Source organism: Silurus aristotelis (genome assembly GCF_946808225.1).
Source record: "Silurus aristotelis genome assembly, chromosome: 1".
Taxonomy (NCBI): domain Eukaryota; kingdom Metazoa; phylum Chordata; class Actinopteri; order Siluriformes; family Siluridae; genus Silurus; species Silurus aristotelis.
The window spans coordinates 11,110,577-11,254,755 of NC_139574.1; the positions used below are offsets into that span (position 1 = coordinate 11,110,577).

At 38.3% G+C, this 144,179-nt stretch overlaps 1 protein-coding gene across 4 annotated transcripts; it reads right to left on the reverse strand.

Annotated features, from left to right (window-relative positions):
* Positions 1-4,159: 4,159 nt before the first annotated feature.
* On the reverse strand, positions 4,160-102,925 carry hecw1a (HECT, C2 and WW domain containing E3 ubiquitin protein ligase 1a). 4 transcript variants are annotated; one of them, XM_083543846.1, is made up of 30 exons: positions 102,759-102,899; positions 87,247-87,304; positions 86,827-87,010; positions 85,266-85,572; positions 85,066-85,173; positions 74,542-74,636; positions 56,767-56,842; positions 51,204-51,373; positions 41,341-41,483; positions 40,121-40,221; positions 38,636-40,030; positions 36,825-36,911; positions 31,846-31,996; positions 30,465-30,574; positions 29,539-29,660; positions 27,047-27,232; positions 26,548-26,682; positions 25,877-25,982; positions 22,446-22,542; positions 20,355-20,438; positions 18,065-18,171; positions 17,706-17,820; positions 17,464-17,577; positions 16,626-16,778; positions 16,240-16,338; positions 10,964-11,093; positions 10,671-10,817; positions 9,337-9,451; positions 8,459-8,657; positions 4,160-5,483 (listed from the first exon to the last, which is right to left on the reverse strand). In XM_083543846.1, the coding sequence occupies exons 4-30, from the start codon at positions 85,540-85,542 to the stop codon at positions 5,372-5,374; spliced, it is 4,734 nt and encodes a 1,577-aa protein (XP_083399972.1). In that variant the 5' UTR covers positions 85,543-85,572; positions 86,827-87,010; positions 87,247-87,304; positions 102,759-102,899; the 3' UTR covers positions 4,160-5,371. The 4 variants fall into 4 exon arrangements, with proteins under 4 accessions (XP_083399972.1, XP_083399971.1, XP_083399970.1 ...); XM_083543845.1 differs by lacking the exon at positions 86,827-87,010; XM_083543844.1 differs by lacking the exons at positions 86,827-87,010; positions 87,247-87,304 and having other exon boundaries at positions 102,759-102,925.
* Positions 102,926-144,179: the final 41,254 nt, after the last annotated feature.

Below are 144,179 nucleotides of genomic sequence, written 5' to 3' on the forward strand. Positions count from 1 at the left end.
ATTGATTTTGGTTCTGAAGACGGTTTTTGACGTAATGGAAACGTAAGCCAATAAAATGCTACATTTTTACCCAAATAATTGCACACGTTGTGCTGAATTAACGATAAACTTAATCTTGTATAGAATCTGATACAGTCGTTGACCATCTTATTTTCAAAAATGCAAATGATCTACAAAGTCGTGCAAAATCGCCCCCTGCTGGTGAGAGAGGAATTTACATTTGGGGTATTTGGCATATATGCCCTTTCCCACAGCGACTTACAGTTATATCCCTTATACAACGGAGCATTAAAGGGTTAAGGGCCTTCTTCAGGGGCCTAGCAGCTTGATGTGGCTGTGATTTGAACTCACAACCTTCTCATCTTTTCTCCTGTGCTTTCAATGTTTTATAATTCCATCTGCTATTACACATTTTTTAAAATCTTTTTATTGTGCTTTAAAGGTAAAATCTGATTTGATTTATTTGAGATCAAATATCAAATATTTTAATCGCTATGCTGCTAACTCCCTGACAAAGTATGTAAATTTCCTGAGGAAAAACACTGAACAAAATTATAAGCGCAACAATATTGTTTTTGCCCCCATTTTTTATTAGCTGAACTCAAAGATCTAAGACTTTTATTATGTAAACAAAAGGCCTATTTCTCTCGAATATTGTTCACAAATCTGTCTAAATCTGTGTTAGTGAGCACTTCTTCTTTGCTGAGGTAATCCATCCACCTCACAGGTGTGGCATATCAAGATGCTGATTAGACAGCATGATTATTGCACGGGTGTGCCTTAGGCTGGTCACAATAAAAGGCCAATGGAAAATGTGCAGTTTTACTGTACTGGGGGGGTCCGGGGGGTCAGAAAACCAGTTAGTATCTGGTGTGACCACCATTTGCCTCAATCAGTGCAACACATCTCCTTTGCATAGAGTTAATCAGGTTGTTGATTGTGGCCTGTGGAATGTTGGCACACTCCTCTTCAATGGCTGTACGAAGTTGCTGAATATTGGCAGGAAATAGAACACACTGATCCAGAGCATTCCAAACATGCTCAATAGGTGACATGTCCAGTGTGTGTGCTGGCAATGCAAGAACTGGGATGTTTTCAGTTTCGGGAATTGTGTACAGATCCTTGCAACATGGGCTGTGCATTATTATGCTGCATCATGAGGTGATGGTCATAAATGGCACAATGATGGGCCTCAATGATCTTGTCACGGTATCTCTGTGCATTCAAAATGCCACCAATAAAATGCACCTGTGTTCGTTGTCCATAACGTACGCCTGCCCATATCATAACTCCATCGCCACTATGGGCCACTTGCTCCACAACATTGATATCAGCAAACCGCTCACCCATACGATGCCATCCACGCTGTCTGTCATCTGCCCTGTACAGTGAAAACCAGGATTTATCCGTGAAGAGAACACCTCTCCAAAGTGCCAGACGGCATCGAACGTGAGCATTTACCCACTAAGTCAGTTACGACGACCAACTGCAGTCAGGTCGAGACCCCGAGGAGGAGGACAAGCATGCAGATGAGCTTCCCTGAGACCGTTTCTGACAGTTTAAAAAGAAATTCTTTGGTTATGCAAACCGTGTGTTGAAGCAGCTGTCCGGGTGGCTGGTCTCAGACAATGTTGGAGGTGAAGATGCTGGAAGTGGAGGTCCTGATCTGGTGTGGTTAAACGGGGTCTGCGATTGTGAGGCCGGTTGGATGTACTGCCAAATTATCTAAAATGCCTTTGGAGATGGCTTATAGTAGAGAAAGGGACATTCAATTCATGGGCAACGGCTCTGGTGGACATTCCTGCAGTCAGCATGTCAAGTGCACGCTCCCTCAAAACTTGTGACATTATGTTAATGTTAATCAAATGTTAATCATCATCACCATCATCATCATTTTCATACTCCTCATCATGCATTGAGACATTTTTGGGATTTTTTCCTTCATCTGCTGGAACCATGTCATCCTGGTCTAGAAGTAAAAAACATTATGCAAATTCTAATGCTTTTCATTACAAATACCTTTGCAAGCCACCAGCTAATAACCATTAAAAGATAACTGAATTGCTTCAATTAGATGGCGTGATTGTGTACATCATTACATTGTTATTAAACCAACAAATCCAGAATATAATCTCTAGAATATGGATGCTAATTGATGTCCTAATGGTTCCTATTGGTGTTTAGTAGATAACAGCATGCAATCTAGTTGCTAGAGTGTTCAGCTGGTCCTTAAAAGTATTCACCAGACATAACATGCCACCAATAAAAGTAACAAATTACCAGTAGAGACCAATCTGACCATTACAAACTATTACACATTTTGTGACGATTTCTTTTTTATGTATTTATTTAACAGGGGTTACACAGTTAAAAACACTTTCAAATATACACCTTTCCATCGCCATGAACATACATTTACACCCAGGTCTAATTTAGCATAGCTAATTTATCTACCAAGATGGTTTTTAGGAGCTGGGAAGAAATTGGAGGAAACCCACACATACAGAAATTTGACACCAACATTAACTATAGTTTAGGATTAAACTGGGGGACCCTGGAGAGGTGCGGTGGTAATGCCTGACCACAACATCAGTAAAATAAAATGGCTGGTGATGGCTTTAAAAAGCAAATGTGTTATGAGTTTTATTTAATTGACATTCATTACACAATGAAGGAACAGGACAGGAAAATGTGGCATAGGGTGAAACAAGTAAACACAGGAGCAGCAAAAGGAGTAAGATCAAGTATTATGGGGTAAATAATGTACATTGAATTCATATTGTTACTTTTTCCTCACTTTCATGTTTGGTAACTGCAGTATCCTGGTCAGAGTCAATTAAACACTCGGTGTGAGGTGGGAATACACTGCATTTGGGACGCCAGCATATCCCAGGTCACCATGCAGAGAATTTATACACTCATTCACACCCTGGGAAATCTATAGTCAGTTTTACTCACTGTCATGCTTTTGGAAAGAGGAAGGAAACTGGAGATGCAGAGGAATAGGGAGAACATGCAAAATTCCAAGCAGCAACCAAACCTCAGTACTGCACTGGAAACCTTATAGTTGTAAAAAAGAACCAAATTCCTAACAACACCATCATCTAGCCTACTGGTGATTTATATACAAGTCCTTGTGTGTGTATGTGAGTGTAAACATAATAACGTCAAAATATTTAAAACAGAAAAGAAAGAAGGAAATATACTTTTCATGACATATGGTCCATGTTACAGTTTTAACATTGGCTAGCTGATAGCTATTCCAGATCTGGATTGCGTCAGTGAAAACACATTACACACACCACAACCACACGCCAGCACACTATTTATCACACACTATTCACATCAAAATACTTTAAATACATCGTGACTGCAAAAAAACCAGGGCTGTGGCCAGGTTCCAAAATACGAAATGGAAACCGTTAATTTATAAAGATAATTTTATTAGATAAACAGAATTTAAATATAGTTGAGAGATACATATTTAAATAATTCAGTGCATTACAGGAATAGATCATAGGCATTAGTGTAATGTTATGAAAATTTCTCTGTGATTTATTCATGGTCCCTTCGCAAGAAAACAAAACAACAAAAAAAACCCCAAATAAATATATAAATAAACACATTAGAAAGGTGTACACATTGAATACGCTGTAAAACACTGTAAAACATCTGATCACATCCATGCTGATTAAAAACAATTATAATGAATCTATGAGATAAATTGGTGTAAATCCCTAGTTCTTACACATGGATATCTCTGTGGGCTCAATATATTGCTTTACATAATAATGGATTACAATGGCTGAAGCGTGCGGTGGAAAAATTATGTTAACTCCAAATGCACTGCTTTATCAAGGCTCCTTATGTTCATTGCATATTCCATTTTATTTCTTAGTCCTGGGCCTGCAGTTTGGCATAATGGCAAACATTGGCATATTTCTAATAAATACTAGTATAAGACTAATATTCTGGTTTAGGTTTATCTGTTTTCTTGGCTTTGCATATAGATCCTTCATTCATTTTCTCCCGCTTATCCGTAATTCGGGTCGCGGGGGCAGCAGTCTAAGCAGGCCCCTGCCTTTGACTGCTGCCCAATCCTCACAGCACCGTCCCTTACGGTCCCTCCTGCAGGTGGTGAGCCCACGGGAAGTGCATATAGATCTATTTGTTTTATTTAAAAGACAAGTGAATGGGAATGAAAGCAACACAACCATGCCTTCCACTGTGCATCGGAATCATCTGATAAATTACCCTCAGCTTGAAAGATCACGAAAGAATCCCTGAGTGAACACACTCAAGACATACCTTTGAAATTGAAATACCAGTGCATTTAGAAAAGATTAGGATGCTAATCTGGGTATACAGTAAATTCCCTTACATCACCCAGAACATCCTGCTTCCTTTGTACCTCGGTATCTCCTTGAGTAAAAGGACAATGACATAACATGGAGTAAGGTCGTAATTGCAGTCTGCCAGGCTACCTGACACATGGACCTCAGTATGGGGGATACATATTTTGGTAGCCCCATCAGATTATTTGCTGCTAGTATACAATCTAAAGTGAATAATTTGGGATTCATAATCCTTTCGTGTTCTCTATATAGACTAAGGACACATTGTCCAAATACAGCTGCCTAGTTGTCTAAGTGTGTGCATGTAGATGTGAAAGTTCTTTCCATTTTTATGATGTCATCACTGAGACCTTGTGATATAATGCACCAATCAAACTAATAGTTCCTTTTTCAAGCTATTCATAGAAATGAGATTTTAGCTTTCCGATTTAATACTCCATCCTTCTGACAGTGAATAAAGGTTAGAGATGGGATCTCAGATCCAAACATTATTTAGATCATTGTAGTTAGGTGTGTGCACCTCTTTCCTTTATATGGTCAACTTGAACTCATGTATTGTTAGAAAAACAGGGAATGTTCACAGAGCTTTGCCTGGTATCAAGCAAGTCAAGGATGTTAATAAATGTCATGTCCTCTTACAGTATTAAGGCCCTTAGATAACTGCACATTAGGTGGGCTTTATTCTCCATGCACAATAACAGCGTATCAGCAAGATAATGTTAAAAAAGCCTCCTTATAAACATGAACATTAGCATTAGTCAGATATACTACATTGTAGGCTGGATGCAGGTTTTCACTACGCACTAGTACTGGATTTCCCTGTCCCTCATCCCCATAATAATACAATATATACAATAATTCCATAACATACTTCATGCGCTTTCAGTTAAACACAAAAATAAAACAAAAACAAACCAATGCTAAGATGGATTCAATTATAAAATTGCAGTCTCTTAAGGATATGGTCACTTAAAATCAGTTTATAAAATATAGTCTCTCCGTTTTGCAAGAACTTTTCATTCCAGACCAAAAGTGCTCGTCTCTTCCACAGCAATTAGCAGTTTCTCATACAACATGGTGTAGGAAGGGTATGGAGGCAAATCCAGACGGTTAAAGCATGTGTGAGCCCTGGGAGAAAATGAGAGGGGAGAAAAAAAAACACAAGGTCAAGGGTCAAATAAGTCCATTTATGCAGGTATGCACTTCCAGAATGTCAGAATTCTCTTGGGCATTTAAAAAACTGCTCCCATCAATCTTTCTCTTGTTATGTAAGAATGAATGACTGTAAAAATTCATTGCTTCTCAGGTTTTAAATCATAACTATCAGTGTGTACAGTAGTTTGCATTAGTATTTACACCCCTATACATTTTCCACAACACAACATGGAAATTAAAATGTACTTGAATGGGATCATGTCATTCATTTTTACAAAATAGACAATATTGAGGTCCTGTTGCAATGGTGCTCCATGAAGGTTTTATACTAACTGGGGTTAAAAATATATGCAATCAACTTTTTTAGTTATAAAAAAAATAATGCAAACTATTTAAATTTCACAATGAAATCCAATAGGGGAGGTGGTAGCGCAGTGGTTAAAGCTCTGAGTTACTGATTAAAAGGTCACGGGTTCAAGCCTCAGTATCGCCAAGCTGCCACTCTTGGGGCCCTCGAGCAAGGCCCTTAACCTTCTGTGCTCCAAGGGGCACTCTATCATGTCTGACCCCAGCTCCTAATATCACTGGAATATGCAAAAAAAGAATTTCAATGTGCTGTAAAGTACATGTGACAAGAGGGGAGTGGTAGCTCAGTGTTTATGGTGTTGGGTTACTGAACAGAAGGTCAGGGGTTCAAGCCCCAGTATCGTCAAGCTGCCACCTTTGGGCCCTTGAGCAAGGCCCCCTAACTCTTTGTGCTCCAGGAATGCTGTATCATGGCTGACCCTCCACTATGACCATAGGTTCCAAACAAGCTGAGATATGTAAAGAAAATAATTTCAATGTGCTGTAATGTATATTACACCTGTTCTATAATCTGTAAAGAAAAAACAATTATTATAATACATTCCCTCATATTGCACTTATTCAGCTTAATCTGTGCTGATCCACTTCCATGCATTGCCAAACACAAGTCGGTTCTGTCTGTGTCAGTGAAATATGAACTCGGTGCAGCATTGACTGCTGATGGCCGCTCGTTTTTTTGATCTGCCGCCTCTTCCTTTTTGTCGGTGCAGCGCTACGAAAAACAACATTTCAAGGTGAAACTTTAGATGCATCAGGGAAAGCTTTTCAAATAGGCAATCTGAGGATGACACACTCTGTCATCTCAGGTAACATTATTTAAAAGTCTAAACCATGTGATAAGAGCGGCTTCTTTGAGGCTAAACGAACGACTGGCTCGCTAAATTTTTCCCAAGGAATCATCAAAGAAATGAGGCCAATAAACAAAACAACGATTCAATTTTTTGATCCCTTGGATATCTCCAAAAGAGAAGATTTTGTAAAGAGGTTGGCATGACTTCAGTAGGAGGTGGCATGATGAATACACTTCTTATTCCCATTAGTATTCGGTAATCTGTTGCTTGAGCTCTGACCTGTTTCACATAACACTGTTGAAAGCTGTATGGGGAATAAATAGAAAACATCTTCTAAATAATATAAATAAATAAAAAAAACCTGACATATATATATAAATTTCATCCCATTTCAAATTTGGTTTCCATTTGATGTTATGAAATTGTCCACTTTTCTGGGAAGATGTTCCAAATCTCTGACCAAATCTCGAACTCCATTTGCAGAAATGCAGACCCAAACTTACAGGAAACCTGCACCATTCTTCACTGATCATTCACTCATTATTCTACTGTTCTTCAGCCCTTCAGCAAACAACTTATATATATACTTCTTTAAGGCCATAAAATTTATTTGGGACATTCTGAAGATTTAAACTATGATTTAGAACAAAGTGTTTTTGTGCTCATGCTGTGCGTGAACACTGTCCTGAAGCTAGAGAGGACATGTGAGAGTGATTCAGCATGTATCACACACTTAATATTATCTCAAACACTGCTGGGCTAGGAGCTATTTGTACTTCATTGGGTATGACTGAGTGGGTGGTTTTATGGATAACATTTGTCACTTATTGCACAAACTACTGAAATTTAAAATGTGAACAGACATTGTACAATATATCCCCCGTTTATCACGGTGGTTATGTTCTAAAAAAAACGGACCTCACCCCAAAAATGATATTTTATGTATACAGTACTGTACTGTATTAGCATTGGACTTCATTTTATAATCAATAATTATATTTTTATTAATACATTTCATTATTTGAACATAAAACTCCATGAAAACAATTCCTTACAAGTTTTTCGGTCTATCGTGCTCTCCATGAGAGATCGAGAAAATCAGCCAAACAAATTAGTTATGTGGCAAATGCAATGGCGCGATAAAACGGAGGCACGAGATTCGAACCACGGGAAAGCGGCGTATTACTGTGTTACAGTATTGCAGAGATGCAGCCTGTTGCAATGCAGAGTGTCTTATTTTAATATAGTTGTTATTTCTAGTAATTTCTTTACCAGAATCAATCTCTCTCTCTCTCTCTCTCTCTCTCTCTCTCTCTCTCTCTCTCTCTCTCTCTCTCGCTCTCTCTCAGAAAACTCATAATGAAAAGCCAAAATGATGATGAATCATGAAAAGCACAATGGGTGTTTTAAAGCATTGATGCCTTCTTTCAAATATGTTAAATAAATAACTAAACAAAAAAATTTCAACACAATTTTTTTAATAACACTTTTAATAAAAGTCATTCATTGTTAGCTATTATAGTGTATGAGCTGTTACTTTAGAAACAAAAACTTGACTTGACTTGACATGCAATATATATTAATTTATATGCTTCTGCAGCAGATTTTGTCACTAACTGTCAGCAAGGTGACACATACTGTATCTGAAGGCTGAATATTCAAGACTTTTCTGTATCACTGGAATGCTGCTGAAGCCCTAAACACGAGGTTTATCCTAAAACCTTATCTTAACAAACACACCATACACCCCCAGGAACCTGGTGCTTTAATGGGAATGTTGTTTCTGTGTACCTGGGTAGAGAGCTGATCTTGCCCCATTTCTCGATGCAGAAGCGGCGTGGGCCGTTGCTCCCACGCAAAGCTGCAAAGCCCTCATATGGCACGCTGGACGTACCCGTCACAAACTGCAGCAAACGAAGCCTCTGCTCATTGTTGAAGTGCTCCACCACCGCCCAAAACCAACGAATCACGATATGTCCGTCATGGTAGCCTGCATGGATTAATTTATTAAAAAACACGTTAGTCTTTTGCACCTGTCAGCATGACTGAAAAGTATTACATGACCTTGTCCCTGAAAGGTTAGTATCGTGTCAGAAATATGAATGAGGCCATTCCAGCACTAAGGCTTAGATTCAAAAGAATACTGCTGAGGTTTGATGATCAATGTCATAAGTTCCAATTATGGCAATAAACTGTGAGTGAGACAAACAGCTGGCTTGTTTTGGCAGCAAAGGTTGGACAAAAGTGTGTAGGCCTCCAGATTGATTGATTGCAGATGTCTTGAGTAAAATCGGGTTAAATGGCTCAAATGGAGCAGATAATTAGCACGGGCAATTAAGAGCTCAGGCTGTAATATGGGCCAGATGAGTGTTTTGGCAATCCCACCACAGCGCTCTAGGAGGTTAATGAGTTATGGATGTTTATGAATATTTCTGGCTTGGAATGTCTTCTACTAAAGCTGACATTTAGACAAGTAATAAATAGAGCACACAACTGGGCTTTTTTAACAGCCTTACTACTGTATTACATCATATATAAATAACTTCAATAGTTAAATGACAGTCCTTGGTGACACATCAGCACAATGTCATATGACTTACTCAAGATGTATTAGGATTACATGCCAGCACGTCAATGCCGATATATTCATTGTAGAATCATTCTCTCACCTCCTCTATATTCTGTGTTGGACCTCCAGTCATTCAAGTCAATTTCTGCTGTTCCTGCAATGACCAGCTCCAGCTCCCGTGCATCGAAAACAGACACCAGACGTGAATCTATTACCTGATTGAAAACACAATTGGTGCAATCAAGCATTCCTACATGAAAAAGATTCTAGTTTAGTTTCTAAAGAGTTTCAAGTCGGGTTCTATTATTGAAAACTAATATCAATATTATCTGCTTCTTTCGGCTTTTCCCATTAGGGGTCGCCACAGCGGATCATCCGTCTCCATACCCCCCTGTCCTCTACATCTGCCTCTTTCACACCAACTACCTGCATGTCTTCCTTCACCACATCCATAAACTAATATCAATATAATGTGTGTATATAATATAATATAAATATATATAATATATTATATTATATTATATTGTATTATATTATATAATTTATCCATTATATAAGGAATACCAAAAAAAAAAAAGAATAGGATCATGTTCTCAGATATTTATGCCTTTTATATGACAGCAATCTACTAATGCTAACCAATAATAAATCTGTGGGAAATTACTAAAATATTCAGTATACATGTATGTGCAGTATATAGATATATAGTATATACAGTATATAGAGTGACAGTTCTCAACCCAATTTTAGTAGTTTCAACAAACTCTTTAGATGTTTTCTTTGCCTGATGCAGACTAATAATTTGACCCTTCTGAAACAGATTAACATCTTGTCCACGACCACAGGATGTGTCTTCTGACATAGTTGTTGAAGAAATGAGAATCTACTCACTCACATCAGTTATATATATATATATATATATATATATATATATATATATATATATATATATATATATATATATATATATATATAATATTAGGCTTTCAATCGATTATAAATAATTATGTATAATATGTATAATTTTAACATATTGTAATTAAAATAAAAGGTGGAAGTATTTACAAAAATGTCATTTAGTATAGTGTCTTTCACATAGGTATAAGTTTGTATCATACTTTTAATTATTTCATTTTAAACATAAGGTATATCATTGGTATTTATTATGTAACAAACATCTTTTAAAGTATACTTTATAACCATTTCCAGGTAAAAGATGCACACTAAAAGTACAACAGAATTAACAACAAAGAACAGGTAACCCTCATTTTAAATTAATATACTTCAGTCATATGTACATCTCTGCCCCTATATTATTAATTAAATACCTCTACCAAAAACAAAAGACTAACTTAAAATTTAAGTGGTTTTTACTACTGTTGTGTGAATCTCACTAGTAATGAACTGTTGGTTGTTCAAATGCACATTGTGTACCTCGTAGAAACCCCGAACCAAAGCTTCTGTCTGCTGCACCACCCCTCTCTCCACTCTCCACTTGGCCATTCTGTCAATGTACTCCTTCTTGTTTTTCTCTGTAACCTGAATGTTGGTTCCTCCAGACTTCAACTCTCTTTCAGTTACCTGTATACATAAAACACTGTTCTAGTTATTTACTCTGGATTGTAAAACTGTTTGTGTTTGCTGTAAATAAAATGTAAATGTCTAAAAAGGAAAAGTCATTTTAAATCAGATGTAGCAATAACCCGATTGGCTGAGGCATGTGGTACCTGTCCGAAGACTTCCTCATTCACAGTGAAGGTCAGGTCCAGAATGTCTGTAATAACATTGTCTTTCATCCACTGCAGGCTCTGATGGAACTCCTCATCCAGATACTCTAAATCGCTCAGATCGGTCGCTCTGCCCAAGATAACACACACATGAAATGTTTGCATGCAATTACTGTAGAATTTCAATTATATTCTAGGCAGTCCAAAGCTCCAAATAACAAACTAACATGAATGGTGACAGTTAATATATACAATGTTTAACCATCCATCCATCCATCTTCTCCCGCTTATCCGATGCCGGGTCGCGGGGGCAGCAGTCTAAGCAAAGATGCCCAGAATTCCCTCTCCCTAGACACTTCTTCCAGCTCTTCCGGGGGGACACCAAGGCGTTCCCAGGCCAGCCGGGAGACATAGTCTCTCCAGCGTGTCCTAGGTCTTCCCCGGGGTCTCCTCCCAGTGGGACGCGCCCGGAACACCTTCCCAGGAAGGCGTCCAGGAGGCATCCGGAACAGATGCCCGAGCCACCTCAGCTGACCCCTCTCGATGTGGAGGAGCAGCGGATCTACTCCGAGCTCCTCCCGAGTGACTAAGCTTCTCACCCTATCTCTAAGGGATCGCCCAGCCACCCTGCGGAGGAAGCACATTTCGGCCGCCTGTATCCGGGATCTTGTCCTTTTGGTCATGACCCAGAGCTCATGACCATAGGTGAGAGTAGGAACGTAGATTGACCGGTAAATCGAAAGTTTCGCCTTGCGGCTCAGCTCCTTCTTCACCACGACAGACCGGTACATCGACCGCATTACTGCAGAAGCTGCACCGATCCGTCTGTCAATCTCCCGTTCCACCCTTCCCTCACTCGTGAACAAAACCCCAAGATACTTAAACTCCTCCACTTGCGGCAGGAACTCCCCACCAACCTGAAGTGGGCAAGCCACCCTTTTCCGACTGAGGACCATGGCCTCGGATTTGGAGGTGCTGATTCTCATCCCAGCCGCTTCACACTCGGCTGCAAACCGTCCCAGTGCATGCTGAAGGTCCTGGTCTGATGAAGCCAACACGACAACATCATCTGCAAAGAGCAAAGACGAAATCGTGTCGTCACCAAACCGGACACCCTCCGACCCCTGGCTGCGCCTAGAAATTCTGTCCATAAAAATTATGAACAGAACCGGTGACAAAGGGCAGCCCTGCCGGAGTCCAACATGCACCGGGAACAAGTCTGACTTACTGCCGGCAATGCGAACCAAGCTCCTGCTTCGGTCATACAGGGACCGGACAGCCCTTAGTAAAGGGCCCCCGACCCCATACTCCCGGAGCACCCTCCACAGGCCGCCGCGAGGGACACAGTCGAATGCCTTTTCCAAATCCACAAAGCACATGTGGACTGGTTGGGCAAACTCCCATGAACCCTCCAGCACCCTGTAGAGGGTATAGAGCTGGTCCAGTGTTCCACGGCCTGGACGAAAACCACATTGTTCCTCCTGAATCCGAGGTTCTACTATCGGCCGTATTCTCCTCTCCAGTACCCTGGCATAGACTTTCCCAGGTAGGCTGAGAAGTGTGATCCACCTATAGTTGGAACACACCCTCCGGTCCCCCTTCTTAAAAAGAGGGACCACCACCCCGGTCTGCCATTCCAGAGGCACTGTCCCCGACCGCCACGCGATGCTGCAGAGGCGTGTCAGCCAAGACAGCCCCACAACATCCAGAGACTTGAGGTACTCAGGGCGGATCTCATCCACCCCCGGTGCCCTGCCACCGAGGAGTTTCTTTACTACCTCGGTGACTTCAGCTTGGGTGATGGACGAGTCCGCCTCTGAGCCCTCAGCCTCTGCTTCCTCAATGGAAGATGTGACGGCGGGATTGAGGAGATCCTCGAAGTATTCCTTCCACCGTCCAACGACATCCCCAGTTGAGGTCAACAGCTCCCCACCTCTACTGTAAACAGCATTGGTGGGGCACTGCTTTCCCCTCCTGAGGCGCCGGACGGTTTGCCAGAATCTCTTCGAGGCCAGCCGATAGTCCTTCTCCATGGCCTCACCGAGCTCCTCCCAGGCCCGAGTTTTTGCCTCGATAACCACCCGGGCTGCAGTTCGCTTGGCCTGCCGGTACCCGTTAGCTGCCTCAGGAGTCCCACAAGCCAACCAGGCCAGGTAGGACTCCTTCTTCAGCTTGACGGCATCCCTTACTTCCGGTTTCCACCACCGGGTTCGGGGATTGCCGCCTCGACAGGCACCGGAGACCTTACTGCCACAGCTCCGAGCGGCCGCCTCCGAGCGGTTCATGGGAGCTCCGAGCGGCCGACAATGGAGGTGGAGAACATGGTCCACTCGGACTCAATATCTCCGGCCTCCCTCGGGATCTGGTCAAAGCTCCGCCGGAGGTGGGAATGACCCTAGGAGCTATGTTGTCCGGGGCTATATGCCCCTGGTAGGGTCTCCCAAGGCAAACAGGTCCTGGGCGACGGGTCAGACTAAGAGCGGTTCAAAACCCCTTATGAGAGATACTACATCAGGGACCGTGACGTCGCCCGGTATGGCGCAGCCGGGGCCCCACCCTGGAGCCAGGCCCGGGGTTGGGGCTCGTATGCGAGCGCCTGGTGGCCGGGCCTTCCCCCACAGGGTCCGGCCGGGCTCAGCCCGAAGGAGCGACGTGGGGCCGCCTTCCAGTGGGCTCACCACCTGCAGGAGGGACCGTAAGGGGCCGGTGCTAAGAGGATCGGGCAGCAGTCGAAGGTGGAGGCCTCGACAACCCGATCCCTGGACACGGAAGCTAGCTCTAGGGACGTGGAATGTCACCTCGCTGGCGGGGAAGGAGCCTGAGATTGTGCGTGAGGTTGAGAGGTTCCGACTAGAGATAGTCGGGATCACCTCTACGCACGGCCTGGGCTCTGGAACCACACTCCTCGAGAGAGGATGGACTCTTTACAATGTTTAACCATTTACAATTAATGTATGACTATAAACAACACAATCTTTAGTTACGTTTAGTCTAAATATAACGCTTTACTGTATGTTCTGACTTTTGACGAGTACCATAGACTCGAAACACATGAGGTACAATAGTTTTTAGTTTGATGAAAGGAGTATAATCCCTTTTTTTTTAACCTATAATTTTTTAATATTCATGCTTTGTTGTAAGTTCGCTATTCAAAACAAAGAGGATCAATAATATGGAAAACATTTTACAAATTTCACCACAAACTGCAAGATGATAATCTTTGTCTAGATTGAAAATAATAAAAAAAATTAACAATAACCAGATCCATAATGATACAAAGGTTCACTTTTTGCGCAACTTCTAAACGGCTTAAGCTAATATACAGTATGTCAACATAATAAAAAAAATGATGGGTGTTAAAATTATTGTGTTAAGAAGGCATTAACACAAATAAATTTTAACGGCACAAATTTTATTAACGCACGATTAATGCAGTGCACATTTCTGTTTGACCATTTTCATTAAAAATATAAATAAATAAATATAAAATTTAGGCAAAATTAAAACCTTCAACGCAACAAAACTTTTGAAAATTCTGAGTTTTAAACTCAGAAATTCCCTTTTTTTATTTTTAATCCCATATTGGCCCTAATACACCATCGTATTATATGCATTATTCGTATTATATTTCCTTGATAGGAAGACCCCATACAAATAATTAAGTTTTACACACAAAACATTCAAGTTTATTTCTCGTAAATTTGTGAGTTTTAACCCAGACAATTTTCAATTTTTTTCCAAGAATTTTAGTTTTTCTTAAAAAATTTCAAATTCTCAAATATCGACTTACAACTTGCACATTTAGAGTTTTAAGTGCAGAAATTCTGTTCCCCTTCCCTTCCAATTCTTAAAAAAAAAAAAAATAATTTATCCAATACAGTATAACCCTAACACGCCATTGTAGAAAACAGACAGGGGGCGCTCTCTGCCATCTCTGTCATCTCTCTTCACAGACACATAAATAAAACAATCTGAATCTCAGTAAATACTTGCATGACATACATAACAAATATATGTATAAAAAGCTTAAAGTGTCTACTAAATAAACCAATTCACATTAAAACAAATATTTCCTGATTATGTAATCCATATGAAAGTTAGAAGAGGTACAGTTTCTCCGGTGTCACCTCATTAACCGTCCGTGTGAAAACATAATTTACGTAATTTAAGACACCAAATTTACTTTAAAACATTTACAAGAATATTTTGTCTTCATGCTCTATGTAGGTAATGGTTTCACTAATAATAAACATCTTCTTCTTTTTTCGGCTGCTCCCATTAGGGGTTGCCACAGCGGATCATCCGTCTCCATACCCCCCTGTCCTCTACATTTGCCTCTTTCAACCCAACTACCTGCATGTCTTCCCTCACCATATCCATAAACCTCCTCCTTCCTGGTGGCTCCATCCTCAGCATTCTCCTACTGATATACCCCGTGTCCCTCTTCTGCACATGTCCAAAGCATCTTGTCTCCAAAACATCCTACATGTGCCTCTAATAAACTTGTTTCTAATCCTGTCCATCCTCGTCACTCCCAACGAAAATCTCAACATCTTCAGCTCTGCTACCTCCAGCTCCAAATCCTGTCTTTTACTCAATGCCACTGTCTCTTAACCATACAAGCAGACACACTTATATCAAAAATCACTCCTGTCACTCTTCTCCACCCACTCCACCCTGCCTGCACTATTTTCTTCACTTCTCTAACACACTCTCCATTACTTTGCACTGTTGACCCCAGGTACCTGAACTCCTCCACCTTCTCCACCTCTTCTCCCTGCAACCGCACCACTCCACTGCCCTCCCTCTCATTCACACACATGTACTCTGTCTTACTCCTACTGACTTTCATTTCCCTTCTCTCCAGCACGTACCTCCACCTCTCCAGGCTCTTCCCAACCTGCTCCATACTCTTGCCACAAATCAGAATATCAGCAGAAATTACAGTACACCAAAAAGCACCAATAATAAACATACGATTGCATAAGGCATACATATTTGTCCATGCCCATGTTGATCAGAGTATTAAAAACTTAATTTAAAAGTTAAAAAAATTATTAATGTGATTCATTTAAATTAAATATTTTAATAAATTGAACACCCTACTAAAAAAATTTAAAAGAATCCCAAGTACTCAAATTCCCACCCACAGCATAATAGGCCAAGGATCACAGGATAGCAAACATTTTGGAAAGTCCTTGACCAAAATTATTATTGAATTAATCATAAAACAGGTGATATAGCTGTGTTTAATCGGCACTTAGTAAAAGACTCACAGTCTGAGGAGGGCTTTGTAGAATGGCCTGGTGAAAAATGCATCCAGTAGGTATTGATGAATCAATGCCAAGCCCAAAATACGTCCACTGAAGCGGAACCTGTGGGTCAGGATGGCATTAGTAAACACTCATAGAACACTTAATGCTTTTATATAACTTGACTTACTCAGGTACTGAACCTGGCACTTTTATCAAACGAACACATGCCTATTTTTAATTTACATTATATAAAGTGTTAATACACTGTGATATTAAGATGCGTCCTGATTTGCTTTGCAGTCAGCTGTCTATTAGCATATAGAAATCCAAGAAACCTATTGTTGGTTTTCTTTTTTTTCAACTTCTATTTGGTTGAAAAGTAAGAAAGAGAGAATGGTGTGACTTACCACTCTAGATGATTCTCAACGAAGGCAGACATGGGGCTAATCTGAACAGTGTATGTATCGTTGGCTGAGTATTCAAACAGACCATAGTATGGGTTAAAGAGCTCCTGAGACAGCAAAAAGAAAAACTCTCTCGAAGGCCCGCTGTAGTCCAGCCTATACGAGACAGATGAACAAAGAAACCAAGTGACCAGCACATTTTATTACTAGCAACATATACAGTATATTCGAAAATATTTAAAATATATATTCATTATAATCAATAATACCACCAAAGAAACACTGTTAAATGAATTTTGCAATGTATGTTAGATTCCTGAGTTTAGCTAAACTTTACAAAACATTACACAGCATATTTTTATGATTCAGTTCTTTCATTTAAATGCAGCTGTGTTTGCAGAGCACAGGATGTAAAAGATATCGCGGCAGAGGAACTGCCATAATCTTTTATGAAGTAAGGAAAAGCTGAAAATATGTGGCAGTTGGAAGTCATTGCATAATAAAATGGAACAATCAATTATATTCATATATGCATTTGTACACTCTTTAAAGTTGGGTTTGGTGAGTTGTGTAGCATCACAGGGTGGTAAGTAAAAATAAAATTTTATTCGTTCCACAGTGGGACAATTTTCTATTTGTAGATAGATAGATAGATAGATAGATAGATAGATAGATAGATAGATAGATAGATAGATAGATAGATAGATAGATAGATAGATAGATAGATAGATAGATAGATAGATAGATAGATAGATAGATAGATAGATAGATAGATAGATAGATAGATAGATAAAGGAAGGAAGGAAGGACACTGGAAGTACTATAAAGCCACTATTCATACCCTTCTTCTCCCACAAATGTGATGTAAAGTTTATTCCTCTGGAGCTCCTTGCGTGAATAAGCCATCACATGATTAAAGGTGCCTTCAAGTAGGTGCTCTCTTCTTATGATCAGCCTTTTCCAAGACAGATAGATGTTTATTTCAAGACAGCAGGCAACTCTTTAGGTTTGCTTTAATTTTATAATGTAAACATCATGCACATAACCCCGATGTCAAACACTTTCACAAACACACACACATACTTGATTTTTCCTGGCCCTTGGCCATAGCCCTTAGCTTCAAGCTTCCTGTAAAAATTGCGCAGTTTGGCTTCAAAGTCCCTGCGATATGGAGCAGGTGCCCTGGCTCTCTGCAGTCCTGCCAATACAAACACAGTGTTAGCTCCAGGTTATGTGCCTGAATTAAATTATTCCTAGTTGTAAAATATTCACCATACAAACTGCTCAGAATGTCAACAGAGACAAATTATATTCTGGCTTCAATAATGGGTTTTGTAAACAAAATCATTCCCCTACCTTTATTGGCAAATTCGTGCCAGGTTTGCTAGTAGTATCGTTAATCTACAATAGGTTTACTTTTTTAGAGCAGAAAATAAACACACCTGGTGAATTCTGGGGTGAGGATCCAGGAGAGCATCTCGGGGAGAAGTTGAGGCCAGGATGGAATGGATGAGCCGGGATGTATGACATAATCTCCTCTTCAAACAAACTGCAGAGAGATTTGAACAAGTGATGAGCCCAGGACAATTTAGGATATAAATATGATGTCCACTCTCATATTATGTGAATGCTGTTTTTCTGTCTTTGTGTACTTTCTTTCGGCTTCTCCCATTAGGGGTCACCACAGCGGATCATCCGTATTCATGATCTGCATGTTCGATTTGGCACATGTTTTTATGCTGGATGCACCACATCCTAATCACTAGACCACCAGGGAACCTAGTTTTTCTGTCTTTGAGTAATTACTGTATATTAAATCCTTAACTATTTACTTCAACCATTTATTACAACCAAACTACTACTTGGATACTGAGTTTTTCCTACTTTTTTTGTGCCCTTGTTCTTTTTCAGTTTGTAAAAGTTTAACACTAAACATTCCATTGTTTGTGTAAAATAAAACAACAAAAAAAACACACATCAAACATATTAATATGTAGAACTTAAAAAGCAAATCTTAATCTACAAATGTTTAGTTATATGCCACTACAATAAAATCTGTTTTCTTTTTACAGAATGCTCTTTCCTTTCATTTTATTAGAACTTTAAATGGAACCGGGAGTCTGTGGTCATTAAAGACCAAAATTAATTTTCTGGCAATACTAATCGAGGATTTGGCATAAACAGTGTGGTTAAGTAGGACACATGGTAGCATACTGTCAGGGCACAGTGAATCATGGTCTCTATGAAGTACCAGGAGATGTTAAATGAAAATCTCTCTGCCAAGAGGAAATCTCTGCCAAGAAGCTACAAATGGGTTGTGCGTGAATCTTCCAGCAAGACAATGCACCAAAATGTACGTCCAAATTCATACAAAATTGATTTCCCGGCCACAGAAACACAAGGACATTTATGCAGCTTTGTTATAAATATACAACACCAATTTAAAAAAAAGTTGTGATGCTTGTAAAATGAACATAAAAATAGAATGCAATGATTTGCAAATGGCATAAACCCATGTTTTATTTACAAGAAAGGAATAGAACACGTAAAACGTAAAATGTTTAGACCAAGAATAAGATCATTTTATGTACTGTTGATATATACTTATACATATTCAAAGCACTTTCATGTTAAGGAACATTATTCTGAAGTGATTCCACAATTTGTAGATGCAGTTGTTTCACAGACTGGCAAACATCTGCCCATCTTAATTTCTGAGAGACTCTGCCCCTCCAAGATACTCTTCTATACCCAATCATGTTACTGATCTGTTGCCAATTGAATGTATTAGTTGCAAAAATGTTTTCTCCAACTGTTTCCATTTAGTAACACTTACTTTTCCAGCCTTTTGTTGGCCCATTCCAACTTTTTTTAAACGTCTTGCGGCCATCAAAACTGCTTATATTTTTCTTAAAATGGAGCATTTCCTCAGTTTAGACATTTGATATGTTTTCCATGTTCTATTATGAATAAAACATAGGTTTAAGAGATTTGTAAATCATTGCATTCTGTTTCATTTTTATGCATTTCATGCATTGTGGGTATTAGAGATGCTCTAGTTGACGTGACCTCACATAGTTCAGATGTGTTCAACGTGTTCTCATATTTTGTGAAGTGATTTAACCATTTGCTGCTTTATTTACCAGGGCTGAAAAACGCAAAAGCAGTATGTTTGTACTATGTAAAAAAAAAATTTAATGTATTTACAGTGCCTCTTTATGTCTGCGTCAGAACGCATCATAGAGTAGTCACTCTTCTCAACTTACAAACTGATGGCCTTAAGACCGTTTTTTCAGTCCCTATCTACGTCGTAAGTTGGGGTCTACCTTCATAATAGATACATAATAGACAATGGAAAATATCTCACTGACAAAAAAATAGCACAAATCTATAACAAGAATATGTTTGGAAAACTGTCTATACTCATTTAAGCATACAAAGTATTATAAAAACATATATTCACAAAAAACAATACAAGAATTCTTTCAATAGAAAACCAGATCGGAGTCATTAAATCACAGAAAGTACAGTTAATCTGAAAAACTTCAAAATGAAATTGTTCTAGGAAACCTAACAAATAAGGTGAACATGCAGTTAGGTATTGATATGACTGCAGAATAAAGGCTATGAATACACTGAATACTAACCCACATGTCAGATGACCAGTAAAGATTAAAATTAAGGCTTGACACTGAGGTCTTACTAAATTAAGCTTTACTTAGGCAAACCCACCTTAACAACATAACCAGGTCTGCATCACAAGACAGCCTCTCCAACCCCTGTGCCCCCTCAGTCCTAATGTAATGAATCTTCTCCCTGCAAGGAACAAAACAGGACACTCAGGATATTATTCAGGTCCAACTCTTTAATTTTCGGCTCCTTTTTATTGAAAGGCTTGAGGAATGTTAATTTTGTGTTTAAACACACAGGTAATGCATTTCATCTTGCTGAATGGAGCTGTAATAGGTGGCGTTCAGGAATGCTTTTAAGACAACAATCAGACGTCCACATTTAAAGATAGGAATCTGTCTCAGTGTGTAACTCTATACTGGGAGCCCCAACATAAACGTTGCACTTATCACATTTGAGGACAGCAGCCAGGACAGTCATCTGTCATCAACTGACAGTAAACACAGTAGCATGTACTATAATTTAACAGTGACCCAAAGTCACATGATTGTGACCCAAAGTCACATTATTCCAGTCCTGCCTTTTCTGGAAAGATTAATATCATGACCTGTGCTTTCTGTAATTTGTCCCTTCCTGATTTTATTTTCCTGCAGCTACGCCTGAGAAATGCTGACCGCTAAGATAAATGTATCCCTTTAATATTGCATTCCAAACAAAAGTATCTACCTAGTATAGCAAATTCAGAAAACAGGGTCTTCAATAAAAAAAAAAGAAAATAATCTGTCTAACTTTGACTTCCTGCTCCTGCTGAATGTCTTTTAATTGATGACACAATTTTAAGTGTAAAGCGAAAAATACATGGATTAATTTATTAATTCTCTAAATGGGCTTTGGTTGTAAGTGAAATGTAATGTATTATCAGATGAATGGTGTAGCAGAAAAAAGAAAACTATGACTCATATATTGTATTAAGAATTTGGATGTTTTTGGAAGCATATTCTGTATTTTGGGCAGGAATAGCTCACGTATTACACCTTAACGCTACTAAAGGTCATGAAAGGTCAAGAAATCCCAGCATCAACATGTTACCAATGATAGTATTGCAACAGGAGCAAGACTCTTAAACATAAACTTTCCAGTTGTATTTTGTCTCGATATTAAGTCCCTGTGGATAAAAGCATCAGGTAAATGTAAAGTTTTGGTGGCAGTCAGATGTTTTAAAATTTGGACTAATTCTAATTTAGGCCAGTTTTTTCCACACATACCTAAGCTATGGGTCTTAAACTAAGGCCCAGTATTACAAGTACTTTGTTTAGTAGTAAGTGACACTCTCAAACAGAAAGAGTCATAGAAGTCAACACCTATACACTGCCTTTATCCACCAATGCAGACCCAGACCATGGTCTGATCCTGAGAGTGGTGAACTACCCCATTCTTATTATACACACATAAACACAAAAAATACAAATAAAAAACAAAAACATAAAAATAATACAAATTTTTTTTGGTGATTTAGTCAAAATTGAGGGCACACTTAACAAGCATGGCTACCACAGCAGTTTGCAGCAACATGCCATCCCACCTCATTTGCACTTAGTAGGACCATCATTTGTTTATCATCAGGACAATGACCTAGCCTCCACAATCACTTGCTCTAAATTCATTTGAGATTGTTTAGGATGAGTTAAACCAGAAAGTGAAGGAAAGCAGCCAACAAGTGCTGAACTTGTCTTGAAACTCCTTCAAGATTGTTGGAAAACCCTTCCAGGTAACTACCTCATGAGGCTGACTGAGGGAATGTCAAAAGCTAAAGGTGGCTACTCTAAAAAATCCAGAATATAAAACATATTCTGGGTTATTTTCTCAGTTTTTGTTGACTACCAAATTCCATATTTGTTCTTTTATCATTTTAATCTCTTCAGTATTAATAAAGAATGTTGGAAAAACAACACTGAATAAGAAGGTGTGTCCAAAATCTGACTGGAAGTGTGTCACTGTTTCTTGCATTTACACTACAGTAGTTTTATATATTTGTAATTTGTCTTGTGTCTTTTTTTTTCTGATGTTCTTGTAGTTTATGTAATATGCTGTAGGGAGGATTCACCAATTTTCAATGTATAGTGTAAGAGACTGTTTCCTGTAGATATGACAGTAAAACACAATTCAATCTTAAATCCTAAAACTTCTCCTCACCTGAGTGTATGATTGCGGGCCAAACTAGGCTGCCTCTCCTGCAGTGACTCCAAGATATTTGGCTGGCGTAGAAAAGCCACAATCTTTTCATTATATGCTGCAATCAATAAAAATTGGGGGTTAATGTGCATGTAAGTAATTCTAACTAGGAAATTAAGAACAGTGCTTATATGTTAGTCACATACTGGCTATAATCACATGGATAGGCACAAAATTAGATTAGTACACAACCTGCCCAAGGCACCAATAGCTTCACCTGATTACAACAGAAAAGCATGACTTTTTTTAGCATGTTACATAAAACACCAAATACCCCATCTGTAATATTCACAGTTATACCAGCATAATTCAATTCAGTCAAATGTAATTTTATTTAAATAGCACTTTTATCAAGAAATATTGTCATAAGGCAGCTTCACAAAAATCTGGTTGTAGATTTAGATTATTAATGTGTAAGCCAGGAGGTGCAGTAGCAATGTAAGCCCTCAAGAGCCTCAAAAACCTAATTAAAGCATGGCCAAAGTTATGAAGAATGGTTTTAAAGAGGCTAATGTATGATTCTATTATGTTGCTAGATAATAACAAAGCAAATTGTCATGGGTTAAAGTTAAATAGGAACCAGACATCATCCATTTCACATTTAATGAATGTAATAATCTTAACAGTGGGGAGAATTTTTTTTTTTTTTATATCAACATATCACTGGAAATGCTAAATTTAATTCTAATTGGACATATGTTTAGCTCCTCCTCTTGTAACTGACAACAAGGATAAGATAAAGGTTATGCTACTACTTTTACTTGCAGTGTTTGACCAAGATAAATCATATGCAATTCCTATCATCAAAACTCCAACTGAGAGAGATATATCTTAGAAGAATGGTATTCAGTGCTCTAGTTCATTTCCAGAGACCTTTATGAACCAATAGCAAGGTACCATTATAGCTCTTCTGCTGGATCACAGTGGCCCAAAACTTCCAGTTCACCTTACATCCATTATTTTCTCAAATCAGCCCACACACTGTGTTACTTTCTTATTTTCTTTCCTCATATTTTCTCTAATTGAAATTCAGGTTATTTGTCCACATTAAGTTGTTATGTCCTAAAAGTTGTTTATCCAAATCTCTAAAATCATTTATCTCTGATTATACGTATGCGCTAAATTTGTGCATTAATCCACTGCACAAGGGATATTCAACTCTGAGGGTTGACAGATGGTAGCCTCCTGGAGGGCCATGACACTGCAGACCTTAGCATGTTCTCAAATTTAATACCTTATTCAACTCAGCTAATCGCTAAACCTCCATGCAGTTACTTTGGTGAATTAGAGCAAAGTAAACAGACATTCAGTAGGACCTCTGTGTGGCATTTTAGGTTTCCAAAATACGTTGTAGCCAGATTGGTAGGGTTAATATTCTGTATAAAAAAGCTTCTGTTCCCCTATCAATAGCTGCACAATAGGAATTGCTCTGTATTGCCGCAGGTGTCTACTTTTTCTCTCAAGCTGGAGTTTATGAGGCCTCCCAAAAGCCATTAAACATTTAGAGTTACAGCCCAGTTACAGCACTTTTCCCAGCAAGGGCTTCACTCTTCTCTCTAAAGGAAATCTTGAGGCAAGGCATTAGTAAATTTAGTTAAGCTATTTCCCCATGCACTGGCATCACCAGAAAGCATTTCAGTGAGTTAGCGCTGGATTCCATCATCCTGCTTGTGAGCTAAATGAGTTGCTTTGATAATGAAATGATTTGACAAGCAGAATATCAGCACATATTCACAATGCAGGTTCTATAAAGATGTTATTATTTTGGTTATTATACATATTTATGATTGAACCCAGCCATTAGGGTTGCACAAGCCAGTGCACTCTTAGTGCCAATCCCAAGCCCAGGTAAATGGGAAGGGTTGCATTAGGAAGGGCATCCAGCGTGAAAACATGTGCCACATCGAACATGCGGATCACGAATACGGATGATCCCCTGTGGCGACCCCTAACGGGAGAAGCCGAAAGAAAGTGTATACATATTTATGATTGTAAACCAATATCGGTGAAGCGAGATGTTTTGTTTCTTTGTATCTTTTAAGCATTCAGAACAGGAAGTGTACACATATGTATTAAATAAAATATACAGCACTGCGATTTATAACAAATTAAAAAGTGCTGAAAATATTATACAGCTTTATCTTTTGCATTGTTAGGGTAATGATTAGAGAACCATTGTACTATTCTAGAAATTACTTTTTTTCTCTGGACCTTTTGAGCACTCATTTATATTACCCTGTAACTCAATAAAGGTATACAGAAAGGGATACAAAATTGTGTGCTGATGAATTCTCCAATAAGCACGTTATTAATTTTCTAGAAGGTCTCTGACAGTAATACCTGCTACAATTCAAATCACAGGTTTATACCAATGCATTTATTTGAATAGTTTATATACTTTTTCAAGTAACAACTTACTCAAGTAAATTAGTAACTTAGTAACATAGTAATTTATACTATTATTTCTTAGATGCAGCAAGGACAGTTTTTTTATGTAGCATGTGCCATACTTTTCTCTCTTATTTAACTTCACTTGTTTATAGCCGGTATATTAAAGGTGATAACTAACTTGGTATTGTGGATGTTCCGTATTATATGTAACTGTAATCTGATAAAAATCGTTTTCTACTAAAAAATTATAAAGTGTAACTGAAGGCATATTGCTGTTGGTCTTCGTGGCAAAATAATAATGAGCGATCGGTCATTTAATCAAATAATCAACCATTTATATTTGTTCGTTTGCTTGCTAACTTTTCTATAAAAAATATTCCCTGTGGTGCCTTTTACCTACCCACGTTCAAGAGCAAAAAAAACAAAAAAAACAAACACAAAGCACTATAAGGTATACAGAGTAAAAAGACAAGGATAGAGTTCTATGAAAAAGAATATCATCAAATGTTTCTCACAGTGAAATACTGTTGAGAAATACCTGTATGTGGTTCTGTAAGAATTCAGATTTAACAATGTGAGGAAAAATAATGATGTAAAAAAAAAAGAGAAACTCAGAGCAAGGACTGTATTTGTACTTCATAGAGGATGCGGTAACTTAGAAAGATTTTTATCATCAAATAGTTTCTGATGCAAAAGGCAACATATTATTTACTATATCTTTTATTTGAATGACTAACATTGTCCGAATGTGACCAAAGGCAGATTTATAGTGAGATCAGTTTGTGGTTTTAAAGGAAAGAGTGTGTTTTGACAGCCATAGTACTTACATTCTTAGAGAAATGAGGTTTGCAGCAAAACTTTGTTTAATGTATGAGTTTGTGTGTGTGTGTGTGTGTGTGAGAGAGAGAGAGAGAAAGAGAGAGAGAGTATGTGTGTGTGAGAGAGAGAGAGAGAGAGAGAGAGAGAGAGAGAGAGAGAGAGAGAGAGAGAGAGACACTGACCTAAGGGCACTGAATCATTCTGGTGCTGGCTCCTTATGGCAGCTACAAGGCTGTTGCCAGGCCTGGGCAAGGGAGACGCAACCTGACTGCGGGACACATCAGATGCCTGTGACGAAGAATAAACACATGCATCCAGTTACTCACGCACACACACACACACACACACACACACACACACACACACACACACACACACACACACACACACACACACACACACACACACACCTACATAAATAAATGATACCACTTTTCCCCTCAGATTTCAAAATGAGAAATGTTTTTCTGTGTCATTTCTGACAGCCTTTTAACTTGTCAAAGCCTGTTTACATGGTGTTATGATTTATATATATAACTCAGCCTTTAGAGAAACACCAGTCCTGAAGCCTTCTAGTGAACTTTTTTACAAAACCCATTTATCAGATTCTCTACTAGTGACAGTTTCCACAACCACCACCTCCCTGTTTCCTCACTACTAATTTGGTTGGTACTCCCTCATCCAGTCTTCCCAGAATTTTTCCCACTGATCCTCAATCACTCGTCATCATGTTTAAGTAAAAACAAATAAACTATTTTATTGGTTGCCTCTTTTAGAGTCTGTGTGTGTGTGTGTGTGTGTGTGTGTGTGTGTGTGTGTGTGTGTGTGTGTGTGTGTGTGTGTGTAAATGTACCTCTCCAGCACTATAACTGCGTAGTCTCTGTAGGTGTTGCCTATGTGTGAGGTGATTAGGCAAACATCCGTTCTGTAAGGGGATTCTGGGATCGATGAAGGTGGTGGCTCGACTGTTGTGGTCCACAAAAAATGACTGTGGCAGAGAAAAAGAAAACACTCCACTTTACACCCTGAGTCATACTTTTGAGTCATTTAGTGAATTGTGTAACAGCAAATTCAAGAAAAATAATGCAAGTTAATAGCAAAGGATGCTCACAGCAAATATTAATATTTTAACTATATTTGAAAGCAGATTTCCTAAAGGATAAAAAGAAGCCACCCACAGCTACCAATACATGCATAAGTAATATGAAAGGATATTTTTCCATATGCAATCTAGATTCCATTATAATGTGTTATAACTTTGAAAGGATATATATCCATGTTGTATGATTATAGATGGGCATAGATTTAGAAATGGTAATGAAAGAAGGATCTATCTTTGTAGAAATGCTCACCTTGCCCTGTGGATCTACTTTGATCTCCCAGCCTCTCGGCAGCTCCAGCTGTGTGTCTGCAAACTTGTTAAGGAACGTGACAAGGTCACGGTTATGCTGGTAACGTTCAAAGTTACGAGCGTCTCGCCGGATTTTCAGAATCATGTGCTTTAGGCAGGTGCTGTTGGTGAACACCCGGTATGCCCCCTGAAAAAGAATCATATATATATACTGTATATACACACACACACCAACCACGCATAACATTATGACCACCTGCCTAATATTGTGTTGGTTCCTGTTTTGCTGCCAAAACCTTTTTGACCCATCAAACATTGACAGAATTAAACTTCTTCAAAAATTTGAGCTACAGGAGCTCGTCTGTTGGATCGGACCACACGGACCAGCCTTCGCTGCCCATGTGCATCAATGAGCTTTGGCTGCCCATGACCCTGTCACCAGTTCACCACGGTTCCTTTCTTGGATCACTTTTGATAGATACCGGCCACTGGAGACCGAGAACACCACACAAGAGCTGAAGTTTTGGAGATGCTCTGAACTAGTCATCTAGCCATCACAATTTGGTCTTTGTCAAACCCACTCAAGTCGTTACACTTGCCCATTTTTCCTGCACAAATCAAAATGTTTACTTACTGCATAATAAATTCCATTGACTAACAGGTGCCATGATGGAGAGATAATCGATTACAGTACAGTAACTGATACAGAAAAGGCAATTTTGCAAACAGATCACTGGCTCTCAAGTCCAAGTGCTAATATCCAACTTCAACTTTTTTTCCAACATCAAATATTATTATATAGTGGAAAAAAAAAATTGCACTCAAATCCAATTTGGATTTTTAGTTATAAATAAATGAGACTCATTCCAACTTAATTCAAGCAAGACTCAAATATAAGATATGAATATAAGTTAAGGGTCAAATGTATATTTTATTTATTGTGCACTAAAAGTAAATAGAGCTAATGCCCAATGTCTATATCCGCTGTTAACACAGGCGACCTAATCAATAGTAAAGCCGCTAAAAGATTATCAAACTACATCATCTTGCAATTGAACTGTCTAAAATGTCCCCTTTCAAAAATAGCCATTTAATTGTACTTCTCTTAAAAATGCTGCAATGGCACTGTTTTTGCTGTTAAAATGCCCTGCAGCTGATTAATTTGTATTTTGTTTTTCAAAACAATCAGCAATAGCACTAATAATGGCTACAAGAAAAATGGTTAGATGGCACTAAGCAGTTCGAATGGGACTGATTTCCTTTTAGTTCATACTGTAGATTCCCACAGTGTATAAATTAAAACTGTGTAAAAATAAATATACATTACTAAACTCCCTTTTCTGTGCACAACACCACCAACAGGTTTGAGCTCTATTTTGGACAATTTAGCTTGAAACCTGATTTGCTTTCACAGTCATGATAAACCATCTTCAGTGCAAATGAAATACAATACAATGTGTCACGATACTAAAATCAGTCAATACTACTAATCAGTCATTCAGTATGCCTCTTCAAACCATCATTATGACACCACAGCAATAGAAATGATCAATATTATACAGAAACACAGTATAACAGTGCGCTGCATCATCGACAGGTATCTCATGCAGCGAGAATAAATGCCATTACTAAAGAAAGATACCCAAATAACGCAACTCAACAAGTCTCCTTTCACTTCCTGCATGCATCACCTCTAGCAGGAGCATCAATATTAACCTCATAAAATGACCCCAGTGCATTTATTCTGTTCATTACGGTTTCCCTGTTAAATGTAAACAAATTGTGTGCTTTTGTGCAAATTTTACAGGAAAGAAAACGCAAAAGTAGTTCATGAAAAAGCTTATAAACTGTTTTGAACTGTTTTGACTGAGCTTTCCTTACAATGTCCAGCTTTTATTAAATATCATTAAATCAATTTCTTCTCCTTTGTCAGCCAAAACAACAACTATTAAATCCATAGGAATTAATTTGAGATTGTGCAGTTTGCTATAGATGAAGTTTGCTACCTCTGACTAGTGTGCTCTTAGAACAACTAATCAAAAGGCATGAAAATGGCAACATTATTGTACATTATTGTACACCCCAGTGCCCCCTTTTAGAAATCTCATTGGTTAAAGCAACAGCTTCGAGCAACTTGTACTGTATGCTATAGGCACCCACAGTGTTGAATCTAAAGGCCTCACAGCATAGCATTTGTTACTTTGATCGTAAGAGCTGACTAATGGCAATGAAAGCCAAGATCGAACTTTATCATGTTATCCATTTGAAGAAAACACTGTTTGATGGAGCTGAAACACTTCAAACCATCAGAAAACATCACAACAGCTCAAGTATGTACTGTAATATGTCATGCCTACAGTGAGACCCTTTGATATTACCTATTAGTTTTTTCAAACCTAAGCTATTTATAAGTATATTAATGAAAACAAACAGCATTTTTTTTTTTTTTTTTACCACCACACCATATAACAAATCCCCCTCTTTGTTCCTTACATAATTGGAGTGGAGGACAGTGAAGAATTCTGGATTAGTTACAAACTTGACTGCTGGACTTTGCAGGAGCAGAGTGATCTTCTGATTTCTAATTGGGGAGGATGAGCCTTCTCTCCTGGAATCTAAAAAGAAAGAAACAGGAAAACATAGTCACAAAAACAATCACAGCTTATTTCTATTGGGGCACACAGTGATGATTACAGTCACATGTCCAAGCTGACTTGTACATATTGACTAGAGGAAACAGAACAAGCTATTCATCTTGACTGAAGTGTAGAAAATGTCAACAAAGCCCTAAAAAACTTTATATAATAAAGGTTTATGTCAGGAGAATGGCCTATTCTTAATTTTTGCAAAAAAACAACATTATAAATTTGCTTTCACTTTTAATAAAATTAGCATTTATAGGAACACCCTTACACCTGCATATTTATGCAGTAATTATATCAGCCAGTCATGTGGCAGCGCACAATGCAAAACATGGAGAGTGAAGCCAAGAGCTTCAGTTAATATTCATGTCAAACATCAAAATGGTGAAAAAGTGGTTATTTTGGTGTCGTTAACCAAGTCATGTTTGTATGTTCCAGATGGTTTAGTCTGAATATTTTAAAAGTGTCTGATCTTTTGAGAGTCTAGAAGTCTAGAGTTTATAAAAAAAAAGGTAGTTCACCAGTTTGTGAATAAAAGAGGCCAGATTGGTTTGCTAGGAAAGATGTAGTATCATACTGTAGAATCACATATTACAACCATTGCAAGCAGAAAAGCACACCGGTTTCACTTTGTTTACAAATTTTAACATCTATTGTGTCTCAACTCCCCAATCCCCCAACACCAACATCCACTAATATCTATCCAGAGTATCAGATGGTTAGCAAACAAAATAGCCTCTGGCTGGTGTAAATATATTTTATGAGAAGCTGCAGTACCAGCAGGCTGAGACGGGAGATCAGTCTCATTCTCTGGGCTGCTGCTGCTCTCCAACCTTTGGCCACTAATCTCATCCTCAGTAGCCATGGTCCTCTGGATGTTCTGATACCTGAGCAGCAAAGGCAAAAACAAATAAGCTGATATAGGAATACTGAATATAGATAATGGATAAATATATATGGGATATATAGATAAGATAATTTCCTGCAGCTCCAATAATTATTTATTTATATTGTATAACATCTAAAAGAATACATTCAGTTAAGCTGAAGTAGACATAATATGGACCTGAGCAAGTCGATGGGGTTCCATAAGTTATTGGGTTCTGATTATTGAGCAGCAACTAAATAACAGCTAATGGTATTATGACCTTCTCATGACCTTCAACATGACTAACTTAGACTCCTCACACACTCTTCATTATTAAGGAACAAAAGAAAAACAGAATCTAGATGAACACACTGCAATAAATACATAAACTCTGCCCCTACAACTCTGTACTCTAGATGGCAGCATAGCATGCTAAGCTTCCTTAAAACCTGTTGGTGTTTGGTTTGCTAATCATGCTCATTTGCTAATCCTGCAGAAGACAATTGCAGGGCACATTTGTTTTGGTAGACACACACACACACACACACACACACACACACACACACACACACACACACACACAAAATTAGTGAGGTTTTGTAACAAACATTGTAATTGCATAAACAAACCTATTGACTGTTTTTAATTTTTGCAGCTACGATAACAGGTATGATGGAATAATACAGAAGTCACCATATGTCTTTCTGCTGTCTATATTGAATCTAAAAGAAATTATTCATCATTATAGTTATACAAACACATGCAGCTAAATTTGAGCCTTTGTATATTGGTAAAATACTGTACTAGAGAGAATAGAAATAGTGTAACATGTTGTTAATGAGCTGAGCTCATTAGACTAAAAAAAAAATGGTTTAATCAATTGGTTTAATCTTCTAAAGCAGGACTCTTTATTGTCATCTACATAATGGCGGTGCGGCTGAATTCCACAGGGGAAAAAAAAGGAACCACACGCCATTTCACTTGTTTAATTGACCGATTGTGGTCTTCAAATGACCTTGAGGTGTGTGTGAGATAGACTTCATACAGATGATGAAAGATTTCCATTCAGAAATTTCTGTTAATCAGGAACCTTTTATACCTTCCAGCTTGGTGGTTATTTGCATTGGAAGGTCATAAGTTCAAATCCCAGAACCACCAAGTTTCCACTTTCAAATAACACTCAAATGCTCCCTTGTATAAATAAGATTTCTATTGTGAGTCACTCTGGATAGGGGTTTCTGCCAAATGTCATAAATGTAATGTAAACTTTCTCTCTCGCTTTTAAAATACCTCCTGTTAAGTTGCTCCATGTGCTGGATGGAGTTGGAGCGGTGCATGCTAGGACATTTTGTCCCTTGGCTGGGTCTTTGCCATGTGGTGGTGCGATTCACATGGTCAACATAAAAGACACGACCATGACTGTCTATCCTGGCTTCCCAGTCTAAGCACACAGAGGGAGAAAGGCAGAACATAGTTGTGAAATAGCATACAGTACAAAAGCTGAGATGAGATGAATCTTATATCTAAGCATTACACTAACAATAATCTCAGTGTGGTCCAATCCAACAAACGAGCTTCTGAAGCTCAATTAGCTGAAGACGTTAATGCTGTTATTGCTTGATGGGTCAGAATTGTTTTAGCAGGGGGCCATAAAGTTATGCCTGATCAGAGTATATATATGTACATGCCTTCTTTATTAAATATTTTTTTGCATTTGCATCTGCTTCCTGTTTATTACATGACACATACATCAAATGCAATATCTTCTTACTCATATACTAGGAGACTAGAATATCTCTTTATTTCAACTTCACAGTCTATGAATAAAATAAAATATTACATTTTAGCAGACAGTAATAATGATTCCTGCTCTTTGTGCTGCTTTCTAAATAGTAAATGTGCTCAGGTGTTGTTTAAGTAAAATGTAGTTAATATTTAGGCATCCAATTAATAATTGACTTATTCAGGTGTGTCCAAGGTTTTGTTTCATTAAACTTGAATTAATGAAATTCCATAAAGGTCATAGTGGCCATTTTTAAATAACAAGATAATAACTCCAAATAAGGACATAATATCCTGAAGTGATGAGCTTCTACATTAGGAAAAAAAAAAAAGATGTTCAGTTAAAATAACAGCTAACTATATTAAAATAATGAGCTAACAATAAGATCAAGATAATTACATGATATTTTAAAATGAAGTGTAATTAAGTCAATAATGAAATTTTAATTCAAATAAGGATATCGAATTTAACATATTGTAATAATGTGTGGTTTCAAGGCTTCCATCATAGTTACAACTCACACACACGCCCTCAAACACATTCAGTCAAGGAGATCACACACAAAGGCAGCAGTACAATCTTTGGATAGCACCCACACACACACACACACACACACACACACACACACACACACACACACACACACACACACACACACACACACACACACACACACACAAATAAAAAAACACACACATGCACACATTCTGACTAGAGGACGGCTGTAAATAAAACGATGAGCATATTCAGTGGCACGCCCCAGCCCAGAGGAGAGAGTGTTCGAGCTATGATTTATCTCCTGAGCCAGGCAAACACTCTGTCACACTGTCAGCTAGTTATGAGTGTGTTTGAACAGCACGACTCGGGAGACTGCGACTCTCGCTGTACACAAATCAGCTCTCCCAAACCCGCTATACACACAAAACATGCATGCATTAACGGCAATATGTGATCTGGGCTCATCAGTGTGTACATGTAATACAGGGGAGATACATTTAGGAAACATCTGCAGTCATGTGCTCATAAATCAACCATACATAACAAATTGGGGAATATCACACAGCCAGTGCAGTTTAATAACCAACATAACATGGCTGTTGGATTAGCTGCTGATCATAGTCTGGACCAGAAACCAGGCAATATATCTTTAATTGTTAAGTCTTTAGGCAGCTGTGGGTTGTGGGTAAGCATGTGGTGGAACTGCAAACTGTAACTATGAACAGACCACAAATATCATATTGTTCTGGGAAGTGTCTTACAAGCTTGAACTTTTTCAGCTCTTTCAGACACCTGCTGTTCGTTGCTGCTCTACTGCACTCTTTTCTTCCATATTAATCATCTCTCGCTTTGTCTCCTACCCCCTATCTATCTCCTTCCTCTCTGACTTTAATCTTAAGCGCAGGAGGAGCCGAATGTTTCAGGGCACATGGGGAGGTCTGAGCCATATGTTTGAATTTAGCCCAGCGATGCATTGCCAACAAATATTTTAAAAAAGGCGCAGAGAGCCTAGGAAAAAGAAAAACATTATAGTGCTGAACACTGCAGTCACGTGTTGTGTCGAGAAAGCAGTTCAGCATATGGGCTGAAAGCTAAGGGATTACTTAGCTGGTGCAGTGAGGAGATGACAAAGCAAAGAGGAGAGGAATTACGACTCCACGTAATCGTCTAGTGCAGGATGGCAACTTTAAACCACTTGAATTTGATCTCGATCCTACAATGATTTTTAAGTGAGTTAACTAAAGAAGTCCTCTTCTATAATAGTGTTTTACTATACATAAGTAAAATTATATACTCTGATCATATGCAAGAAATAAAACCCGAAGCATTTGGGTGATATCCATCACACCATAATCACAACAGCATATTCTGAGGTGTTATATTCACTGTGTCAACAATGGCAAATTTCTATTTGTTAAATAATAATCTATACATTGAAGCATTTATAGTTCAATAATATCATTGAACATTCACAAAGCAAATTAGTTCTCATTATATCAGTTATAAGGTGGTATCAAAAAGCTTTGAGATTATGTCTGTTTACAAGAAAGTACTATATTTATCTACAAAAGAACCTTCAAAATAGTCCCCTTACACAGCAATACAGTGCTCCCAGTCTTCCTGCCATATTTCTGGAATGTATCCTGGAAGTCTTCATTTGAAAGTCTTCATTCCTCGCACTGGATCTCCACAATGGTGTCAAAATGGCGACCTTTGAGCTGAATCTTTATCTTCAAGAAAAGGGTGAAGACCACAGAAGCCAAATCTGGCTAATGGTAGTTCTCTGACAATCATCATGCCCAATTTGCCAAATAGTTTTGACATTTTCGGATGTTAAGCTTGTTGAAGGTCTTCCAGATCTCTAGGCATCTTCCAGTGTTTTTCCGCTCTTGAAGCGTGCGTGCCACTCAAAAAAACTCGAACAACTCGTTGCAGCATCGCTGTATGTCAAACGTATGTCATGTCAAACGTCTCTGTGGCAGATTTGCCCAGTTTCACACAGAATTTCATGTTTTCTCTTTGTTCTAACTTGCTCTCCATGATGAACTTGCAGATGTAGTAATGCACATGATCAGAATAGCACCAGTTGGTCTTCAAACTTTTTGATACCACCTCATATAAACAGTAATTTCCTAACCTGACTCTCTTAAAAATCTCATAATTAATAAGTAAAACCACAGCTTGTTGTGTTACAGAGAAAAAACCTTCTAGCCATACTGCCAGTTACAAAGCATTGGACTTGGAGACCTGCTTAAACATTTCCCCATTGTCAATTATATATTTTTCTTTGTTTAATAATGTGTTAAATAACATATAGTGCCTGCCATAAATATACCTCTAAGTTCTATGAGAACTATTCTTAAAAAGTAACTGGTTAACTGGTTGATCAACTGCTCCCTTGTATTTGATCTCAACTGTAAATGATGTTGTTATAGAAAATTATCCACAATTTTTGACCAAACAGATTTGAGAATTCAGTGGTGATAGTGTTAGTGTTGATTTTGTTACGTCCATTATCAAGATATTTACAGTTTAATCGGGATAGATGCCAGGGAAGCACTAGATGTACTTAATGTGGCTGCCATAATGTCCTCTTGAAGTACCCCCTGAGGAGAGTTGTTTTCGAGGCAGACTATTTTGATCATATTGGATGTGTTCCGTTTTTAAAAGGAAAATCCAAAGCTCAGCAGTGTACCCAGCAGCTTTGTTTTATTACTGTCGTCCAATCTGCTAAAACACAGACGTGAGATCTGCAGAAACAAGAGCATTTCAGAGAGGAACAGTTCACTCAGTTTAGAGCGGCAGGGATTGACTTACTTCAAATACACCACGGGCACTTCACATGGAGAGGGGCATTTTACAGAAAGAGGATGCTATTGAATATCAATAGTCCAAGGTATAAAAGGAATATGACTCATGAATTCTCCAGAGGAAGCGAAACCTGCCGTTTAATATTTCCTATGCTGATCCTGGCAGAGTGCCAATTGCACTTTGCATGGAGCCATATTGCTGAATGATACAACGTTCAAAAGTGTGATGCATTGCCCTGCAAGCTAATGCAAACTGCGTTCATTTTCTCTCTGCTCAAAAAAACCCTTCTGGCAGCAGGACTGCTTGGCAGAATTTCTAATATCCATGCTAAACTATATGTTTGAAGAAAGTCTCTTTTATGGCTTGTACTTCTGGAGCCTTGAAGGTCCTTGAAAAATCCTGTGGCATTATAGTGATGTATATAGCACATCCCAGAAAAGGCCATGTCCATAATGATTCAAGTCTATAGAGGACTCTAATGCAATAAGGATTCTTATCTAATTATACACCTTACTCTTTCTGTGTATGCCATGTTTTTGCACTTCCCTGAATGAACCCAATATTAAAAGAGATTAAAGTTTACATATTGTATTATTTATATAAAGTTTTTATAAAATTTATAACAAGATGGATAAGTATTAAAAAAACGCATGTGACTATGGGGTTTAATGAAAAGCATGTGCTTAAATAGGCTTTAATGGAAAGGGTTTAAAAGAAAAATGCTGAAAATGTCAAATTCTGGGCTGCGTTCAAAATTCACAACTTTTGATTTAACTATAACATTTCTTAAAATGGTAGATTCCATGAAAAATCTAAGGTGTTTATCTGAAAAAATTGTTGATACTTTTATTGTCCTTATTCATGACATATGTATGTGCTAGCATGCTAAATCATCATCCCAGTTCGTAACTAACTTTGAAGTTCAACCTTTACAGTTCCAGTTGCCTAGCAACAGTTTCCCAAAGAATCAAACCACTTGAACGGTGTGCCGGTTGAATGTTTACCTTATCATCACCCTGAGAGCACAAATTCATAAGATCTATCTAGACAGACAGACAGACACACACACACACACACACACACACACACACACACACACACACACACACACACACACACACATCGCTTCAGATGTAAATGAAGGAGAAAGGGTAAGGAGTGGCAAAGATTAGCTTACTTGGTGGTAATGATTCATCAACACTGGGGTAATGGTTAGAGACGGCCCGCATAGCAGGAAGCTGACTGATTGGATGGTGACTAGCCCCTACAAAGGTGATGAAAATGAAAAGTGGAGATTCACTATTCATGGACAATCATGGAAAAAATAAATAAATGGAAAAACATGATGAAAGTCCTGGCATGATGAGAAACATGATGAAAAACTTCCACGGGAACCCTGTCTTGTTTAGACAGTTCTGAGGGGTACAATTATGAATACATTCTTTCTGTGTTTTTCTCAGAAATTGTAATTATTTCAGGAAGAGATTTATGATAGCCAAAACAGAAGAAACCTTCCCAGCAAGAATGCATGTATTCAACAGCAGCTTTATGGGAAGGATTTATCCGTTTCAAAGCCAAACAATTCTGGTTACTGTTTTGCAAACAGGAATTATTATTTAGTATTAAATTAATCTCAGCTACTTAGGAATAAAATTTGGCTTTCTTGCCACTGTGATGCTGACGTAAACTGCTCAAAATAGAAAGAACTCAAAGAGAAAGAGAAAAAACAGGATTGAATTATGGGGTGAATTCAATTATATGGTGACATTTCTCCCACCTAGAGAGCATGGCCAATTTCCCCCTTGTTACCCAGTCTTTCTGTCTGTCTGTCTGTCTGTCTGTCTGTCTGTCTGTCTGTCTGTCTGTCTGTCTGTCTGTCTGTCTGTCTGTCTGTCTGTCTGTCTGTCTGTCTGTCACATTGATCACAAAACAACATTTGTCCTATGGCCATGCCAATACTTAGAGGAAGTGCTATAAGCAACTGCTTGGTAATGCAAAAAGATGAGAATTTTAGTGCCATTAAATGGAAATTGACTGCCATGCCTTCCTTCCTACACAATTAATTTGGTGTTGCTGTTGTTACTTAAACAAAATCCTTCACCATCAACACTGACCCACTCTGCTGTTGCTTAGTGCGTGTGCCTGATGTGAGGCCCAAACCCATGTACTTTCCATTAGTGAATGAGGTAGAGGGGAGCGTCTACATTGTGCATAGCAACTGACCACTCATAACTGAATACCCTCAAAACGCCTTTGCAGATAATCCAGGAAATGGTTAGTTAGTTTCTAGATTGTATTTTAATAAATATTTGAATGGTCTAAAGACAGTATAGATGAACATTTCCTGTAAAAATCAGCCAACTTGGCATCACAGTACCCCACTGCATCACTGTCTCCAATATGCAACCAGAGTGTAAGTTATCACAGTACATAAATCCAACCAGACATGTTGGCAAACTTATGAGACTCAAACAGCATTTGTGAATGAGTCATAAAGAAGACAGCCAATATGCTATCTACCAACCACTGTGCTTGTGAGCAAAGCACTTAACCCCCAAATGGTCTAGGAGCATAGAAGGATGATTGAGCCTGGCTGCTAACAATTCCCCTGCCTGGGAGAAAAGATCATTATAAAAAACATGTAGATTCCAATATATTTAGAACAAACTAGTAGGGAGAAGAGAAAACTTTAAAAATTTTGCTTTCAAGCCTTTGCTTTTATCTCCTGTTGGTTTAAGATTGGTGTTATATTGGAAAGCTAATAGGAAATAAGCCTTATTGTCTTATTATTGCACTGGTGTGAAAACCTACAGACTGCAGACATGTCAATTGGTGAAGTAACAAAAATTTTTATGCCACAAAGGAGATAAAAGGGTAAATTTCAGCTTAAGGGTCAATGATTAATATCATGGCAGTTCGTCAAATTTCTTTAATAACTGTATGAACTGTGCACATTTTTTTTATGTAAAAGGTACAGCTCTTCCTCACCTGCTGACCCAACACTGGGTCCAGCTACTGGAGACTGAGATTGACCTCCCTCATTTTGCTCCTCCATCCACTGGGTGGATCCTAACTCTCTTGCCTCTGGACTCTGTCCTGAGTCTGTTACTGACTCAAATGCACTATTCTCATCCTCTTCCTCCTGCGAGGAGAATACAGTGCTCTCTGAAAGACGTGTGCTGTCCACAGATGACAGGCGTGTGTGGCTGCACAGGCGGTTTCGTCCCTCCTGACCTGAGTTGCTGTAACAAGACGTACTGTAGCAGGATGTGCTGTAACATGAGGTGCTGTAGCACGAGTTGTCACACAGTTCACACTCACTCTCCCTGTGAACACGATAGCCTCCTCCAACGCTTTCAGTTTCCCCGTCCTCACTCTCTAGACGTGAGTGAGTTCCACCCTCTAAAAGCTGGTTGAGCTCAGACAGGCGTTCGATAGAGAGGCTCGGAGTCAGAATCCTGCAACAGCAAGGCCCTATACACTCTGGGACTATTGATGGAGACCGAGCCTCGCTTGATCCATCTTCGTTTTCATCAGCCACCTCCTTTTCACTCTCTTCAGGTTTTAGGCTGACACCCTCAGAAGAATCTAGACCAACCGTCTCCTCATCATCTTGGCTGCAGGAGCCATGCTGAGCAGATGGAAGGCTGTGCAGGAGGTGGTGTATACGGATATAGTGTGATCGCGGTGTTTCAGGTTCTGTGCAAGATGAAGCAATGACTGTCTCAAGTTCAGAGACAGGAAGCGAGCAGGGACGGCGCTTCATTGCCTTTCGCTTTATCATACAAGTTGTCCTTGGAGAACCTGGGTCTGCACTCTCACCCTCTCCCTCCTCTCTTAGGTCTGTCTGGTCGGAGCCTGTTGCTCCTTCCACTTCTGTGGTATCTTCAACCTCTGTACTTACCCTAATGGCTTCTTCATTTACTCCATTATCCCTTGTCCCAATTTTGTCTGCAGATTCATCTCCATGAGCTTCTACAAAATTCTCTGTAACTTCAGTATCCCCATCATGATGCATCTCTCTCAGCTCTGCAAGTGGTTCCTCAGGGTTGTTGTCCTGATGTTTAGTGAGCTGAAGTGTGCATGGCAAATCCTCCAGTGGTTTGTTTTCTTCATCATCTGGTGCCTCCTCTACATTTTCAACCTCCTCTGTTTCCTCTATGCTAGACACATTATGAACAGGAGAACTAGGTTTAGTAGAAAAAGATAGAGCTAACGGATTCTCTGCCTCAACATCCAGACAGATATTCTCATTGAGCTCGTTTAGATCATCATCTTTAGCATCCAAGTCAGCAGTTGGTGTTGGGTCGATATTTAACTCCTCCACTTCCTGTTGGTCAGGGATCACAGCAGCATCTGCATTAACAGACACCTCCTCATCATCTGCAATCAAGATCAGGACACTAAAAGTGAGAAACCAATAAATATCAGTATTTATTCATAGTTAACAGCATTGTATATATATATATAGACCTGGATGAATAGAAGATGTTATCTCAAAGCGAAACTGCAGCTGTCCACTGACATGATCCGTTGGCAGCCTGCGGCCTAGAGCATAGCTAATCACACGGTCTCTGTTGAAAAACACACACACAGTTATTACTATTCTTGACATATTGGGCACTGGGAAAAGTAAATTCTATAAGCATATAAGAAAAAATATGGCATTAACACAAGAATAATTGATTTAGTAAATACAGTGGAACCCGGTTATCTCACCCTCGGTTACCTCGACAACCCTATTAAGTCGACGTTTTTGAAGTGGAACCGCCAAATTCTCGCTTTTTCTAAGCATTTTTTATCGGTTATGTCGACTTTTTTTATGTCGCCGAACCCTGATATCTCGAGCACAAGGGGGGAAAAATTTGCCATTTAACGTCCGTTATCTCGGTGCAGCCGCAGAAGAACTCACGGAAGTGGCTGAAAAATCAAGCCTTACAGCTGCTACAGGTGTTGTATTGTATACTGGTGAATCTCTGCTGTTAGTTAGTGCTAGTGTTAGTAGTGTTAGTAGGGGCGCGGCACGGCTTTGGGAAGAAAAAAGCAGCCGTTGAGAGAGTGCCGGTGGGAAGACATGTACCGGGAAACGCATGAGCGATAACAACGACCGCCGTGAACCAACATATACCAACAATAACGGACAGTGAGAGTGTGGAAGTTTAAATAGGAGCTGGTGATGATGATAAACGAGCACTATATGTGCGCGGTTAAAGCCGGGAGCTTCAGAGAAAGCGGCCGAGAAAGCACCTGACACGCTGAAGGGGGCCGAAGGGGGCGTGGCAGGTGCATTCATAACAGATAAACATGTACTGTATGTATTTTTATAGCATGCCTTCATCAAACAAATCGCGGCAACGCTGTTATGTAAAATAAAAAAAACCTTCAAAAACACGTGCATGCACATTCTCATTTATTAACGCACATCATGTACATAAAGACATTTCAAGCACGTTAATATATTGCCGCCATTTTGATTTTCGTTTATCTCGATCATCGGTTACCTCGATGCTTTTTGGCACCCCCCTAGGACATCGACATAACAGGGTTCCACTGTATATGGCTTACAAAATATGAATATACATATATTAATTGACATTGATATTAAAAATTAAAACATGAAAATACACTATTGAAAAAATTACATCAAGGTAAGAACTGTATGGTGATCATGTTATTTAGTGTATGACACCTACCCAATTGCATGCTTTTCCAGCAGCCGTTGAACAGGCACAGACAGCTTGCCCAAAAAACGTTTAATGATGGGTCTACTCTTGGCAAATTTGTCTTTGACCTCAATCTCCAAAACATCCGTTGGTAAAGAGACAAAGTTAAATCTCTGTGGAAATATAGCAAAGCAAAATGGTATTGTACTTTTAAAGAATATGCTATATAAAGACCATGTAATTTCCATTCTTTTCAATTTCATACATCCTCTAGTTTTATAAACTGACCATCCAGCATTTCTAAGTTGTCCTGCTTCTTCACGGTGGCTGCATGACCAATAATTGTAATGAGAACTACTGAGTAGCTTTTACTACATAGTACATCATCCAAGGCAGGATGCCAACATTTTAAACCACAAAGAGCTGCTGTGGATGTTGGTTTTAATCCCAATCAAGCACAAGGCATTTGCCTTCATTTGACTAGCGTGTGGCTCTTGGTTTTGGTTGCAAAGAAAACCTGCACCCATATAAAGTTAAAACAGATTCCACCTTCACGTGATTTAGAACCTTTGCTGATACACTATATGGCCAAAATTATGTGGACACCTGAGAATTAAATATCTAATTTAAAAACCACTGGACATTAACATTGAACTTTTTGAAGTATGTACTGTATTAAACACTGTCATGGGAAAAATAGATTTTAACTGTGGGGGTTTGTCCATTCAGCACAAGAGTGTGAGAGTGTGTGAGAGTGTGCAAGGATTGCTGGATGTTGCATAAAGTGCAGCCACCATTCCAATTCATTCTGACAGTTTTAGTAGGGTTGAAGTCAGAGCTCTTTTCAAAGGAATAAAGTTTTTCCAATCTGGCCTGGTAAGGTTGAGAAGAACCACATGTGGGTATAATGGTCCATTACACAAGTAAATATTTAGTGTAATAAGTGGCTACAACTAAACACAGCATTTTAGTACAGTATGTGGATGCTACAGTGAAGACATTTTGATCACCAGTTGAGTTTTTCATGGTATCTTGTTCCTGAACAGTTCTGCAGTTTAATAAAATAAATATACATGCATATATTGTTCAAAAGTAACCCAATAAAGACATCTATAATAGTAAAAGATTTTAATTACATGTCAAAACTGATTTACAGCAAATGTAACAGCAGCAAAGGCTTCCTAAACAATATGGAAGAATGGTAATCACTGAACCACAGTTTATCCACATCCAGGAAACAGAAGGTGCAAGCTATTTGGTGGTACCTTGAATAGTGAAGACTAAAGCATCGGCCAGAGATTTTTTTTTAACAAAGCCCTAGAGTTATGGAAAAGCCTTAGAATTAGTATTTGGGACTAAGACCCACAGTCTCAATGTTTAAGTTTATGTTGGAAACATATTTGTTTACTTTGCCAGGCTTGCTGGAGTATCTACTGTATATGCACTCGGATCATATTACATGGGGCCCTAAACTATAATGTAGCAATAGGCATACCTAATAAGACATGTTTCTCTCTTCCATGTTTCTCTTCATGTTTTCCTTGCCACTGTTTTGGAACTTGAAGGGGCACCACATATAAGAAGGAAGGAAAGAAATGCTGGGCCATAAATGTCCGGCCTGCCTTTCACATGCATGAAAATGCATGTAATTGACTGGTAAGTGTTTAAAGAAGTGCTATGGTTGAATCGAAGAGAAACCCATAGAGACTCTTCAGTGAATGTTTGGGCTCATATGGCTCAACTTCATTACCCAAATTTAGAGGTAGTGGGCTTGATATGAACCGTGACATTTACTCTTAAGAACTCTTATCATCCTGCACAGCTGAAGGACAGCAGAACCCAGAACTAGTGTGTCCCAGGAGCCGTTAGAACTTAAGATGCTGAGCCAAGCAGCAGTGCCTGTATGCTGAATAAGCCTCTTTGAAAAGCTTTGCCTTAGCCAAGTCTGAGGGATAAACTTGAACTCAATCCAAATTCTAAGGGCATCAGAAGAATTCAGTTTTGTGAGGTGTAGGACACATTGTGCCACATTGCTCTTAAGAGTAGCCTGAACATTGTATTTAATTCAATTGCAGTTTAAGCGATATCATTTGATGCAATTCTGAGAAAAAGCCACATCCTCCCATAAAAAAAGGAGTCATCTCAGAGCTGCGCACTACAACAATTCGGCTGACTAACAGGCAATTTACTCCTTGGACCTTTCTATTATATTTCTACTGCAGTCAGCATGAGAAACTCATTACTAAAAGCAGTGTCTTTAGTGTAAAGCACATTATATCTAGTGCTTTTCTTTGTTCTCCCAATTTCTGCATTCAGCTGGGGTGAAAATATAATGTGCATCTAAAGGATATAATCACACTGCAGTCACCTTTCAGCCCCCTGCAGCTTTTTCAATTTCATTTTTAGCTGTTTTTTTCCCCCGCTGTGCTTTAGCCTAGCAAAAGCAGAAAAATACACTGTCTTTCCTAATTAAGAATATTAATTTCTCCGAAGTACTCTTATACTGTAACTCTGGTTTTCTGAATTAAAAAAACGAACACTGAAATTTTAATAATGCTATTTTAATAAATATATAAAAAAGAATGAGTCCTGATGTTAAGAGGATAAAAATAAATTAAGTGTGGGCTACACAGGGATTGTTAACGTTTCTCAAATTCCTCACCAGGGCACAACAGTGAGACATTATGTCAGGCTGCCCTCAGGCTGCCACAATAAATTCCTAATCAATGCTTAAAAAACTGTAGGTCATCCAGATAGTGTTACCATTTATTATAGATCCTAAGCCAATTCTAGCAGAAGGGGAATGTAATGATCTCTCCTGAAACGCTGCATTCTTTTACCCTGGAGCCATGTGGAAAACTGCAGTAATGATGCTCTCTAAAAAACAGCAGTGAAAGAAAGACAAGTTAATAGCAGCTGATATTCCTCTAACAATTAACCAGAATGTAACTGCTGTAATGTGTTGGAAAGCCGTGCAGGTCCATTCATTAGGTTGTCTAGGCCAATGCCTAAGGCCATGGTGTGGTGGATGGGTTCCCCTGTGTGCTGATTTTAGTTGCCATGTTGCTCATATTTCAGAGCATGAACTAACTGATCTAATGTCAACCAACTAAGCTCATTAGTAAAGGATCAAACGATTGATTAATAATGCAGTAAAACATTTTTTTAATAAAATGGCAACAAATATCATATTAATTAAAGCTGCAAGCAACACTTTTGAGGGGCCAAGCACCCAAATTCAGTGAGGCCCTCATTCACATTCTACAGCTGTTCCCCAATTAGTCAGATGAAAAAAAAACTATATCAGATTTGAGTGATCCATTTTATTTACGTTCATTCCTGATGTGTATGGTTTGAACACTGACAGTGGTAGCAGTTTACTCTTAATGATGTTGGTGATTAGGCAAAATTTGTAGAATAAGTAAAAAAAAAGAAGAACAGCCTTTATTTGTCACATATACATTATAGCAGAGTAAAAATTTCTTTGCATATCCCAACTTGTTTGTAAGCTGGGGTCAGAGCGCAGGGGCAGCCATGGTACAGGGCGAGGAGAACAGAGGGTTAAGGGCCTTGTTCAAAGGACCAATAGTGACAGCTTGGCGATACTAGATCTTGAAACCCTGACCTTCTGTTTAGTAAAAGAGCCTTAAACACTGAGCTACCACTTTCCCTGTATGATAAAGGTATATATTATTATATATATATATATAATATTATTCTAGATTTGAAATATATTTTATTTTTATATTAATTCATATAATTCAGAATTGAGAATTTAACCGTGGTATAAAGACACTTATTAAAATCAGACCAATTAAAAAGTTAAAAATAGAAACGTAATATAACTGTGCCCGCTAGTGTTGGATAATGTGCAGGGAGCACATTAGGGTGCATAAAGGGAAATGTAATGGATATAATGAACCGGCATGTTTTTGTGAAAACTGTACTGGCAGGCTACAAACAATTACTGTGACCTGGTTTAGGAGAGTTTTAAAAAAGTTTTTAGCAACTTGTTCACTTTTCATCATTGTCTACAATCTGTATGTTCTCTACTTAAAAATAGAAAATTAGAAAATTCGATTCTTAACATTTTTTATTATTTTTTTATTTATTTTAAATTCCAAATTCAGATTTTTTTTTCTGATAAGAAATCCTGTGACACATTGTTGGTGAGTTCTACATGCACTATGTGGCCAAAAGTATGTGAGCACATAAATTATAAAACTCAAAAACCATGATCATAAATATTGAGTTAATTGCATAACAATCTCCACTCTCCTGAAAAAGCTTTTTACTAGATTAGATGGACAAGAAAGTCTGGATGGACAAGAATTTCTTCCACTACAATCGTTGCACAGTATATCTTTATAGACCTCATTTTGTGCACAGGGACATTCTCATGCTGTAAAAGGTTTGCTTAATGCTACAACATGTAAAGACATTCCAAACTATTCTGCACTTCTATCATTATGGCAACATTTTAAGAACAACACACAGTTGTGTATGACACAACCTTAACCTTGAAATAAATAAAACATTGAAAACTCTACACAAATACTAGAAATGCCATAAATGGTCAAGAGAGCATAATCATTGCCACCAACAATTAAACGGCTAAAAACAAATAAAGGTTTTCTGATGTTTCCAGGAACACTAATCACTGTTAGCTCTCACTTCATCTAGAGAGGATGTAAAGAAAGTACTGGGTTGGACCATTAAGAGGGGAAAGGTAAGTGGATTTGGAGCTGAGAATCAAACTCTTTATTCTGATTATTATATACTTAGATCCAATTACCCTTTACCAGAAGATTGAATAGTATATGTGGAACACTCCAGAATGTGGCTATAGCTTTTTGAGTCTCCTTTCTCAGACCTAGCAGTACAGCACACTCCTACATCGTATAAAGTTACCTGTAAAAGTAAAAGAAAAATTCTAGAGGGATTTGAGTGGTGTTTTCACTTCCCATTTATTAATGTTGGCAATAAACTGCAGTTTTTAAAGGGAGAGCATCATGTCCTGCTTCAGAATGTCACAGTTCATGTTGGAATCCATGTTTTACGGTGGCCGAGAAGTTCAAAACACATTAACAAAACCAAAAACAAATTAACAAATTCAAAAACAAAACAACAAATCCAAAAACAAATGATCAAATCCAAAAACAAATTAACAAATTCAAAAACAAAACAACAAATCCAAAAACAAATTATCAAATCCAAAAACAAATTAACAAATTCAAAAACAAAACAACAAATCCAAAAACAAATTATCAAATCCAAAAACAAATTAACAAATAAAAAAAAAAAACATTAACAAATCCAAAAACAAATTAACAAATTAGAAAACACTAACAAATCCAAAAACAAATTAACAAATACGAAAACAAATTAACAAATCCGAAAACACAACGACAAATCCGACAAACCAGAAAAGGTATACCAGTAGGTATAGTTTGTGAATGGAAACTTACAGATCATTGGACAAGACACCTGTCATTCACCTTAATGTTAAAACCATAATGTTAATGTGTTTTGCACTTCTCGGCCACCGTAATGTTTCCTTCAATGTACCGCAACTCCCCAGTACCAGCAGCACTCATGCAGCCCCAGACCATGATGCTACCACCACCATGCTTGACTGTAGGCAAGACACAATTTTCTTGGTACTTAACGCCTCAACAGGGCGTTGCCTCACATGCTGGACACCATCTGAGCCAATCAAGTTTATCTTAGTCTAATCAGACCACAGGGCATGGTTCCAGTAATTTATGCTTTTAGAGCATTTTGTGGGGTTTCTTGTGAGTCAACTTCAGAAGAGGCTTTTTTCTGGGAGGATGCCCAGAAAAGCAACTTGATGCAGTGTGAGGCATATGGTTTGGGCACTGACAAGCAAACCTTACGCTTCTGCAACCTCTAAAGCAATGCTGGCAGCACTTATGTGTCTGTTTTTTAAAGCAGCTTCTGCACCTGATGCACAGCACGCAACATGGTAAATGGAAAAAAAACATGTAAATAAATACTACCAATATAATAACTCCATGAGAAGAGATCTATCTGCACTGTATTTATTATCTGTCTCTCAGCAAACTGAAAGCTTTAATGCAAAATGTAAAATATAAAGTGCAGCAGGTAGTACTTTTGCCTAACAGGTTTTATACCGGGGGGGGGAGCAACCACCATGCGAGTTGAAATTGCTGAATGCCGAAGGGTGGAGCACTTCTTGAGCATGAAATATAAGTACAAAAGTGCAAAAAGAAATGGTACACATTTTTTTCCTTTGTGATGCTGCGTAGTTGTGTAAATTGTTTGTATGCAATAGATGTAACATTTTCCATCTTTCTTAACTTATTCTTAGTTTTGGGTTAGGAATGAAGTTATTGAAGTAAGATATTTTTGTAATTTCTTTCAATTTTTGTTTGAGAAGGTACTTTTTTTGGGAAGTTAGTGGCAGCTTTTGACTATTGTTTTTCTTATTTTAAGCCTGAAGAAGTTATTACCTGTTTGTTAATGATAATTATTGGTGATGTGGCAGCAAAAAGACTTTTGAAAAAAAAAATGTTCTTGGTTTTGGATAAGGTAAAATATTTCTCTAGTGTTTCTTCATCATGCCACCCCTCTCCTTTTAAATTTTTTTATTTTTTATGACCACGCACCCCTTGTTTTTTTTTTTTCCACCATCCCTGCCTTTTTTTTAAGCCACACTACCAATTCTTTCACCTTGACCATTTGATTCTCTTTCACCGCATTATGCCGTTTCTTTTGCACCTTGTTCCCCCCCCCCCCGTTCCTTTTTCACCACAACCCCCCCACCCATTCCTTTTTTCACCACCACCACCACCACCACCCCCACCTCACCCATCATTTCCTTTTTCACCATGTTCCCACCATTCCTTTTTACCCCAGTAAAAGTAGGACTCAAGTGCTGAATCCATGGTGTAACTGTTAAAGATTTAAGGATGTAAATAGTCTTTTTGAAAAATGGATGTTGGTAAAAAGCTTGCTGCAGAAAACTTTACCTAACTGTGTTCTGTATTCAATGAATTATTCAAAATGTTTGAAAAGCTGATTGATGAAATAGTGAAGCAAAAAGGTTTTGGTGTAAGAACTGCCCAACCCTCCACTAATTACCCCTACTTTATTTTATTTTATACAATTTATTTCTTATACAATATTTAATAACCTTTGATTTTTAGGGTAATGAAATTTGGTGATATTGTCCCTGAACATGCAGGATTGCAGAATAAAATATAAAATCTTTATTCAACCTGGAGGGCATTACCTGCCAGTAGCAGAAATTGCACTCTTACAGCAAAAACCTTTTCATGTGTTTGTGTTAAAAAATGTACTTAAAGCTACAGTGTTACTTTTGGGTAATAGAGATTAGGCTTAGGATGAGTTTTAGTTATAAGCATTGCATTAATTAAATAAAAATAAATTTAACTTTCTCACAAAGAAAGTACGACAAACTTTATATAGGGTCAGTAAGATCACCTATGTGCTTCCTGCTTTTGATCTGGCAGACAAGAAAGTAAGCAGATGCAGCAATATTTAGGAGTGCAAGCTCCATCCAATCAATTGCTGGTGAGGGAGTGGAAATACGATTTACGGTCTCGCCATAGAGGAGATCCGTTTAACAGTGTCACAGTCATGCTTTACGGCAATCTACACGTTTGAGCATATAGCGTCCCCCCCCCACACTTTCCTCACACCCAGAGATACTGAGAAATAAACAATCGAAAAGATAAGACAGGAAAAGGTCACAAACAAAATAAAAGAATTTAACTGCCCAACATGTGTACACGCTTTCATCTAAAAAGGAGTCATCTTTCTATAAAGATTTTGGGCAGCAGCAGCGATCACCCTAGGGTAGTAATGGCCAGCGGCTAGTAATGGGTAGTAATGGCCAGCGGCTAAATGCGGGTTACTGATCAGAAGGTTGGGGTTTAATCCCTTCATTAATCATTAAGTTGCTGCTATTTGGCTCTTAAGCAACAATCTGAACAAAGTAGCAGCGGAAAGGTTTACTTAGAACAATGGACCAGTTCTCTTCCCTTACTTTTGCAGCTACAGGTTTATTGTAATCTTTTATCAGGGATCCAAGCATCAAAGCTGCTTCTTCTGCCTCCTCTTCCTCCTCTGGCATCCCATAAAGCCATCTGCTTAGAAAACACTGTATACTGATTAGGGAGGGTCTAAACTGCTGCAGATGCTCCAGTACCACCATCAGGGGCTCATTTCTTTTCTTCAATCTTTACCAATATGGCTCTTGACTCCCAGTTTCATGTAGACTTTTTTGTTTTGTTTTTTTAGATATGTATATGTATATGTATAATACAGAGTTAGCCAGTTTGCTCATCACTATACTGAAACACCTAAGAGATTAGAAATCATGAATGAAGCTACCGCTCTTCTCATTTATCCTACATTATTCTTATGAAATCACTGAGATCTTATCTAATTCACTGCTCAACTTAGTTTTATCAGAAAGCTATAAATAGATATTTTCTAGCCCTCACATATATAACATCCTAACAGTTAGCAATGAACAATGTGAAACAATGCACTGTATCGGCATTAACTAAAAAAGTATTGTGGAAATATCCCCAGTGGTTATGCATATCATGTTAGGCTCAAGTCACCAGGGTTCCCAAGGCTCATAATGGCTACATTATCTGTGAGAGAAGCATCAGTCTCGAGATCACATACCACGCTGTGGGGGATTTCTGCACGATCAGCCATGCGCTGACTCTGAGATAAAGCCATATTTCACACTTGTGATGTGCTGATGGCTGCCTAATGCTATAAGTTGTATATTTCATGGATGGTTAAGACTCTCTGGCTGCTGGAAATCTATTTTGGGAGATTAACTCTCTAAGCTCCTGGCACATTGTTCAGTAATTTTATTTTAAGGGAGCTTCCCAAGTATAGTTATATGAATTACTCAGTAGCTAGTGTAAAACTAATGTCTCTTTCCTATTTCTGTACAGATTTGTCTCCTCCTTAATACCCCACTTACCGTGTAGTAGCATATGATTACCTGAATTTCCTTTTTTTCTGGTGTACAGTATATTCTTAAATGTTTACCTCTACCTATCTATATTTGGTTAACATGATCAAACATTGCATGTTATGAAGGCATCTACCTTACATTTGCAAGTGAGAAGAGCAGATAACCCCCCAGAACTGGGACAGTTTAAAAGCTACCACTGTAATGTCTTGTATACGTACAGTATGTTTTGGCAAAATTGATTTGGTAATAAATCAGAAAAAAAACACATGGCATACTTCATTATAGCTAACCTAGCTACACTTGTACTTAAACTGTTATTTCATTTAATGCTTATATAGTACATGTTTTACATGTAACCTTTTGGGGCTGATGTAAAAATAAGATAATTTTTTGTAGATTTAAAAAAAGAAAATAGTAGATTTGAGATGTTAAATGATGAATTTATGTTCATGGGAAGGTTAGATCAGTCAATAGCAGCTTTGGGGGTGGGTGGGGTGTAAGCTAATAATCACACTTTAACATCCTTTAACCTGCTTTATTAGGTCGAATACACTGTGACACAAATCAGATGTAAAATATTTGATCTGATGAAAGCAGCAGTTTTAAAAGCTGAAAGCAACGTACAATTAAAGACAACAAAGCAGAAAAGGAAAAACTGTGATATCAAGACTCAGTGTGCTACAAAACAAGTATGCTAACATATTACAGGCACATCAAACACTATTTGAAAATCCAAATATCTCGACAAATTGTTTCATCTGTCTGAGCTGTCTGTTTCACCAGAAACCTAAACTGCTATACATGTGCATATACTGCATTTTAGTATGTTGTGTGTGTATAATGTGCACATGGATTGTTGTAATGGAGAAGGGAAATAAGGACTGACCTCTCTCTTCCAGACAGGGTTGATGGTATTGCAGATGATGCCAGATCTCTTCTCCTGACCATGGTGAGGGAGAGCAGGAAAGATGCTATGCTTTCCAGGGTGGATCGCAATCTTTAAATATGGATCAGGATTAAAGAACATTCCTTTCTTCAGACCCAATGCTTGGATGTCTGGCATTAATCAGAGAACAGAAGAGAGTAAGTAAGTGTTTGTGGGTGTGTGTGATCTGTGTCCACAAAATGAAACCTCTGTATATACTCTAGATTTAATGGGGAAACTTTATTGCTACAGTGTGCATGTGACCAGTATTTCAGAAGTATCTAAGATCGTACTAATTCATAACTGTTTTAACTTAATAGATCATGTTACAGACCAATATATATCTATATATATATAATATATCGCTTTATAATTTAAATTAGGTTTATATTTACACTGGAATCATTAATCACTGACATTTGTCAGATCAGCCTCTGAATGTCCATGTACAATATCCTTAGTTATTCCCAGAAATGAAAAGTAATGAAGTACAAATACTTTGTGACTGTAATAAAGTAGATTTTTCTGGTTTCAGTACTTTGTCACTATTTATTTTTCAGACAATTTAACAAAATATCTCCAACACAAATATCTGTACTTTCTACTTCTTACATTGTTAAAAACAGGCTTGTTACTTGAGTTTTAATCTATTGGTAACATGAATAATATTCTTTCCTTGTCACTGCATGCCGTTTTCAGCCTATCAACCTATTTTTTGTTATTGCGTGGCTTTTTCAACCTGCCACTAGTGTATCATTTCCTGCCACCATAGACGTAGACTAGCAGAACAAAATGTATAGAAGGCAACAAGAAGTTCAATTCAATGAATTTTTATTTGTATAGTGCTTATAAAAATGAACATTGTCTCAAAGCAGCTTTACACAGATATTGTGGTGATAAAAATGAACAAGATGTTATTTTTAAGTGTAAGTTTGTCCCTGATGAGCAAGCCGGTGGCGACTATGGCAAGGAAAAACTCTCCGAGATGGCATAAGAAAGAAAACTTCAGAGGAACCAGACTCAAGAGGGAACCCATCCTCATCTGGTTTGCACCGAATGTCCAGTTATTGCAGATAAACAATGTCCTTCCTCTGAGTGCCATAGCAAATGAACAGCTGTTCCAACTTCCTCCACAGCTCCATTCTGTGGATGTTTATGTCCAGTGCAAACAGTCAGTTAAGCTTCTCCTGGTCTGGGGTCTGAAAAGGGGGAGGAAAGAAAGCCTGGAACCTTACCGGTCATGGATTGACCAAGAGAACCTTGGGAACATACCCAGATTTCGGGTAGAGAGAGGCCCTGGCCATGTCTGGCATAAATTCCAGAAAAGAAAGGGCCAAAGAGAGGGCCTGAAGATCCCCTACTCTCTTTAGAGAGGAGATGGCCAGGAGGAACACAGTCTTGACTGAAAGGAACCTCAGAGGCACCTCGGACAATGGCTCAAAAGGAGGCTCTGACAGGGCCTCAAAGACAATGGCCAAATCCCACACAGGCTCTCTAGATCGTACTGGAGGCCTCAGTCTCTTTGTATCATTGAGGAAACATGTTACCAATGGGTTCTTACCCAGTGATCGCACCGCAAGGAAGGTATGACAGGCTGCAAAAGAGGATACATAAACCTTAAGAGAGAAAGGAGCCAACCCTTTGGTGAACTGTTCTTAAAGGAATTAGAGCACTGGACCGATCGACCAGTTAACTGGATCTAAGCGACTCCGTCCCAGTGAACTATCTCCAGAATTCCTGGGAGCAGCCGACAGGAGGAAAGGTGTAAAGGTGCAGCCTCAACCATGCCTGTACCATAGCATCTAGCCCAAGAGGGTCCAGGGGTGTGAGGGAAAACCAGAGGGGACAGTGTGACGTTAACTGAGTCGTGAACAGGTCCACTTGAACTCTCTTAATTTCTTCCAGATTTGCTCCACCACATCCGGGCGGAGTCGCCATTACCCAGGCCTTGGCCTTTGCCTTGAGAGGGCATCTGCTCCCTCGTTTAAGTGGCCTGGGATATACGCTGCTCTCAAGGAGAACAGGAGGATCTGACATGCCAGCTTGTAAAGGAGGCAAGGTCGCGGACACCCCTGGTGTTTGATGTAGGAAGCCACCACGGTGTTGTCCGAACGGACCAGCACATGTTGGCCTAAAAGGTCTGGAAGGAAATGCTTCAGAGTTTGAAGCATGGCCAGCATCTATTGGCAATTGATATGCCACATACAATAGGGCCTTTCCCAGAGACTTTGGGCAGAGTGGCCACTCATGACTGCCCCCCCACCCTGTGAGGGACACATCTGTCATAAATGCTAAGCGACAACCAGGAACCCCCAGCATGGGGCCTTAAGACAGGAACCTTGGGTTTTTACACACATCAAAGGACTGTAGGGCTCGTGGCATGAACTTGATCATATGGAGTGGGTTGCCCCTTCGAGAGAACCCTTGGGTCCTGAGCAACCACTGGAGGAGTCTCATTTGCAGAAGGCCAAGTGGAACCACATTGGACGCAGCTGTAATCAGACCCAGCAGTCTTGGAAATTGCTTTACAAGTGACAGGCCTTTTCTTACTCTCCTGATGGCCAAAAGGATAGATTCAACATGTGCAGGGGACAACTGTGCCTGCATAAGGGTTGAAAGAATGCTTTTTTGCTTTGAAGAATGCTCTGCCTTTGCACCTCACAATGCATGGAGGTGCTGGTTTGTGGTTCAGGCTGCGCCAGCCAAGTAGACCCACCAGAGTGACAGAAGCATGGCCCTATCCCTGTTGGTAAGATCCGACAGGGTGAGCCATATGTGCCTCTCTGTGGACACGAGGGCACCAATGGCCCTAGCGGTCTCTTTGGTAGCTCTAAGAGCTAAGTCTGTAGCACATCGAAGCTCACAGACTTCCTGACCACTCGAGGTGCCTCCCACATCTAGCTCCTGCAAAAAGTCAGCTGGCTGAGGGGTTGTATCCGAGGGCTCACCAACATCATCCCCCCCCCGAAATCATTACCCACGTGATTCAGAGCATGGAAAACGTGGAATCTTTCCCAAAGCGTTGTTGATGCAGCTCAAGTTCCTTAAGGGGAACTTTGTAGTAACAATTTGGGGAAGAACCACATATTGCTGGAAAATTTAAGTGTTCCAATGCTTTTGTCTATATTGTGTGTTTCAGTTGTATTATCCAAGTTTAAAATTGTACAAAATTCAATATACCATAATTTAAATCAGATTATAATTTTGGAACGAAAAAATTAATAAAATAATCCTAAAACAATGATTATTATTATCATTTTACATGTCCTAAAATATCTCCTGAAATATTGCATTATGTTCTCCTCATAATACAGTGCTTTAATAATGATTTAATCCGTAATTGACAACATGCAGTACTGTACTTTGTATATAATTACATTTATTGTTGTGAGACGTCTATGAAACAAGTATGTTCTGCTAGCAGCTACAAACAGTTGTTTCCTTACCAGTTTTTTATATTTAAATTAATAATACAAAAAAATAAGTAAAACTTATTTTACTGATAAGCACTCTGCCTGTCTGCCCTTAACATTTTCCCATTCTGAAAAACCAAGAACTAGCCTTCTATAAATGTAAAACATTATGAAAATTATATTAGAAGTAAATTAATTTATCATTAACCTTTAATTATACTGTTTAACATGTAAATCAGTAGTTACTATAAAAATATTTATTAGAAGGAGAACATTGTGATTATAATATATTAATCCACTCTTACCCTGACAAATCAGAACTGACATTTCAACAATGCTGTAGTGTAAATGTTAAGAAAACAAAAATCTTATCTATACTTGAGCAATTTTGTGAAATATCATATGACCAGTCTAGCAGTGCTGAAGGATCTCAGACAGTGTGTTGCAGTGCGAGGTAAATAAGCAAATGTATTTGGACTTCTTCTTCTTTTTCTTCCTCTTCTTCTTCTTCTTCTTCTTCTTCTTCTTCTTCTTCTTTAGGCTTCTACAAATAGGGGTCGCCACAGAAGAAGAAGAATAATCCAAAAGTCCAATAATATTTGGACTACTGGATTAAAAGACTATGGAAGTCCCCAAGCAGCAATCCTTGTCCAAGATGTTTTGTTAAAGGAAAATAAAGACCTTCTCACTGACCAGAATCACATAGCTAGTATTAATCTTTTTCATTCTTACACACTTCATACTTCTAGACCCCAATGAGAATTTCTTATAAAATCCTTATAGCACCGCAAAACACAAATGGCGTTCTTCTAAATGTGTGTGTGTCCATATAATACTGTGCCATTTTGTTCAACATATGCACAGCAGGTGCTAAGCATCTCATGTCATATCAGTGATCCTGGCAGCTAGTTGGCAGGAGGTATGAATAATTTCCTGAGTATCTCTGGACATGCCAGACAGCGATATGTTAGTAAGGCCTGGATTTCTTGAGTGCAAATCACCACATGCAAAATTTTAAAATCCAGTGGAACATCATCTCAGAAGAATAGTTATTATAGTTATTATAACAGCAAATGGGGATTAACGTGAGATGTTGAGATCTTATGGCCTGGTGTCCACATACCTTTGTCTATATAATATAATTTTAAATGCCAGACAATAATGTTTTAATATATTAACTTGTGTTTTTGAAAGAATGTACAATCTGCCCCCCCCACTACTGGAGCAGGTCAGGTGTGGGGCAAATCGGCATTAGATTAGTTTCTTACATTATTCCATCCTGGCAGGTTGGCTTTAGATTCATTTCTTGCATTATTAATTATTGCACTGTTCTAGTTTTCACCAAGAACACGAACAAGTCTTGGAGACCAGTGTGCTCATGATGGAGACCCTGCATTTTAAACTGTAATAAACAAAATCATGGACTACATCTGTCCAGGTCTGCATATGTGCAGATTTATAGGTTTTAATTAGTCAGGTGAAGGGCAATAAATTAAAAAAGAAATTTCTCATAGTTCATAACATATTTAAACACTGTTAGACATATTGAAATTTGTGGTGGTAATACCATCACTTTTTTCTTGCCACTGTTAGTACTGTCTTGGTTATTAAGGATAGGCTTATAAGTAATAAACTTATATGGACTGATTTATAAATTTAAATGTTATATTTGTATTTATTTATTTCTGTAAATATGCTTTATGTTTTCTGGTTCATATGTATACTGCATATGTATTTTTGCAAGGTTGTGCCAATCTGAGTGTGTAGAGTTTTAAATGTTATTATTCCTGGCTGGCTTCTAGTGTGCATGACTGCTTATCATGTTTGACCACGACGTTCTGTTTTTATAAATTTGGTTTTAAGTATAACCACATACAGATTCTGTCTTTCTTCATGGATTTCTATTTTTGCAGGTGAGCTACATCTACAACTATCTACAATCTACAAAATCTATATCACAATACATTGACAAGGAAAAACTGATCACAAAATAGAATTTTGGTGGAATTTGCAACAATATACATAACTGTTACTTAAATTAATTCAGGAAGAACATAATATATTTTTCACAACTGGTAAACGTAAGAAAAGAGTATTGTCTGTCAGCCTACCTGACAGAGAGAAGCTGATGAGCTTCCTGTTGCCCAGACTCTGAGTGACATCCTGATTCATTACAGGCTTTAAGACCTACAAAAAGAGAGAAAGAGAGGAAGAGACCAACAGGGAGAAAGATAAAAAAAAAAAAAAAAAAAAAAAGCTTTCACTTAATCTTTGTTGACTTGGACTTAGGCACATATTAAATATATAGAATGAAAAGAACTACATGATTTAAGTTCACTGATCAAATAATAAAGCTATATGTGTATGTGTGGAGATGGTCAGTCTTGGCAGGCTATGCTGAAGACTCTTGGCACTTTCCCACTACCCACTTTCTCTATTTCCTTTCCACTATTCCTCTTCTGTGCTACGCTATCCTGGAAAGGTTAGCTTTAGATGAGTATCTCACATTATTCATTACTACTGCACTGGTTTGGTTTTCAACAAGAACAAAGAAAAGACAAGACTCTGTGACCAGTGTGCTCATGATGTAGACCCTGGATTTTTACTCTTATAAACAAACTCATGGAGAACATTTGTCCAAGTCTACACATGTGCCGATTTGCTAGTTTTAAATAAATGATATACAATTTACTTCTATTTGTAACCCAGCTATTAGGGTTCCACAAGCCAGTGAACTCTTAGTGCCAGTCCCGGATAAAATGGAAGGATTATGTTAGGAAGGGCATCCAGCATAAAACCTGTGCCAAATCAAACATGCGGATCACAAACCTTAATTTTATACCGGATTGGTCGAAGCCCGCGTTTCTAACGACTGCTACAGGTATTCTTAGCCAACAGGGTACCGGTGGAAATTGGGCTACAGTTGGCCAAAGGAGGAGAAGACATCTACAGAGATAGCAGGGAATGGAGAAGTGGAGGAGAGTGGAGGTGAGGGTTGGTACTCTAAATGTTGTTACTTTGACTGGTAAAGGGAGAGCGTTAGCTGATATGATGGAGAGGAGAAAAGATAGATATGTTATGTGAGCAGAAGACAAAGTGAAAAAGGAGTAAGGCAAGAAACATTGGAAGTGGGTTTAAACTGTTGTATCATGGAAAAAGAAATAGTGTAGGGGTGATCCTAAATGGAAGAGTACAGTAAAAGTGTAGAGGAGGTGAAGAAAGTTTCTGATAGGGTGATGAACATGAAGCTGGAAGTTGAAGGAGTGATGATAAATGTCATTAGTGCTTATGCTCCACAAGTGGGTTTTGATATTAAGGAGAAGAAAAAAAATCTGGAGTGAGTTAGATAAAGTGGTGGAGAGTGTAACTAAGAAAGAAAAATTTGTAATTAGGACAGATTTCAATGGGCATGTGGGAGAAGGGAACAGAGGTGATGAGGAGGTGATGGGTAGGTATGGTCTTAAGAGGAATGTGGAAGGGCAGATAGTGGTAGATTTTGCTAAAAGGATGGAAATGACAGTGGTGAACACTTATTTTAAGAAGAAAGAGGAGCATATGGTGACCTATATAAGAATGGAGGAAGGTGCACAAAGGTGGACTATGTTCTATGTAGGAGATGCAACAACCTAATCTGAAAGAGATTAAAGACTGTAAAGTGTTGGCAGGGAACAGTGTAGCTAGACTGCATTGGATGGTGGTCTTTAGAATGGCTTTGGAGGTAAAGAATAAGAGGAGGAGAATGAAGACTAAAAACAGAATAAGATGGTGGAAACTGAAGGAGGAAGACTGTAGTGTAAGATTCAAGAAAGAGGTCAGACAGGGGCTCGGTTTTGGTAAAGGGGTGCTGGATGATTGGGCAACTACTGCAGAAGTGATAAGGGAGACAGCTAGAAAGGTATTTGAAGTAACATCTGGAAAGAGAAAGAAAGACAGAGACATGGTGGTGGAATGAGGAAGTGCAGAAAAGCATAAGGAGAAAAAGGTTGGCAAAACAAAATTGGGATCGGCAGAAAGATGAGTAAAGTAGGCAGGAGTACAAGGAGATGCGGCAGCAGGTGAAGAATGATGTGGGTAAAGCAAAGGAAATGGCATATGAGGAGCTGTATGAGAAGTTGGACACTAATGAAGGAGAAAAGGATTTTAGCTAGGCAGATGAATCGAGCTGGGAATGATGTGCGGAAAGTTAGAGCAATAAAGGATGTAGATGGAAATGTGTTAACTTGCGAAGAGAGTGTGTTGAGAAGGTGGAGGGAGTATTTTAAGCAGCTGATGAACGAGGAAAATGAGAGAGAGAGATTAAGAAGGGTGGATAATTTGGAGATGGTGTAACAGAAAATGGATAGGATTAGTAAGGAGGAAGTGAGAACAGCGATTAAGAGGATGAAGAGAGGAAAGTCAGTTGGCCCAGATGACATACCAGTAGAAGCAGGAAGGTGTTTAGGAGAGATGGCAGTGAAGTTTTTAACCGGATTGTTTAACAAAATTTTGGAAGGTGAGAGGATGCCTGAGGAATGGAGAGGGAGTGTGCTGGTACCAATCTTTAAGCATAAGGGAGATGTGCAGACCTGCAGTAACTACAGGGGAATAAAGCTGATCAGCCACACCATGAAGTTATGGGAAAGAGTAGTGGAAGCCAGGCTGAGAGAAGAGGTGACCATCTGTGAGCAAGAGCACCACAGATGCATTATTTGATTTGAGAATATTGATAGAGAAGAATAGAGATAGTCAGAAGGAGTTGCATTGTGTGTTTATGCAATTAGAGAAAGCGTACAACAGGGTGGAAGGAGGAGTTGTGATATTGTCTAAGGAAGTCAGGTGGGAAAATGTATGTGAGGGTGGTGCAGGACATGTATGAGGACAGTGTGACAGCAGTGAAGTGTGCAGTAGGAACGACAGACTGGTTCAAGGTGGAGGTGGGAAAATGATCTGCTCTCTATTTCTTAAACAATAGTGTATGCTATATGGTTGTGAAGTTTACCGTACTGCTTTTAATACACGTTGGATTAAATTTCATCAGTTTTCCAGACCAGCCATAAACATGAAAGCAGGTCATGAATGAAGTCAAAGAAGGTTTTTCTTTGAGATTAAAACCTTTAAATGTCCTGACCTTTAAATGTCCTGAACACCCACCAATCTTTGCTTAAACCCTCCTTTGAGATGGGACTCAAACCCTTTGAGACCGATCTTCTGGCAGCTTTACCTTCAAGAACATCGCCCAAGAACTTTCTCCTAGCGGACCCTTCAAGAATCTTCTTTGTCAACCGCATCCAGACTCTTGTTCAGCAACAAAGCCAATGCAAGTAACTGTTTACCAACTACCTAGATGCGTGTTTAAGTTTAAGCCCCTTTATTAAAGTGAATTTTGATTCCTTGATGATTCTCATTAGGTTGTAATCAATTCGAGGTTAAACTTGCCATTCCTTTCTCTTCCTTTCTTCTCTTTCTCTCTCTTTATTTTTCATGGAGGAGTTCAGGTACCTGGGGTCAACAGTGCAAAGTAATGGAGAGTGTGTTAGAGAAGTGAAGAAAAGAGTGCAGTGGGTGGAGAAGAGTGATAGCAGGAGTGATTTGTGATAAAAGAGTGTCTGCAGGAGAGAATGGAAAAGTTTATAGGACTGTGGTGAGACCCGCAATGTTGTATGGTTTAGAGACAGTGGCATTGAGTAAAAGACAGGAGGTGGAGCTGGCGGTAGCAGAGCTGAAGATGCTGGGATTTTCATTGGGAGTGAGGAGAATGGACAGGATTAGAAATAAGTTTATTAGAGGAACAGCAGATGTAGGACATTTTGAAGACAAGGTGAGAGGCCCGATTCAGATGATTTGGACATGTGCAGAGGAGGGACATGGGGTATATCGGTAGGATAATTCGGAGGATGGAGCCGGTGGAAAGGAGAAAAAAAGGAAGGCCAATGAGGAGGTTTATGGATGCGGTGAGGGAAGACATGCAGGAAGCTGGTTTGAAAGAGGCAGATGTAGAGGACAGGGGAGTATGGAGACGGACGATCAGCTGTGGTGACCCCTAACGAGAGCAGCCAAAAGAAAAAGACAATTAATTTTTATTTGTATATCGCTTTTTACAGTGGACTTTGTCTCAGTTTTAACACAGTTAAAACTGTTATGAGGTTGTATAAAGAAATGTGTAAGTTTATTGCCTTTAAGTCTGTTTCCTAAAATTGTTTATCCCTGATAAGAAAGTGAGTGGTGACACTGGTAAAGAAACCTCCTTAATCAGCTTGTTTAAATCAAGTAATATGTCCAATAGGTTATTTCTATTTTGGTTTAGCTAACGGAAGCATCATAACTTCTTCATTTATGTCAAAAAAGTTGGACTATGTTACCTTATAAAAGCCTGAATAGAGACTGCATCCTGTGATCATGTACTTTGTTGCAAACTTCCGCACACAATCACTAGATTTTCTGAGAATATTTGCATAAGCGACATGATATGCACTGTGGTTAGAGCAGGGGTGTCTAATCTTTTCCACAAAGGGTCGGTGTGGGTGCAGGTTCTTATTCCAACCAAGCGAATCCAAGTCTAATTCTACCTGTTTAAAGCTAATGATTTTCATTTTCCAGGACTATCAGGTGTGGCCCTTGATTGGTTGGAATGAAAACCTGTACCCACACTTTTGTAGAAAAGATTGGATGTATCTGTGTTAGAAGGGGGAAAAATAGTTAGATATGTTTACCAGTTGTATAATCTAAGACTTTAGATGAGGGATACGTCTACGTTATGTTAATATATTGTAGTTTATTCAAAGAAAATCTCTTTACAGGTGCTCTTACAAATTCTTGAATAGAGAAGTATTTCTCATTTCCTGAGTAAATCCTAATACTGGATGTACATTTACATAATCAATACTTTAACTAATAGGTTGCAAATGTACAAAAAGCTACATTCACAAGCTTCTTTAATGCAGTCATGCACATATGTTTTGTGAACAAAAGGTCTATTATTTCTATGCATTATATTTATTAATAAATCATTTTTAATAATTTACTTTTAAATCAGCAGTGATTCTCTCTAATACCTCAATTTCCATTTGACACTCCTTAAGATTATCATCCTCTGTAACTCGTTACAAGGGCTAAATTAATCTGTTTGCTTTGACACCATCCATGTCTCTTTTCTTTTTATAAGGAATTTGCACATTCATTAATGAAAACCTGCAGAATGGACGAGATGCTATCTTTCTCAAATCCTCACAAAAGCTGTAGATAGCACTCATACAAACCACCATACATAGAAGCCTCCAAGAGAAACAAAAGCTCAGTAAGCATAGGGGGGAAATTAAAGCAAACACACTAAAAGAAGAGCAGGTGTTTGGCCCACTGGTGCTAAAATGAGATGCAAATCTTGTTTCACTGACCGTTAAGCAGAGAAGGTTCTCTCTCCCATGTCACAGATGCACAGCAACACCAGACTTTTCACAGATTACTCAAGTACACAGCCAGATTCAAATAATCTGCTGGAGCCTGAAATCCTGGTATTACAAGCTGTTTGATTAAAGATAAACTGTGTCTGTGGGCTCTTTGCCACTGAATAAGAATTAAGCTCATATAGCAGGTTGGGAATAGATGAGGTGAGGTTGGTGAGCTGAATAATGCAGTGTGAATCAGAAGTGTATCTTTATTCCGTTAGATAATAGATTAGTTGTAAACCGCTCTGTATTTAAGGAAATAAATTCACCCTGAATGACTGTCATATTAATCTTTATAATGAATTCTGTGTTGACTTATTGGTCTATTTGTCCTTTTGGTTAACTGTTTAAACACCGGTGGTATTCATCCCATGCTACATCTTTATCTAAGGAGACTGATGCAGCAGCACTTTAGTCTTAAAGTCTGTTCCCTTTTTCTGCTTATACATTCACTATTTATGCTTCATTTATGCTTCATATGCTTGCCAACTAGCCAGCTTTCGGAACTAACTTAATTTATTTTCACTTGTGTTTAAGACATTTTTTTCACTAATAAACAGCACTGTAATGTATGGCTGCAGCTATCGATTATTTTCGTAATCGAATATTCTACCGATTATTCCATCGATTAATCGAGTATTTGTACTTTTTCTATATTAAAGAGCAATACTAAATATACAAGAGAAAATAAGACCGGTCTCTTACTACTAATATCTAATTAATTTATCAATTAATTAATATATAAATTAATTTCAAATCACTAAAAAAGGTAAACGCACTGTACAGTGTATTCTTGATATTTTAGTTTGAAATGATCCCAAACTTTGGACACTTTCTGTCATGTCCCTTGGCCTGAATCTTATCCTTGACCCTTACTGTATTCTCCCCGTTCCTTCATTTTGCATTCGGCATTGTCTTTGGTTTTGTATGGAAGCCCGTTTCCACCAGATAAATAAAAAAAAGGTTGTTTATACCGCCTTTTTTCCTCGCAATTCCGGCATTATATCTTGCAATTCCGACTTTATTTCTCGTAAACATCCAACATTTCTGGTGCATCCACCTGTAACGATGTTGTGTGTTTAAAGCTGTTGGTGTATGAACGTGGCTTCTCTCTCTGCCCTCTGCTTCATCTTGTTCCCTCTCTTACAGAGCTGATTGTTAGACAGAGTTCTCTCCAGGGACCAGAGACTTAGTTTGATACCATGTAATTCTATTGATAGTAGCTTTTTTTTATTTTTAATGTGTTTTTGGCATTACAGAGGGGGTGACGCTGCCCGATTGGCAAAAAAAAGTCGGAATTGCGAGGGGAAAAAAGTCGGAATTGCGAGGGGAAAAAAGTCGGGATTGTGAGAAATAGTCGGAATTAGCAAACTTTTTTTTAATGTGGCCGAAAACAGGCTTTCATAGTGTTTATCCGTCCGGAACGCTTCAGAGTTCAGTGGGTGGTGTGTCAGTAATAATGTTCAGTGGGGAAACACAGTGCTTCGTGTGTAGTTAAATGAGCTAAATTAAGCATTTTTGTATTCGGATTCGAGGAATAATTTCAGTTCTACTGTAATTTCAAGGTCAAGTATTTCTGTAATGGTAGAGTCTCACAAGAATAATTAAAATGCAGCACCAACTAAGATCCTAATCAGGATCACTTAACAAATCACGCTTATGCTAATATTCATTCATTCATTCATTCATTTATTTTCTCCCGCTTATCCGTAATTCTGGTCGTGGGGGCAGGAGTCTAAGCAGGCCCCCGCCTTCGACTGCTGCCCAATCTTTACAGCACCGTCCCTTACGGTCCCTCCTGCAGGTGGTGAGCCCACGGGAAGTTATGCTAATATGAATACAGTTAATGTGTTTCAAGAGGTGATTTTTTTTCTTTTTTTTTTTCTTTTTTTTTATAAAGAATGCTAGGAATGGCAAAAGAACAGCTTTAAATACGAAATTGATTTCACCAAAACAGATTTTAAACAATTAATAATAGCAGGCATGTTTTAGAGCACTACATTCATGGGATTGGTGTTCTGCTTTTACGCTTTCACTCACTTTAGCCCATTTAAAGCACACATATGGCTTAAATCTGAGCTCAGCTGTGTTGTGTGTAATTGTTTTAAAAGCCATCTACATGAAGGATGAATAATGCGATTTTGTGTACTTCTATATGTGTGGTGTGTGTATGTGTGTATGTGTGTGTGTGTGTGTGTGTGTGTGTGTGTGTGTGTGTGTGTGTGTGTGTGTGTGCGTGTGCCCCATATAGACTTGGGTGAAAGATGGACAGGGTGAAAGATATTGCAGTGTGATGGATAAATCCTAATGCAGCAGTGATTCAGCAAATCTTAACAACAGAGAGCATCATACATAAATATACTATCTATTTTACAACCGGAGCATGGATTTGCAGAATGACCTTAGATACAATGATGCTTGTGCATGCCTCCTCATGGTCTTGTATATTTCCTTGACTGGTTATTGAGCTGCTTGGCTGAGAAACCACTTTGCTGTGCATATAGTACAGCATGCTCCTAACAGCCGTACTTATGCAAGAAACAAGAAACAAGAAGCAGCCACCTTCATCTGTTCCCCTTATACATATTCCATTGCAAAAAAACTTAAATCACATGCAAACAAAGACACACTCTGGGAGTACAGTCAGTCCCCTCATTGTTAATAAACCTGCTCTTAGCATTTTGTCTAGTCTAGTTTTGTGTTTATGTAAGATTGCAAACGTCATCACACTCAAAAAGACAACGTGAAGCAGCATTTCATCATTGAATCACCTTCAGGCAAGAAAGGCCTGTCAGCAGCATCATCAAAGCTTTGGTCATTTGATCCTAAAGGACTAATAGAACAATGCTGTCTAAATGTGCTTATGCTGAGACAAGGCAGGAGAGTCAGACAACCAAAAACACTCCTCTTTCTCAGAAACACTTTCTTTTCCTTTACTGAAAGGGCAAAGTGATGATGCTGAAAAAAATGCATTTATTTTTTCTTGACAGCAGTGAGAAAAAAAAAATATGCCCTGAGAAGAGGAACATGTGTGTAGTGAATGCAAGACAAACTTTTTAGGGTGAGACTATAAATGCTTGCACTCCATCCATCTATTCATCCAGCCAGTCAGCAATCCATCTATCTGTCCAGCCATAAAAACAAATGTGATGGAAAGCCAGTAAAAAAGACCTGGTGTATATTTTACACATGATTACGCATGCACTTAATCGCTCTGTGTCAACGCCAAAAGCATCCCTGTCTGCTATCTTTTCATGTCGACCTGCAAAATCTTTCGCTATCACATGGCGTCTATTTTTAGGACTTAAATTTAAACATGAGCAAGCCTTTAGTTTTTCCTGGTATTGTTATGTCACAACAATTAGAGCTGCAATAAGTAATTGTTTACAAAAATAAAACAATGCTTCTTTTAGTCCATTTAACTAAACAATGAGCACTGTGTTTCCTACGGACTATTATTTCTGACTCAATGCCCGCTGAATTCTGGAGCGTTCTGGACAGGTACCACAAAAGTTTCTGCAAAATAGAAATAATGGAGGAATGGATGAAAAAACACTGAGTGGAGAGGAGAAGATTCAGGCCAAAGAAAAGGCCAGAAAGTTTGGGATCATTTTAAACTAAAACATAAAGAAAACACTTTACAGTGTGATTACAGTTGTTGATTTAAATATTTGTATTTATATACAGTGTGTTGAAAAGTCCCTCCGCAGTGGTTCTGTAGAGCAGGTAGTGGAGCATGTTTATGTGTGAGATTTAATGAATAAATACGAGTAATAACAATGAGTAACGAGTAATAATAATGACTTTCATTAAACAAATAGTTTCCCATAACCTACTCTATGTGGCCACTGCAGAGGGATTTTCTAAATGCACTGTATTTGTATTTTTGATGTAATATGGCAATTAAATGCACTAAATGGGTTTAGTTTTCACCGCTATTCTTTTATGAAATTTCAGCAATAAGAATTAAAATTTATCTAAAAGAAAAAACAATTTACTTGTTTTTTTTTTTAGGAGACCTGTCTTACTTTCTCTTATTTAGAATTGCATTGGAATAATTGGTAGAATACTTGATTTCTAAAATAAGTAATAGCAGCAGCCCTAATCACAATTGTTTTAAATGGAAAACTCTGACATTACATTCACAAATTATTTGCGAGTCCCTAATCAGTATATCATAGGATTATCAATAGGATTTACAAAATTGTAAGCACTACTATTGATATAAATATCTGTAAGTGATAGTGCTGAAATAGTGCCCAGAATAAAACAGAAGTATAGGATTTGAGATAAAGCAATAATCTGTTCAGTCTGTTGTGTAAATCTTTCACATGGCACCATATTATTCTACTGCTGACAATACTGCACCATATATTTATATATTTTTTTTTAGACATGCTGAGTAAACATGCTGAATAGACACAGGAAATGCAGAGCTGCCATCTTGCGTTTCTATATGCCTCGATAAAAGCAAGTCTCAAATTTCAAGAACAAGACGGCAAATGGCAAAAGGAAGCAGAAGTGTTTTTTTTTATTTTCTTGTTGCCTCCTATAATCTTCAATCATTTAACTTTTACATTAACATTTAACATTATAGTGTTTTCGCTTTCGATTCACAAACTAACTAAAAACCAGTGACTATTGATCCTGACAACTGGACAAAATGAATGCAAAAATCATATGACCATCACTCAAACCAGCGAACATACATTAATAATACAAATGGATGATAATAATAGCACAGCAAACTAGAAACCATGCACGACATTTTTCTCAGAATAGAATCTATCAACACAACAAGATGACACAGCCTCCAATAAAAACAGAATTGCGTTTTTACCAAAGGAAATCTCAGACTGATGTTCTGCCGATGGACTATCTGACACAGGGACAACTGGTTATGATATTATACTGGAGTGTTAAAATAAAATATCTTTAAGGCATATTCAAAATATAAAAAGATATTTTTTTCTATGCATTGCCTGAAGACAATTAACATCTTAACATTACAAATGGCAAAAAGAAGTGGGAAGTTTAATCCTATCTTCCTCTGTGTAATCTGCAGAACATTCAACTTTACATTAACTATAATGCTTTCAGTTTCTGAGATATGTATTCTTGTATTCAAAGTGACTTTTCCAAAAAAGTTTTCACAAACTGACCAAAAAACTGTGATCAATATACCTGACAACTGGGGGGAAAAAAAATCCCATGATCATCAATTCAGCAATCAATGTTGTGAGTCACAGAAGGCAAACTTGTTAAAAATTATACTAGTGATACAGATAGATGATGATCGTAAAAACACACTAGGTGTGCTGATTATTTCTAAAGTAACAGCCTGGCCAATGAGCTCACACCCAATTAGAGCAAGCAGAGAGTGTTTCTTTATCGACTGAGCATTTTCATTAAAGTTTGTTGATCACAGATAAATTGTAGCTGTCATTAAAGTTGTCATCCTACTTGAATCTTGCCCTTCTACTTTACTGTCTTATACCTCCAACTCTCTCAACCATTGCTATTACATTGATAGGATAATGTACCTTCACCCAGTCAGGCATCCAGGTGACCGAGCACTTGTTTTTCTTCCTCCATCTCTTCCTCCCTTCGGTCTGTCTGGGTGACATCAGCCCAAATTCAGCCTGCCCCAGCCTCAGCACTGGAACAAGTGTATAAATGGGATGCATGTGTTTCGATGAAGAAGTGTGCAGTCCATTTGCCTGTTATCCAGGCTCTTGCTTTCTCTTTCACACCTGGCCTTTTCTGTGCCTGCCTGCTTCTTCCAGCAGTTATTTTTAAATGCCTGCTCTAAGAAAGGGCACAGGGATCAGGTTCAGGGGTGCTCAGCATTTCCTAGGGTGGCAGCATCACAATAGCAGTTGGCTACAGTAACTCTATCTCCACATCCTCTTCAGCTGGATGCTAACCAGGGGACGATGATATTGAAAGGACAATGTCTTGACTATTTATGCTTCATGAAACAAAAGTAGTGTTTCGATGAGTTTAGAATGGTAAACGATGGAGTCTACACAAACATTGGCAGGCGTTAACTGAGGACAAAACTGGACATGCCAGTGATTAATTGCTATGACTTTTAAAACCACTCCACTTTCTAATCAAATTTAGTGACAGAGAAGCATTGTAAACTGGAAGAGACGAAAACACCGGGTCAGCAAGACAAATAAAAGGTGACACATTAATCTTATAGACGGAACAATGGACAGGTGCCCTGAAGGCAACGGAACTAAAAACAGTGTGCGACATTTTTCTCCGAATTCAATCTATCAGTTATGAAGTGACAATATAAGCTGACATGGCCGACAACAAAAACAGCCATCATGAATCGGGTTTTTACTAAGGGAAGTCTAAGACTCTGATATTCTGCAGATGGAATATCTGACATAATATCGATCAGGCATATTTAAAATCTAGAAACATATTTTATACATTGCATTTAAAAAATTAGCGTTTTGAGCATCACATTCCACATTTAGTCCCATTTTGCTCTTATAATTTCCTCAACTCTTCTGGGAAGATGTTTCATTACATTTTGGAGTTTGTTTGTGGACATTTGTGTTCATCAGCTACATGAGTGTTTGTAAAGTCAGGTACTGATGTAAATGAGGTAAGGAGGCCTGGGGTGCAATCAGTATAGCATATAGAGTTCTTTCCAAACCATGTAAACCATGGTTCATGGATGCAAAGGGGCAGTACCAAGCTGGAACAGGTTTGGGTTTTCAAGTTCAATTGAACCCAAGATTATATTACTTTGCATTCAAAGACATCTTGTACAATTGTGTGCCCCCAGCTTTGTGGTAACAATTTGGAGAAGAACCACATATGGCAGAAAGGTCAGGTGTCCCAATAACATTGTCCAAACTTGACACATGAACAAGGAAAAAAGTCAGGGAATTATTTATAAAATTTATAAAAGCTTTTTTTAGCTGCTCCCATTAGGGGTCACCACAGTGGATCTTCAGTTTCCATACTACCCTGTCCGCTACATCTGCCTTTTTCAAACCGACTACCTCTATGTCTTTCTTCACCATAAATCTCCTCCTTGGCCTTCCTCTTTTTCTCCATCCTGGCGGCTGCATTCTCAGCATTTTTCTACCAATATACCCCATGCCCCTCCTCTGCACACATCCAAAACATCATAGTCCATGGAGATTCCTGTCTGACCTCATCTGTCAAACTGTCAATCACCACTGCAAACAGGAAAGGGCTCAGAGCCGATCCTTGATGCAGTTTCACCTCTACCTTGAACCAATCTGTCGTTCCTACTGGACTTCCTCTTAAAATACCACAACTCCTCTCTCGGCACCCTGTCACACGCTTTCTCTAGATCCACAAACACACAATGCAACTCCTTCTAACCTTCTCTATACTTCTGTGTGTATATGATCTGTGGCGCTCTTTCTCGGAAGGCAACCATAATGCTGCTCACAGATTGTCACCTCTTCTATCAGCCTGGCTTCCACTACTCTTTCCCATAGCATCACTGATCACTGGTTTGACTGATCAACATTCTACCCCTGTAGTTACTGCAGGTCTGCACATCTCTCTTATACTTAAAAGTCGGTAGCAGCACACTTCTTCTTCATTCCTCAGGCATCCTCTCACCTTCCAAAATCTTGTTGCACAACCTGGTTAAAAACTCCACTGCCATCTCTGGTAAACATCTCCACACTAAACTGCTATGTCAACTGGGCCAACCCACTTTCCACTCTTGATCCTCCTAATCGCTGCTCTCACTTCCTCCCTACTAATCCTATCCGCTCCCTGCTTCACCATCTCCACATCATCCAACCTTTTCTCTCTCTCATTTTCCTCATTTCCTCCATCCTTTATTGCTCTAACTTGCAGCACATCCTTCCCAGCTCGGTCCCTCTGCTTGGCCAATCACTACAAATCCTTTTCTCTTTTCTTACTGTCCAACTTCTCATACAGCTCCTTATATGCCTTTTCCTTTGCTTTCGCCACATCCCTCTTCACCTGCTGCCGCAACTCCTTGTACTCCTGACTACTTTTCTAATCTCTCTGGCAATCCCAGTTCTGTTTCGCCAACCTCTTTCTCCTTAGGCTCTCCTGCACTTCCCCATTCCACCACTACGTCTCCTTGTCTTCCTTTCTATTTTCAGATAACACACCAGGTACCTTCCTAGCTGTCTTTCATCACTTTCTGCAGTAGTTGCCCAATCATTCAGCACCTCTTCACCACCACCGAGCCCCAGTCTGACCTCTTCCCTAAATCTCACACTACAGTCTTCCTCCTTCAGTTTCCACCATCTTATTCTTTTTTCAGTCTTCACTCTCCTCCATTTATTCTTCACCTCCAAAGCCATCATCTTACAGACCATCATCCGATGCTGTCTAGTTACACTGTCCTCTGCCAACACCTTACACTCTCCAATCTCTTCCAGGTTCTGCACAAAATATAGTCCACATGTGTGTATCTTCCTCCATATTCACCACTGCCATTTACATCCTTTTAGCAAAATCTATCACTATCTGCTCTTCCACATTCCTCTCCCTAAGACCATATCTACCCATCACCTCCTCATCACCTCTGCTCCCTTCACCTACATGCCCATTGAAATCTGCCCCAATCACCAATCGTTCATTCCTAGGTCTACCACTTCATCTAACTTAATTAAAAAATATTTTCTGCTCCATATCACAACCCACTTGTGGAGCATAACCACTGATGACATTTATCATCACCCCTTCAACTTCCAGCTTCATGTTCATCACCAAATCAGAAACTCTATTCACCTCCACTACACACTTACTGTACTGTTCCTACAGGATAACCACTACACGAGTTCTCTTTCAATCAACACCATGATACAATGGTTTAAACCCACCTCCAATGTATCTGGCCTTACTCCTTTTCCAGTCTCCTGAACACACAACATATATACCTTTCTCCACTCCATGATATCAGCTACCTCTCTCCCTTTACTAGCCTTCACCGCCACTCTCCTCCACACCTCCTTTCCCTGCTGTCTCTGTAGAAGTCTTCTCACTCCCCTTCTCCTCCTTTGACCAACAGTTGGCTAACAATACTTGTGGCGGTTGTTGGTAACCTCGGATCTGGTATGAAATTCTGATTTGTGATCTGCATATTTGATTTGGCACATGTTTTATGCTGGATGCCCTTCCTAACGCAACCCTTCCAATTTATCCGGGCTTGGGACCTGCACTAAGAGTGCACTAATGGCTGGGTAATTATATATTAAATATATTGTATTTATATTTAAATTGGTTAAATTTGTAGAACTGGTGTGACTAAATTGTGTTTGTGCCAAATGTGGCACATGTAGCATCCATGCTTATTTCATAGCATTGATAATCATATAAAAACTGTTCCAAAAATTTTGCACATGCTATCTGTCCATCAGCTTCAGAATCTAGTAGCTTCTTGTATCTTTATCTTGTATCTGATATCTTTGAACATCGAGACACCAAGAATGTTACTGTAACAAGTTCACTCTTAAAAATATATACTTTATATATTCCATCAGGTCTACAGGTATGCAAAGCGGAAAAGAAGAGCCTCTGTATCTTGTATCTGATATCTTTGAACATCGAGACACCAAGAATGTTACTGTAACAAGTTTACTCTTAAAAATATATACTTTATATATTCTATCAGGTCTACAGGTATGCAAAGCGGAAAAGAAGAGCCTCTGTTGGCTGGTCTTTTGGAATGTGTGTGTGTATGTGAGCATAATGAACTTCCTTTGGATCTCCTAGTTCCTGTTCTGTCTTTAAAGTGTATGTGTCACTTCTACAAAAACAACCGCAGATATCACTTGAAAGGAAATACCTGCCAAATTGCTCATGTCTTTAGTAATGTATTTGAAGTATTTGGTTTCCAGTTGTTACATAATCTCTGCCGTAAAAAAAACATCAGAAAAATCACTATACCATTGTGTTTCTGTTATTGTTGATACAATAACAAGATATTCTCTAAATAATTGTGTTTTTCTGCTCTTTGAGACATGAGATTTATGCTTTCAAGCTGTTATGTGCATGTAATGTCTGCAACAACTGTACATTGAATGGATTATTATGAAGCTCATACTCTACAGCTGTGCAATATCAAAAGATATAAGAGAGCAGCCAAAACTGGAAAGAGTCCCCTTTCAGGAATCCGAGCTGCGTCAGAACGCTTTGGGAAGGTGGCTGTGTTGTCTCTGCTCTGAATAATGTGTGTAATCAGTCAAAATTGGAAGCAGGCTGTCACCGGTGGGGTGACGTCATGACCAGGAAGTACCAGTATTTCACGGGGAGGGATACACACAGCCTTTGTGTGGCTTGTTCGGAAGTGGAGCACGCTATAATGGCTCTTGAGGGAGCCAATTGTCAGCACTTTGCTCGCATGCCCATGCAATTACCTAGGGTTTCATCCACAAGGTGCACTCAGTCATCCCACGACCTGTCAGGCTCCAGGCAATCCTCCTCCTTTCCAGACCCCAGACCAGAAGAGATTGAACCGGCTGTGCCCGGTCCGAGCACTGGACTGTTATGTCCACAGGACAAGTCCTTGGAAGAAGTCGGAACAATTGTTCATCTGCTATGGCCCTCAGAGGAGAGGCCTTCCTGCTCATAAGCAGACCCTTAGACAATGGATCATTAACTCTATTGCGTCTTCTTTTGGGTCCTCTGATCTCCCCATTCCATTCGGGGTCAGAGCGCAATCAACCCGGAGTGGGGCAGCCTTTAAGGCTTGGTCCTCTGGAGTGTCCCTCCAAGACCTCTGCAACGCTGCGGGCTGGTCCACCCCACTCACCTTTGTCAGGTTTTACAACCTTGACATCTGTGCCACTCCTGGCACTTCTGTCCTTCGACCTAGCTGTGCTCTTTCACATTAGTCAGGGACTGGTCAGTGCGGTGGTATTGGACTCTCGTTCCCAAAGCGTTCTGACGCAGCTCGAGTTCCTGAAAGGGAACGTCTCTAGGTTACGTATGTAACCCTAGTTCCCTGAGGAAACGAGATGCTGCATCTCTATGCCACACCTCCACTTCCACTCCTTTACTCCATGTGCATTTAATACTTCCTGGTCGTGACATCACCTCGCCGGTGACAGCTTGCTTCCAATTTTGACTGATTACACACATTATTTAAAGAATGGACAACACAGCCGTGTTCCCTAGGAACTAGGGTTACATACGTAACCTAAAGATGATTATTTTCAATTTTCAACAATGCTTTATAAAGTCAGTTTATCCTAAAACACAACTGACATACCAGTCGCATGGTCTTTCTAGACAAACTATATTTAATCTTTAGACAAATAATCTTTCTAGCTTGGCCCCAAATAAGAAGGACAGTGATGATTTCTATTCCCTGCAAGCCACAAAATGGGTTAAAACCATTTTTATGACATGATGTATAAAAATCATTCTCTGCTACACCATGGCTAAGTAGATATGTGATCTTAATGGACAGGTTCATAATCTGGCACTAATGAAAAAGCTTTGTAAATTAAGTATTAAAAATATTAGGAAGGAATATATTCCTTTAACCTTTAATGTGTGTATGAACACTTGAGGGTTTGCTGATATTAATGATCTACAGGATACACTAAAGTATACAAATAACTAAAAAATGCCCATCAACTTACAGCTTCTAAAAATTCTCAGAGGAAATGTAATATGTGAATTTTCAGTGGAAGAGTTGAATGTAGTGAAGAGAGATTAGAAACATTATTCGATAGATTTTGAATAGACAATATACCATTGCGGTACATTTACCTTAGTACAGTGCTTCAACAAAACTTAAAATACTAATGCTAGTTGGTACAAAGGACATAATAATAAGATTGATGCAGCAGGAACCCCCAACAAATACACTATGGATTACAGTTGTAAACAAAATTAAGTCTACTGTTATGAATGGATCTTTTGTAGAAAAGTTGGGTAAGTGCAGTCAATTCAAGCAAGTAAGTAGATGCATATCAGATAGTCTCAATGTTGATATATAAACCTTAATGATTCTGGATGTGTTTTATATAAAAAAAAAAAATCGAAGATTAAATTCTAGACAGATACATTTCAACCCTTCATCCTATTTTACTTTTACCCTTTCCTATGCCTTCTCTTAACACTGAAAGAAAACTTAATTAAAATGTAGTAAAAACAAAGCAATTATAAATGTAAAATTAATTTTAAACCAAACAGAAAAAAATATGTGTCACTAATACAATGAATACAAGTTTAAAAAAAAAAAAAGATTATTAATAAAATCTATGCCAATACATGGGCTTTTAATGAATATATGGTTTTTTTTTTTTTTTTTGGTGCTTTGTATATGTCTGCCTTCTGTTGCAATGTCGCTAGCTTTATTGTGAAATCACTTGTCATGTTTTATTAGAGTCAAAGTCATCAACAGTGTGTGTGTGTGTGTGTGTGTGTGTGTGTGTGTGTGTGTTTGTGAGTAAGAGTATGTGTACTCACAATGGCAGAAGGGTTTCTCACAGTTACGCAGGGGGTAGTGGCTCTCAGTGCTCCGCTCACTCCATGGTAATACTTGAAACAAATCTTGGTCTCAGCTATGTAATGTGGGGAAGAAAATCGAGGCAAATATTAAACTTTGCAATGTCCAGGGGCTTTGACATTTTCACTAGAGGTCGCCTGATTAATTAGGTGGCTAATTTTTTGCATTTTTATTTAATCTTCATCGGCCGATTGTGCTGCATATTAGGCGGATTATTCGGCAGGCACACATTTTGTAGCATTTTTCAATCATGTCTGCAAAGCCTGCAAAGTTGCATGTCTTTTGCAGACATGCAAAAGTCACGCAAAAGTCACGCAAAAGTCATGCAAGAAACACATCAAGCGTGTTAAAAAAAATTTTCTCATGTGCCTCCGATTCGACATGCAAAATTGAATGTAAATTGAAGGCAAAATTGAATTGAATGACGAAAAACAGCTAACGCGTTTCGACTCGAACCAACGGTGCAGAAAAACCTAAAGCTGACTGACAATTAAACCCCCCTTCCCCCAACATTTTCCTGACAGCCGACCATCAGCTTGGTGTGTCCCGGGCTTTAAGTTCTTATCATTCGTTCTTTATCTAGCCCCATATATCTAATTGTTTAAATGTGATACTACTGTTGAAGAGAGAATAAGAACAATATTTCAGAACTGTCATGTATTGTTAGTGAGCCTTTAAACAGCTGTAGTTTAGGCCAGTGGTCCCCAACCACGGGCTGCGGACCGGCAACGGTCCGTGGGTCAATTAGTACCACACAGAAAGAATACATAACTTACATTATTTCCGTTTTATTTATTATCTGATTCTGAACGATGTTTTATTTCAGATTCTTTTCACCACATTTGAAAAGACTCACTGTAAATGCATGTCAAGATGCCTCGGTCAACATGTCTTACCTACATCTGCTACCTTCTTAATAGGGTTACCTGCTCTGGCCAGTAACACATAATACATTACCGCTAAATTTAAACCCCCAAGCTAGCAAAATGAACAAAAAAACAACACAGTGGATTCATGTTTATTATTATATTTAGAAAATACCAGTTTTAATGGCATATGTATTTAATGTATTTAATGTAATGTATCTAATGTCTTATCATTTTATTTTGTTGTATTTATCTGCCACTCCTTAATGGCCAGTCCGTGAAAATATTGTTTGACATTTAACCGGTCAGTGAAAATAGGGTAAAAAGGAAAAAAGGTTTGATACCACTAAGGTTGGAGATAACTTCGAGTTATCAGTAGACAGTCTAGTAATTTTCTTTATTCAGCATGCTTAAAATCACAAGCTTTTGCAAGTGAGTGACACTGCAAATGACTCACCCCAGGTTATCACAGTATATTTGCTTGGCATATATGACAAGGCAATTGTGACTTAAGTATTTTGCTTTTTCACCACTAACTGCTAAAAACCTTTGTGAATGATTTAAAGAAGAATCTCAGTAATGTCACAGTGTTCAGATATTTCACTGTGGTTTCAGGAGGGAGAAGCCACGCTTCCTTTGACACACTGCCAAAAGAAAAAAAATCATGCCACACTGACCAGTCCTTGCCTATTGTGTGAGAGAACATCCAGAGCGCAGGACAGAGGAGCTGGGAGAGGCTCTAAGGTCGAGGTCATTGAACCTGACGAAAGTCAGTGAGGTGGTCCAGCCCGCAGAATTTGAAATGTCCTGGAGTGGAACTCCAGCGGACCAGTAGAGTCTGCCACACTCCGAGTGGAGTGAGCCTTGACCCTGAAAGGAGCGGGGAGACCAGAGGACTCATATGAAGATGAAATAACATCCACAATCCACCTACTGAAAGTCTGCTTGTTGGCAGGAAACCCTTTCCTATAGGGGACAGACAAACAGTTGCTCCGACGTTCTCCATGGACTCCTCCCATGGATGTACAGTCGGTTTTGTTTCTCCTGATCGAGGCTTGAAAAAGGAGGAGGGTATAATGCCTGCAGCACAACAGGTTGTAGGGGAGCTGTGCGGGAAACGTGTTACCAAAGGGTGTCAACCCAGCGACTGCCCAGCAAGCGGGGCACAATAAGCTGCGACAGAGGACACGTAACCCTTCTGGGTCGAAGAAGGCAATCCTGCCTCAAACTGTTCCTGCAGGAACTAAAGCACTGAACCAACCGGGAAATTGACTGGGTCCAACTGGTGGTGCTTGCACCATGCAGAGAACAAGCGCCATTTAGTGGCATACGACCTCTTCATAGAGGGAGCTCTGGATTGGAGGATGGTCTCCATTACCTCAGTAGAGAGACCAGCTGCTAAGAACTGTGCCCCCAGCCCTGCCCCCCCGCCTGAGAGAGGAAATCCCTCCCAAGAAGGTTCCTCAAGGAAGGACACCAGGTCCGTGAACCATGGTCTGCCCAGCCATCAAGGTGCCACCAGGAGGAGACGGACTCCTTCCTGGCAAACTCTCTCCATAACTCCCGGGAGCAGCGGGTGAGTGAGGGATAACTGTCACCGCTTAAAAAAATCTGAAAATTAATAGCACATAATAATGCTAGCAGTTTATTTCCCTTCTAGTTGTGTAAGAACTTAATAGCCTGCAAGGACAACATGATGTGAGGAGGTGGTAACTCGGTGGTCAAGACTGTGGACTTTGGTCTAATCTGGAGACAGTGTGTTTGCATCCTAGCACCACAAAGCTGACAGTGCTTGGCAATTGAGCAAGGGCTATAATCCTCAATTGCTAAGTTGTATAAATTATATAATTATAAGTCAAGCTGGATAAGAGTGTATGCCAAATGCCAAAAATGTATATGAAGTGAAATGTAGATTTACTTGTTAAATATTCACTTATTGACAAGGCTTCATGTAAGGAAGAAATCCGTAGAGGCCGTGTTTAAAAAGAAAATAATAAAAAATGAATAAAGATTTTAACTGGCAATATAAAATAAAATATTTTTGCTGAACTATTATAAGAAAATGCAATTGTATTATTATTATTATTATTATTATTATTATTATTATTATTATTATTATTATTATTATTACCACTACTATTATATGTATGTATTTTTCATACAAAATCAAATAGCTGAACCACAATAAAAATCACTTGAACGTGAAAAACAACCACAAACCAATCACCATCTTCTTTAACCAGCCACCACCAACAGAAGCCAGAAATATCCCTGATTTACTTCTAAAATTGGCGATTTAATATGCAACCATTTACACTGATGGCATTTGGCAGACACCCTTATTCAGAGTGACTTACCTTTATCTCATTCCTACAACTGAGAAGCTAAGGGGTTAAGGGTCATTCTCAGGTGCACAAAAGTGGCAGCTTACCACTAACTTACCATTTTTCTTACAGTACACAAGAGCTTTTATAGCAGATGAGACTTTAGCCTGCAAGATTATTATGTGTACAATATTCTCTATAGCAGATGGTCCAAAAATGTTTAAGATCTATGTTTAGTATATCAAAATATAAAGAGTTCAGCAAGAGATGCTATGGTCTCCACTGAGCCTTGGAATAGACCCTTTTGCTTTTTTATTTGCAAAATTTGTTTTGCATTCATGTGTTGGAGTCATGTGTTCTTTTACATTTGTCGAAGGCTTTTACTGTACTACATGCATTGATAGCTGGTCATGATGAAATCTAACTGTAGAATACTGAAGTGTGAGGATGTGGAAAAAGACTCAAGAAGAACAACACAATGTTAACAGAGCAATCACTTCTTTATTTATTTTCCAATTCTTAGCTTTTATTTTTCAATGTAGCTACTAAAGTGCACACACAGCTCTCTGTTACTCATCTCTCTCTCTCTGGTTACAGCCAATCTTAAAGAACTAAAAGACAGGGCTAAGAAGACTGGCTGTAAAGAGTCACAGGTCAGGATCAATGCGTGTTAGCAGCCGGGCTCATCCGCCTCCACTCGTTTACTGCATCTAGCAGACAAGCTTATCCAGAGCAACTGTTTAAGGGCCCAACAGTGGCATCTTAGTGATGCTGGGAATGGAACCCATGACCCATCTTAAACCCATCTTAATCACTGAGTTTCCACATCAACTTTGTTTCTGATGCTTCTCCTCAAGGCATTTACATTACATTTCTGGCATTTGGCAGACACCCTTATTTAGAGTGACAATTATCTCATTTATACAATTGAGCAGTTGAGAGCTTTTGCCTTGCTCAAGAGCAAAGCAGGATTAGCTTGGTAGTGCAGAGAAATGAACCCACGATCATCCGATCCCATGTCCAACATCCAGCAAGCACTATCCTTGTCGCCCACAACTGATGCTTGCCGGTTCTTTCTCAACCAAACTAATGTTGAATTTTTCAAGCTTATCAATTATATGACTTTATTTTAACACTGGGCTGGCACACCTCAGTGACACTTTAATACAGCACATGAACACTTCAGTGACTATGACACTGTGGACTACTAGAAATAAACCATATGGACAAAAGTATTGGGACACTTGACTTTCCCAGCCATATGTGATTCTTTCCCAAACTGCTTTCGCAAAGCTGAAGACACACATTTGTATAGAATGTCTATGGTAGAGGCAGCATGAAAATTTCCATTCACTTAAACTGGTAGACCCAAACCTGTTCCAGCATGTAAATGCTCCTATGCACAAAACAAACTCCATGAACATATGCTTTGCATGTGCTGGAGTGGGAGATCATCTCTATGTTACATATGTAACCCTGAGGGAACAAGACTCTGCGTCAACAAAGCTTTGGGAACAATTTCACATTGTCCACACTCTGATTCATGTGTGTAATCACCAGTGGGTTGATGTCATGACCAGGAACCTATAAACTGCACATTAAGTGAAACCAGTGCTAGCTTCGAAAAAGGGAAGGAAGCGCTGAAGGGATGCAGGCAGTGTGGCTTGGAGACGCAACATCTTATTTCCTTAGGGAACCAGGGTTACATACGTAACCTAGAGTTGTTTCCTTTCAGGAACTCGAGCTGTGTCAACAATGCTTTGGAAATAAGAGTCATGGCCAGCATCTCAGGCAATTGATATGCCATGTGTGATGGGGCCTTCCTTAGAGACCAGGTGATTCATGACCGCTCCCCAGCCCTGTCGTAAGCATTATGTGAAGACCAGGAACTCGCTGCACAGGGCCTGAGACAGGAACCTGGGAACTCTCCACACATATAAGGCACGTAGGACTCGCCATGTGACCTTGATTGTACGGTGTCAATTGCCCTCCAAGAGAACCCTTGGGCTCTGAGCCACCACTGGAGAGGTCTCATGTGCAGAAGACCAAGTGGAATCACAATGGACGCTGCCGCCCTCAGACCCAGCAGTCTTAAAGCTTCTTCACAGTGAGTGATTGGCCTTCCCTCACTCTCTTGACAGCGATAAGGATGGATTCGACACAAGTGGGGAACTGTGCCCACATAACGGTCAAATACCATACTATGCCTGATAGGTGGTTCTCAGTAATGGAGAAAGCACACTCTTTTTGTCGTTTAGCCATAACTTCCCCACATGTGGGCAAGAACGACATCTCATTGCCGGCCTGCCAGCTGCTCCAACTGAGCCAGTATCAACCAATGGTTAATAAAATCTAGAATGAAGACTTGCGATTGGAAAGTCTCGTGAAGGTGCGGGGTGAGAAGGCAAGATGAAACGGAAGGACCTGGTATTAATAAGCTTCGACCCTGAAAAGCAAACCTCAATAACTTTCCATGTTTCATGACCAGAGCCTGCTTGGGCCCTACCAGGGTGAGACACACCCTGTTAAACCGGAACGGACAAGACTCGCAGGGACCCATCAAGACACATCTGGCAGATCACTAGATAGTCTGTTCTCTGGTGTGCCTAGAGCCAGAGCTATGCCCTGGTGCAATTCTAGAGGCTTCCTGAGAGGCAGCAAACCCTCCAATTCTGCTGCGGTACCGGGCGGAAATGGGGAGGGTATTCACTGGAGCTGGCCGTGCCCTGAAGCACTGAAAGTGGCAGGATTAACAGACCAGCTTCCTGAGAGCACCGGGGCAGGGCGAGCATCGTATCCTGAGGTGCACAGTGCTCCTTTCTGGGGGAGTCCCCAGATGGTCCTGTATCAGGACTTTTTGGCTGAAGCTCCTCTATTGAAGGTTACGATCCTCAGACCCATCAACTCACAGGGCTTCTTGCACCTTTTTGCACCTCACAATGCTGGAGATGCAGGGTTGTGGTTGGGTCTGTGCCTGCCGAGCTTGGTGGGCAGCACCGGGGTTTTTAGGGATGATGCAGCACCTGGGGAGAAATAGCTAGCCAGTGTCTCTACAACCCAGAGAATCGTCCCATAAACACAATTATTTTTTTAAGGGATGGGCGGAATGAGGCTTCGCTCAAGACTTGGACACCTCGGTAAGGGCCAAAAAAAAAACAAAAAAGAAGGGGCAAACCCTGGCCTGGTGGCAGTGATGTGGGTTGCAGAAAGCGCTCATCAAGCTTACTGGATGGGTGAGCTTGCTGCTGACCGGCTGGCCATTTATTTGTTTAATTATTATCTCAAGCATGGCTTGGCATGTGCCACTACCTCTAATAGCTCCTGGAAGGGCACTGGTTAAGGGGTTGTCTCTGAGGCTTTGCAGAGCTCCGTCCCTCTCACCTTCTCAGAGGAAGAGAGGCAGAGCTGAGCACAGGAGGAAACCGCTAAAATGCATGCTTCCGAACCTTGTGACAGAATGCTTTTATTGAATACATACAAAAAGCACATACCATATTTATGTCAGGGATCCACCTGCTGTGTCCCCCTCGGAGGTTCTCACGCTGCCTCTATCTGCCGCTCTCAGCGTTAAACAACGGCACCTGTTCCTCATCACGATTCCCCTTTATAAGCTCCCGTTCCGCCTCGCTTGATGTCGGACCTACTAGATGGCTACGGTGATCCACCTGGTTCCAGACTGCCAGCGTTCCCCGCTGGTTCCTGTTCCTTCTCCCTGTCCCACAGATTACCCTCGCTTTCCGGATTACCCTTTCCATATGGATTATACTTTCCCGAATGGATTGTACTTCCATATCGGATTAAATGAGCATTACAGACTCAACCCGCATCACAGTTTGTAATGCTCCCTGTCCTCTGTTTATGTACTGAATATTTCAAATAAACATGATAGAGTTTCTTCCGCTCCCATCGCGTGGTCACTACCCTGACAATTTATGACCAGGTGTCTGCAAACTTTTAGCAATATAGTGTATCTTTGTCATATACATACCCACCCTTTTCTGTCTATATATTTTTGCATATATATTTTATAGTATATTGTTTAGGTTTGCAACAACTAATTGATAAAATCCGATAATAATCGATAATGAAATTCCTTGTCAACGAATGCGGTTATCGATTATTTGGGCTGCTCAAGTTACGGTTTAGCATGACTGTAAGAACACAGCCGCTGTGGCAGACAGTACAGGGTCAACCGGCAGCAGAAAAAAGTGTGCCTCCCATATATATATATGTGAAACCATGTGAAAATTATATAGTTATATAGTTTAATGTAGTGTTATTGTGTAAACTGCTTGTTTGCTAACTTCAGGACAGTCGCACTAGATTTGTTCTGGCATGGCTCATGAGTATCAGGTTGCGCAATTAGCTTACTCGCAACATAGTGATGGATTCAATTAAAAAGGTGCGAACAAACATTAATCTAAAAGCAGCAAATAACAGCAGCAATAAATGTTCACATTTACGTTACTGTTGTTGTTTTTTAGCAAATGCTCAACCAACGCATATATTTTTCTTTTCTTTTTTTTAATCAAGCCTGTCAGCTTGGTGCATTTTTCCATTCCATTCTCTTTTTATAGCATTTGTCCACTACAACTGTTAACTATCTGTTTTCAAACGTGATTTACTGCAGCTTTAATACGTTCAAATGCTTGTTTTCAATGTTTGTATATTTAATTTATGCATATGTCATTTAATTATAATAAAAAATTCAATTATATATTCTAGATGCTTATATCTTTAAATGATCTGTGTATTTTTCTTTAAACAAAAATTGTCAATACAATGTGTTGTTCTTTTATAGAGATATTTTTAAAATGGTTGTTAACTTACCATCAGCAAAATACAATGCAAATGTTAATTTACACAGATTGCTTCACCTTGCATACTCAAACAGCATGAGTGATTTTTTTTAAATCCCCCCCTCACTTTTTAACAAGCAGCTACTATAAACTTTAAAATGTATAAATTAAAGATGAACTCAATATGTGGCTTTTGCATTTTTCAAGTACACTTTTATACATAAATACCCTAAATTAATGTTCTATATAGTTATAATAAGCAATTTCATTTGATTAATCAAGAAAATGTAATCGTACGATTTCTAGTTTATCAACATAATAGTTAGCTGCAGCCCTAATATTATTATTATTTATAGTATATTTGTTATATTGTTTTATCTTTTGTTATAATTTATACTTTTATATATACTTTTATACTTTATATTTTTATTATGTTTTTTCATATTCTATTTCTATTTACATGTTGGACAGTTGTAAAAATCACTTCACTATACTCAGTATGAATGTGTATGCGACAAAATTTGACTGATTTGATTTGAAGCAGGGGCGATCCATTGCATCACAAAGTCTCATCGATGGCATAAAGTTATAAGAATGAAAAAACAATTCTTTAGACACATTATTGTTTCTCATCTATCAATTTGTCCATCCTGTACATGCACTTAACCAATCTGTTTCTACGGTTATTTAAAAAGATTTAGTTTGGGGGGGAGCATGATGAGCCACTTTGTTCACATTAAGCTATACTGTATACCAACAGCAGTATCTCACATGCACTGTATGTATGAATGTATCGCTGAAGCGTGTCACTCAAATTAGAGTGTCACTCTAAGAAAGCGTCTGATATGAGAGCAAGTGATAGATGGCATGAATCTACGGTCTGGGCTAGAAAGAATTTAGCACCATCCTCATTTTGATATTATTCTGTGTAAAAGAAAATGGTATACATAAATAAATAGTAATAAAAAAATGCCTAAATAATGTTTTAAATTTTTTAGTAATAGCAGTAAATTTAATATATTTGCCAAAATATAAACTGAATACTGAATTTTTTTCATCTTTGTTAGAGAGAGGGGCTGAGTCATGCTAGCTCATTAATACTAGCTCCCTTTGACTGCATAAAGGAATTCTCAGAAGTGTTTCCAAAATGTAGGAACCATATGCCCTCTAAAAATGGCAAGAGCCTGATAAGCATTCAGAGCACACAGTGTGCACAACCTGCTCACTGAGCATGCCACATCTGGCCCAGTGTCTCCTGATAAATGAGGAACAATTTCCTGTTTGAACCATTTACCGTTAGCACTTAGGAGGGTCATGGCAACAGATAGCTGCCACAGCTGAAGACATGATAATGCAATAATCTGACTTAATATAGGTTTTACTTTAGCTTCCAGGCTCTCTAGACAAAACAATTATGGATTTTTGTATCGTTGCCAATCCTTTCTGCACGTAGGTTTAGTAGATACTGTGCTAGATTGTGTTATCTGTATGACCCAATTGCATTATTGCATCATTTTAAAATAGCATTTCTGCTAGTCTGGCTAGTTAAACTTTCACTAGAAGGTCTAGAGGGTGTGCATTTGATAATTTATTTTTTTATAAACATGGCTAAAAACAGTCTACTTTCACAGAAATTGGCTATTTGGTTAACACTGAGAAATGTCTGTGATTGATCATCTGCAGAGTCTTTTGCAATATTATGTTACTTTCCTTCAAAATAAAACTCGAATGACTTCTAGAAAGGATATTCCTGTCTTTAATCTTGTGACTATATCTTGCTCAAGAAAGCATGATGCATTCTGGAGTGTAAATGGATTCTGAAGATTCTAAAGCTTGTGGCTGGAAAATGTGAAAACTATATTTAGAGCTAAATTATGGGCTCTAAATTATGGGACTGAAGTAAATTAAATTCAGTAGTTCTGAAATTCACTTCTAGTATTTTTTTATTATTTTTGTCCTAATGTCCAAATGGCTAAACCAGTGATATGACAGCTGTAAAGATCGGGTAAGCTGTCTGAAATCGCATACATAAACAAACAAACAAACAAACAAATAAATACAAATAATTGAAAGAATAACCACACACCATTTGCATATTCAAGACACTTTGCATAATAATAATGTATCTATGGTAATAGTGAATAATAATAATACTGAATATTAATATAATTAATTATTAATTATATATTTATATTTATATATCATATTTATAATTAATTATTCTAACAAAATGCAGCAACACTTGGAGAAATCAGGTAGTAATTTTATACATTAAAGCCAGGTAGTAAAATATGTTTTAATCATAAGCTGAATTCCTTTATTCTACATAAAATATACATTTAGATATTGATTTTTCTTTGCATTATGCAGCACATGAAAGAGGGATGGATAAATTTCAGGGCTAAAGTTAATACCATACTGCCAAAAAAAAAAAAAGACTATCTCAACTAATCTGCAAAAATGACTGATCGAGAGAAAGAGCAGGATATACCTACACTCTATAAAGTATGAGCTGGCATCAATCTTCCAAACAATCTGCCCTTTATGTGATCCATTTACCCCACGGTTCTTGTAGTCCAGAAAGTTATCTGAAAGAACCTCATCTATAGAAGAAGAGAGAGTGCAATTTTTCATAGTTGGACTCACAAAAATGCTAATCGTTTCATAATAGACTGCTGATTGTTGGAAGTCTCACCGATCAGGTACATGCCGATCCAGTCTCCAGCATCCACCTCCTCTTTGATGTCCCAGCAGATGAGGATGTCCTCTGGCTGTCCGATGCTGTAGATGGAGGTGCTAACTGTGAGGGTGGAGCGGCTGTGGGTTGATACCAGGTCTGGGTCGCTGGAGGATCGTGGCAGGGCTAAGGGGCTGCTGGGATCGATGGTGGGGCATTGCTCAGCTGTGAGGCTATAGCGTGCCCTGTTTTTACATCGCCGATGGTTCTGGGAGCTCCGTGATGGCGAGGACATAGCAGTCAGAAACCTGCTCTGGTACAGGTTCTGCAGGAGAAAAATATATAAACAGAAATGCCAAACATGTCATAATGATGTCGAGTCCATGTCTTACCAGAGCAGAACTCAACACAGACTGGTGAGAGACAGAGATAGTGTCTTTACACACAGGCCATTTAGACTCATTTCCATAGATTTAATGCAAAGCTTTATGTGGATAGTTACTATGGGTATAGCTGTGACCCTGGCATTGGTACATGTGACCTAATTGGCTCAGAAAACTGGTAACATCACTTTGTGTTATTTGAGAGCCTACGGTCATTAAAAGCAAGAAATAAATGCAAAACAGCTGGAAGTACCAACTGTCCAGCAGTGACAGTAGAAACCTTACAAGATTTTCAAAAGATATTTCTAAGAACAGGAATAAAAAAAAAAAAAATCAGAATCAGTACATAGATTCATAGAAGATGATTCATAGATTCATAGAAGATGTAATGATGCCTTTTGCATGCTTAGAAAATGTAAAATGGTTGTGAACGGAAGTCAGGAAGTCAGGAATTGTCTTAGATTTTGATAATCTGGAGACCAAACACTGGATAATCTTGTCAACATTTAGCTTTAGGATCCAGGGTTGGGCTTGGGTTAGTCATTTTCTTAGTAGAGATACTACTAAAAACAAATAAATTTTTAAGCTGATTGTCATCTTCAAATGGGGATTTAATTATGAGTAATTGGGGAGAAAAATGTTGCTGGTCAAATAAGAGATAAGCTCATATAAGTATATAAGTAAATACTTACACTCAATTATGTACAATTGTGTGCTTCTATATTTGTGCCAGTAAATTTGTTTTAGGTTTGAAGAAGAGCTAAAAAAAGGTGTAATTTTTTAGTTGCCAATATTTTTAACTGTATAGTATCTTTGGTTATTGTATAGTCTGAAATTTTTTTTTTTGCTTTATATTAGTTTCTTGTTTATAGAACTGTTGTATAAAAGTGTTTTTTTTCCCACGACTACCTCAATTCAGTGCTACTTCCAAACACCTGCACATATATATTAACATAAAAGATAATCCTATACTCTTAAAAATATTTTTTACTTTGAACATTCATAAAAAATAAGTTCACTGCATGGTGGGCCGTGTATTTTTGGGTGTATGACTAATGTCATATGAAAAGTTCTTTCACACACACTCAAACCTTGAACCATGTAACTATTTAAGATATAAGTAACTCTAATTAGTAAATGCAAATCTTTTCTTAAAAACAACAATGATTTTACAACCTGTGATTTACTAGCATTACCTTCTGAACATGATGTTAATTTTGTCTTGACATTCACAAACTTTGGTAATAATTTGAGAGCTTGACCTTTAGCAGACTTTTCTTGAAAATTAGAACCAATCTCAAAAGAACACTTGGTTCCATGCAAATGGAGCGTTGTGCAAGAAGACAAGTGAAAAAAGAGAAATTTGTTCAGAAATGTCATCTGGAAAAAAAACACACAGGATGAAATGATTAGAGATAATGACAGCCAGAGACACAACACATCAATAGCGCTTAGAATAAAAAGCACAAATCGTACCCTCTCTCTCTCTCTCTCTTTTTCTCTTACACACATTCAATGTAGAGATGACCCGCACACTAAACCTCGATGCACACGTGATGTGATGTGAGGTAAAAGCTGGGTGAGGATGATGAAGATATCTTGTAAAGAGCACTGACCTTAACACCACACAGGTGCAGCAGCATAATGACTCGCCAACTCAAAGCACATCAAATCCTGAAGAGAGGGTCAAGAGGTTACTTACGTACAGCTTCCCACCACTCTGTACACACATGTCTGATGTGTTTTTCCACATTTAAACAGCTCTTAGAGCTCAGTTTCTAGGTGAATAGTTTATTAAATTAGTAGGAGAGGGTGTTGTAGATCATTTATCTATAAAAAAAAAGGTTTTTTGGGTAAATAGTATAATAAATCTCATAATTATTATAATATCTATCCCAATTCCTTTCTTTTGTCACAGAAAAAAGTGAATTTTAGTGACTTGTGCTTAATCCTGATTGGTGGATTATTTATTTATGTAGGTTAATACATAATTCTGATCCACTGCTGCAAACTAACAAAGAAATGCTTATGAAACACATAATGTGCAATCATACTAACCCCCTTAGTCAGTTCCTAATGCATCCAAAATAAAAAGCCTTGCTTTAACATGCTTCAATAAAATAAAAAATAAAAATTTCAAAACTAATAAAAGAGAAAAAGAAAAATGTACGTAAACATTAGTTCTGCGAAGGAAAATTACACAGCTGCGATCATACACTATGCCATAAGTTTGGCATGTGCTTCCTCAATATCCTTTTCCACATTTGATCCATGTGTTGTTATAATACTCTTCACTTTTCTGGAACAATGTTACTAGATTTAGAATGTGCTTGTAAAGGTTTGTGCTCATTCAGCTACAATGGTGTACGTATATTTAGGTACTGATGTAGGTGAGGTAAAGAGGCCTGGGGTGCCATTGTTGCCATTGGTGTCATTGTTCCAATTCATCCCAAAAGTGTTCACCAGGGTTGAGGTCAGAACTCTATTGCAGGCCATTAAAGCTCTTCCACTTCAGCTCATGTAAACCATATATTCATATATTTGGCTTTGTGCACAAGGGCATGGCAATGCTGGAACAGTTTTGGGTCTCCTAGTACAGGTGGGAGAAAATTGGAATCCTATACAATCGTGTGACTCCAAACTTAGTGGTAACTTTTTGGGGGCGAAACCAGATATGGCTGGAAAAGTCAGGTGTACAAAAGTGTTTGTCCATGTAGCGTTTATTCAATTGGGTCAAAATATGCAGGAGATGCTAGTACTCAATTAGAAGATTTAAATAAGTTTAAAGAGTAAATAAGTTAAATAAATGTTGCTGTTGAAGGGAAATAAAATGTTCAAATTGCTGATATGACATTCTTATCTACAAGGTTAGTTATCAAATTATCTATATTAAATTAATAGTTTTTTTTTTAGATTTTGCCAATATTCATGAAATTGTCACTGATGCATATTAATAATGTGCATGTTTGTGTGGAGGTCCTATTCCTAGTTAATTTTGCTACAGTAGTAAAAATTATAATCTAGGATTATATTTGTTGCCTCTTTTTTAGTGGTAAAAGGCACTGGATAAAAAAAATATTGCGCTTTTTTTATTGGGTTTATAAAGAATGGACAGTTTAACTTCTCGAGAAAATCATGAAACGCACAAAGAACTTTTACAAAAACATAAAAACAGTCATTGATTATCCACGTAACAAGTCTAATGAGAACGTCTCTAGGTTACGTATGTAAACCAGGTTCCATGAGGGAACGAGACGTTGCATCAACAACGCTTTGGGAACTCTTCTGCATTGTCCCCGCTCTGAATCACGTGTGTAAGCCGTTCAATCGAAAGCACGAGGTCATCTTAGGTTCTCCAAGGAGAAGGAAGCGCTGCACGGATGCCAGCAGTGTGGAATAGAGACGCAGCGTCTTGTTCCCTCAGGAAACGTCTTGGGTGGTTCCATGAAATTCCGGAGTAAGAACGGGCGCTTTGAGGATGGATTGGACTGTAGTTAATATCAACAGTCTCCTACACTGACTCAGGAATACAGTTCGCTTCTGATCATCATCACTGTACCCCACAACATTGTATATCTGCTACAAATGGACACTCGGTGCAAACCCAGATGAGGATGGGTTCCCTCTTTTCTTCCTTATGCCATCTCGGGGAGTTTTTCCTTGCCACAGTTGCCACCGGCTTGCTCATCAGGGATAAACTTACTCATAAAGAACATATTCACTTTTAATCACCACATTATGTGTGTAAAGCTGCTTTGAGACAATGTTCATTGTTAAAAGCGCTATACAAATAAAAATGTATTGAATTGAATTGAATTGAAACCAGGGTTACATACATAACCTGGAGATTGTCTCCTTTCAGGAACTCGCTTTAGGAACGAGAGTCCAATACCACCAGACTGACCAGTCCCAGCCTTGTGTGTGGGCACAGCTAGGCCAAAGAACAGAGGGGCCAGGAGTGGCACTGAGGTCAAGGTTCTAAAACCTGATGAAGGTAAGCGGGGTGGACCATCCCGCAGCGTTGCAGATGTTGTGGATGGAAACTCCAGAGGACCAAGCCTTAGAGGCTGCCACACTCCGGGTTTAGTGGAACCTGAAGGGAGTGGGGTGACCAGAGAACTCGTAGGAGGATGCAATTGCATCGACAATCCACCTGTCAAGCGTCTGCATTTTTGCAGGGAGGTTTTTCTTCGGAGGGCCATAGCAGATGGATAGTTGTTCTGGCTTCCTTCACGGACTCGTCCTGTGGACATAAATGTCCAGTGCTCATACCGGACATAGCCGGTTCAGCTTTTCCTGGTTTGGGGCCTAAAAAGGAGGAGGATAGAATGCCTGGACCCTAACAGGTCGTGGGACGACCAAGGGCACCTTATTGATGTAACCTGTTCTATGGTACAGGAAGGCGCTGGCCATCCCTGGAGTAAACTCCAGAAAAGAGGGGGCCACAGAGAGGGCCTGAGAGCCCTACTCTCTTAAGAGAGAAAATGGCAAGGAGGAACACTTTTAACATCTTAACTGTAAGAACCGTCCAAGATGCCTTGGCCAAGGGCTTGAAGGGGGGCTCAAATAAAGCCTCCAACACAACGACCATGTCCCACTTGTTTTTTTTGTTTTTTTGACAGACAGACATTAAGTTTACACAGAGTGCTTCATGAACAAACAGAAGCTGAAGCCGGCTTCTCTCCATGCCGTTTTTATACTTCCTGGTCGTGACATCACCCCACCGGTGACAGCCTGCCTTCAATTTTGACTGACTAGACTTATTATTCAGAGCATGGACAACGCAGTCGCGTTCCCAAAGCGTTCCGACGCAGCTCCAGTTCCTGAAAGGGAACTCTGAGAATTTGGACTATAGTAAATGTCAACAGTCGGCTACACTGACTCATGACTACAGTTTGCATCTGATTGTGGCAGTGGGGGCGTGGCCGAACGCCGGTTGGTGAAAGGAGGGCGAGGCCGAGAGCAGGGAAGTGTTCTCTCTCTTGCAGTGATCAGGGGGGAGCATAAAAGAGGAGCAGAAGTGTGCTTGCGGATGGTGTGTGTGTGCCTTATGGCTTCGGCACTGAGCACTACAATAAAGAAATAAAAGCATTTCGTTCAAACCCGATCCTGTCCTAAGTAGTGTTCCTTTCCCGAACCATCAGCTCTCCCACACTGATCATCATCACTGCACACCTCAACATTGTTTATCTGTAATAAATGGACATTCGGTGCCACCCAGATGAAGATGGGTTCCCTCAAGGTTTCTTCCTGATGCTATTTTGGGGGGTTTTCCTTGCCACATTTGCCATCGGCTTGCACATCAGTTACAAACTTACACTTATAAAAAATATCTTTATCACCACATCATCAGTGTAAAGTTGATTTTAGACAATATTTACAATATACAATGCTATACAAATAAAAATTCATTGAATTGAATTAAAGAAATAACCAAACATTGTAGTGCTTTAATAAAATGCATATATTATCATGGACATGTAGAGATAACCATTTTTAAATAATAAATAATATGTATACATTTAATATGTTGAAGATAAGTTGGGAGTGACGAGGATGAACAGAATTAGAAACGAGTTTATTAAAGGGACAGCGCATGTGGGACGTCTTGGAGACAAGTTGAGGGAGGTGAGATTGAGATGGTTTGGACATGGGGTATATCGGTGGGAGAAAAGAGAAAGGCCAAGGAGGAGGTTTATGGATGTGGTGAGGGAAGACATGCAGGTAGTTGGTTTAAAAGAGGCAGATGTAGAGGACAGAGGGGTATGGAGACGGATGATCCGCTGTGGCGACCCCTAATGGGAGAAGCCAAAAGAAGAAGAAGAAGAAGAAGAAGGTACATTTAATAAGTACTTTATTATTTATAAATAGTTCAAAAACACTAAGCTAACTGAATTATAGCATGATTTATTTCTGTAATATTTATTTTTTAAATGTTACACAAATATAAAATTTAATAAAATAGGCTATTTTTTTCTTTTCTTTTTCTCTCTACATGTAAATGATGATACACTACATGCATGTTTGTTTATTTCTTTATCTCTTGAAAAGAAACTGATTAGATTTATGACCATTTTGCTACACCATCCAACAATTTTATTAAAGCATGTCATTTACTGTGTGAGGAAATCTGCTGTAGTTTGCAAAGTTTCTGAAATATTTGCCCAAGCTTTTTTTTTTTTGTATATAGTTGATTCAAAAGTGATACTTAATGTAAGCCTGTTGTTCTTTTTGACTCTGCTGTATAATTAATCTTCCCGTGGGCTCACCACCTGCAGGAGGGACCGTAAGGGACGGTGCTGTGAGGATTGGGCAGCAGTCGAAGGCGGGGGCCTGCTTAGACTGCTGCCCCCGCGACCCGAATTACGGATAAGCGGGAGAAAATGAATGAATGAATGAATGTATAATTAATTGCTGTATCGTTATTTCATCTAGCAGTGGTTTGGATGCTAAGCATTTTATATGTTTTTATATATTAAGCCTTATAGACTGTGTTAAGAATGCTTTAGGATGCTAGATTTTGTATGATCTGGATGAATTGGGAAAAACAGCTATTTTTGTTCTCTATTATTTAGAGCTCTGTAAGAATGTGTGATATCAATTGAATAATCTGCTTAGGTTTTTACTAAAATTATTACCAAACCAAATAATGCAATTTAGTGTAATTAACAATATGTTTACAGGCATGGCAAAACCAAATGAGTGTATCCTGCAATCCGATACAAGATGTCAAAGTGACTGAGATTTTCATTTCAATTGTAATATGTCCTTTGGAATTTTTTTTTTAACTTGACTTGTGGCAGAGATACATGAAAAAAGTAGAAACTTTCTGCTTTTTTTCAGTATAGTATGTAACTTTCAGAAATGTCTTCCGTAGAAAGTGTCAAAATTTCACCCGTTGTGCAAGACCCACTCTATATCCAGTACAGCAACCATATATTCTATTGAAATAATATGAATGCCCATTAAAATATGAATATGAATGCCGTTTTAAAATACACAAACAAAACATGACAGAAACGTCATGTACAACAGACCAAGAACAAGCTTCCTCAATCTGTATAAAGCAATAACAAACTCATTTACTATAAATAACAAGCCTTTGGGCCTTTTAGAGTGTGCTTTGTAATACACAAATCTAACATTCCCCGAACGCAGCACATTACACCCTTTTCCCTGTTGTCTTTGTTTTTCATTCCTCAATGCAGTTTCACAAATTGCAGGCGAGCAAAATGACATTATAAAGTGACCTACAGTATGTAGTGTTTCTCTGTGGGGATAAACATGCACGAAGCATATTGTAAAAATAGTGCCAGTGCCATACGGCTGAAATTCCATCAGCAATGAGACGACGCTCCATGCATCAGTGCGTCACACTTGGGGATGGATGGATGCTTTTTAACCTACTAACACTTTGAAAGCAATGATGCTGACTGCCTTCAGGAATCTCAATATTCTCTTACCACCCACATATACACACACACATACACAGACTTGCTCTTGCACACAGAAATAGTTCTGAGGTAAACATAAGGAGAGATGAACCACCTTGCCATCATCTTAATTACACTACACATGATAGGAATGTGCAGTCACATCTATTCCATCATCCCCCATTGGAAATCCTTATTCTGGAAATTCTGGCACGAGGCACCGAGGACATCATTAGCCGACGAAGACAAGCAGCCATATTCCTGCTCCCTCTGGATTATTGAGACTTCTCAGCAAGCAATCTCTGAGGGACAGGAAAACCCGTTTTAATATGTCTGCTTTGCCATAATTATCACTTCACTGATTATTCAATGTCTCCTGTTACAATAATGAATCACATCGAAGGTTCAGGGTATTTTAAGGCTTTGTATTCACAAGAGCACATCACGTCTAATGGATAATTAGTACCACTCTGTGCTGTGGATTCTCCTGTAACCTTAATCTGCTGCCTCTTTCTTCCCAAGTGCTTGCTCTGTTCTTTATTCTTAGCTTCCTGCATGAAAGGAATTCCTTGCAAAAATATCTAGCAGGTTTTAATTGGAAGGTAAATGCTCATTAGATTGTATACGATGCTGTAGACCTTTAATGGTTTGTGAAATCTCATCGTCTGGGGGTAAATAGTCCTGTTTGTACGCCTCATTTGAGGAAGATGTCTTTGTTTAGAGGGTAGAGCTTCTGTTCATTTATGCATAGCCGATTCAAACCAAAAATAGAGAAAATGCTATTATTCAAAAAACAGACCATGGTACATGAAAGTTTTTTGCTTCCTAAATAGTTTCTGCATAGAAGTTTTGCTGACTAGGAAACAGTTTAGAAATTAAAGGATTTTCACAGCGCAAAAACTAATAAGGTTCTAAATGTGTGTGTTTTTTTATGTTTGACTTTAGCAATAAATGTCACCAGGAAGAAGAAGAAACAAACAACACTTGAACTGAACCTTTTTTGGTAGATGAGTGATCATAATATGATATGACTGCAACACATAGAGATCATATTCCTCGAACTATAACTGTCATTAAAGATATAGCATTATAGCTATAGCATTTTACAGCATTGCAGTTTATGCTTCTATTTTTTCCAAATGTACTCAGGACGCTTGTGACAAAAGCTTTTCCAAAACATATACAAAGCCCCTCTGTGCAGGCCAGAGTATAAATGAGATGGCATCTACAGAATTGTCTAAGTCAGATAACGTCTAAAGTGGAAAAAAGGTTTCTTTAAGGTGAATTTTAGTCACGTTTATCTCTCGTATTCCCCCTTCCTGTCTCAGTTCTCGTAGCAATGAAAGCCATATGCTATTTTTTTCCCTATGTGCTTGTCACTGGTTTTATTTCTCAGTTATATACACGTATACTAGCATTGAAAAGAGGGGAAACCGTTTTTTTCTCTTTAGACGTTATCTGACTTAGACAATTCTGTAGGTGCCCCCTGGTTTCATGTTTCCTGGTTTTGACCCTTCCCAGTTTTCCCCATCGTAAGATAATGGCTTTTCCCCATTAAATGCCAGATAACTGTATTTTTACCCCCACTATGAACATTGTTAGATTTGGACATTTTGAATTTTTATACTTTCACTCAAATATATTACTTGTGCTAATCTCAACATATGTGATGACAAATATTGTGACAACCCCCTTCTATGCTGACATATATCATGCAAGAACTAACCACATATCTTCTATGGAAGTAGGCTGCCTCAGATCCCTCTGCCTCTCATGTAATCATGGACAGACTCGATGATGTTGAGATCAAGGCTCTGTGGGGCCCAAACCATCACTTCCTTGTTCTTCTCTATACTGTAGATAGTTCTTAATGACATATACATAGACACATATATATTTGGGGTCATAATAAGAATGAATTTGGGGCCAATCAGATGCCTCTCTCATGGTGTTGCATGATAACTTATGTGCCTGTATTTCTCAGCATTGAGGTAACAGTTAATATGTGGAAATGCAGCCTCAAACTTGCAGGAAACCTCCACCATGCTTCACTCTTTCCTCAAGACGCCCATTATTGTGCCACTCTCCAGCCCTTCTGCAAACAATGTGTCTCCTGCTACAGTGAAATATTAAAAATTTGGACTCATTAGTCTAGAGCAGCGGTGTCAAACTCAAGTTCACAGTAAGCCAAAATTTAAAACTGTGACAAAGTTGCAGGCCAAACTCAATATTTATTGAAAAATTGACTGCAAAACTTTAGTTTTGCATAAACATTGAATCTGGAACCACCAAAGCTTAATATGATAAACACAAAATTTAATTTGAAATAAAACACACATCAGTGGTATTCGTTTCTTATTATGTCTCTCTCTATCTGTAGCCTTTCGAGTACCTTTTTACTGAAAATCTTTTTTTCACAGGCCAACAACAAAACATAACTAAAAATAATAATAATTTCCTTTAATTAAAAAAAGGCAATCTTTCAACTATTAACCTTGGAGTAGAAAAAGTGCATAAAGACAACATTCATACAAGCTCAGTTTGCTACACTTTGATTTACTCTGATGCACATTGGTTCAAGCCAGATACCTGGCATCTCTTCTCAGATGCAAGTGCATCATGTCTGGGATTAGGCTCTGGGCTAAGAAAATCCTCAGGATTGAGTGAAGATGTTCATCAGTGAGAACAGTTGCTCACATAGATATGTGCTGCCGAACATAGAGAGCATTTGAGCAGCTTGGGCATGGAGTTGGGGCAGTGTGTCGGGAAGGAAACATGGAAATTGTGCAGCACACACAGAGTCCTACTTTTACTTGAGCGTGTCTCTACACTGGAGTTCAATCAGCTCCATTTGGAGGTTGGCTGGTGCGCTTCCCACGTCAACCACAAACGAATTACTGAGCAGTTCAAATCTGCATTTCTGGGCTTCAAAGTCGGCAAATCGCCGGGTAAACTCGGCGCTGAGTATGCATTCTGGGATTTGTAGAATTAGCGGTGTATGCACTATACACTGGCGGGCCAGCTCTAATACACATTTGATATGATCTCACAGAACAAATATAATTACACCATGGGCCAGATTTGGCCCGCGTGCCTGAGTTTGACACCCCTGGTCTAGAGCACCTGCTGGCATTTTTCTGCACCCTAGTTATAAGGTTAATACATTGTTGAGACACAAAGGCCTGTTTGCACATCAGAGGTGTGGCTTTCTACTGTAATTCTTTTATAAAGAGCACTTATGGCCAGACATTGAAGTGTGGTTATAGAGGTTTGTGCCCATTCATTTATAAGGATGTTAGTAAAGTCACCTACTGAAGTGGGGTGAGTAATCCTGGGGTACAGTCAGTTTTAAAATTAATACCAAAGGCGTTCAGTAAAGTTGAGATTAGAGGTCTGTGTGTATGTGTGTGTGAATCATGATAATCAATAATAAATCAGCAAAACAAAACTGCTGGTCATCCCAGGTGATTCATCTCCAGGTCAAGATCTCCAAATAACACTTCATGACTCTCTGCTTTCCCCTTCAGCCACTGCTTGTAACCTTGGGGTAACTATGGACAATGAACTGTCCTTCTTTTTACATGTCGCTAAAGTGGCTCGCTCCTGTCGATTTCTTCTCTACAACATCCAAAGGATTCGACCATTTCTGTCCACACAGGCTGCCCAGGTGCTTGTTCAGTCTCTTGTCATTTCAAAACTTGACTACTGCAACTCTCTCCTGGCAGGTCTTCCCCTGAACGCTATTCGTTCACTGCAAATGCATAACCACATCACTCGTTCTTTAAAAATGCATAGGGAGTGTAACTAACAGAAATAGTCACTTTTAGTTCTGTAAGAAAAAACAATCATCCTCTCCACTATATAGCTCAACACTTTCGATCCCTCCACTTGAGAATGTGCCAAAACACAATGATCAAACTGGGAGAGTAGTAGTTCGGTGGTCAAGGCTCTGGGTTACTGACTGGAAAGGTGGGGGGTTTAAGCCACAGTATCACTAAGCTACCATTCTTAGGGGCCTTAAGCAAGGACCTTAACCCACTGTGCTCCAGGGGTGCTGTAACATGGCTGACCCTGTACTTTGACCCCAGCATCCTAACATCGCTGGAATATAGAAAGAAAAAGATTCACTCTGCTGTAATGTACATGTGACAAGTATAAAGCATCTTTCCTTCTTAATATTTAGAGCAGTTTTGCTATTTCTGATCGGATTTAAGAGTTTACTGTTGGGTACAATCACAAAATGCCACTACTATGTCACCCAGAAAAAGATGAGTTTCTTTGTCAAGATTTTTCTCAAGGCATCGTCTTTAGTGTAATCATTTAAAGGAACTTGGTCACATCTGGCTTGCTCATTAGATTTCAAGATCTTTATTTTGATTTATGTAAAGCTGCTTTTTGATCAGTAGATTAGTTTAAAATATGATATAATAAACTTAGACAGGCTCATCAAAAGGATAGATATAAGGATTTTATTTAATTATTTTTTGTTGCATGAGATATTTTGTGATGATTATACAAAGAAAATGATTAGAAAAGGATACAGCAGCTTGGAATTCTAAAGATATCCCAATCCATGTTTTTGCTTTACTTCAAACCTGTGTCATAACAGTCATAACGAGACAAGGATGCCATGACAGAATTAACATAGTTCTCTACATAATGTTAACATGATGTCATTTGTCATAAAATTTGTTATAATGTTTGTTGTCATCCTGGCATCGAATTTGTGTGGTGGCAGATTACAATATTATGACAGCTGATGTCACAATTGTAACTTCATGTCATTGTTCAAAATGCTTGATGGCACATGGGTTACACACATCCCTCTAACTTCATATGAAGGGGGCAGTTTTCCGAAATGTTTGGAACAACCTACCTGCTGAGTTCCTTCAAAAACTGTACCTAGAAGTACAAATTTACCTAAAACAATGAATGCTGATTTGCAGGCAAAGGGTGCCCACACCAATATTGATTTGAATTGGATTTCTCTTCTGTTCATTTACTTTCCATTTTGTTAACTGATAAAAATATACTGGTAACTCATATTTTTTAATGCATTCATATTTCAGATTTCTTCACAAGTGGTTTTAAAACTTTTTTGAGCCTTAAAGTAAAATTGAGTAAGAAGAAAGCTGACACTGGCTTACAGACACTCCCCGTTGAAAAACAATACTTTATTGCATACATTTCCTTTCAGCATGCACACTACTAGCTCCTCAGACCTCACATCCTTGCCATCTAATGTTTATAAATAAAAGAACATGAATGTTCATACACTTTAAGCTTGTTCCTACTTCTTCTTGCCTAATAAATTGCATTTTGCTTTTACTGTACAGTACATAAGTGAGGCAACAAAGCAGTAACACATTCTCTGGTTGAATCAAAATATTCACTTGGAGAAATTATGCAACCCCCAGAACATTACATTACAATTTCACAGGAAGGGAGTGTACTGAAGCATCACAGTGTTTGTGTTTGAATGTGTCTGGATTGCACTGTTACATATATAGGTCAAATCTTCTCAGAAAGATGAGTTCTTATAAGGTTATCAGCCAGTACCTTTGCCACACACTTACTGTATCTCTGTATAGAGCTTTCCAAAAATGATCAATTAGTTTAGTGCACACAATACTGAAGTTGAAGTGTCCTTAACAGCACATTTTCCTGGGTTAGGAGGGAAAAAATGAAAGGGAAAAAAGGTGTGCGTTGAAAAGCTGCTAAATTATGCTTGTTGTATGTTATGTGTCCAACTTTTTTTTTCCCAAATCAATCCTATAAGCATTTCCTTCTTTGGATAACTTTATGTGGTAAAATAAAATATTTACATTAACTTCCATAATGCTTGAAGCAGATTTGTTAAATAATCATCAGTCTCCGGAAATGCTAGGCAACTTTCTTGCTTTTGAGTTGTTTAGAATTTCTTATGAATATTCTTGTATCCCTGAAGGAAGCTTTGAGCAGGGTAGTTTTCTTAAATATAACTCTGTCAACACAGAAATAGCCAAAGAAAACACAAAAACATTGTTTTCCTAAGTGTAAATTCTACTGACGTTCTACCTGTGGTCTGGATTCTGACAGGGCTTCACAATGCGCAGTGCTCAGAATAGATGATCTTGAAATGCATGAAAGACTGGCCCAAGATCCCTGTACAAGTCTCTAATGCCTTAATTGCCATGACCGGAAGAGCCTAAGTGCTGTTATTTTCTGTTCTCTCTTAGGCGTCCCTTAATACTGTGAAGCTATTGTGTTAGGGTTATGTAACTATTACACAGAGGGTTAACCATTTAAAAATAAAAAATAAAATAAGGGTTTAGAAGAAGTATACAGTGCTTAAAACATTCAACATATGTAAATGCTCACATCACAAAGTATTTTTTTATTGTATAGTGTTTTGGTTATTAAGATCCAAGGGGTCGAATAATATTGCAAATGACTGTAAAGTGTACAATAAATATATAGTCTATGTATAGTAATTAGGAATGCACCAAATATTCAGCCACCGATTATAATACTAACCCAAAAGTGCATTTTCGGTTTTCGTTTGTTTGTTGTGATGACGCAAACAGAAACTGCTGCCTGCACGTGCATGTCTGAAGAACCATGTCTGTGGTGTGGACGTATTTCAGTATATCTGAGAAAGACCCACGATTAGCGATTTGCAAAACATGTAATGCCGAAGTTTCAAGAGGGTCTGCAAATACTTTCTCCACGGTTTTCAGTTTTGGCCAAGAATTTCCATTTCGGTGCATCCCTAATAGTAACCTTATGCTAAGACTTCGTAATAAATTTTTAAGAATGGCTTAAAAATTTGAGAATCAGTACATGTTTTTTCTTAAATAACCAGTGGGTAATGGTTCACGATTAACTATTAACCTCCTCTTAAACATTGTGTAAAATCAAATAACATTTTAACAAAGGTTCTATAACTTACAGTACAGAACAATGCCTCAATGCTTTTTTTTTTTTAAACTGGTTTGTTAATTAGCTTGAGAAGGGAATCTGGAAGGGCTGGAAAGTCACCCAATTGTAAAATAAACCTGGTGCTTTTCCTTAACACTGTGAAGCTGAGATCTAAACCAAAACTAATACCTACAAAAGCAAATGTTTACCTTATTTACCACAACATAGCGATGAGTAACACATGATCTAGTAGAAAATGTTGACACTGGAAGATCTGCATGACATCAGAGAGATGCACTATATGGCCACAGGTTCTTCTCACTTGATCATCACACCCATATGCGCTTGTTGAACATCCAGTTTCAAATTTTATCCCACTTTTCTGTTATAATAATCTCTGCTCTTCAGGAAATGCTTAAGAAGGCCATGGGGATTTGCGTTTGTTCAGCCACAAGAGAATTAGTGAGATCAGGTACTGATGTAGGGTGAGGAGACCTGGGGTGTAGTCAGCATTTCAATTTATCCTCAAGGTATTCAGTAGGGTTGGGGTCAGAGCTCTGTAGCAGGCCAAATCAAGATCCTCCACTCCAACTTATGTACACCATATCTACATGGATATTGCTTTGTGCATAGGGACATGAAAGAATGGAAAAGGTTTGGCCTCCCAATTCTAATGAAAGGATATTGTAATACCTCATGATACAAATATACACTAGAACTACAGGTGAGTGTGATGGTTGTGTCCAAAACTTTTGGACATACACTAATCAGCCATAACATTATGACCACTTGTCTAATATTGTGTGGGACCTCCTTTTGCTGCCAAAACAGTTTTGACTCCTCGATAATTAACAGCAATTAACTTCTTCAGCAAATTTAGCTACAGTCACTCATCTGTTGGATCGGACCACATGGGTCAGTCTTCGCTCCCCACATGCATCCATGAGCCTCAGCCGCTTATGACCCTATCGCCGCTTCACCACTGTTCCTTTCTTGGATCACTTTTGATAGATACTGACCACTGCAAACCAGGAACATCCCACAAGAGCTGCAGTTTTGGAGATACTCTGACCCAGTTGTCTAGACAATAGAATTTGACCCTTGTCAGACTTGCTTAAATCCTTACGCTTGCCTATTTTTTCTGCTTCTAACAAATCAACTTTAAGGACAAAATGTTCACTTGCTGCCTAATATATTCCACCCATCAACAGGTACCATAATGAAGAAACAATCAGTGTTATTCATTTACCTGTCCTAATGTCATAATGTTATGCCTGTTTGGTGTATAGTACAAGCTACAGCTTGGCTGATATTAAAAATTCTGTATATCATGTGCATTCTGAGACAATATCACAAGTCCAATTAGTTGACAATGCAACAAAAATGTATATTAAATCTATGGGAAGTCACAAAATTTAGCAGTTTTTTGTGAATAAAATGATTTATATCACAGTGCTGACGAAATATTTTAATTGGTCAAAAGGCATCAAGCAATATAACATTTGCCATCCTGCTTTTTTTGCAACAGTTCTATAAGCAAAATATTTTTTTAATTTTAGACATAGTAGTGCTATATGCTTTGACATGCTCTGCAAGTGAAAACAGATTCCAAATTAGCCATACTCAGACTTTATAGTATGTTGTCTATCTGGCTCATATCGATTTTTTCCATTCTCCCAAAGGGTGAAATTTCTTTCTGGTGTTCTTTTTCATCTTCATCTGAAGAGCTCTCATATTTTAAGCCAAACTTTATACTCAACAAAAAATTTTGTTTGCCATGTTTGCGGATGATGACACTAACACCATTGTTGTAGCTGTTTTAAACTAGGAAGTGGCATTTTATACAGCAAATACAGACACAATGAAATCCCCTTGTGTGTTATAATAAATATAAACACTCTTGTAGCATCACTGCACCAATGAAGTTTGTAAACAAAACTTATTTGTGTATAATTTTCTAAAACTGCAGTTCTGACAGTTGTGCCAGCTGAAAATGAGAGAGATGTATTAAATGTTTCTACAGTAATGGCTCGTTCATTTGGATTTCTATACTGGATGCTTCATGCAATCTAAATATAAAAGAACACATTTAAAGGTGTTTCTGTCTCAGTAAGCCGCTTATATACTATACATGTACATATCTCCAGTATCAGCACTTTCACACCCAGCTAGTGAGTTTTTTGACACAGAATAGTTTTCAAAAGCGATAAATTTGTGATTTGTCTCATTTTATCCTCTTATTATACTACAATAGAGAACAAAAGACAGGCTGGTGACAGTGAATGTGTATAGCTGTTATAAAATAAGCAAGGAATGTTTTTTTTATGTAACTATTGTAAATAGATGACCACATTGTAATAGAAATTAATAAAATAATTTCATCTTTGCCAAATGGACGTAATATTACATGAGTTAAAAAAGGGATAACTAGGACATATGTTGAAATCATAATAAAAACAATAACTTTAGCTACACCACACCAACTAATGTTTATTTTCCTGTAACAGCACACATTGTATTGCAATAATCCTGTATAAAATAATACAAATTACAAAATATTCAATCCCAATTTAATCAAACTTTACCTGGCTTCCTTGTTACCTGGCTCAGGTGTTTTATGCAGTAGCTAATAGCCTATAATATCTCAAGAATAATTAGGTTATGAGCCCTTTGGCCATCCAGCCTGTGGTTTCTCACATGTATAAGGACCTGGCGGTATAGGGAAAGCCTTGCATTTGCTGATATTTAACGGTGCCACGGAGTGATTTAAAAATAAATGCTGGTGGGCGACTTACCTGAGAGAATAAAACCTGCCTGTGGATCATGCTCTCATCACTGAGCATGCTGTGAACCACGCGCCGTGCTCCCCATGCTCATGCTTTTAGCCGTAGGTTCCCACACGGAAGTGAACACGGTGCAGCGCTGTGATGAAGACGCTCGTGTTGCCGCTTTCTCCCCATCTGCTCACGTTCAGTGGGTACCATGGACAGCAGCCAACCAGCTGCCGCGCTTTGACTCCGCCCACGACGCAACGTGAACGCCATGGTCGGGAAAGGATGCCGTGATTTCCGCGCTGCACAAGTCATCTTAGCATATATATATATATATATATATATATATATATATATATATATATATATATATATATATATATATATATATATATATATATATATATAAAACAAAACGTAAGTACAACCTTATAGTATAGAAATTATTTTCTTATATTTTAGTAAAAGTTTAACTTGTACAATATAGTACATATTTACTGTCCTCTAAAAATAACTCGAACCAAATGTGAGTGGCACCCGAATTGAACGTGTCAAAACTGTGTCCAAAGTGTTAATATTTTGTGTGAGCACCACTGTTATCTTGCATGCACTGCTTTAATCCTCCTGTATATGGAATTCTCCATAGCTGCACAGCTTGTTGCTGAGATCCTCTTTCAATTAATCTATAATGACATCACCTAGCTGCTGGATGTTAGACACGTGTCATTTCTCCATCTTCTGCTTATGAATGCCCCAAAGGTGCTCAATAGTGTTCAGGTCTGGAGACATACTTGGCCACTCGATCACCTTCAGTAAGGCAGTTGTCATCTTGGCGGTGTGTTTGGGGTTGTCATTATGTTGGAAAACTGCCATTTGGCCCAGTTTCTGAAGGGAGGGCATTATGTCCTGCATCAGAATGTCACAGTGCATGTTGGAATCCATGTTACCTTCAATGCATTGCAGCTACCCAGTGCCAGCAGCACTAATGCAGCCCCAGACCATGATGCTACCACCACCAGGCTTGATTGTAGGCAAGACACAATTTTCTTGGTACTCCTCACCAGGTCATTGCCACACTAGTGGACACCATCTTTATCTTAGTCTCATCAGACCACAAGACGTGGTCCACTAATTCATGCCTAATTCATCCTTGGACAGGTTGTCTTCAGCAAACTGTTTTTTGGGCTTTCTTTTGAGCTAGCTTCAGAAGAGGCTTCCTTCTGGGACAATGACCATACATACTGACTTGTTGCAGTGTGTTGCGTATGGTCTAAGGACTTTCCACTTCTGCACCCTCTAAAGCAATGCTGCCAGCACTCATGCGTCTGTTTTTTTTAAGCAGCTTTTGACCCTGATACACAGCACAAGGACTTAACTTCTTTGATCGACCTTTGCAAGGCCTGTTCTAAATGGAACTCGTATTGGAAAACCTCTGAATGACCCTGGCCACTGCCCTGTAAATCAGTTTCAGGGTGTTACTGATCTTCTCATAGCCTCGGCCATCTTTGTGGAGAGCAACAATTCCTCTCAAAACCTCGAGAAAGTCTTTACCATGAGGTGCCATGTTAAACATCCAGAGGTCAGTATGATAAATTGTACTCAAAGCACCAAATTGTAACTGCTAATACAAGATACACACATTTGTATGGTCCTGTCAAGCCGACAAAAACATAAACACGATGAATAGGACACGTGGCTTTGCAAAGTTACATGACATACAGCTGTTATCACTTAGGGTGTACTTACTTTTGTTTTTAGCTATTTTGACTATAATGACTGTATTTTCAGTTATTTTCAGAGGACAGTAAATCTGTACTGTTATACATGCGGCACATTAACGATTCTAAAATATATCCAAGTTTCATGTCTATTGTATAAATGTCTACTGTATATATATATATATATATATATATATATATATATATATATATATATATACAGTGAGGAAATTAAGTATTTGAACACCCTGCTATTTTGCAAGTTTTCCCACTTAGAAATCATGGAGGGGTCTGAAATTGTTATCGTAGGTGCATGTCCACTGTGAGAGACATAATCTAATAAAAAAAATCCAGAAATCACAATGTATGATTTTTAAACTATTTATTTGTATGATACAGCTGCAAATAAGTATGTGAACACCTGAGAAAGTCAATGTTAATATTTGGTACAGTAGCCTTTGTTTGCAGTTACAGAGGTCAAACGTTTCCTGTAGTTTTTCACCAGGTTTGCACACACTGCAGGAGGGATTTTGGCCCACTCCTCCACACAGATCTTCTCTAGATCAGTCAGGTTTCTGGCCTGTCGCTGAGAAACACGGAGTTTGAGCTCCCTCAAAAGATTCTCTGTTAGGTTTAGGTCTGGAGACTGGCTAGGCCACGCCAGAACCTTGATATGCTTCTTACAGAGCCACTCCTTGGTTATCCTGGCTGTGTGCTTCGGGTCATTGTCAAGTTGGAAGACCCAGCCTCGACCCATCTTCAATGCTCTAACTGAGGTAAAGAGGTTGTTCCCCAAAATCTCGCAATACATGGCCCCAGTCATCCTCTCCTTGATACAGTGCAGTCGCCCTGTCCCATGTGCAGAAAAACACCCCCAAAGCATGATGCTACCACCCCCATGCTTCACAGTAGGGATGGTGTTCTTGGGATGGTACTCATCATTCTTCTTCCTCCAAACACGTTTAGTGGAATTATGACCCAAAAGTTTTTTGGTCTCATATGACCACAAAAATTTTGGTCTCATCTGACCACATGACTTTCTTCCATGACTCCTCTGGATCATCCAAATGGTCATTGGCAAACTTAAGACGTGCCTGGACATGTGTTTAAGCAGGGGAAACTTCCGTGCCATGCATGATTTCAAACCATGACGTCTTAGTGTATTATCAACAGTAACCTTGGAAACAGTGGTCCCAGCTCTTTTCAGGTCATTGACCAGCTCCTCCCGTGCAGTTCTGGGCTGATTTCTCACCTTCCTTAGGATCATTGAGACTTCACGAGGTGAGATCTTGCATTAAGCCCCAGTCCGAGGGAGATTGACAGTCATGTTTAGCTTCTTCCATTTTCTAATGATTGCTCCAACAGTGGACCTTTTTTCACCAAGCTGCTTGGCAATTTCCCCGTAGCCCTTTCCAGCCTTGTGGAGGTGTACAATTTTGTCTCTACTGTCTTTGGACAGCTCTTTGGTCTTGGCCATGTTAGTAGTTGGATTCTTACTGATTGTATGGGGTGGACAGGTGTCTTTATGCAGCTAACAACCCTATACAGGTGCATCTAATTTAGGATAATAAATGTAGTGGAGGTGGACATTTTAAAGGCAGACTAACAGGTCTTTGGGGGTCAGAATTCTAGCTGATAGACAGGTGTTCAAATACTTATTTGCAGCTGTATCATACAAATAAATAGTTTCAAAATCATATATTGTGATTTCTGGATTTTTTTTTTTAGATTATGTCTCTCACAGTGGACATGCACCTACGATGACAATTTCAGACCCCTCCATGATTTCTCAGTGGGAGAACTTGCAAAATAGCAGGGTGTTCAAATACTTATTTTCCTCACTGTATATATATATATATATATATATATATATATATATATATATATATATATATATATATATATATATATATATATATACAGTAATCCCACGTTTATCGTGGTGGTTACATTCCAAAACCGCCTGCGATAGACGAAAAACCGCGATAAACGGACGTCTTCATTTTATAATTAATAATTATAGTTTTATTGATGAATTTCATTATTTCAACCTAAAACTCCATAAAAACAATTAAATTCTTTGGTCTAGCATGCTATCCTCAAGAGACCGGGAAAATCAGTAAAACAAATTAGTTATATGGCAAATACAATTCCGCAATAAACTGGGGGAGATTCGAACAGCAGTAAAGTGGGGGATTACTGTATATATATATATATATATATATATATATATATATATATATATATATATATATATATATATATATACAGTACAGACCAAAAGTTTGGACACACCTGCTCATTCAAAGAGTTTTCTTTATTTTCATGACTATGAAAATTGTAGAGTCACACTGAAGGCATCAAAACTATGAATTAACACATGTGGAATTATATACATAACAAAAAAGTGAACTGAAAATATGTCATATTGTAGGTTCATCAAGAGAATGCCAAGAGTGTGCAAAGCAGTAATCAAAGCAAACGGTGGCTACTTTGAAGAACCTACAATATGACATATTTTCAGTTGTTTCACACTTTTTTGTTATGTATATAATTCCATATATAATTCCACATGTGTTAATTCATAGTTTTGATGCCTTCAGTGTGACTCTACAATTTTCATAGTCATAAAAATAAAGAAAACTCTTTGAATGAGCAGGTGTGTCCAAACTTTTGGTCTGTACTGTATATATATATATATGTTTATTTAAACTCAAGGATGACAAAGCTTGAGTTGATGAGTTGATATATAAGTATTATATAAAAATATATAAAACTAAAAAGGCTATTGGCTATTCTCTCTCTCTCTCTCTCTCTCTCTCTCTCTCTCTCTCTCTCTCTCTCTCTCTCTCTCTATATATATATATATATATATATATATATATATATATATATATATATATAATTTATTTATTTATTTATTTATTTATTTATTTATTTATTTATTTATTTATTTATTTATTCACTTATTTTTAGCCTTCAGTTTCAGTTCTTTGTAACAGTAAAGCTGTATGTCTTCTATTGCAGGCATATTATCAGGGCAGAGGGTTTTCTCTTTATCTGTAACATAAAAATCAGCATTTTTACCCTTCACAGGAAAAAAAGAGGCTGGTGATTGACAAATGCAGGAATGCACTTGTTTGATAGATATTTTGCAATATTACACTTATAATTGTTGCCAAATTACAATGAGATGTTTTATTATAAAAAACTATTAATCAACATTATTGGTGTGTATAATAACTCTCATCAGGCTGCATCACAGAACCACACGATTGATTATTTTTGCATAACAGCACATCTTAATGTGTTTTATTTCTCTTATATCACAGTTCACTTGTTAATGATATTATTTTAAATAATCAAAGAATAACTAAAAATGTGTCTATTTTCTAAGTAAATTAAAAAATTATTTATAAAATTCAAAAGGTATATAATTTAAAAAGATTGAGATCTTTAATACTTTAACTGTGTTGGACTATGTACATAATCTTGTTGCCTCATTGCATATTCTTGCCAAACTCTGCCATTAATATTTCAGAAACAACACAGGCTTTTCCTTACAACATAGCATTAGCATCTGATCTTACATACTTCTCATGAATTATTGAGCTTGAGAAAATGTCTTTGGAGTGTTCATCTGCATGCCTTTTTTATTTATCACCGACTACTCAAGCAGTGATACAATGCAATTGCCTGTTTTGTTAATCATTATTTATAAATGTTTTACTGAAATATCCAGTAAGGTTTATGTCAGCTATCTGTGAAGCTTATATGATGCATATTTGTGTTCATCCAATTTTATATTTTAATTGATTAAATTTGAACTCTTTCCAGCATTATGTCAGGATGTAAGCAATTCGTCTGATGAGTCAACCATAATTTAGACATAAATGCAAAACAATTTTCACAGGGATTTAGGCTGTCAAAATGAACTGAAAAACTTTTTTCCAGTGAAACAAAAACAATGACCAGCACCATTTGTGCTAAGATTTAAGTGTCCAGTGTAAATCTTTTTTTATTTATTTATTTATTTTTTTTTTTGTTTAATGAGTGCACAACCACCTACAGTACCTTGAAATGATTTATTGGTCACATTTATAGGACAAGACAGGACAGAGAAAGAGAATGAGAAACATTAGTCACAAACCGCTTTATGATAGCGATTGTGATTATACCTGACAGGCAATATGTAAATTATTCATAAAAAGAACCATTGTTTTTGTTTTTTTATTTATTTTATTATGTTTAATAGGTATTTTAAGACAATAGTAGCAGTATAAAAATTCGTATTTATTTTAATTATATACATGTAATATACAACCTTCAAAAATGTAAAAATCTTAAATAATTCAGTGTTTCGTTTTATGTAAAATAAAATTTTAACTAAATAAAAAGAGAATGCAATGAATCACAATACATTTTATTTACAATACAACAAGGAAAATGTATCAAATGCAATTTTAAGTAAGATTATGTTACTAAAAAGAAACAGCTGCAAGAACGTTTTGCAACTTATATGACTACATGACTATATGACTATATGATCAGATCTACAAAGAGTATCCTATAGATGCAGAGTCTCTCAGAAATAAAGATGGACAGAGGTTCATTATTCTCTAAAAAAAATGCATCTACAAATTGTTAAATCATTTCAGAAAAATGTTTAGCATAACATTGTGATGACCTTGAAAATCCCATCATCTGCAGTATGTAATATCATTAAAGCGTTAATAGAATTTGAAAAAAAATCTCTGTGCCCAAGGAACAAGGGTAAAAATCAATATTGGATGCCAGTAATCCTTAGGCCCTTAGGTGGCACTGCATTAAACGCAGGAATGATTTTGTAATAAAAATCACTGCATGGGCTCAGAAACACCTCCAGAAATCACTTTCTGTGAACATAGTTCACTGTGTCATTCAAAAATGCAGGTTAAAGCTTAATCAGGCAAAGAAGAAGCCATATGTGAACATGATCCAGAAATAGATCTTCTCTGGGCCGAAGCTCATTTTAAATAGACTGATGCAAAGTGGAAAACTGTTCTGTGGTCGGACAAATTGAAAAATCCTCTTGGACGACAGAGTAGGGGAAGCATCTAGCTTGCTATGTGCACTCGGTTCAAATGCCTGCATCTCTAATGGCATAGGGGTACATTAGTGCCTATAAAATAGGCAGCTTTCACAACTGAAAAGGCACAGTCACTGCTGAAATTATGTACAGGTTTTAGAGCAACAAATGCTTCTATACCAAACCAGACCAATTGAAAATATATGGCACATCATGAAATTAATAAATAAATTAATAAATAAAAATCAATAAAAAATTTTCAATAAAAAAATTAATAAATATAAAAATACAAAGAAGACCCTGGACTGCTGAACATCTAGAATCCTGTATCAAGGTTTGGGACATAAATGGAACAACAATCATTGCCCAAAAGTATATGGACTTTTGTAAAAGAAGGGAAGATGCAACACATTGGTAAAAAATGGCCCTTTTTTTAAGAAATGTGGTGGCCATTCTATAAAATATTTCCTTATTTTTTCCTTAGAATAATTAATTTCCCAGTTTAAACATTGTGTTTTCTATGTTCTACTGTAAATTCAATATGGATTTATGTAATTTGCAAATCATTGCATTCTGTTTTATTTATATTTTACATCTTTTCCCAACTGCTGGAATTAGAGTTATATGATTCCTGCTGGCAACAATATAAACACCGGTGTTATGACTAATTACCTATGCTACTGAACCAAACAAATGATATGGATTCATAAAAAAATAAACATCTGCCTCATAAAATTGGCTTTATAGAGTCTTTTCATCTCTATGAGGTTATTAGCAGCCCTTCTTGCTGCTGTCTTGTGAAATTTCGATTATAATAAGGAGTAATATTAAAGTTACAATGAATGCAAACTTTGCATTCTGTAAACAACAAAACAAAATAAATTTGCAGTTTAAGAATCACGTGTTTTCCTCTCATAATTCAGGAAAGATGGTTACATCAGAATGAATTCCTCTTACTTTAAATACTAGTACTACCTTCCTGCTGCTACTGTTCCTACTACTACTATTATTACTACTACTACTACTACTAATAATAATAATAATAGTAATAATAATAATAATAATAATAGTAAAAGTAATTAATGATAATACACAAACATGTACATATAATATAAACTAGCACTGATAAGCCTGGGACTGAATGATGCAGATCAGTCAGATATTGTGGTGGATTTTCAACCTCCAGACAGCCAGACAGCTAGCCAGCCAGCCAGACAGACAGACAGACATACAGACAGATAGATAGATAGATAGATGATAGACACCGTCATAAAAAACCCTACCAACTACAGTTTGATCATTTGCTTTACTCTCATTTCATTAATTATTGATCAGTGTATACAAAATATTGTCTTCTGACAGTTTCCTGAACTAAATCTGCAACCTTGATCGACCAGACTGTCCAAGCTAATCCATTTCTAAAGAAATAAAACCCATATTTATGTATTTATTCATTTATTTATTTATTTTCTTCATTTATTTATTTATTTATTTATTTATTTATTTATTTATTTATTTATTTATTTATTTATTTATTTATATTTGTGTTTTTAATTTAGATGTTTTTAAACACGTGGTTTATTGTTAAATCATACAGCCATATCATATGTTATTTAATACTGCCTTTGTTAATTTGCTATTTCGAATAAACTTGTGAGCAGTGAGTTCTTAGTCTTTCTTAATCAAGCCAGGAAACAAAGTAGAGTCAGTATAGTCACCTAGTGGTCATGCTTTAAAATTGCAGTTAAAGAAATATTCAGCGCTTTTCCCTTTGTTTAGAGCTCCTAAATACTGTGAAACAGAACACTGTGAATCATTATATTTTGTATATGAAACAATTTGCTAAAATATCTTAAAAGATAAAAACATCTGAAAGCCAACAGGCTGAAAGCAACGTTTTGATGTTTATTAGTTACCGAAACAGACAGAGGGGGACACTGTTGAGTTACTTCTTTTTTCCCCTTTATTTCCCCACATCTTTTTACCTAGTGCATGCATGCCCATAAAGCAATCTGAAAGAACACTAAGCCAAGTCTCCAGTGTGGAGTGTTGTGGGATTTGCTAAAATGGCACCCCATTATTATGACACCACAAATCCGATTTCATGTGTTGGCATTCACAAACATCCTCACCGCGGTAATTTTTACTCAGAGCATCACTAATGTGCAGAAATACCAGGAAATTATTAAATATTTAATCAATTTTCATCCTCCAATCTTACTTTGCCCTTCACTAGTCACTTTATGGATTGGAATTGGGTCTGAAAAGGTCTCATGTTTGTAGCTAGAGAATACTAGATATTATTTAGATGCAGTGTTGTGATTAGTTAATATGAGTGGCTTGGTTTCAAACAATGCATTTGAAAAGCTGGAAAGGGCCCCAGACTTCATTATACAAAATTTCTTCTCTACTCTAAACATCCAAATGACGCTTGTTTGGAACCAGGCAGTACCAATGGCGTTCCACTAGAGGGCTGTGCAGTAATTCTGTTAAGTGTGTGTGTGTGTGTGTGTGTGTGTGTGTGTGTGTGTGTGTGTGTGTGTGTGTGTGTGTGTGTGTGTGTGAGAGAGAGTGTGTGCTCAATGATGTTTTTGTAAGCACCTTCCGTGAGTCACCTCCACCTCCCCCACCGTCCCTGTATATAAAAACGGTGCTGATGCTGGATCAATGCGAGGTTACGTTTCATTTTAAAATGGGAGGAAATTTAACATTGTGCTCTAAATAGGCTATTACAACTGCAAAGCATCATGTGCCTTCCTGCTGGAACAAAGAGGGGTAAAGAAAACTGTCGTCTACACTGAGCATTTGGTTTCACTCAAATTGAATCCGGGAACATCTTAATGCTTTGTTTCCTCTCTTGTCGACTGCTGGGCGCATATGAAGGAATACGATAAAAGCAACTTATCCTCTCAGTCAGATTTCTCATCTGCAGGCAAAAGAAAAAGAAAAAGAAAAAAAATGAAGAAGAAAGCATCATCAAAAATCCAAAAAAGATGAATGACATAGCCGAGTTCAACCAAACACTCTGCATGTGAGATTCATTCCTTTCTTGTGCATTTCTTCAGCGTTCGTCTTCTGGTAACCGGAATCGGATTTGCCATGATTGGAAACCTTTTTAACAACACCCAGGGCTAGGAGAAAAAAAAAAATAATATGCACAGACGCAACAACTTGCAACAGGACATGCAGTCCTGTTCTTGTGAGGTTGGTTACCTGTCTGCAATCCATGCAGGTTTAATGAATACCTCCAAGCTCATGGTGATTTAAATAATCAATATACAACACTAAATCTACGTATCAATCACTATAAAACATTCACTCAGTTCCCCCTGGAGGGGACACCAGTCTCTCACAGGACTCAATGCTAACATTAATGGCCAATTTTGGCAAACCAGTTCACGAAGGACATGTTATTGGAAAAAGTAAAAAAAAAAAAAAAAAGGAGAACCTAAAAAAATTCTCTTCAGATGAATGGTAAACAAGGAAAGCTTTACAGTGACAGACTCGGATTAAAGGGCCCATGAGGTGGTGATGCCCATGAGGTGGTGATGCCCAGCGGTCTACTACCTCTTGACTCAATTAATCATTTTAAATTTATATTGATTTAAGCAATCATTGCTGTGCTGTAGGTTTTGATTAAATCCATTACCAGGCATTACAAAACAACAATTCATTTTCTACATGGCAATGGTGCTTTGGGCTGCTGATTAGAGTTCAAATTCTCATATGAACAATATTCCTAATTATGATTATTTCCATGCTTGAATAATTGAAGAAAATAGACAGAGTTGTAAAATCCAAATGTTCAGCAGCTTTAGAATTTCACTGTGTTTCACTGTGCTGTAATGCACACTGACAGGGATACGTTTATAACTATCAATATCAGGCATAACATTATGACCACCTGCCTAAAATCCTGTTGGTCCCCCTTTTGCTGCCGAACAGTTTTGACCTGTCCAACATTAACAGCATTCACTTATTCAGCAATTTGAGCTACAGCAATTTGAGCTCATCTGTTGAATCGCAACCCATGTGCATCAATGAGCCTCGGTCGCCCATGAATCTGTCGCCGGCTCACCACTGTTCCTTCCTAAAACCACTTTTAATAGATACTGAACACTGCAGACTAGGAACATCCCACAAGAGCTGCAGTTTTGGAGATGCTCTGACCCAGTCGTCTAGACATCACAATTTGTTCCTCGTCCATCTTGCTCAAATCCTTACACTTGCCCATTTTTCCTGCTTCTAACATGTCAACTTTGAGGACAAAATGTTCCCTTACAGCCTAATAAATCCACACACTTACAGGTGCCATGATGAAGAGATAATCACTTCACTTGCTTGCACTTGATTGTAACTAAGTTAATTTATGCCTGCATTAGGTAACAATATTTTACAGGTTACTTAGTTTACCGCTCCTTGTAGGTAGGTGTTCCTGCATGATATGTCATGCAGCCAAAAGAACACTGTTCCTTGCTACTTGGTGAGCGTTGGTGCAAAAGTAATGCAATATAAAATAATATAATATAATATAAAAATAAATAGTAATATAAAAGTGATGGCACCCCTTAGTCTGCTGCTGTTCATTCACTTTTGAAAACCTTGGTTGCTAAAAACTGGACACACCACTGATATTTAATGCTTCTGGGCTGGTAAAACAAAATTAAGTTTTGTTGACAGCTAGCATAGCACATGGTTATAATGAGTTTAGGCTGACTTTAAGGTTGGGCTGGAAACAGTCAATCAAATTCTGTTAATCGTGGAAGAAATAAATAGATTAGGCAGGAGTTCAGTATCATCAAGCCTGATAGTTAGGCACACAGAACACTCACAGCTCCTACAGTGACTGTTGGGTCACATAGACGTTTTTTTTCATAAACAAGAGCAGGATGTAAGATGCCATACACACAAACACACACAAACACACACACATTTACATGTGCGGGGCATTTCACACATGCCTTATTAAGAGCAAATTACAGAAGTATACACATACACACACACACACGCACACTAGCAAGGCTACACTCAGGCACGCAGGCACGTGCTTTTTCTGTAGTTTTCATTCTCGGTTTTCTCCCCCCTCCCTGTGAGACCAACACCTGCATTGTGCTGCATCACACTACGAGAAGGAAACGTTTTAATTACAGCGCGCGCAGCCTCCAAGGACCGAACCGCATGTCACCTTATTTACAGATTTATTTATTTATATCCAGAAACAGAAATATAAAGCATCAAGTATAACCCTCCCCTCAAACTCAATTCTTTCTTTGTTTGCATTTCCTCCACCCCTCATGTTTTTTTTTTGGACTGTTTTTAAAGCAGCAATATCAAATAAATCAAAAACAAACTCCAGACCAGGAGCAAAAAGTGAAGCATGCTTCTGATTTAACGCTTACATACTATATATATATGATTCCATGGTTCATATGAATGATTTTATTCCTTCCACCAATCATGACTACAGAGGCCGACTGAGAGACAGGAACTGATGCAAGTAATATTTTGTTTATAACAAGAGCATATGCATGCGTATCAAGGCCTTCCATCCAGATTGGTTTGGGCAAGAATTTTCTCCTTCTGTTTCATCTTGGCCCATACAGCAAAAGTTTTAGAGCCTAGTTTACCAACAAACACTGCCTGCTTTAGATTAGTCATTAATGCAAGACATGTCTCACCCACAGCATTTACATAAACATTCAATTGCTAGTATGGACCACCACACTGTATACTGGCATATTCATAACCTAGTGGTTTGCACAGAAGTTCAATCCAACATCAATGAAGCCATATTAATAAAAAAACAAAGCTAAGGCTTTTAATAAACATTTCTTGGTCATGCTCTTTGATTGCACAGTTGTAGTGCATGCCAATAAATTCTCCCCTGTGCTGTCATGGCGAGCAACTCTGCTGGCAGTGACACAAAAACTCAAATACAGAGAGTGCTTGTATAAGAAAGCAAGCTTAATTAGTATTAGAGATTAAAACATGGCAGAACAAACCAGTTCTTCTGTATGACATGCTTTACATGTTTCTGTGGGGTGACTTTGGATCAGATTTTTTATGACTCTTTTATGGCTCAAAGACAATAAAGAATTGGACTGTCCTTCATAGGGTCTAAGAGTGGTGTACAGTACAAACTCCATATTAGATAATTCCTCATTCTAGTCTTCACTTAGCATCTGATTAAAGTTAGAGGTATGATTAATCTGGAGCCTGTCATGCAGAAATGCTGATATTTGAAACATCTACAGTATATGGTCACACACAAAAATTAATTTTTAAACCTAAATGTGCCAATTATGATATTATATATATACAGTATATCCCCTGTTGTTCGTGCTGGTTACGTTCCAAAAACGCCTGCGATAAACGAGAAAAAACCCAAAAATGCTATTTTATGTATACAGTACTGTACTGTATTAACATTTCACTTCATTTTATAATGAACAATTATATTTTTATTTAATACATTTCAATATTTCAACATAAAACTGCATAAAAAAAATTCCCTATAATTTTTTTGGTCTATCGTGCTATCCGCGAGAGACCGGGAAAATCAGCAAAACAAATGTTATGTGGCAAATGCAATTCTTCAAATTCTAACAGCTGTTAAGTGGGGGATTACTGTATAAGTGTACTGTACTATATATATATATATATAGTTGTATATATATATAATGTTAAAACTAGCGTTTTGAGCATCTCGCGGTTGTTTACGAGCCGATCTGAATGAGAGTCGCCGTTTGGAACGAAAGTCGCGAGCATATATATATAAATATATATATATATATATATATATATATATATATATATATATATATATATATATATATATATATATATATATATTATATATATATGCTCGCGACTTTCGTTCCAAACGGCGACTCTCATTCAGATCGGCTCGTAAACAACCGCGAGATGCTCAAAACGCTAGTTTTAACATTTCTAATCAAGGTTTATCTCATTAAAATTGTCTAAAAAATTCTTTGAAACTATTTTTATTATGTATTATTATACTGTACTTCTCTACTGCATACTTTACTGTACCTGTACTTTATTTTTTTTAATTAAGCATTGTAATTGCTGTTGATTTACATAAAGTATTGTTAAAATAGTCTAATAATTAAGTGTTATGGAGTGAAATAGTGTTATTTACTCATTTAAATTGATTTCGTATAGTGTTCTTTGGGTTTTTACTGGGTTGGAAGGGGCGTATCAAAAGGTCGCGAAAATTCGGAACTCGCGACCGGTCTTGGTCCCTAACCCTCGCGAGCTCCGAGGTTCCACTGTATATATATATATATATAAAAAAAAAAATATATATATATATATATATATTTATATATATATATATCATCACTTGTCATAAATGTTTTATTTACTACTTTAAATAAATAATACAATAATAAAATGGTCTTTTTTTAACATTTTAATGTAATTTATTAGTATGAACTCTGTTTGAAATGTTACTCCAAACTTTCTAGCCACTCGCGGCTTCTTCGCAAACTATCAGATTTATCGCAAGTTACTCTTAGTCTTGTTCCAAAATAAAAGTCCCAAACTATTGAGGTTGTAAGTGTCAAGGTCGTGAGTATCGAGGGTGAGTATTCCACTGTGGAACCTCGATACTCACGACCTTGACACTCACAGCCTTGATAGTTTGTGACTTTTCATATATATATATATATATATATATATATATATATATATATATATATATATATATATATATATATATATATATATATATATATATGTATATTCTAATATTCTAGAACTGATAGACCTTAAAGGACTACACATATCTTGCAAAATGAAAAGTAGACTATACAAACAAGATATTACTCACTGGTTGCAGCAAAATTATAATTAATTAAATAAATAAATGCATGCATACATAAATACATTTAATGCAGTGTACCTCCAACACTTTGACACTATTGCTCTCTGACATACACCATTTTAAAGTGTATTTGTTTGTCTGTATATATTATCATTGTAGCATTGAAATTATTAAATAAAAAATAAAAACCATCACTGAAATCTGGATTTATTGCATCACCCCTTTGTGCAACATTTCCTGTGTCCTTTCTTTTCCAGGACAATTGAGTATGGAGCAGGAACACACCCGACATAAGACAAAATCCCTGTTACTATTTATACATTAGTTTTTTATATTAACATGGCATTGATCTTTGCTGCAAGATGGTGAATGAGGAAAAAAAAGGGCTTTTTTGTTTCAACAGCAAAAGCTGTTCTTTGTTTTTGAAAAAATCTGAATTTTATTTACTCCTAGTGTAATTGCTCAAGCAATAACTCCACCAAGGGAATAATAATAATGCTAATAAAATACAGCACCAACCAGCTAATAAGCATAAGAATGTGACAAATATTTTAACAAAAATAAAAAAGAAAGTGCTTCAAGGTGAAGCTTTTCGTTTGGAAAGATTGGTTATGCAAAAAAAGCATAATAAAGTGTATTCCATCATCATTCTGGTGTCAATCTGACACGTTCAATGAACAGTGCAGTGAACCAGACCTGGACTCTGATACCTCTGGCTCACACCTATTACATAGGAAGGCGGGAGCCATTTCAAGGTGCCGACACATTCTTGGTGAAAAACAGGCCAGAAATAATTGCATCTGAAGACAGTTTAGCCTGATTGGCCAACCTATTATTGTGATTGCCTTGAATTCATCCTTGGCTGGGCCTGAATGTGGAGCGAGTGGCCTGTGAAGGGAGCTAATGAACACGGCACTGAGCAGCAGCTGCACAGAACAGCTGGGCCACAAACAGCCTCTCGTATCAGAAACCATAGTAACCCTCTGCGCACATTCTCACTCATTCGTCTTAACTGTGAACTGCTGGTGAAAGTATCGCTGCCTGAAAAGCCAACGTTTTATAGAGCAACAGCAGAGGGTCTGTATATGCATCTAGATGTTTGTTATCTGTCTAACTACTTACACTCACCTCCATATATTCAGCTATCTATTCAGAATACTGAACCAGCAGGTAATATGAGACACTGGGAAGCAATTTTCAGACGAGATCTTATGATTTCAGGTCACAGCTTTTCTGGGTCTCATCTGCACACAATCCTGTCCTCTGGCAATGCTCAGTATGGACCTTTCTCAGCATGCACACACACACACACACACACACACACACACACACACACACACACACACACACACACACACACACACACACACACACACATACAAACACACACAAATATGCATGCATGTTTGTTTTACTGTCATTGTGAGGACTTATAATTGAGAAGAAGAAAATTACTGTTATGTTGCACCTAATTTATTTAACCTCAACCACATTCACACTATTTCCAAAATGGGCCCACATTGTGAAGATAGTGATATTCCTAGTCTTGTGGGGACATTAGGTTGCCAGCAAGTTATAAAAAGATTTCCCAACACATAGACACACAGGCTCACAGTGGGCAGGAAGTGGTTAATCAGACTGTTATTCTGAGCTTGGTATAATAAGAAAATTGTGATCAGAGAAATGAAGAATTTAAAAAGATAAACTGTGGGTGCAAACTAATGCAGATAATGCATATGAAAGGTGGATGATAAGAATGAACATTCACTCACACACACACACACACACACACACACACACACACACACACACACACACACACACACACACACACACACACTCCTTCAGCTAGGCTTGGGCTGAGTGAGCACATCCCTCCCTGCAGGTTTAATTTCATGCTTGCAGCATTAGAATAATTTGTTTGGCATGGAGAGCAGACAGACGCGGGGGGCATGTAGCCATCACCACAACCTGTTTGATCATCATTAACGGCAATAGAGGGGAGGCTCGCTCTTTCTCTGTGAACTACAGCCTCCAGCAATAGCCGTACATCATGACCAAGGAACGCTGAAGTCTGCAGATTGGTCAAAGTGGATCCCTTTCGGTCTATGCAGGGGACTGGCAGAGAGATCAGCAGGGAGCTTCATGAGTCGAGACCTCTTCCCTTAAAACAGTGAATAACGCCTTTTATCAAGAGTTGTAGGTGCCGCTGATATATGGTACCATGTGCCAGCTCTGCTTCATGGCGTTTTAAAATTGATTACAGACCTTTTCTTTGGGCTTAGGGGATGCTGAGGAGCGAAACTGAGGGAGAGTCCTGCACAGCCATTAATCTGATCCGCATGCGATTTTTATTCCTCATTGTCTTTAACTTACCAGCTCTTGCTTAGTCTTTTGCACATTTCACCTTTTCAGGCGCAAGTTTTTAGCACCTATTAGACAATGATTTTATTATTAAAACATTAAAAAAATGAAATTGTTGCTATTCAAGCAAGAGAATTTCCAGTACTTTTCCACATTGCACAGATTCTATAACTTTTGTATTTTATGTATCTTTTTTATTACAAGTTACAATTCCTGCTCAAAGATTTAAAATAAATGTTAACTTCTGGTCCTGTTCAGTTTATTACAGACAACTCTATATTCATGCAGTAATCTAATCAGCCAGTCAAGTCAACACAAAGTAAAAAACACATGCATATGCAGGTTCAGGTAATGTTCACTGTTTTTCTTTATTCCAATCAAACATCTGTGACATAGAAGTTGATGCCAGAGTGTTTTAGATGGCTGATCTCGTGGGATTTTCACACACAAAAGTCTCTCAAGTTTACACAGACCGGTGTGAAAAACAAAGTACACTGAGTGAGCGACAGCTCTGTGGGTGGATTCAGTCTGTTTATAAGAGAGGTCAGAAGAAAAGCAGGCTACATTGGGCGGAGGTTCACTGGGCAGTTGAAGATTGGGAAAAAAAATCACCTGCTCTACTTGAGTTTTTTTAGTATATGGCTATGATTCTTGTGCTTGGCTGAGTATAAGGTAAAGAGGTCTTCTGCTCTATTATCTCATCCACCTATATGTCTGATGTGTAGGTCTGATTTGAGACATTTTTCTGCTTTCCACAGTTGTAAATAGTTATTATTTAAGACTTGCTGTCAGCTAAGACTATATAGACTTGCTGTCAGCTCAAGTCTGTCTGGTCATTCTACTCTGATTTCTCTCATCAACAAGGTGTTTCAGTTTGCAGACCCACCATCTTGTGTAATCTCTAGAGATTGCTGTGTGAGAATATCCCAGGAGATCAGCTTTTCCTGAACCACACCAACCACCCAATCCTCTACCAACAAACATGCCACAGCTAAAATCACTGAGACGACACTTTTCTATTTTGATGTTTGATGTGAATATAAACTGAGGCTCATGACCTGCATCGACTTGTTTTTATGCATTGTGCTTCCGGCACATTATTGGTTGATCGGGTAACTGCACGAATGGACAGGTGCAACACATAGCTTGGTTTGTGCTCGTGTATTTCGATATTTTGCACAACATCCAGACAGATAATGATGCTCACAGAGCTCTGCTTGCTGCAGTTATATAATATAACTGAAATGACAGCTTGATATTTGATGTAATGCTTAGGCACAGCCAGCAAAGCTGTGATCAATAAATTGCTCAAACACATAACAGGTTGTCTCATGTTATATTCCTCTTATTCCACAGCAATTTGCAAACGTTTTTTCTTATTTTAAAACTGATTTGTTGCAGAAAACACTGTACTGTTTATTCAGTGCTCATGTAACAAGTTATTACTCTTTTCACTTTAGAAGTTATAGATAATCTCTACTGAATCTCCCTTCTCCCACTTCTTTCCTGAGGCTCAGAGAAAGTAAAAAAAAAAGGGGAGAAAATGTGATGTGTCACATAAGTCAGAAACTGCAAAAACAATGTCCGCTGTTCCTGAGGCAAAAAAAAAATTAAAGGAAGAGCGTTTTGCAAATGCATAGCATTTTCACTAAATTCTTCTTTAATAAATGTTCAATAAATTAAATAAATGATATATATTGAATATCCCTACAGAAATCTGCTCGGGCAAACAAAAAGACTAAATTTTTAGACATAATTATATCTTTTATACAAGCGCCTTCAAATGGGATGTTACTATAGAAATAATGTAATAATGTATTAGAATGGGTGCATGAATATAGACTAGTGATTTACCTTAAAGACAGTACCTCAAAGCTGTCAAAGCTACTGTTAAAGAAAATAAATCACCATCTTCCAACACCTCTGTGGTATAATATGTGATAATCCTGTATTGATTTTGCTTCCATGTGTACATTCATGTTTTTTTAATTCTACAGCTGAAAAAAAAAAAACAATTTACTTTGTGTAAACCTGGTAGTAAATATCAAAACCTAAAGAATTACTGTAAGTACTGTTGAAAGTTATATAACACAAGTAACTTTTTCAAGTCTTAATTATATACTGTTGCTCACACCATGTCAGCATAAACACTTACACAGAAACTCGATATTCTGTGCATCAAGCCCTTATCAACTCCTCTTCCTCTTTTTTGAGTCACTCTGAAAGACTAGAAGGCTTATGCTTTATTAGATTTGTTGGATGACCCCTTGGAGGCCCGAAGGATCAAATCAGCATAACTGTTGACTTTAGGTACAGGATTGACACTTTTATGACACAAAGTATATAAAGAGTAATATACTCAGCTGTTTGATGTGTAACCCAGACCAAGGTCAAGTGTGCTTCTGTTGAACAATCCACTCCTTCTATTTAACAAAAAGTAAAAATGTCAGTTTATTATTAGATAAAACCTACCTTTGCAAAGCAAAGAGCAAAGTATCAGCATTAGTATTAGTATTAGCAAAATGGCTAGGTTTGATTTATTTTGAGATAATACTTGTCTTAGAAATTATTACACTTTTGTATTAAACTGTAATGCTTATTTACTTAATTTTATTACCATGTTACTGTACTTAAGTACATTTTTTTTTATATTTTGTACTTTCTAAGCATTTTAACTCACTTTACTACATATAATGTGTACTATCTTCAATGCATTTCAGAAAAAAACCCTGTGGTTCTTGCAAGAGTCGAAGTAAGAGTACTCTTTCTGTGTGTCTGTTCCTTAAAAATGTATGATGCACAGGAAAATAAACTTGCATTAAATGTTAAATATAGTTTTCATAAATCAGCACATTCACGTTTGAAGTAAAAATGTATTCAAAATCAAGTACTTTTGTACTTTAAAGAAGTAGGACAGAATTAGTAGTACTTTTACAGAGAAATTATAAGCAGGGTATTTGTAGGTACAGGAATGGTGTTTATCATCCACCGCTATTACTATGGAATACAAACACTGGAATTGGATGTTGTTTCAATAAATGCATTTTAGATAAAAAAAAAAAAAAAAAAAAAAATTCCACTGCACTGGAAACTCATCGAGGGTTATTTCTGACTGCACCCCAGTGTTCCCTGTAAGGCTTCAGATCCAAGTCTAAGACATTTCCAAGTCACATAGTGAGATCAGCAAGGACATGTAAACATCACTGAGATTGTAGCCTTGACAAAGTTTCATTGCAGTCTTCATGGGATACTTTTACTTTGATTTCTAGTCTTTTCCTTTATGGTATCTTTGTGGTTTTTTTTTTTCCTATTTTTGAAATCTGTGGATGGTTTGTTTTGACTGAATGTTTTATTAATAGAGCCACTCTCAACATTCAAGCTGGTTTAATTCTTGAGTTTATCTGAAACACAAAGCTTTTGAATCTCATTAGGGATTCAAGCTGAATTTGTACATGGCACGGGGCCCTGGATGGCTCCATGAATAGTCCTTATAAATGGCCAGTTAGACTGTGACATTTACTTCCATTGTGTCCCAGGCCAAATGTTCATTCTTTTTCTTTTTATTCTTGCCAAAAAATTTTTTTACATTGTGACAATTTACGTAATTGCAATTAAAGTTTTGGTATTTTACTTTCGTTACTACAAGTTGGCATGTTATTACTGACTGAACTTAAGAAACACAGAATACTGTTGTGCTCTAGCTGACCTAATAAATTTTCGGTTCTCAAACCAGGAACCCAGGGCTGCAGCCCACAAACACCTCATTTGTTTAACACAGCATGATACTTGAATACTCTCTCTCTCTCTCTCTCTCTCTCTCTCTCTCTCTCTCTCTCTCTCTCTCTCTCTCTCTCTCTCTCTCTCTCTCTCTCTGTCTCTCCCATACACATAGTCACAAATGCTTTCTCACTTTCTCTCTCAATGTTTATTTATGTCACTCCATATTTATCCACTCTCTTTAATTTGAATCTAGAGTGGCTACCTGGTGATTTAAGCCATGTAGAATTGAACAGAGTTTACCGGTAAATGGAAAGATTTATTATTACGCATACGATTATCGTAATACGATGAGAGACGGTGAAAGCGACCTTCTTACTATCCTGTTTGTCTGAAACAAATATGCCGGAGTGCTGGTCGAAGCAGCTACACAACACAGTATTACATCTGACACTTCCATTTTTTTGGCTGTCACAGGTATGTTAGCGTGGCAGCTGGGAATAATTGGATTTTTATTTGACATCTTTCCGAATGTATTGAAAAATAAAATATCAGTGCTGAGCGAGAGATTTGGCACATTGTTGGCATGCTTTCAAAGAGTTTTACTCATTTATATTTCCATTGTTATTTGCTATATAATAGTGTATGATAGGTAAGAGGAACTAATTAACATTTTTTATGGTTGTTAATGTTATACAAAGTTCAGAGATAAAGTGCTACTAATCTGTCTGAACTATATATACATTCTAACATACGTACATACAATGGATATAACTTATCAATATCAGATTCAGCCTTGTGTTCAAGTAATTATTATTCAGCTATGATCAGTGAAATTATACTGATTAACTCCAAATAAATATCAGTTTTTTTCTGTAGGATCTTCTTCACATCAACTTGGTTTAACCAGGTCCTTAAAAAACATGTTGAAAAGTATAGATGTATATAGGGATATAAGAGAATTTTCTAAACATTAGAGTAAAAGGAGCACCACCTGAAGGACAAGACAAAATCATTCCAGGAAAGCTGCCAAGAGACCTACACATTAAAGTGGCTGCAAAAATATCTGACAAATACTGATTACTCTCTGCATATGACATCAGTCTCTTATATTCTTCACGTTTGGATTATAGGTAAGGGTGGCTAGATAAAAGCCCTTTCTCACACACACACACACACACACACACACACACACACACACACACACACACACACACACACACACACACGCACACAAAACACAATCCCACCAAATAATATGACATAATGTGTTAAGGTCTATTTAGAACATTTCCAAAATATATAATAATTCTATAAAAACGGTCTGTATGTGGCAAAACATTCCATCATCTAAAGCACACCATCCCCATGGTGGTGGCTGCACCATGATTTAGGTTTGCTTTTTTTCACTTTAGCTGACTTAAGGTTTGAACAAATAGCTCTTACATAACCTGGAGGTGTGTTTGGAGTCATTGTCCTGATGGACAACAAATTATAGTCCCACCATAATCAAGTCCATGATTCACAGTGGGAGCCACACAACCAGGAACTGTCCTTTCCCCTCTGTACATCTAACATGGGGGTTAGGACTAAAAATCTCAAATTTCGACTCCTCAGACCAAAGAACATTTTGATCTAATGTCCATACATTGTGCTTCTTGGCCCAAGCAAGTCTCTTCTGCTTATTGTTCTTCCAAAGTAATGATATATTTGCTGCAATTTAACCATGAAGGCCTGACTCATGCAATCTCCTCTCAACAGTGGTTGAATATGTCTGCCACTTGATATCTGAAAACCTTTATGTAAATCGATGGTTTCTGAGGCTGATTATTCTAATAAACTTATCCTCAGCAGCAGAGGTAGCTCTTGGTCTCCCCTACCTGGGATGTTTAACATTAGAGCCTGTTCCATCATAGCGTTTGATGGTTTTGGAGACTGCACTTCGGGATATATTTAAAATTATTGAGATTTTTCAGATTGACTGATCTTTATTTGTTAAAGTAATGATTGACTTTCTTTTCTCTTTATTTAGCAGATATTCCTTGCAATAATATGGATTTTCATAATAGTTGCAGTAGCACTAATAAATATATCGACTCTGTACCCACCCTTTCTCCTGTACAAGACAACTGATGGTCTAAAACAAATGAAAATGGCAAGAAATATGTGTGTATAGCAACATATAAGATTATTACACAAAATTGATTATATTTAACTATTCTATACTTTTTGTTATAGATTTCTCCAAACTTTGTTATCTGTACTGTTGCATTGATTACAGTACATAAAATTACAGCTGTGTGTGGATATACTGTATATCATTACGCTGCTCATTTCCTAAAACATAATAAAGAACAGTTCTAGATGGCATAATAATTCATGCCAAAATAGTAATTGGAATTCTCATGGCTTCTGACTTTATGTTCATTGGACATTTTCCCAAAATGACAAGTTTGCTGTGCCAAGTAATTTTTATTTAGCCTTCAAAGGAAGTATAAAACCAATGCAGTGCACATAATTCCATGTACTGCTCTTAAAGCTGTGATCTGTGTAGTTTTTACTTTGAATGAAAATTTTAATCCAATAAACACAAAAATATTTCACTGCAAAATCTAAATATCTGTAAAATGTTCCATGACCATCCTATCATCTTTTGTTTCCAAGCAATGTTTTAGTGTATTTATTGATTCTATGAAATATTGCATCAGATGCATTCTTAAATACATGTTACAAAGATCCACAGCAACTATACTTATATATAAAGCTTATGATTTATTCTGTTAATAAAGGCCAATACAGTTGTGGTACAAGGCCTTCATTTGTATATTATATAATTGATAAACAATAAAACTGATGCAGAAAAATATTCAGAAAGAGCTGCACTTTTGTTTTTATTATGAATGAACATTAAACTGATCTGACAAACAACCTGTGTATTTTGTGAACTTATTGAACAACACCATGGCTTCTAGTGGCATTGCACGCTAAAGCAACATCAATCTGTTTTATGCAATGCAGTGTCAGAATGAGTACTTCACAGCACAATGCAATCAGCCCAGATCACACAGAGTAATGCAACACCTTGGGCTTAGTTTCTGAGAAAGTGAGTTACTGCAGGCTGACTCAAAATGACAGACAGGGCATTGGGGGGGGGGGGGGGGGGGGAACGAATGATCAGACTTTTGATTCACCATCTGCGTCCTTTTAAAGCAGGAGGTTTTCAAACTCCACTCCAAGGTAAGGACCACTCTAGTGTACTGTTAATCCTTTTGGCTAGAAAGTCCCTTTGATTCATGCAATCAACATATTAATTTCCATCGTCTGTTGAATTCTATTTTCTAGGCAAAGAAAAATGGTAAAACTTGAGTTTTAGGTCTTCTGTGAATTGTAGTTTTAGAAATCGACTTTTATATTTATTTACCAAAAATACTGTTTCCTCATCATGTTATTTGCAGACATTGACAATATTTTATAAATCTTTTTGAAATGTCTAGTAGAAGTACTTCATGGTGGCTTGACTTTTTGTATAATCACAAGGAAGCACTTCAAGAGAGACTTGATTTAGAAATGATGCCTTGCAAGTGAGTGGAAAAATGTTTTATTTTTCTAGAATATACCTCCGTGTCCATACATAATTGCATGTATACATATACATTAATACGTGATGTCTGGTCCCAATATTGATTAAAAACCCTAAAGATAAACTGCTCTTAATTATTCAGTGTTACTATTATGAAACCCATATGGTTTTAGAATGGGGTCTCAACATGTACATAAACATAAAGTATCATGTATACATATATACTATATGGACAAAAAACTGTGGGTACCTAAATATCACACTAATAAAGTGTTTTTTTTTTTTTTAGCATTCCCTGTAGATTTAGTACCCTTTTGCAGTTAGAATAACTGTCATTGTTTATTCAAGCCATGTATCTGTCTAGGAAATTTAAGATCTTCTACTCCAACACTGGCATTTCTTCTTGGAACTGTCTTTAGCACATTGATATCATTCTGAAAAAGATTTGACTCCTATAGAACAAGTGAAAGAAAATTGTCTACTGTATACTGTATGTAGCATGTTTTTTGTTATATATTTAAACTCTTTACAATATTAGTTACAGCTTTGAAGTGGATAGGCTACAACAGCAGAAGACAACTTTTCATTTCACTCCTGTTAGTCAACTACAAGAATCTGAGGTTAAAGTGGGCACAGGCTCACCAAAACCCAACAATTGAAGAATGGAAAAACATCACCTTCAACTAAAATTAATGTGAACAGTAAGTGAAGCTCTTTATCTCTATCTGCATAAATCTGTGTATTACTCTGCTGCCACGCAAGTAGCTTATACTTGTTTGTGTCAATAAATTATTTAATAAATATATGTAACTTTAACTTAAATTCCAGATGAGCCTTAAGAACAGAGTAAATAGATTACTGAACATATCAGTAGGTGCAAATCTGAATATCCTTTGAGTACACATACAGTGTAGAAAATTTCACACCTAATTTCATGAAGTGTACTTGTAATTACTTGACAAGGCTTGTAGTGATAAACTGTGTAGTAAATCTACAGTCTAGGCTAGTAAATCATTAGCTGCCTCACTTTGACAGTATACAGTTCCTACTAATACCTTATAGAGCTTTTGCTTGGCTTCACTAAAGTAAAAATAAAAGAACAAATAAATAAATAAATAAAATAAAACCTTTAACCCAGCAGCAATGCTAATTGCTAATGTTGTGAATGCTAAAAGATTATAGAGAGCTTAATCACACTAGTTAAATTATACAAGCTGACCATGCAAACAAAATATTGTACTAATCTTAATCATGTGTTTTCTGACACATGGAAACATTTTTACAGAAATATCTATTTAAATGTCATTCATGCTTTACAGACTTTTTCAAAACCCTTGTCAACTCCATCCATCTAATTGCTTGTCAGCATAATAAGGCTTGATTTATCAAACATAAGTTACTCTGACCTGCTGGAGTCTTACTATCAACCCCCTGCTTAATGGAGGGAGAGAAAGACAGAAGCCTGTCAGTCAGCACTAGGTCAAAGAATGAATGGGATTGTTATGCCCTCTTACTTGCTTTCCAGCCAATCAGGCATACCATCAGTCATGGGTTTGCTCACAGGGGCATGCTCATTAGTTGATTATGCTGTCTTTGAATATTCTCCACACACCCACCCACCACACCGCCTCCTGCCTTGTCCACCCCATTTAAATCAGAGTCTCCTGACCTATGTCTGTGGTGCCTCCTCTCCTTTGAGAGCACCATAGAATATTGAATATGTGGAGAAAATAATTAATATCATATGGAGATGAATGAGATTTATGATGGGCCTGATGCCCTGTCAATTGGAAGGGGAAGGACTTGCAGTGCATTAGTTCAAAAAGGCACTCAAATGTTTAGAAATCCATCACACTCTCCAATGACTTTATACTGAAGCAGTGATTAAAGGCACTGACTTCCTATTAAACAGAGAAATGAATCGAAATCCAGAAGAAAAAATTAATGTAATGTGGGCTGGCCAGACAGATAATGTACGAGAAGCATACATGAGCATGCCCTTCCGCTGCCTGTATTCTCCTTTCTAAAGAAATTCCTTTGTACCATGAAGAAACTTACATAAAATTCCAATTCAGCACTGAATCTATGCCATCCTCAATTTGACTAGACCAAGATATTGACCCAATAGTAGGCAAATGATATCAATATTTAATATCAATGTAAATATTAGTCTTTCCCTAGCAATACAATGTCTTAGGAATGTGCACACCTACATTGCTAAAACCAATGTCAATACTCCATCTGTAGGGAAATTAAATATCAAGTGCATGATTTATCATATTAAGACAGGTCAGAGCTAGAGGACTATTGATTGGTAAAGAACTATGACTTAATTCTAAATGAGACCTACATAGTAACTTTATGAGTAATTGGAGCACAACCGCTGACCACTCAGAAGGGCATTGAGGACTTGTGGCACTGTTTAAGATGAATTATTCCTCCAATGTAATTGAATATGTTGGTAACATGGTCCTGTCAAAGCAGATGGGATTCATATGCTTTCAGTACACATGTGTTTATAAGAATGTATGTCAAATGAGGTGGAAATACAATTTTAACCTGTTCATTTTTTTAAATAAATCCTGCAGTGTTGTGACTAAGATTAAAAAGAAGAAAATAGAAATGTTTTAACAAAATAAATGTTAAAAGGTTGGGTGAATTTTTCCACATTAAGGTTGTACACCAGAAATGGTATCCACAACAGTTTTAGTGAAAATAATATTTGGCATGCCTACCATTTTCTTTGATTATACTGTGCACCCAACTGGCATAGACTTTACATACAGTGAGGAAAATAAGTATTTAAACACCCTGCTATTTTGCAAGTTCTCCCACTTAGAAATCATGGAGGGGTCTGAAATTGTCATCGTAGGTGCATGTCCACTGTGAGAGACATAACCAAAAAAAAAAATTCCAGAAATCACAATGTATGATTTGCCCAACCAGTCCACATGTGTTTTGTGGATTTGGAAAAGGCATTCGACTGTGTCCCTCGTGGCGGCCTGTGGAGGGTGCTCCGGGAGTATGGGGTCCGGAGCCCTTTACTCAGGGCTGTCCCTGTACGACCAAAGCAGAAGCTTGGTTCGCATTGTAGGCAGTAAGTCAGACTTGTTCCCGGTGCATGTTGGACTCTGGCAGGGCTGCCCTTTGTCACCGGTTCTGTTCATAATTTTTATGGACAGAATTTCTAGGCACAGCCAGGGGCCGGAGGGTGTCCAGTTTGGTGACAAGACGATTTCGTCTCTGCTCTTTGCAGATGATGTTGTCGTGTTGGCTTCATCAGACCAGGACCTTCAGCACGCACTTGGACGGTTTGCAGCCGAGTGTGAAGCGGCTGGGATGAGAATCAGCACCTCCAAATCCGAGGCCATGGTCCTCAGTCGGAAAAGAGTGGCTTGCCCACTTCAGGTTGGTGGAGAGTTCCTGCCGCAAGTGGAGGAGTTTAAGTATCTTGGGGTTTTGTTCATGAGTGAGGAAAGGGTGGAACGGGAGATTGACAGACGGATCGGTGCAGCTTCTGCAGTAATGCGGTTGATGTACTGGTCTGTCGTGGTGAAGAAAGAGCTGAGCCGCAAGGCGAAACTATCGATTTACCGGTCAATCTACGTTCTTACTCTCACCTATGGTCATGAGCTCTGGGTCATGACCGAAAGGACAAGATCCCAGATACAGGCGGCCGAAATGAGCTTTCTCCGCAGGGTGGCTGGGCGATCCCTTAGAGATAGGGTGAGAAGCTCGGTCACTCGGGAGGAGCTCAGAGTAGAGCCGCTGCTCCTTCACATCGAGAGGGGTCAGCTGAGGTGGCTCGGGCATCTGTTCCGGATGCCTCCTGGACGCCTTCCTGGGAAGGTGTTCCGGGCGCGTCCCCCTGGGAGCAGACCCCAGGAAAGACCTAGGACACGCTGGAGAGACTATGTCTCCCAGCTGGCCTGGGAACGCCTCGGTGACCCCCGGAAGAGCTGGCAGAAGTGTCTAGGGAGAGGGAAGTCTGGGCATCTCTGCTTAGACTGCTGCCCCCGTGACCCGGTCTCGGATAAGCGGGAGAAGATGGATGACAATGTATGATTTTTAAACTATTTATTTGTATGATACAGCTGCAAATAAGTATTTGAACACCTGAGAAAGTCAATGTTAATATTTTGTACAGTAGCCTTTGTTTGCAATTACAGAGGTCAAACGTTTCCTGTAGTTTTTCACCAGGTTTGCACACACTGCAGGAGGGATTTTGGCCCACTCCTCCACATATATCTTCTCTAGATCAGTCAGGTTTCTGGCCTGTCGCTGAGAAACACGGAGTTTGAGCTCCCTCCAAAGATTCTTTTTTGGCTTTAGGTCTGGAGACTGGCTGGGCCATGCCAGAACCTTGATATGCTTCTTACAGAGCCACTCCTTGGTTATCCTGGCTGTGTGCTTCGGGTCATTGTCATGTTGGAAGACCCAGCCTCGACCCATCTTCAATGCTCTAACTAAGGGAAGGAGGTTGTTCCCCAAAATCTCGCAATACATGGCCCCGGTCATCCTCTCCTTAATACAGTGCAGTCGCCCTGTCCCATGTGCAAAAAAACACCCCCAAAGCATGATGCTACCACCCCCATGCTTCACAGTAGGGATGGTGTTCTTGGGATGATGCTCCTCCCGTGTAGTTCTGGGCTGATTTCTCACCTTCCTTAGGATCATTGAGACCCCACAAGGTGAGATCTTGCATGGAGCCCCAGTCCGAGGGCGATTGACAGTCATGTTTAGCTTCTTCCATTTTCTAATGATTGCTCCAACAGTGGACCTTTTTTAACCAAGCTGCTTGGCAATTTCCCCGTAGCCCTTTCCAGCCTTGTGGAGGTGTACAATTTTGTCTCTAGTGTCTTTGGACAGCTCTTTGGTCTTGGCCATGTTCGTAGTTGGATTCTTACTTATTGTATGGGGTGGACAGGTGTCTTTATGCAGCTAACGACCTCAAACAGGTGCATCTAATTTAAGATAATAAATGTAGTGGAGGTGGACATTTTAAAGGCAGACTAACAGGTCTTTGAGGGTCAGAATTCTAGCTGATAGACAGGTGTTCAAATACTTATTTGCAGCTGTATCATACAAATAAATAGTTTAAAAATTATATATTGTGATTTCTGGATGTTTTTTTTTTTAGATTTTGTCTCTCACAGTGGACATGCACCTACGATGACAATTTCAGACCCCTCCATGATTTCTAAGTGGGAGAACTTGCAAAATAGCAGGGGGTTTAAATACTTATTTTCCTCACTGTATTTAAAAAAAAAAAAGTATAATAAATGTTGAATGAAATACACTGGACCTTTTTCTAAATGGATACTTCAAAAGAATGAACAATGCTCAAGGAATATTAGATCTTACTGTATGTAAAGGTAGAAATCTAGGTGAGTCCACTTGCTGTGCATATTTGCCTGACACTTAAAGGTGGAAATCCTAGAACATTTACAATTAGTGCAGCAGTTAGTGCAGTGAAACATTTCCTAACTGCCTACTGCAGTCAGCCTTAGGATCCATGCTTTATCCATGTCTTGTCCATTTATTAGAGACAGATCCAAAAGCAACTGTGTTCTCCCTCTCAGTCAGGTCTTCCAAAGCCTTCCACAGCTTGGTCCCTGTGATCTCGAATGACTTCAGGAGCCAGTGGGTAAATGTTTTAGTGTAGCCTCTGTAATCAACTAACTCTTCATAGATGAATGCCCTCCACCCTGCACGGTAACACTGATGACATATCTGTGTACTTTTCTTTGTTTTTCTTCAAGGCAGCCTCCATCCCCTCATCCAATGGGACAGTCAATTCAAGCATAATGATTGTCCTAGTGGACATGGACAAGAGCATGAGCAGGCTGAGGTTATGGTGATCTCTTGTGGGAACTTTAGCTGGTGGTCAATATCAGCTCCCATATTCTATTCACCACCCAGAGACAAGACAAACCCACTCAGCAGACTGAACCCATTGCCTGATAAAACTGAATCAGTTCCAGTCTGCGTACTTCCAGAATTGTAGCTGACTTATGCAAGAAACAGTTAGGTGCCATCCATACCACCTCTGTGTCAAATATGCCTTACAGCTAGAAATGATATGCTGCAAGTTCGGATTCTGTGAGTTACACAGTTGGCAAGACTCCTCTGAGCCATGCCAGAGGCACAGATTTCGAGGACTAGGAAGAGCATCGTATGTGGGCCTACATAGGAAGCTGAACCATGCCATGTGTATGCACAAAGGCTTCAGTGTGTTTTAATAATGCAAAATCTTTAATGTTGAATGTTTTTTTTTTTTTTTTATATTCAAATTCAAATCATTTTTTTGTTTAATTTAATTATCTTTAAACTGAAAAAAATGTTTTTTTTTTTTCCAAATTTCCACTACCCAGTTTTCAATTATTTTACATAAAATCCATTAAGTTTTTTTTTTTGTGCCATTTTTGGTGCTGGTAGTTGCATAATAAAAACCTCTTCAATTAAGCACTTACGACAATTGCTAAGTGGTCTAGTATGTCCATTAATTTACAAAAGGGTTATTAGCTAGCAAACCTTTATAGAGGATGAAGAACACCAAGATGTCCTTTTTGCACAGTTGGACCATAATGGTCTGTCAGCACAATCTTAAAGTAATTGAAATCTTTCCTGATGTAACTAGAGTACTTATCATTAGGCTTGTAAAAACTTTATTGGTAGTGAATGCGAATTGGACAGCAAAGTTGTATGTAAAAATAAAATATTATCCAATGTTGACCTGAGTCCCGCTTACTAAAGTATTGACTTTGACCTAGGACTGACCTTGTGTTTTCATAGCCAAACAAGAAAAGACTTATAAACTACAGTCAGGATTGTAAATTTAGCCGCATGAAACTTTCAAACTCTGCTGATGTTCATTTAGTCATAGTCTAAATTTGGCTGATGTGTCTGAAGAAAATCACATTATAAATGTATGGCTGATTATATTAGCGCACATTTCATGCCATCTTTTTTATGAGAGCTGGAGTGAGTCAGGGATTATACAGAACATGCTTCATTTTGTTGAAACACTCTAATCATTTTAATTTGTTAGTTGATGTAGGATGATTTCACATTATCCTTGTTTTTAGCTCATATTCTAATATTCTTATATAAAACATACAACATGATAGTTTAACACAAAATTATGCCAAAAAGATTTTCAGACATTTGAGGTTAAAATGAGAGAAAATTGTATGTTATCGTTTTGATTGCTGTCATTTTTCTTGTAGTATTCTCAACCTAGAGTGGTGGAGACATCTGTGATAGCCATCTTTGTAGGTGTCAGATACACCTGTGGAGAGGTTATAGCTAAGGATCAGGTAGAGTATCTCAAGGAGTCTATGCTTTTGAGTGAGCAATAGAGAGGATGAGACAAAAAGAGTGTAATCATGTTGACTGTCCGAGTCCTCCTCTTATTAATTTCAGTACCATTCTTCAAAAGATGAAAAGACTTACACAAGTGTCAGAACTGGTAGGGAGCTTTTCCCTGATGTTTAAAAGCTTTGTGTGATAAATCACAGTGTAAGCAGCAAACGCCCACATGAATTGAGAGGTGGAAGTAATTAATTGGATAGATACTTCATGCTCAACAGGAATAGACTATTTTTTGCACAATGGCACAGGTTTGCATTTAAAATCATATACAACTTGTATAGCTTTTATTAGATTCTAAAAAAAATAAAATAAAATAAAATTATTTTGTCATTGTAATGGAATCACCGTGTATCTAATCAGAGATAAGGGGTGACCCGAGGGTACCCTATTGGCAATCTTAGATGCAGTTGCAGTTTTATTTCCTTTAAAATAATTAATAATATAATATTTAATAATTGCCAGCTTGTCTTTTTGCTTTTTGTGCAAAACTTTAAAAGAGATTCATCTTAATGCTTGAGCACAACACAACAAGTCAGTGACACACATCATCACAGGTGAGCTCCTGTAATCAATCCTTTTTTTTCTTTTTTTCTTTTTTCTTCTCCACAACAGTTTTAATTTAGAAGAAGCTTTTTGCACAGAAGGCAGTAAGAAAACAAAATTTACATTAGTTGACTAGAATTTTATTGACATAAAATTAACATAATTACTGTCCTAAGTATAGATTCTATCATTAAATATTTGATGCAGCGTGTCAAATGTATTTTTATCATTTCTATGCAGCTTCTTGGCTCTTAATCATAATCCATTTGCTGTTGTATGACTGATAGCAGTATGATTGATATACCAGTCAAAACGAGTTGTTTTCGTATGTATGTCGTATATCCAAATGGAAAAGAAGACGGATAAAGCATCATTCTTTGTGACTACTGATTCTGAGGCACCAGAAATTATTAATAATTGTGCTTCGGGCATCTAGTAATGAACATGAACTGCCTAAAGATTCATGAGATTTTAGTGGAGGGTTAAACTCAAGAGCCATGAAGATAGAGTAGGACAGCAATTAATATAAACCAGTTGTTACAATGGATTAGGACTACCATCACATTGACAGTTTGTACTCAAGTGTCCATCAGTGAACAATCTCAAGAATGATGGAACTATAATAAATAGATATTCAGTGTCATTTAGAAGAGGAAGGGTTCCCTTTTGAGTTTGGTTCATCTCAAAGTTTCTTCTGTAGTACTCTGAAATCAATGTAAAGAGTGAATCATTCTTGGTAAAGCAATATAATATAATATAATTTAGAAAGTATGCATGTGGTGAGGTAAAGTTTCATCCACACGCATATTCAATCACACACAACCATCTTTAATTGTAAACATGTTAACTCTTAGTTCGGAAAATATCGCATTATTATTGTAAACCCCAAAACTTGCACAAGCCAGTACACTCTTAGTGCCAGTCCCAAGCCCGGATAAATGGGGAGGGTTACGTTAGGAAGGGCATCCAGCGTAAAAAAATGTGCCAAATCGAACATGTGGATTACGAATACGGAGGATCTGCTGTGGCGACCCCTAATGGAAGAAGCTGAAAGAAAGAAAGTTTTATTGTAAACCCCAAAACATTTCTGAAAGATTTGGCAGAAATAATCAATTATTTTAATTAAACAGTTTTCTAACCTTTCTAAACTTTTTAGATTAGAACACATTTACATTCACTTCTACGGCATTTAGCAAAGGCCCTTATTTGGAGTAACTATCAACAAGCACATTTGTGCAACTAAGCTGTTGAGAGTTAAGCGCCTTGCTCAAGGACCCCAACTGGCAACTGGATTTGAAGTCACAACATTCTGATCAGAAGTGCAACATATGAACGACTAAGCCACCACTTCACAGAATTTGTCTGTGGATCAACAGAAAAATAAAGAAAACTGTGATAATGCTAAAAATAATTATACACCATAACACACTTTTTAATAGGTAAGATTATTGGGACTAATATAAGAATTGAATATCAAAAATGATTCTATTTCTAATTCTAAAAGAATTTTTTTTTCTGAATTGAATTAAATTAATAATATCCATCATTTTAGGTTTGAACACTTTTTTGTTTGTGATATTTTGACATTTTTTGTGACACCTTTCGGTTTAAATTCTGTCCTCATTTACTTGCCACCTCTGAAAAAATGTCCTGGCTCCACCACTGCTGTAGAATTGTAGTACACATTCGAAAAGCATAGCAATCTGGGAAAATCCTTAATATGGTCAAATCTTTAAAGCTTCATGAATACTTTTTTTTTTTCTTATGTGTCTCAATCACTGGTATAAAATAAAGCATTTACAAGTCTGGTTACCACTAAGTACAGAATGAGAGCTGCATATAAAGTGTCTAGTGAAAAACATCATCACATTAACTGCCTAAAAGCAAGTGCTATTTATTACAGGTTCTACAGGATTTGCACGCACAAGGCTAATTTGGTTAAAAAGCAGGATTGCCTCATTTAAGCAGAATTCTCTCCTTGAACTTAGGCCCATTTTTCTTGCTCAATAATGCCTCACATCAGGAGTAATGTTAGATCTGGATTCACCGTTTGACAACTCATTGTAACCACAACATTTCAACCTATGTAAATAAACTTTCTTTCGGCTTCTCCCATTAGGGGTCGCCACAGCGGATCATCCGCATGTTTCATTTGTCACATGTTTTTACGCTGGATGCCCTTCCTAACGCAACCCTCCCTATTTATCAGGGCTTGTGACCGGCACTAAGTTGTGCAACCCTAATGGCTGGGGTTGGTTTACACTTCCAAAATTGTAGAATGGAATTTGAGGGTATTCAATAATATGCACATTAGATATGATATTAATTATACACACATAGAAGCCTTGTATGAACTGACCAGAAATTTACATCCAAGCTTTTTGCATAATCTCCAGGGGAGTTAACATAAGAAATGACATACACAAAGTCAGTTTTTCACAATTTTACACTGCCAGGGAATTGGATACAGTATGTTATGACACATAATCACACAACCACTATCATGCCTTTGTACATTTGTAATTAGTTTTTTTCCCATTATTTTCTTATTTTATATCAGAACCTGCTTGGAGGATTCTCAGAGTAAGATTTTCAGTGTCTATTTAAACACACTGTTTCCTGTACAAATGACAATAATCTCTTGAATCTTGCCACATAATGCTTCATTAGATAACAATAGGTTATTTGATAATGCCACTGAATCTGCTATAAAATAACGATTTTATATTTGATGTTACAAATAAAACTGCTACAATAAATGCAATGTAATATGATAAAATGCAGCATATGATTTGATTTATAAGGCTCTGATTGCTATGTAACTAACTTTGTCCAGAAGCTGGGATATTCTATGACTTTGTTTTTTCTTTTGAAGCTCACAGCTACTATCACAAGTCACTTATCAGACCTATTTACTCATTAGTTAAAAAATCCATAATTTTTAACTCACCTTTTGCTTGTGTTTTTTTCTTTATTAATAACTGATTTATAAGCAATTTTAAGCTTGCATGCAAGTTGGCAACAATGAATATGCATTTTGAAGAAGGCAAACCGAGCTTATAACTAAGCAATTAAAAAAACCTTTAGGCAAACTAATAATTTTTTTAACCAGCTGGTGGTCATGTTTGCAGAAAAATATGACAATACTAAAAAGTTAATTTAGCTCTTCTATGCTATTGTTGTGATATATATATATATATATATATATATATATATATATATATATATATATATATATATATATATATATATATATGTATATATATATATATATATATATATATATATATATATATATATATATATATATATATATATATATATATATATATATATATATATATATATATATAACTTTTTGTTATTGTTAAAGGTGGAAAAAATATTTTAGCCAAAATACATGACTTTTCATATATTTTTGTTTGTTTGGTAGAATTCATTTGTTGCACACATATGGTATATTAAATCTTAAATATGACTGTTATGTTGATATTTAGCTTAGTAAGCTTTAAAGAATAGATGCACAGAATATGAATATCATATACCCATGGCACATCCAACTAGGAAAGGTAGAGTTTAGCACTTTCTCTAAACTTACAAATGCGTATGCATATAGCCAGGGTCTATAGTTCCATATTCGAGACTTCATTTTGTAATTGTTTAGAGTAATTGTTCAACATTATGTAAACTTAACACCACTGGCTCTGATCATTCTTCTTCTTCTTCTTCTTCTTCTTTCGGCTGCTCCCATTAGGGGTCGCCACAGCGGATCATCCGTCTCCATACCACCCTGTCCTCTATATCTGCCTCTTTTACACCAACTACCTGCATGTCTTCCCTCACCACATCCATGAACCTCCTCCTTGGCCTTCCTCTTTTCCTCCTACCTGGTGGCTCCATCTTCAGCATTTTTCTACCAATATAATTCATGTCCCTTCTCTGCACATGTCCAAACCATCTCAATCTCGCCTCCCTCACCTTGTCACCAAAACATCCTACATGTGCTGTCCCTCTAATAAACTCATTTCTAATCTTGTCCATCCTCGTCACTCCCAACGAAAACCTCAACATCTTCAGCTCTGCTACCTCCAGCTCCACCTCCTGTCTTTTACTCAATGCCACTGTCTCTAATCCATACAACATCGCAGGTCTCACCACAGTCCTATAAACTTTCCCTTTCATTCTTGCAGATACTCTTCTATCACAAATCACTCCTGTCACTCTTCTCCACCCACTCCACCCTGCCTGCACTCTTTTCTTTACTTCCCTAACACACTCTCCATTACTTTGCACTGTTGACCCCAGGTACCTGAACTCCTCCACCTTCTCCACCTCTTCTCCCTGCAACCGCATCACTCCACTGCCCTCCCTCTCATTCACACACATGTACTCTGTCTTACACCTACTGACTTTCATTCCCCTTCTCTCCAGCGCATATCTCCACCTCTCCAGGCTCTTCTCAACCTGCTCTCTACTCTCACCACAAATCACAATATCATCTGCAAACATCATAGTCCAGGGAGACTCCTGTCTGACCTCGTCCGTCAACCTGTCCATCACCACTGCAAACAGGAAAGGGCTCAGGGCCGATCCTTGATGCAGTCCAACCTTCACCCTGAACCAATCTGTCGTACCTACTGCACACTTTACTGCCGTCACACTGTCCTCATACATGTCCTGCACCACCCTCACATACTTCTCTGACACACCTGACTTCCTCATACAATACCACAACTCCTCTCTCGGCACCCTGTCGTACGCTTTCTCTAAATCCACAAATACACAATGCAGCTCCTTCTGTCCTTCTCTATACTTCTCCATCAACATCCTTAAAGCAAATAAGGCATCTGTGGTGCTCTTCCTCGGCATGAAACCATACTGTTGCTCACAGATGGTCACCTCTTCTCTCAACCTGGCTTCCACTACTCTTTCCCATAACTTCATGGTGTGACTGATCAACTTAATTCCCCTGTAGTTACTGCAGGTCTGCACATCTCCCTTATGCTTAAAGATCGGTACCAGCACACTCCTTCTCCATTCCTCAGGCATCCTCTCCCCTTCCAGAATCCTGTTAAACAATCTGGTTAAAAACTCCACTGCCATCTCTCCTAAACATCTCCACGCTTCTACCGGTATGTCATCTGGTCCAACCGACTTTCCATTCTTCATCCTCTTAATCGCTGCTCTCACTTCCTCCTTACTAATCCTATCTACATCCTGCTTCACCAACTCCACATCCTCCAACCTTCTCTCTCTCTGATTTTCCTCATTCATCAGCTGCTCAAAATACTCCCTCCATCTTCTCAACACACTCTCCTCACTAGTCAACACATTTCCCTCTCCATCCTTTATTGCTCTAACTTGCAGTACATCCTTCCCAGCTCGGTCCCTCTGCTTGGCCAATCGGTATAAATCCTTTTCTCCTTCCTTAGTGTCCAACCTCTTATACAGTTCCTCATATGCCTTTTCCTTGGCTTTCGCCACATCCCTTTTAACCTGCTGCCGCATCTCCTTGTACTCCTGCCTACTTTTCTCATCACTCTGTCGATCCCACTTCTGTTTTGCCAACCTCTTCCCCCTAATGCTCTCCTGCACTTCCTCATTCCACCACCACGTCTCCTTGTCTTGCTTTCTATTTCCAGATGTCACACCAAGTACTTTTCTAGCTGCCTCCCTCATCACTCCTGCAGTAGTTGCCCAATCATCCGGCACCTCTTCACCACCACCGAGCCCCTGTCTGACCTCTTCCCTGAACCTCACACTACACTCTTCCTCCTTCAGTTTCCACCATCTTATTCTTCTTTCAAACCTTACTTTCCTCCTCTTCTTCTTCGCCTCCAAAACCATCCTACAGACCACCATCCGATGCTGTCTAGCTACACTGTCCCCCGCCAACACCTTACAGTCTCCAATCTCCTTCAGGTTGCATCTCCTACACAGAAGATAATCCACCTGTGTGCACCTTCCTCCACTCTTATACGTCACCCTATGATCCTCCTTCTTCTTAAAATACGTGTTCACCACTGCCATTTCCATCCTTTTAGCAAAATCTACCACCATCTGCCCTTCCACATTCCTCTCCTTAAAACCATACCTACCCATCACCTCCTCATCACCTCTGTTCCCTTCACCTACATGCCCATTAAAGTCTGCCCCAATCACCAATCGTTCTTTCCTAGGTACACCATCTACCACTTCATCTAATTCACTCCAGAATCTTTCTTTCTCCTCCATCTCACAGCCAACTTGTGGAGCATAGGCACTGATGACATTTATCATCATCCCTTCAACCTCCACCTTCACGATCATCACCCTATCAGAAACTCTCTTCACCTCCACTACACTCTTACTGTACGCTTCCTTCAGAATCACCCCTACACCATTTCTCTTCCCATCCACACCATGATAAAACAGTTTAAACCCACCTCCAATGTTCCTGGCCTTACTCCCTTTCCACTTGGTCTCCTGAACACACAACACATCTACCTTTCTCCTCTCCATCATATCAGCTATCTCTCTCCCTTTACCCGTCATAGTACCAACATTTAAAGTACCAACCCGAACCTCTACTCTCCTACACTGCTCCTTTTCCTGCCGTCTCTGTAGACGCCTTCCTCCTCTCCTTCTCCTCCTTCGGCCAACAGTAGCCCAATTTCCACCGGTACCCTGTCGGCTAACGATACCTGTGGCGGTCGTTGTTAACCCGGGCCTCGACCGATCCGGTATGAAATTCTCATTTGTGATCCGCATATTTGATTTGGCACATGTTTTACGCTGGATGCCCTTCCTAACGCAACCCTCCCCATTTACCCGGGCTTGGGACCGGCACTAAGAGTACACTGGCTTGTGCCCCCCTAATGGCTGGGTTCTGGCTCTGATCATTAACATGAGAAATTGTGCGGTTCACAATCGACTTCATAATCCTGTCAGTATCAAAAGGCTATTAACCCAGGGAATGATTTAACCTTGATCCTTCCGCTGAGAGTCCTGACATGCCTGGATGTCTCAACAGGACGTGACAATGAGTTCTCATGATCCGCCCAATCGGCTGACATTTAGATAACAACTTAGTCTCTTAAGATCGCGCAAACAACTGCTGAGATGTGATCACTCTAATGGAGTTTCAAGTGGATGGCTTTGATTTCATCCATCATTGTAATTATGCATCAATCTTGCTAATTTTTCAGTATCATTAACCTTGGTAATCTCCTCCTCTGCGCAACACCATCTGTTATTTCCTTCAAATTTGCACTGGCGCAAAGCACACGGCCACCCTTTCCTAGAGTGCTCAGGAAAAATGATAGTGCTCTCTGGGGAGGGCTTCTGACGAGATAAAAGTTGCAGCAACCACACTTCCGTGGACCAGTTAATGAACTATCACTACAGAGAACATGGAAATGGATTAGCTACTAAGGCTTGCTGCCCCACCGTGGTCCAACATTACTCATTTGAAATGCGTCAGTAAGCTAACCATCATTGCTAGTGCCCTACATGTCCCCATGAGTTAAATCAACATCTCAAATGATGTGTTTAATTTTCCGAAATCACAATTACTGAATTAGTCAGCATGTTCTTATTTTGCTCTTTTTTTTATTGCCCTTAGAACATAATCATGCATATCTCTCTTCAAAAATATAAATAATATTTTGTACAAAAAGAGATATAATATTAATAGATTTATTGATAGCTGATTATTGTTTTGATAATATTTTTTGATAATATTTAATATTTTAGGTTCCTGTTTCTTTGACTTACATGTGGAATCACAATCCTACATGGTTATTTAATAAAACATTAATAAAACTAATAAAACTGTTGCTCACGCTTTCACTTACATCATAATCTACATCTACATGTTCTGTTGCCATGCAGTGTAGGAGGCTTTTTTACATAACGCAGTCCCACAGGAGCGAACAGAAATCCTGTTTTTGAAATTATGATGAAGATGAATATTCTGAATGTGTTTTGAGTCAATGACGCTTGTCACGCCTGCTCATCTTGTCAATGTATTAAAGCACCAGCAAACAGAATGTCCATTAAAATGAGCTTAATTGAAATATATAGAGATATTAATTATAGTTAATGGTGGAAAGGCCTAAGAATGAGAGAATTTATAGTTTACAAGTGGTCCTTTGATGATTATATTATATAAAAAAAAAGAGCTATGAGACCTGATGTAGGAGGTGGAGAGACACATAGATATAAAATTACATGACACTACAGTATATTTACTATAGTAATAAATGACAGATGTATATACATGAGAAGTACGAAATGTAAAATATGACTTTATGCTATCAGAAATGCATCCAGAATGTGTCTGATATTAATGTTTAATGTTCTAAGGCTGTGGGTTATCACACATACTGAGGGTGGGATCACTTCCTTATGCCCTCATTTAAAGAGATGCTAAAAAATGTTCAAAATGGTCAACCAACCATAGAGCTGTTGTCAGGGTACACCCTGCTTCTTCTCCTGCGTCTGCCACGCCCGCTCGAAGCTCATCACCATCCTACTGATTCCGAACACCTGCCTCTTGTTTATCCTGCCCATATAACCCCCCCTCTCACCCCACTTCTGCGTCCGTTATTGTTTTCGTTGGTGTCTATGTGTTTTGCTGCAAGTTCTCCATTAAAGCTTCCTTGTTTTCGGTGCTTCGGCTTCCGCCTCAGTCACTCGCCTAACAGAATAACGGACCTTGAAAAAAGACAAAGAAAGTCAAGAAGAGAAGCGGTGTAGGAGAGGATCAACCCGGCTCTTACCTTGCGATGGACGAACAACCCAGCACGTCGTCCGTTTCGGTTCGGGAGCTCGTCGCCGGGCTCCGAGAAGCGTTTCCTTCCTCCGCGGCTGGGCAAAACCCCCCCGCCTCCACCGGCACTCCTATGGCGCTCAAACAAGCTCCAGAGCTCAAACAAGCTATGGCCGTGCATGAGGATTCAGTGGGGTTAGAGAGCTTCATCCAGAAATCCATCGGGCTCTCTCAGCGCTTAGCTGAACTGAACTGTCATCCAACTGAACTCCAACCAGAATGCCTGCGAGGTGCAACGGCAGCTCCTAAACCCGAACCCATGCAGCTGGGTTCACAGAGACTGTCCCGGAGAGAGAGAAACCGCCGTCTGGCCACGGGGAGGTGCCTGTACTGCGGATTACAGGGACACTCCGTCACTAGGTGTCCCACACGCCCTGTTCGTGCTGCGGTGAGTACCGTTGAATTTCCAACAGATATCTC

Excerpts from the sequence above, each read along its gene's own strand:
- hecw1a (XM_083543844.1), bottom strand. The coding sequence starts at position 102,806 with ATGCTCAGTGATGAGAGCATGATCCACAGGCAGGTTTTATTCTCTCAG. Across the intron at positions 85,573-102,758 it reads GGCAGGTTTTATTCTCTCAG|AACCTGTACCAGAGCAGGTT; the intron begins GTAAGTCGCCCA and ends TTTCTCCTGCAG. Across the intron at positions 36,912-38,635 it reads ACCCAGTGTTGGGTCAGCAG|GGGCTAGTCACCATCCAATC; the intron begins GTGAGGAAGAGC and ends TCACCTTTGTAG.